This window comes from Xyrauchen texanus, chromosome 8, assembly GCF_025860055.1.
Source record: "Xyrauchen texanus isolate HMW12.3.18 chromosome 8, RBS_HiC_50CHRs, whole genome shotgun sequence".
Lineage (NCBI taxonomy): Eukaryota > Metazoa > Chordata > Actinopteri > Cypriniformes > Catostomidae > Xyrauchen > Xyrauchen texanus.
Genome location: NC_068283.1, coordinates 36,960,500 through 37,104,678, shown reverse-complemented (window position 1 = coordinate 37,104,678; position 144,179 = coordinate 36,960,500). Strand labels below are relative to the sequence as shown.

General features: G+C 38.0%; 4 protein-coding genes across 7 annotated transcripts; 1 reads left to right on the top strand and 3 right to left on the bottom strand.

Annotated features, from left to right (window-relative positions):
* Nucleotides 1-36,004: 36,004 nt before the first annotated feature.
* LOC127648153 (uncharacterized) lies at nucleotides 36,005-40,204 on the bottom strand. The gene is made up of 7 exons (XM_052132744.1): nucleotides 40,103-40,204; nucleotides 39,924-40,013; nucleotides 39,452-39,511; nucleotides 38,925-39,030; nucleotides 38,476-38,729; nucleotides 36,612-36,798; nucleotides 36,005-36,405 (listed from the first exon to the last, which is right to left on the bottom strand). The coding sequence occupies exons 1-7, from the start codon at nucleotides 40,202-40,204 to the stop codon at nucleotides 36,242-36,244; spliced, it is 963 nt and encodes a 320-aa protein (XP_051988704.1). The 3' UTR covers nucleotides 36,005-36,241.
* Nucleotides 40,205-64,852: 24,648 nt separating this feature from the next.
* On the bottom strand, nucleotides 64,853-80,819 carry LOC127647898 (coatomer subunit zeta-1-like). 3 transcript variants are annotated; one of them, XR_007971114.1, is made up of 10 exons: nucleotides 80,732-80,819; nucleotides 77,867-77,935; nucleotides 76,677-76,761; nucleotides 75,510-75,601; nucleotides 74,174-74,229; nucleotides 72,340-72,417; nucleotides 71,819-71,870; nucleotides 69,703-69,878; nucleotides 69,070-69,108; nucleotides 64,853-65,686 (listed from the first exon to the last, which is right to left on the bottom strand). XR_007971114.1 is itself a non-coding variant. In XM_052132418.1 (10 exons), the coding sequence occupies exons 1-10, from the start codon at nucleotides 80,747-80,749 to the stop codon at nucleotides 65,639-65,641; spliced, it is 570 nt and encodes a 189-aa protein (XP_051988378.1). In that variant the 5' UTR covers nucleotides 80,750-80,819; the 3' UTR covers nucleotides 64,853-65,638. The 3 variants fall into 3 exon arrangements, 2 of the variants coding, with proteins under 2 accessions (XP_051988378.1, XP_051988379.1); XM_052132418.1 differs by lacking the exon at nucleotides 69,703-69,878 and adding an exon at nucleotides 68,415-68,447; XM_052132419.1 differs by lacking the exon at nucleotides 69,703-69,878.
* Nucleotides 80,820-82,565: 1,746 nt separating this feature from the next.
* On the top strand, nucleotides 82,566-95,637 carry nfe2l1a (nfe2 like bZIP transcription factor 1a). The gene is made up of 6 exons (XM_052131986.1): nucleotides 82,566-82,647; nucleotides 83,407-84,032; nucleotides 91,828-92,019; nucleotides 92,933-93,019; nucleotides 93,125-93,268; nucleotides 93,367-95,637. The coding sequence occupies exons 2-6, from the start codon at nucleotides 83,511-83,513 to the stop codon at nucleotides 94,663-94,665; spliced, it is 2,244 nt and encodes a 747-aa protein (XP_051987946.1). The 5' UTR covers nucleotides 82,566-82,647; nucleotides 83,407-83,510; the 3' UTR covers nucleotides 94,666-95,637.
* A 624-nt stretch (nucleotides 95,638-96,261) lies between these two features.
* Nucleotides 96,262-109,321, bottom strand: LOC127647626 (chromobox protein homolog 1-like). Of its 2 annotated transcripts, none has more exons than XM_052131987.1 (6): nucleotides 109,133-109,321; nucleotides 104,970-105,071; nucleotides 101,205-101,388; nucleotides 99,609-99,783; nucleotides 99,294-99,388; nucleotides 96,262-97,590 (listed from the first exon to the last, which is right to left on the bottom strand). In XM_052131987.1, exons 2-6 carry the CDS (start codon nucleotides 105,016-105,018, stop codon nucleotides 97,446-97,448), a joined length of 648 nt encoding a protein of 215 aa, XP_051987947.1. In that variant the 5' UTR covers nucleotides 105,019-105,071; nucleotides 109,133-109,321; the 3' UTR covers nucleotides 96,262-97,445. The 2 variants fall into 2 exon arrangements, with proteins under 2 accessions (XP_051987947.1, XP_051987948.1); XM_052131988.1 differs by having other exon boundaries at nucleotides 96,268-97,590; nucleotides 101,205-101,361.
* Between the last annotated feature and the right edge of the window lie 34,858 nt (nucleotides 109,322-144,179).

The following is a 144,179-nucleotide window of genomic DNA, read 5'->3' as shown; positions in this document are numbered from 1 at the left end:
ACTGCTGATTTGAAAAATTGTCTTTGATCGCGATCTTGACCAACCGTTTTGGAGATTTATTGGTCTTTTACCATTCAAGTAGATATAAGCTGTACTTCTATGCCACTTCTATCCATAGAAAATACCCGGGAGTGTTCCAAAGATGGCCACTGACTGAACTGATTTGCCTTGAAAGGGATTTTGATGTTGGGCAGAATGTTAGCCTTAGTTACCACTCATGTTCGTTGTATGGAACGTGACTGAAGCTAGCATTCTGCCTAACAGGAAGATAAAAAGCAACATGAGGGTGAGCAAACAATGACAGAACACTGTCCCTATGCATATTTTGTGGTTGTAGGCCTACCACACTTATTCACACATGGACAGCAATGTAAAAATACCATGAGTTCAATTGTCATATCCTGGAAAATTTTACCACTTTATTGCACATGATCAAATCACCAGCTGAATCAGACTTCTGTGAAATATAAAAACTAAATAAACCACAAATAAACTCCCACACTTGCATTCGGATTCAAAGGAAAGCAGTTGGCCGTTAACTTCCAGTTGCTTGGCAACTGAGTGGTCATTTTCATACGGCATGCTAATTTCTGTTCGATCTCTGAGGGCTTTGACTAGCAAACAGAGATCAGGAGGTGCTGGCCAGGTACCTTTTAACCTAACAGATATGAACAGTATTCAGTTAAACTAAAAAAGAGCTCGGCTTAATCCTAATGATTAATTCATCTTGTTTGATAGGCACAAGTGCGGGGAGCACATATAACATGTAGGAAACCGGTTAATCTAGCGTTGCAGCAAAGTTGCCACAAATTCGCCACTCTTCAAATGGCACATTGTCTCCATAGGTTTACTGCAGGTTCACCACCTCCGGTGAAGAGCTGCAAACTTCTGGCAAACATTTGTGGTGAATAGCAAGCTCATTTGCATGTGAAAATAATGTGAGCGAATCTACTGCAAGTTTGCTGGAACTCTTGATTTTTTTAGCGGTAACACTGCATTTAAATTTTTGATGGCAGACTAAAGAATAAATTAAATACAGGTTGTTTTCTTTGTAATGTTAACTGTGTGGTTGTCAAAGCACAGCTCTAATGTACCACTAATGTCAGATGAGTTTTGCCATAGGCAGTAGGTGTGTCCCAAACCACACACTTCTGCACTATTCCACTTCATTTTGTAGTTTAAGCAGTTTTGAGTAGTATGTTAACACTGAAGATGCAACATAAAGAAGTGTACTAGAAGTACTCGGATGATGCACTAATTCAGCCGTCAAAAACTTTGGAATTTGGTGAAATTTTGGACACTTCGTGCACTCAGCACTCGCAGTTTGCCGTACTTAGTGGAAGGGGCTGAGTTACCTGGCTGCGTGGCTGTTGACAAACGCACTAAAGCTAGTGGCAATACACCACATGCGTTTGAACGTCAAATGAACAGGTGAACTTGAACTAAGTTACGTGCTAGTCAGAATACGTAACTTGCGTTGTAAATATGCCGTTTTCGTAAAAACGTGCTATACATAATGCATAATGCAGTAATCGAAACTGTCTAAATGAGAGGAATTCACAACAGAGTCATTTCTAGCTAATACTCCAAGACACTAGTATATTCAATAAATGCTTTTGTCATGTCGTCATCATGTTGTGTTCACGTCATCATCATGTTCTGTTCTGAAACTTTTATGTTTAAGTTTTTCCCTCAAACTACATTTCCCATCATGCACCTTCCAGATATCCTCATCACACACACCTGTTCCCCATTCCCTCTGATCACTGTTCCCAGCTGTTCTTTGTAATATCCTTTGTCCTCATTTGTATAGATAGCCCTCATGTTTCCCTTCATCTATGTCAGTTTTTGTTCGGTTGTTAGCATAATAGTTTGTTAGTGTTATATACAAAGTTAGCCAGTAAACTGTTGTAGTGTTTTGATTTCCCTTTAGTTCAAGTGTTTTATTTTCATCATTGTTTCATCTTCTTCTGAGTATCTTAATAAATATTTCTGCATCTGGATCCACACTCTCTCATTTTTTGTTTTTGTTTTTTAGTTTTGTTTATTTAACAGGGACAATACACTAGGCATTGTTACACACAGACAACCAATGCCGTGTACATAGGGCATATAGCATAAAGCTAATTTGCATCCCTCGTCCCTGAATCATCTCGTCCTTCCCAATAGTGTGACAGCTATATTTGAGGAGCATAGGTTTTCAGGACTGTTTTTCATGCTGTTTAACCTTCCATACTGTACAGTCCTTAAATAATATATTTTTTAAGTAGTTTATACATTTTTGGAAATATTTGAATATTCAGTTAAAGATTTGTCTGACAGTTGGATACGTGGTATTATTGTCAATCAAAATAATTTTATTTATTACAAATATTTTTGTCATCTAAAATTAAGTACAATTTTAGTCAGAATATAATTGACTACAATTAATGAATGAGAGAGGAAAAATATTGACTAAATGTAAAATACTTTTTTCTTTTTCTTTCAAAAGACAAGTAAATGTACAGTAAAAGATGCAACAAAAGTGAATTGACTGAGGCTAACTTTCTGCCTAACCTCTCCTTTTGTGTTTGACAGAAGAAAGTTATACATGTTTAGAACAAGAGGGCAAGTAAAACGTATGATTATCAGGCTGTATCTATTTTTTATTTATTTATTTATTTATTTTTGTCCTGAGTCATCCATTGAGTTTCAACAGTAGCTCTCTGAAGACATTTCTATTAATTGAATTGTTCCTGAAGGTGGTTGGAAAGAACATCAGGTGTTAATTGGAGATCATTGGAGAGCTTCACTCTGGGGAGAGTCACGTTCTGAGGGTGGTGTGGTAAATGCTGACTAAAAGTAGAGCAGAAGTCAGGGCCTGTGGTTCAAATGCAGGTAGCCTGAGGCCAGAGGACTTACATAAGAGTTAACACGTTTAGCTTTCATTTGAATCATGATGTCGGAGAGCAGAAAGCATCACAGCGTGTAAAAAGCTCCTGTGGTTAAGTTCAAAAGGCCAGAAATGTACATTGTTGGCTAGTTGTGTAGCAGCATCACAAAACTCATGTTTTGTGGTGGTGAGGGTTATACTTATAAATGTATGTTAATCTCCTCCCAATAGCCTCATAACTCTTTTAATAATTTGTTCGAGATGGTGAACTAGTAAGACAGCATACAGTACAACATGGCTTGATTTTTAGGGAGGGGAGAGTCCAAAGTGCTGACAATAGCCGTCCAGCCAATGAGTATACATTTCTTATGACCAAAAACCCACCAAATCCAATCGATGCCCCTGCCTCACACCTTATATAGAGACAGATATAGAGTGTGTAAAACCAAACATCCAAATACAATATGCCAAAAATAAACACTGTAAACTCTACTGTTGTCATTACTGTGAAACTCAAGTTGTTTTCATTAAACATTACTGGATTTCAAGTTTTGGCCTCATAAATCAAGTCCTTTGAACTTCTTAAAAAGCTATAGAAGATTTTAAGTGGTAATAACTCAAACGATTCAGTTAAAAATGGAGGCTATGGGGAATACCCACAATCCCTTGCGTTTTAATCATTTATTTGTGTCCTTGGTCAAAGTGAACATATGAGAGCATTTAAACAGTTGTTTTTAAGAATTCAGAGAGGTTTTAGCTCTTTTGTAGTATTTATGTTGTTTTGGTGCAAATAGTTGTTTTGTGTGATGTCACCATTAGGGTGAACTGTGCCCCCTTTGGTTAAATTGCACCCTGTCATCACTGTCTTCATTCCCTTTGTGCATCTACACATTTTTCAGTGGAAAATTGAAGACTATTTATTGATTCAGTTATAATCTTCTATGTGAGCTGTGTGATCTAAATTCGAGTTAATTCAACTAAAATTATTATGTAGAAATGTTTAAATCGAAAATCTGAGTAAAGTCTACTAAGTTGAATGAACCTAATTGCACAATTTTTGGAGATGTAATTACTACGAGAACATTCAATAAATTGAGTAAAGTCAACTTATTAGGGATTTCAGTTTATTCAACTGAGGCACTCGTGACTAGACTCTGGAGTTTTTATCAAGTGAGAATTATAAGGTTTGGTTCACCCATTATTTGATGGGAATTCATGAACTTCAGATGCACCAAAGCTTTTGGCCTAAGAGGCTCATATCAATAACACTGCAGTTACAAGGTATGGATCACTTTAGTTTCAGTTTATCATGTTTAGGAGGTCATTCGAACCTTAGTTACTGTCATAGCTTTCTTGATTGAATTTCATTATCTTTTGTTACCGTATTTATGAGTATATTCAAAATTCGTACAAAGACTTTCATTTTACCTGTTGAACTTGTATTGTTGACACAACTGAAAGAAATGTTTTGCATTTCAAAGTGTTCACTTGATTGCCATACCCCCGTCCAGATGGCACGATTAGTCAGTGATAAAGGTTCACTGTTTGCTATGAATGTGTCATCAAATGTGCTTCTGTCCAAAGGTCATTCAAATGCACACTTTATTCTCTATAACATCTAGAACTTAAAGATTGTCATTTGATCTGCATTTTACCCTTTGCAATACCCAAACAAGTAGCTTACAGTAATTGTATCCATAACCTAATTAGTATTATTATTAAGCTTACTGCAACATTAATTGGCTCGCTTAAGGCACGTTCTTTTCACCTCAGTGAATTCTGGTAATAAGGCTCACCTGTGCAAGTGAAGGTACTGTATGTCCGTCGAGACGTTGTTATCTGCCTTCCAGAGGTCACTTTCCACCTGTCCAGTATTTAATTTCTTTGCTCAGTCGAGTCCAGCAGTTGAGGTCATCACCCTGTTGGAGCCCTGAAACTGATTTATGTCTTTGTTTCCTGAATTTAATTTGCTTCTCTCTTTTCTCTTCTGCCTCCTCTATGGCTTGCCTATCTATCTCTTTCTGGCAGTCAGGTGGAGATTCACAGGTACGTGACTCCTCCCTTCTGGAGACAAACAAAATTGGGCCCCTCCTCCCTCTGGTGCTTCAATAACAGGGCAATGGTGACATCAGCATGACAGAACAATAGCAAATTTATTCCTGGATTGGGTGTTGAGGATTAATGACTGGGTTAGCTTTTGATATTACATTTCTGTCTAATGTGTAAGTGGGCATGAATGTTCACGGCTGTTTGGAATCTGATATTCTATAATCAGCAGAGTTTGTTGCTTGGGGTGGTGTTGTATCAACTTGTTGATTCAGACTCTGAGGAATTTGTCACAAATGGAATTTGTTTCTTTTTTTAATGACTGAATCTTTAATAATACTTTAAGATGTGTGTTTTGCCCGATGCTTTGTCTTTCACATGTTTTATTAGAAATGCACGGTACTTTAAATAGTAATCATAACTTTCCAGACTGACTCCAGAACAAGTCAAAACAAGTCAATCAAGCAAACATATTTCTAAATTAATTAATGTTTGTAATTGTAAGGGACTGTTCTTAGAAAAAGGCTGCTTTAAAAATATATGTATTGTGAAAAGGATAGAACACAGACAGAAATGTTCACATGGTGCTAACGAAAGACGGGGGCTAGTTGTCACACTTTTTTGTAGTGACTATGTCTCAGGGTGGGTTTACTTTTGAAAGTCAATTTCTACATTGACACATATTTGAAGACTTGCAATAAAAAAGCTATTAAACATTTTCACTATTGGCATTTGGGCCAACTTGCCCCAATAATGGCACGTTTTGTCACACTATATGGGGTAATTTGTCACAATGGAAATTACCACTAAACCAGCAGCATTGATTTTATGTGAACACAAGAGGATGATAAGGGAATGTGTCACAACCATCGCGGCCACAAAAACAAAATCTACGCCTCTTTTTAAAAGTATGCCTGCATCAAACAATCTAGTATATAATTTATTGCAAAATTCCAAAATTATTCTAATTTAACAGGGTTTTGAATATGACACATAATCATATTGTTACTGAGCTACAGCCTTTGTAAATACATGCCTGTGTGGCAACTAGCCCTGTTTTGCAAAGTGTGAAAGAAAGTGTGAAAGGAAGGAAGGAAGGAAATGCGAAAGAACGTGCAAAAGAAAGTGCAAAGAAATAAATGGCTAAAAGATTGTGCAAAAGAAAGAAAGAAAGATCTTTATCTTTCCAGTAGAGGGTGGGCACTCAGTCCTGGCTGTAAACTCCCCGCAGTACTGGCTCTGTAATCTGGCAGTGGTTTGAACACAGACAATGGCCAGAGCAATGCCTGGTGCCAGGATGCCCACTGATGCGATTAGACTAGTTGGGGGATACTAATGGCTGACCGATGCATAGCTGGGTGTGTTAAGGGGGACTTGCACTCTGTCTTGGGGCTGATTGGTTCATATTGTGCATTGGCGACAGGGTAGAGTATGCACAGTTCATTCATGGGGATTAAATAAACACAAGCCACATTTCATGACCCGCTCACTCAAAGGGCGTGTGGGGCTGCCCAACGCCAGCTGGGCTCTGGCTTTGGGAGCACGCTCATGCCAGCCAAGATCTTCTGCCCCACAGTCTGTAGAACACACAGTCCATTAATCATTATCTTATAGCTTCTGGTGGGAAATTTAATTTCGCTTGACTAGAGTCATTTTAATTTCCAATGGGGAAAGTTTGAGGGATTTTAGGCATTTTGTCTATTTCTAAAATCTGATATTTAGTTTGAAGAACCATTGGTGGTTTAACATTAGCCTACACATGAAAGTTTTCATTATTAAAACAACTCAATCAGACATTACTCTCATTAGTTCAAATGATATCTGATTAATAGATATGTTTTTTTTTTTTTTTTTTGTCTACTTGTCAATTTGTTTTTGCTTTATCTATGTGCTTTCTGTAATATGTAAGAGTTATCTTTCTCGTGATACAGTGTTATGTAATGTATATTATTAGTTGATAATAAAGCATTATAAAAAACTAAATAAATAAACAGCACGTTTTTGGAATACAAGATGTTTTGTTGTGCTAGTGCGCCCCCGAGTGGTGAGACTCTTAAACAACACGTTTCCTCTCACAGTGTGGGTCATCAGTGCTATCTTGTATTCATCCACCAGGTGGCAGTAGTATATACTAGTCGTCGTGGCTGCCTCAAGCGCCACAACAAACAGAAATAAAGTTGCATGGGATCAGTCCATTGAGAGAATGAAGTTATGTTGGTCCATAGAAGTAAATAAATTGACAGAGAGGCTGATACCGTTGTTTTAAAGGAAGAGAAGTGAGGATGACGCCGCTAAATATGCTTGGTTTCTTTGTTTCAAATTCAAATGAAGATAATCCTCCCGTTGTCATTTACATTTCCCATTTACTCATTTTCTCTCTCCTCCTCTTCCCCATTATGGAGTAAACAATAGTTCTCTCATCGTCTGGGAAAGAATACAGCCAATAGAGTAATAGTGCCTGTGTGCTGTGATTTTAGTGACAGTGAGTAGACAATGGACAGTATAATGGGGTTGGAAACACAATTGGTGAACTGTGTTCACTGCATAACTTAAATTAAATGAAAATGTAAACGAAAGGGCTGTTCAATATCTGTCTACGGTCCAAAATCTGGCATAGAGCATGCTCTTACCAAAATCTTTGCTACGTGGCTAACAGACCTTGTCTTCAGACAGTCAGTCAGTCGTTCTTGACGGTGTGGTGAGGGGACACTGAAAGATGGCACCCTTGGCAAGACATCCCTTCTTTCATGGCTCTCTGTCGTTCCTTTGCTGTTTTATACATAGTGTCATCTTACTGAAGACACATAATCATACCCTGTTAAAAAAGAGAACAAGACTATATTTCCAACATTAGATGAGCTCAGACTCTATAATAGATACAATTATAACCATTGCATTGATGTGTTGTTGTTTTTGTTATTTCTGAATGTATATTGGATGAATGTATACCTCATAAAATGTGTATATCCCAGATCAACAAATTGGGGAGACGTTATCACACGTTGTACTCCAGTGAATATTTGTCAGGGAAGATTAGATTTATTTGTGAAATTCAATTGCTGTATAGGCACATACCTTTGCTACAAGACAAAAAGATATTGCACATTATCCTGGAAAAAGATGCAGTTGATTGAACACACATTGACCTTTTGTGACAACATGCCCCAATAGCCTGGCATTCTGAAAAGGGCTCTTTTCCTAAGAACACAGTTGAACATTTCAGTTAAAATCTGCCTTCATTACAAAGTTGTTGCTTGCTTGAATCTTTGCTAGTTTGGTTTTAAAGTAGAGATGGACCGATATATTGGATTTTTGCCAAAAACAGATTTTTGCCGAAAGCAAATAGTTCCAAAAAGAGGCAAAAATCTATTTTTTGTTCCTCTATGTTCTCAATTGAAGCGAGGGAACCTATATATTCATCTTCATCTGGTGAAGAAATAACTGTCTTTTGTAATGGAGCCAAGTCTCTGTCATTTCACAATTAGAGTCCCTTTTAAATAGTTAGATGTCCAGCATTATGCACCAAAACTTCATTTTTGTGGTTATTTTTTAACAACTACACAAATAAATGATGATATTTTAATTTTAGGCCACATCCACACTTGGTTTAAGTTTAAAACCTCCGTCTTCGGTTTCCCAACGTCACCGTTTTCCAAAGTATGCCTTTTTGAAGAGTGTTTTCAAAAGTCTCCATTTCTGATGGATGAAAACGCTGTTGCAGTGTGGACAAGAGGCGTAAACGGCCCAAAATCAGTGCGGTATCAAACAAAATTAGAGTGTATTGGAGTGGACTGCATACTTGCCGTAAAAAAACAATGACATTAGGAAACTGAAAATGGTTAGTGTGATGATTAGTGTGGATGTGTCCTCTTGCTCTTGTCACAGCTAGTCTCTCCTATGGAGGCTTGACAGAGGCTGTCTCAATAATACATTACAAGTCTGTCAGGTGCTGGGGAATGTGCCAACACAAAACCTGAGCCCACAAAACCCTGTTTCGTATGGTTATTACATTATCATAATAAGATTGAAGAGCGAAGTTTCACTCTAAACTGTTGATTCCGCTGGGAACCATCGTGACTTGAGGCCTGAGACTCAAACTTAGCGTGTTTATTTATATAAACAGACACACTCCTCCAGCCAAACCGAAGCATCCGCAGCGTGCTGCCTTTCTGGCGGGCAAAAGGGTTAAAAGCGATCGGCAGGCATCAGTTTAATCTTAATCAACCGAGCTAAAGAGGAGTAATGGAACCTGCGAGCTGGGCACGCCTGTGTTCCGCCACAGATTAGCCACTAATTTGCATAGCGCTTTCGTTCATCCACGTCGGCCCGACGACAGGCCGTCCTCCCCGGACACAGCCATGCGTAGCCTCCGGGGCCATTTTGACAAATGGCTGGCCGCGTAGCGCTGTCTTTGCGACCAAGACGGGGCAGCGAGAGCGACGGTGATTGATAGTCTGACGGAATAAATAGTGCAGAACTTATTCTTTGGCTTCTTTTTCTCTAATAGGAGTACAAGAGGTGTTTAAAAACCTGCATAATGGAGAAATATGAAGCCAAGCGCGGCAAGAGAGGGAAGGAATGAGTGGGTTTGCCAGTGTTTGAATGTGTGTGCTTCGGTGTGAATGCTGAATGTGTGGATATTGTTCAGGCAAAGAGTTTGTGTAGAAGTGCTTGTATTTACTTTTCTTCTTTGATCTGTCACTTTTTTCAATAGCTGTGTATGGAATAGCATAATAGCATACTACTGTTAATATTTCTTCAGCATACAGTATAATATGCACATTTTCTATATGCATGGGACAATTGGATGGCATACTACATTTGCCAAAACTCTACATAGCACACAGAGCTGGGAACTGTATCCCACAATGTAATACGCTTGAATGGACCAACCTTTTCAATTGTGATGAATGAACTGGAAATAATTTCATATTAACATTCTTTTCTTGATTCATTATTTGATTGAATTGAAAGGAAACAAAAGTCTTGGACTGCCAAGACTGAAGTCGCTTCCAATCAAAATTAGAGTAAAAATGCAAATTAAAGGTATATTCCAGATTCAATACAAGTTAAGCTCACTCTATGGGATTTTTGGCATACTGTTGATTAACACAAAATATAATTTCAATTTGTGACCTTTTAAAGGATTTATTCACCCAAAATTCAAATTCCTTTATCATTTACTCACCCTCATAATATCCTGTGTGTGTGTGTGTGTGGCTTTCTTTCTTCACCAGAACACATTTGAAGAAAAATATATGAGTTCCATTCATATATTCCATTCATGTCAGGCCCCCTCCCCCATCTGAGGGTTGTTCCCCCCTAAAATATCATTAAAATATGTGTATTGTAAATAATATAATGATATATTCTTAAAATATTTGTTTAAGAAATAAAATAATACAAATGCAAACGGTGCAACAACAAAAAAAAAACCCTTCAAAAATTGCTCTTGAGAATTTTTATGTTTATTGTCCCCCGCAACATTTTGATGACATTTTCGCCCCTGGACCTCATTAACTTTGCTAGTTATTGGAAGTGAAGGTTTATACATAAAGGGATAATTCACCCAAAAATGAAAATTCTCTCATTATTTACTCACCCTCATGATATCCCAAGTGTGCATGGCTTGCTTTCTTCACCAGAACACATTTGAAGAAAAATAGAAAAATATCTCAGTTCAGTTGGTCCTTAAAATGCAAGTGAATGGAGATTTCTCATTTAAAGCTCAAAAATTCACAGACAGTCATTATAAACGCCATTGATATGACTTCAGTGGTTAAATTAATGTCCTCTAAAGTGACACGATAACTTTTGGTGTGACAAAATATCAATATTTAAGTACTTTTTTAAGTACGTGATCACATTGGCATTTGAAACACACAAGAACTGATGCACTCGAGTCACAGCCGGAAGAGCAGCGCTGTTTACAAGTGAGAAGGAAGAAAGTGGTACAATAGCTTTGGTAATTTTGGTTTAGATCTGTATTTATCTGTTACTTTACTCACAATGGTGCGTTTGTGTGCTGATCCTGGATGTCTCAACCGAGTGGAGAACGTTAGATTATATCTGAATCATGACAATGCATCACACGAGCCACCGCTTGGACTAATTTATGCTGACTGTCTGTGTTTTTTGGAGCTTCAAAGGTCTGATCAACATCTACTTGCATTTTAAGGACATACAGAGCTAAGATATTTTTAAATTTTTCTTCAAATGTGTTCTGGTGAAGAAAGAAAGTCATACATATATAGGATAACAGAATTACAATTTTTGGGTGAACTATCCCTTTAACGTACTGTTAATGGGGCCAGTCAATAAAAGTGAACATACACAAAATTTCAAAAGTACAGTAATAAGACATAAACATTATGCATAATAACATGATTTTAGTGTGATAAATAACTTAGGCTACTAATTGCAGGGTTTTGTTGCCATGACAACAATGTTGTAATATTGCATATAACTTTACACAGATGAGGTTAGTAAGCGATTGTTTTTTTACACTAAAATCACAAGTATAACATTGAGTATACAGAACAATGCAGTAAGCAGTCCACTGGTATTTTATTCCAAATATAGCCAGTGACCAATCAGCATTCATCACTGACAAGAGCAAATCATGTTTTATCATCATCATCATTTTGAGTTATAAAATATGCAATAATTAGCAATACCCAACTCCATTTATGTGGGATGTGAATAGTCTGTACAGGAATAAATTGCTGGAATTTAGGTCTGAGACTTGAACTGATCACATCCTCTCGATTTCATGGGCATAAATTGAAATCAACTGTCTATCTAAACGTTCCAGTTTTCAATATTATAACTGTGCCGTCACTCTCATTTTTATGCCAGTACTTAATAACTGAAGGAACAGGGGTGGGCCGAGAAAATCAGTCATGATGCCTCCTACATAATTTATTCTCTTGGAGATTCAGTCAAATTCTAATTCCAATTTATGGGCTGCGCAATGCGCTCATATTCTCCAATTTGTACAAATGACCACACAGTCACCTTTTACTCAGTACAGATATACTGAGCGGAACGACAGAGAACTGCATGAATTGACAGAAAATAATTACATTAGAGTGTGATTAAAATAAACACAATCCGCAGTTAAAGGCTAACAGAAACATAATCATTATTTTATTAGGAATTACAATGCTATATGTTTATGTGCACTTATGTTCTCTCCTGACCTCTCTTTCTCACATACGCACACACACACACACACTATATCCCTGGGTGGTTGTCTTTTTGCAGATGAGGGTGTAATAAGGCAGTATAATGAATTCATTACATGCTATCTGACACCATTACCATAAGAATGCCATACACATACATCAGCAAGGCCTGGGTTACACACTTCACCTCACTCAAATAGTTGCACGCATGCACGCACACGCACACACACTCACTCACATACACACATCACAGTGTGTCTCTATCTGCACAGCTGGACCTCCATATGATATTTTGGACATCCCTCAATCCAAAAACACGAAGATTCTCAGTAGAAAATTAATCTCTAAGACAACTCAAAGTGCTTTTGTATGCCCTGTGAACAGTTATATAGCACAGAGATTTCAGGGTGGTGGTGTGTTGTTGTATAAGTGTTGTTATGTGCTTTTCATGCAAAAACAAACATGCAAATAAAAAAAGAAGTGCACAAGAAAACAGTTTGATCTCATATACAGTACCCTGCCACAATCACAGTCATTTTATAAATACAGCAATGCCCACACACACACACACACACACACACAAATACTGTATACACACTAACACTTGGAAGAATCCTCCACGGGTAAATTAATACACAGAGATAGATCACAGGCATTAGGAAAAATAATGGTGTGGAATTTGTAGTCTCTCGTCTTTGGTCAAAGTGCTTTAATAATGTGTGTAATAATGTGACAGGGTGAGCGTACGTTCTGAATTATCTACGGTAAGTGCTGAAGATCTGTCTTGGTTATGAAAACACAACATCACTCATTCACGATAAAACTCGGCATCATCAACTCTGTACAGTCTTAGGTGTAGATTTAGGTAGGGATGGTAGGGACATGTCCTGACCAACATTTGGGTAATTTTGCCACATAGAAAATACTTCTGCTTTCATTTTCACTGTAATGAATATTAAAGTTTCTCAGTATTCTCATTATTCGTGTGCAAATTACTATCTGACTTCTTCTGAAGTGGCACATAAACAGCGTTGTCACGTGGCACCTGTTACTTTTCTCAGTGCTGTTCAGGATGCATCAATCAAAGTCGTTCATTTTACGAGATTACTGCAGAAATATTTAAGAAAAGGAGATTAGATGGGACGTCCAATCCTTGAATAAATGTTATTTTGGCTGATTTTTCTTGTATTTTCTTAATACCTACCTACATTATGAATATTATCCTTCTCGCAGTATGTCCCTACCAATTTTAAAACCAAACCTACGCCCTTGCATACAGTATATATGAGTTACGAATTAGATTAATTTGTAACACCTGTCAGAATCTATATCGTAACTTTCATTTAAATTATTACCAGGTGCTATATTAAAACACTACAACATAATATTCTGTTCATTTATATTGAAGGTTATTAGTTAATTAGACCATAATTCAGGGCAGATGGTATTTAAAGATGCTTTATTGCATTCGAGCTCTCGGGATCAAAACTCCAGAGAGATGTTTTATATATTAATGGAACTCATCTGGCTACAAACAATAATACAATTTCAGAAAATTCTCCTTAGACTTGGGAACTAATTTGAATAAATTACACCTGGAAAGTAAGATTAAAAAACAAATCGAGAAGTACAACTCAATGTTGCATGAACTCTGGTTTGGGCACGTGAAATGATTTAATGGTGAAGGGAACTGGACCGAGACTCTAACAGCTGTATTAATTAAAATGACTAATTAAAATGTGGCTTCCCTTATGGCTGTCCAATGAGATGTGATTGAAGATGACGGTGATCAAGATGTGGAAAACTACTTCTTTTTTTAAACCAGTTGACAGCTCGATTCAGTGCGTTCGGGAGAGAAACGGCCACTAACTATGTCATATAGAAATTCCAGACACACACACAGACACACATGCTTGGTCTGGTCTGTGCAATATCATGGTGCTTGGCTCTTGCCAGGGCTGTATGTTCACACACTCTTCCTAAAGCTCAATTTAACTTCTTGTGTGTAATAAATAGAGTTGCCAGATCATTTGGGCCATATGTGCTGTATCACACATACACACACTCTTTCCCTCTGTGTTTTAGGCACGCTGACTGGCAGCGTTCTGGGGACTGAATATGGAAATGTGATACGCTGCAGCACCTGGGAGTCTTACAGGAGACAGGATGTATGTTTGGGTTCTACTGGACTCCCGCTTGTTTCTGTTCTGTATATTATCCTGCAGTCTTGCCCTATGGCCTGTTAGGCCCCGGGCTCCTTTTGAGCCTGTCAATGTAATGTTCAGTCACTCAACACCATGAGTTTAATGGCAGATTTAACTGGAATTAAAGTTCAATTCTTTCACATGTTTAAATGTTTTTAATAAATGCTCTGGGTTCAATACAAGCTAAATGCATTTGTGACATAATGTTGATCACCACAAAAAAAAAAAAAGAATTTTGTGGTTACTGTAAGGCACTTACAGTGGAAGTGAATAGAGCCGGTTTATATAAGCTAAATACATTTGATATAAATACACATTGTGTTAATAGTAAAGCCACAAGACATAAACATTATACATTTAAACATTATTTTAAATCGATAAAATCGCATACTAACCTTCTCTGTGTAAACTTATGTCCATTACTGGGTTACAGGGTTTGATTGTCATGACAATGAAGTTATAAATTTTTTAAATGTTGCCCTCTGGCCGCGCTACAGAGCACTGAGCGCCAGGACATCCAGGCTCAAGAACAGTTTTTACCCTCAGGCCATTTTCCTCATGAACAATTAAACTCCCATAGTGCAATAATGTATAAATATGTAATTTACATATGTATGAAATTCAATAACTATACATACCCCTACCTTGCACATATATTACCACTTGCACATGTACATGCACCTTCTGTTATATGTCCTATTATTTGTATGTCTATTTACACTCTTACAATATTTTATATTCTGTGTCTCACTGCAATGTGTGCACTTGCTTGTTTCAAAAATAGTCCTTGTGGGCATGAGCTTACTTGGCATTAAAGCTAATTCTGATTCTGATCACTTATTATTTTCATGTCTATTGTAAGTGCCATACTGTAAAGTTTATTTTTATTTTTATGAACACGTCAAAATGTTGTGGTAGTCAATATTTTGCCCCAAATCCTGTTGATTGAGCTTAACTTGTATTGAACTTTAAAACTCAAAGAAAGTAATGTATGCTCTTCGCTGATGATAAGCAAATCCATATACCTTTGAGTATGTAGTTAGTCGGCAGTGTTGAGAATACATACTATAACATCATAAAATTGCTTCTTGTCACGTATCATTTGCATTTAAGCATAAGCATGCACGGATGCACACTTCTGAAATAGTACACACCATCCAGGCACTTTTGGAATTCTGTATTCAATGCTGTGTGAATTGGAACACACTAATTCTAATCGAGCATACTATTTAAGAGGGGTAGTATGTAAATAACATTGCAGGGAAAGAGAAAGAGAGAGATAACTGGGTGTGGCTAAAGATGTCCAATAGTATGAATGTGGGTGGCAAACACAGATAGAGAGAGAGAGAGAGAGAGAGAGAGAGAGAGAGAGAGAGAGAGTAGTAAAATGAGTGAGTCATGTTAAATGAATATAGAAATACTGTAAAGTAGTGAGGGGGCAAAAAAGAAATAACACTTTTGACTTTCTTCACATGGACTGGTTAGCTGGATTAAATTGAGGTTATGTTTTAATATCCCAACATCTTTAACAAAAAGGTCTGAAAGAAACTCATACCCCCAAATGCCACTCAATCATTGTAAATGTCAAAACTTTTATTTTTAGTGAAGATTAGCCCATTATGCACAGTAATTGGCCAGACACACTCACACAGATCACCAGATGTCTTTCCCTCTGGCTTGTCACCAAGGAGTTTCTCTGTACAAACAGCAGGGGTCACTTAGTGACCCTCTGAGAGGTTAAAGGTCAGGTTCCCAGCCTGGGGTATCCATGGTGATGGCATCTGGAGAGCTACACTAAAGTAGAATCTGCTCTGCTTGTCAAACTGTCCCACCACACACACACACACACACACACACACACACACACACACGCACGCACGCACGCACATGCACACACACACACACACACACGCACACGCACACACACACACACACACACTCTCTTCTGCATAGGATCATTAGGATTATAATCAGTATTTCTGTGTTGTCTTTCATTTTGAAGTTTTTACTATATCATAATATGGAACTGCTCTGTTATTTTTTTGTCACTTTGACATAAAAATGAAGTTGAGTCCTTTTTTTCTTTAGTGCATACAAGTAATTAATAATGATGGCGCAGGTCACATATATTTATAATCATATTGGTATAATCATATGTACTTAATTATATATCATAGGACATGCTGTACATAAACGAACACCAGAACACCAACTCCCACCCACATTACCCCATAAACCCACCCGTCCTGTTACCTGGGCAACAACTGTCCAATCTAGCTGACAGTGGAGTCCAGATCAGGCCCGGGGGGCTCTGTCTCCTCTCTGCCTGTCCTTGAGCCTTTCTCCCGATGGCTCCACAGCCTGGGCAGCTGAAAAACAGAACAGAAAGAGCTGTATGCATCTGTGTCTGTGAAGTCAGCATGCCTGGAGGCTGGCATTACAGCAAGGGCAAAGGTCATGTCTTTCTGGGTGGCTTCTTGTGTTTCATGCTGCTGAAAGGCATGATGTACAAACACAGGTTTTAATAAGAGGTTAGCATTAGGCGTTATTAATGTGTGAGATTTATAAAACATTTGTAAAATAAAATACATCCAAACTCTTTGGACACTTTTCAAATGAATTATTGTTAAGCATAGTTTTAGTACAGTTATTGGTACTATTAGAAACAAAAAGTAAAACGATTCTGAAAGTTTCTTTCACTATTTGAAGGAGATCACATATTAATTTATTATAGTTTGCAGAAAAAATGAATCAGAATGCTGATGAGTTTAAGCTTACTTAAAACTTCATTTACAAATGATAATTTGTGCAAATTGAAATTAACATCACTTTACTATCTCTATTGTTTCTCGTTGTGAGCAATGAGAGTAAATGGAGAGCAAAATGAGACTTTTGTTTACTGATTGTTTTCCATGTAATGTCACATGTTTCTTCTCTACAGTTTTAGAGGATGCCTCAACAAGAGAATCTGATCTCACATTTGCCAAGATACCAAAGATTGTAAACATAAATCTGAGATTTCTACATGAACTCTCATCCAATTTCCTTCAAGACCAAATTACCTAAATGAACTTTTCAATCCACATCCATAATTATATAACTGTATGCTCATACTGCATGTCGATTGTCTCTTTGATGTGTGTGTTTATTTCTCATAGGAGAAACATTTGAGGAAAAAGTTGATACTTATATGAATCATTACAGGAACTCTATTAACGCATGGTTTATGAAAAACTGTTGAAATATTTGGCATAGGCCAATATTAATTATTAGATTCTCGTGTTATAATAATTTGTTTTTTTTTACATTTCATCTGTTGGAAGCATCTGCCTGCATGTGTGTGTGTGTGTGCGTGTGTGCATCCTTTGTGTGTGATATCAGGTGACAAGTAAGGTGAGGGTGGCCGACAACTGTCTGAGGAGTCATTTGATGTCCGTGATGTAAATTCAGGAAGGGGGTTGTCAGAGATGTATATCTGACAGGTCCGTGTGAGCGTGAAGCGACCTGTAATTGCTGTAACCTAAGCATTAGACAAACAGCACTGCTGCCCTGGACCGATCAGATAACACACACACACATATCTACACAAATACACACTCACACTGTCACACTAACCGTCTCCAACCTGTCTGTGAGGGTTTTCAATATCATAAGAGCTTGCTGTCTCTCGCTCTCTCTCTCTCACATACACACACACACACACACACACACACACACACACACACACACACACACACTTTTTAGTATTGTACAAAAGCCAAAAAAAATTATTAAAATGTTATTGAAATTATTTATTTCGACAGTGTATATTTATCTTTTTTAGATAATCTTTTTTACATATTTATTTATATATTTTTTAATTCATTAATTTATTATATTATGTTTTTTTATTAGATAATATTTCTACAAATATTAAAATATTGAAGAAATATTCACCATACTATATTTGTATTTGGGTCACTGACCTATTGACCCATTTCAGAGAAATGTAGTCTTTATATCTGTGGCATTTATAGCTTAACTTAATAGATCCAGGAAAGAAATGAGCGTCACTTCATTGACCCACAGCCTGTTTATGCAGTATTTTACAGATATAGATCTACAACAGATTTACAACAAATATACAAACTATTACTGTATTAAACAACTATATGCAGATTTGCTTTTCATTTCCTAAACTGTTAAATTATATTTTGTGAACTCTTTTTATTTTAGTATTTTTTCAAATCCTCTGCAGACCCCCTAGCACCCCCTTGAGGCACCCCGGTTCAAAAAACCCTGCCCTAACACATAGACTTCTCTGTCCAGATCAGACAATTGTCAGACGCTCTGGCATTCCAACATGCCAGATTATCTGGCATGTCCTGTCTGCCTTTCAGCTCTCCATCGCAACTGTCAATCATGTGGGTGAATTACGGCCTCTCTGGGACACCATAGGCCTGGCAGACGAGGAGGCCTTCTCTCCGTGTCAGAGAGCCAGTGAAATATCTCTCTGTAAATGATCTGTCTTTGTGAATTATGTGTGCTAGTGTGTATATTAGGAGTTCCCTTTCTCCTCACTATTCAGAGAGGTTGACCCTATGGCCATAAACCACTCATAACACACACACATACACACTCACGCTATCACACACACACACACACACACACACACACACATACATGTTGGTGCGGCTATCCTCCATAAATATAATGATTTTATACTGTATGAACTATAGATTATATCCCCTAAACTTACCCCTAAACCTAACCCTCATAAAAACTAGAAATGTCCTCATAAACCACATTTATAGCAACAACAAAAAAAAGTCCTTGTAAACCACCCAAACCCACACACACACACACACACGCACAGTGGGGAAGAAACAGAGTGCATGTCTTCAACATGACAACTTTGAATGTACCAAAACATCCAAAAAAAAACTCCAGACTGTGGTAGGGCCTGTAGTGCAGTGGTTAGTGTATGGGCTTCTGACACATTGAGACCTGGTGCTTATGTGGGTGATGTAAGTTTGAGTCCAGCTTGCAACATGTGCCAGTCCCATCCCACCTTTCTCTACCAGAGTAATATGTGCAATTGTAACTAGATTTTTGTTGCCAGGGCATTGCTATATGGTTGCTAAGATGTTTGAAGTTTTTTAGTATGTTGCTATGTATGCAGTGAATGCTCTTTGTGTATTGTTGCTTGGACACCAGTAACCGATTATCGCCATCTGGTGTCCACTAAAGGTTACGTGTCTGCTTCATTCAGTCCAACCAAATCACAATGGTCTAATAATCTGGAACAAAATTCAAGAAAGCTTTAGCATTAACCAAGTGCTTATTTCATAACTAAAATAAAAATGTCAGAAATTAAGTTGGAAAAAGTGAATAAAAATGTAAACTTGTACAGAAATTGGCTATCAAATGCCCATTCAATCACCTTTTTTTTCTAATGCCGTATTTACACTACACGATTTTATGCCCGATTTTCGCTCGCCGACAGTTTTGTGGAGATTGCAAACAAAATCCCCAAATCTTAGGCAAATCGGAGCTCGCTCAAAACGCAATGTATGAACTATCAAAGACACGATCTGAGAGAAGCACCGACATGTCGCCGATGTCAACGAGATATCTAGCATGTTAAATATCTGGACCAGTCTGCGATTCCAAATCGTGAAATGTGATTTGACTTAATACAACTGCAGCGTTGACCAACAGCCAATGAAAGAGCAAGAAGTGGGAGGAGTCCTGATGTACCTGCAACAAAACATCAAATAACATGGCTGCGGTATCAAGAAAGAATGTGTGGAACATTGGCATGAGCACCAGTGCCTATTTGATGTTTCATCTGAACTGTACCACAACCAGTGGAGAAAGAGAAGAGTTGGAGAGAAATTGCCAATTCTCTTTGACAGTCAAGTAAGCAAATAGGTAGATTTTTCAGTAGGAGTTACTTTTGTAACTTTTTCATATTGTAACCAATAAAATAAATGATGCCTTGAGGCGATTAAAAACATACACATCATATTCTGAAATGCATAACATATGATCATGCATTTGTTTTCGTATCTCGAATCACTTCTCGCATACACTCACACGTGAAACGTAATTTGGAGTCCAGGTAGAGTCATCGGTTATTCGTCAATAGTGAAATATCTTGTAATGTGTTCACCCCTGTCGCCAATTCGTCGTGTAATTTGAAAACTCCACGACTTCCATGTAACATGAGCAGTACCACAATACAACATCTTTGAAAGTCGTGTGGAACCACATGCACAGGATTGAGGGATTTCAGAAGCAGTGAAGTTTGCATCTATGCTATCATCAAAAATCGATCAGATGAAGGTTGTATTCATAACCCATGTGAGCAAGCCGAAGGTGACTGTGGCAAGGAACACAAAACTCCATCAGATGTTGGTTAATGGAGAAAAATAACCTTGGGAGGAACCAGACTCACTGTGGGTTCGCTGTCCTTTTCTGCATATCGCGGTGCCATTTTGTTGTCCATTATGCTTATCGTGGCCCATTCGTCACATTTCGCGGCCGACCCACCAGCCCGCTCGGTTCTCCCTATGGCCAGTCTGCCCCTGATCAGCCCCAAAGTGCGTCGGCCCATTGGGAAAATGCCCGGTATGCCAGATTACCAGTCCAGACCTGGTCGTTGGCTCAAGGTTGCTAAAGCTAGCATCAACACATCACGTACATTTGTAACGTCACTTATAACAGCTGAAAAGCAACTAATGATTCCATGTTGTAAAAAGTGTTTCCATTTCTTCTATTTGTAATCTCAAGAGACTAAACTGGTATAACAAAACTTAGGATGATACTACACTTTAAAAACTCATACACTATACTAGATGGCTGAGTGCATAGTCTGTAGTGTAAGTGCACAGTGTATAGTGTGCCATTAGGGACACAGCTCAAGACTCTACTAACCTGAAAAGCTCCACCAGGTCCACTAACTATTTATTGCAGCTCAACTCATGATGTGTTGTGGTGATTATTGTTCTAATACTGTGGTGGAGCTGCCCAGTTACATCATCTGCACAATGAGCCGGTTACCATAGTTACTATTACCAACCTTGATTGGTGCCCAATCTGCGAGAACTTTGAGATAAAATGGGACGACCAATAAAACGACAGACAGATGACAGATTCTAAATCATCAAGAACATGATCTGAATGTGTTTGTTTATGTATCACGTGGATGTGCCTACACATGGGCACCTATACAGTTGTGTGTGATTTGAATTGAGAAAGCAAAGGTGCTCCCTAAAGTCCAGAATGGCTGGCAAGAAAACAGATATCATTATGGAGCTGTTTGATATGCATACTCACATGCTCACACACACTCGCGTGCACACACAGAAGCACCTGACACTCCATCATGATGTCGTCCCTGTACCTCCCAGGGGGCTGCAGGCACTCGCTGGCGTCAGAAACACATTACAGCCGAGAGATTGAGGAGCCAGAGGCCATTATCTCTCCTCTACAGCACACAGTACTACACTCCTCCTGCAGAGAGAGAGAGAGAGAGAGAGAGAGAGAGAGAGAGAGAGAGGAAAAGAGAAAGTGTGCGCAGGCCCATGAATGTGCACAAATTTTCACGTGAATCATGTGTGTGTGTGTGTGTGTGTGTGTGTGTGTGTGTGTGTGTGTGTGTGTGTGTGTGTGTGTGTGCGTGCGTGCGTGCGTGTGGAAAAGAGAAAGAGAGAGGTATAAAAGGCAACATGCATGCAAAAATGAAATAATTTTTAAAGACATCAATTGCTCACCCTAATCGTGATGTTCCAAACTGGTATGACTTCCTTTCTTCCGTGGAACACAAAAGGAGATGCTAGGCAGAATGTTAGCTTCAGTCACCATTCACTTTCATTGCATCTTTTCTCCATGCAATGAAAGTGAATGGTGACAGAAATGTGACATTTATTATTTTATTTTTCAAATGTAGTACAAATACTCCATGTAGTCTCTCAATTAATATAAGGTAATAAAAGCTGCATGCATAACCATTATAAAAGAAAGTACCAAGATGCTGTTTAAAATGGTTTCAGAAGGTGTACAGCATGTCGTCAGTTACCCAAATAAAACTTTTTATATATAAAAAGTGATATATTATCCTGAAGATATGTATTTGCAGATGTTTTAGTAATCTTCACCATTGTCAACTTGCTCTATTTATCTGAAATGATGGAGGAAAACACTCTCTATCCTGCATTGTTCACCTAATGGTAAAAATATAAAATTGGAGAATTGATGTTTTTAAATAATGGTAAGATTGGTGGCCTGTAATCTATCTCTGTTTTTTAAGGAATTGATCTTTTGCCGAAGGTATTGATGGCCTTATTTTGACGAATTGATGTTTTTGTCATGATGGTTTTTTTAATCACATTACGTTTTCCACCATTGATGTTTCTAGTGATGCTTCATTGACTCTTTGCAATTATAGTTTGTAATTTTGCATGTTATTTCAATCAGATAAATATTTAAAAGCTATTGATGTTCAGTTTCATTAAGCCGTGGTTTAAGGGTTTTAAGTGTTTTGTGACTGTGGTGGGTACAAATGGCTCTTTTTGAGACAGAAGACAACAGATTAATGTTAAAGGATTTTTTTCAGGTTCTGTTATATTTTAATATAATTTAAGTTTTCAAAGAGGAACAGTAGCTTTGCTGGTTAATCATAAAAAAAATATCGATATATTTATCTTCTGAATAATGTGAAACATATCCTGTCAGAAACAATGAAATAATAATAATAATGATAATAATGACGATGATGATGATAATAATAAATAATCTATAATATACTAAATATAATTTGATATTCAGTATAATCAATGTAATATAGAATTTACAGTATATACTAAATATATTATAAATATATAAATACATAATTAATTAAATATATTAAAATATTTTTAAAACTGAAATATCACATGTAATTTAAATTCATCATTTTATTTGAAAAACAGATTAATCTAACAATTTAAACTTAATCATTATTTTTCAGTTATAATTTACTATAATTTAAGTTTTCAAAGAGGAACAGTAGATTTGCAGGTGAATCATACAAATATTGATATAATTATCTTCTGAATAAATTGAATCATGACCTGTCAGAAAATAATGCAATAATAATTATACAAATTATTAATATTATAATAATAATAAATCTATAGTATAATATACTCTATACTTAATTATATATATATATATATATATATATATATATATATATATATATATATATATATATATATATATATATGCATTATAGAATATTAAAACAGAATTATTCAGCAAATGTAAAAAATAATTCTGAATAAATTAAATCATAACCTGTCATAAAAAAATTTAATAATACAATTGATAATAATTATCATAATAATAATAATAATATACTCTATCATATATTAAATAATATACAGTATTTTAATATAAAAAGAAAAAATAATTAGAATTATTCAGCCATTAAAAATGATTAATTTTCAGAAATTACACAGCTATTCACTCTCTTTCACATACATGCTACCAAGTGAGTTTGTTTAGAGTTTTTTTGCTTTTGTTGTTGTGTTTTTTAATGATCTTACTTTTAGTGTGTTAGTCTGTTTCATCAGCCAAACCAGGCAGGGGTGCGAAAACAGATGTGCTTTTGAGCCTGATGGCATCCGCAGCATTAGTTTCATTTGATCTAAATACAAACTGTGCAAAACTATCTGGAAAAGAAAAACAAAAGTCAGAAAGATAGAGAGAGTGAAAGACAGAGAGTTCAATTGTAGTTGTGGACAGATAAAAAGCCTCTTTATGGGTTATTACAAGCCCCTCTTTCGTCTTCTCAATGACACAAAATGAAAAATGGATGAGGCACAACTGCCTTGTCTCCAGCAGTGTGGAATCACCAGGAAAAGCTTGCAACTGTCCGCAGGAGGACACCACATTAATTCAATAGCAATTGACTGTCTGTGATTGGCTAATCAGTATTTGTTTGGAGAAGCAGAATGAGGCGATGTAGTGGACGATCATGTTCGTCAAAAGGGTCAGTTACTTTCAAACAGCCCTGAAAAGTTTATGGCACAGATTTGCTCTGTGTTCCAACGGCTCTTGTTTAAACAGTCGTGAGGTTGATTAAAATCAATAAGATGCCAGACCGACCGTTTTCTTGTCAATCAGAAAAAAGAAACATTAGATTCTTGCAAACATCTGTCGCATACCATTTAAACACAACAACAATGAGGAAAATTAGACCCATTATATGATACAAAATTGAAATGAATCATTCCATCTGAGCTACGACATTTTGTCACGCTTTGAAAGGAGCAAATAAGATGTAATTCTGACACTCAGAGGCCTTTTACTGACATTTTATCTCAACGCTCATACTTTGTTTAAAATCCGGTTTGTCATTACTGACTTTTCGAACCTCTGTGTAATAATATCTCAAACACAACACCACGACTGTCACAACAACTCATAACATTTAACAGATTTCATCATGTCTGACTTCAGCCTGCCCCTCAAACAAGCTCTGAGAGTTTTGATTGGTCACTTGGTAAAAGTCATTAATCAAAACTGGACATTAACCGACGGCCGAGCTTGTGACAACTGACATGTTCTTACTGTAACAGAACCACCGGGGTGACAGAGATTGTTGATGAAAGTGTTAATGACAAACGTTTAATCAACCAAAATGTAACATCAACAGCCACGGGGGTCGTAGTTAATGAGAAGTAATGGGAGAAGCCTTCGGGGGCCTTTTTTTTTTTGTAGCGTAGGAATGCTACACCAGACTTCCTTCACACCATTTAGTGTGAATGGTGCGACGTGGAATGCTTTAAATAATCAAAACCTGAGATTTATGAATTGGCAAAAGATTTCTGAAATGGGCCTTCAGTTACTTTTCAAACATCCCTACTTCATTTCGTTCCCATGATTGTGGTGCATGTAATATCTAATCACTGCTTCAGTGCATATGATTCAGCATTCACAGCATTGCAGTGTTTCTGCAGAACGGAGGGGAAACATTTCATTGCATCTTCCAGCTGGTTAGTTGCATCAGAACTCCCAAAATAAGCCGGGGCCTGAATTTAGACATTTTAGCAATGGTGCAACCTTGCATTTTCTGACTGTATGTGAGTCAGTATACATTCCTTTCAATCTTTTCATCTTTCTCCCTCTCTTGTGAGAAAAACCTTTTTATAGAGCACCTTTCATAAGTAAATAATATACATATATATATATATATATATATATATATATATATATATATATATATAGTGCTTTTCACAAACCCAAATTTACTTCACTATGTAAGAGGTATAATAACAGAAGTATAAAAAGTAAAAAATATAGAGAATCAATGGCAGAACAGAGAGAGAGCGAGAGAGAGAGAGAGCGAGAGAGAGAGAGAGAGCAAGCGAGCAGAGAGAGAGAGAGAGAGAGAGAGAGAGAGAGAGAGAGAGAGAGAGAGACATAATCATTTCAAATACACTGAATAAACAAACTTTTAAAACAGTGTTTCACAAAAGACAGATATGGCTTTTTCAACTTCGACCAATCTTTATGTCCCAGGGGTTGATTTAATAAAAATTCATTTAAAATGTATTTTTGTTATATGAAGGTCTCAGTAACGCTAAATTGGAAACTTTTTCTTTTATCATTTCTATGTGGTACCTTTAAATGGCCTTTTATGTACAAATGTTACTGTTTTAGCCTCGTCCCAGACCCAGAGTTTCAATATTAATGATAAAATGAAAAAATAAAACATGACAAAATTACTCATTATAACATGTTTAAAACTATTATAATCTAAATAAAGAGTGAAATAAACATAAACCATTGCAATATTTGTGTGAAAATGTTTTCTATCAGTTTTTTAAAAAGTACGACTGTCCCACCGTTGTGGCGTCATTTCCACCATACTAAACATTTTATATAACATATATATATATATATATATATATATATATATATATATATATATATATATATATATTTTATTTTATTTATTTTTAGTTAGCATACTAGTTAACCAAGTCTATAAAAGTGTATGTGAAAGGCATGCATAAATCATGCAAGACATTTGAATAAATCAAAGAAAATCAAAGTAAACATAACTTGTGAGCAATATTTGTTTTGAGCATCATTTCCATCCAAATTCCAAGCTGTAATTTCCCCAAAAGAGTGTGAAAATACAATTTAACTGTGTGTGTTTGGATACAAGAAAGGTTAACTTTGGAATTAGTCTAAGCAAGACTAAAGGAGGGGGCATCTTATTTCAAAAACGTTATAAACGTCATTTCCGTAATTTCCATTAAACACAATACAGAATTTGAGATGTGGTGAAAATGATACTATGGAGGGAAATTTTCATGATTTTCAGAAGAAATAAAAATGTAAAAAAATCACATGAAACTCCTGTGATGCATGTACACACAGTTTTGGACATTACTGGAAGACCAATACAAAATAAAATAGAATATGAAAAATGTTTCTTTACTTTCTAGAAGTCCACAGTGATTAAAGTGCCTTAAGTTGAAGAAACATCCATATACATTATATATTCACATAAACACAGTCACATATATACTGTGTAAACATGTACAGCTCAGCAGCAGATGCAAAAACATGCAATTTAGCTCTTTGTTAAGAGAATAAGAGAAGGATTAAGAGCAAACCACCTCATTTTAGGCCTTTGAACTGCCAGGACACTCAATTACAAGAGGAGAAACAAAAGCGAGAGAGAGAGTGAAAGCAAGTAAAAAGATGAAAACAGGTTTGAAAACTGTGCTGAAAGAAGCTGCAACACAAAATCAAAAAGGATGAAAATGGAGAAATAAAGAGAGAAAGAGTGTGAAAAGGAAAGAAAGGCTGGAATGGTCGGGGCGCAGCTGGGTTACCCTGTGCACACGGAGAGTTCTGGCAAGCGAGAGCGTTTCGGGGGTGTACGGGCAGTATCTGCCCTCGGGGGGGACGTGGTGGGGCAGGAGGGGAGGTGGGGGTCTCGACCCTCATCAATCTCACTCAGAACCCGCTTCAAGACACCAGAGGGGCCAAACCCCGCAGGCCAGAAACCCCCATCCTGTTCAGCATACGCACAGGGGCGAGGAAAAGACCCCACTATTGTACACAGCAGGAGGATGGCACACACACACTCATATGCACACACAGAAATTTCAGCTGCCAGTTAAGTTCTCTTTTAAAGGAAATAGTTGATCGAAGTGTTCATGTATAAGTGTGAGAGCAAGAAATGGCTTCAGACAGGTATAAGAGATGCCGTCGAGGAACGTCAAAACAAGATCATGTCCTGTTCGTACAGTTGATAAAACCCACGTTTCGACACACACTGTCAGGGAACATGCATAATCCGTCTTCTGTATGACACGACACATGCCAGAACTGTTTACAGCATTTAAATAAGATGATCAAAACATCATAATGATGGGACATCAAAAAGTGAAGCTGTCAGAGCAACTTTAGGAATGGAGAGTAATAGCTCAATTCTTTCTCCAACGAGATTAAACTGAGAGCAAATGGAACATTTTGGAAAGTCTGATGCTTCGTTTTTTCTCATGAGAAAAAGGTCCCACTAGTATCACTTTTTAGCCCTTGAATATCAAGAAATCTGCCAAGTCAGATATTAAAAATTGAACCTTAAATATTTATCATTGAATTCTTCCAAAACCAAAAATTATACTATCAACATGAACTTTATAGCTAGTTTTACATTTGTGTCTATTTTCAAATCTTACCAAAAAAGTGAGGCACTTACAATGGAAGTGAATGGGGCCAATCTGTAAACGTTAAAATATTAACTGTTTCAAAAGTATAACCACAAGACATAAACAATATGCATGTTAACATGATTTTAGTGAGATAAAACTGCTTAACCTTTTCTGTGTAAAATTAGATCCAATTTTACAACTTCATGTTATGACGAGGTAACTAAGTAAACCCTGTAATCCTGAAAAACTTCTATTTATACACCGTTACAGCTCAAAAAACACATAATTATTAACAGAAGAAATAATTTAAGTGCTTTAAGAAAATTATACGCCTCATCTCTGCCTTTAAACCCTCCAAAAATGGGCATATTGGGTTTTTTAAAGGAAAGGAGGAAGGAGTCAAAATTAATTTTTTGGCAGAAATCAACATTATGCCACAAATGCTGTCGATTAAGCTTAACTTGTATTTAAACCAAGAAAATTTCTTTAAACGAAACACAATTAAGATCTTCATTATGTCTCCTGAGCAATTAAAGAGAAACCTCTGAGCATTGAACAAATGTCATAAAAAATTAGGATATTAAATTATGAACGAATGTGTGTGTGTGTGTGTGTGTGTGTGTGTGTGTGTGTGTGTGTGTGTGTGTGTGTGCGTGGGCAGGTTTAAGTGGTTGACGAGGACTTTTTTTTTTTAGGTTACAAACTGGTAATTACAAGGGTATTATGCTATAAATGAGGTATATGAGGACATTTCTAGTGTCCCCAGAATTCAAATAATTTAAAAGACATATTAAACAAAGTTTTATTGAAAATGTAAAAATACTGAAAGGTTTTGTGAAGGTCAGGTTTAGGGTATATAATTTATAGTTCATACAGTATAAAAATCATTATGTCTATGAAGAGTCCTCATAATGATAGCTGCACCAACATATGTGTGTGTATGTGTGTGTGTGTGTGTGTGTGTGTGTGTGTGTGTGTGTGTGTGTGTGTGTGTGTGTGTGTGTGTGTGTGTTTGTGTGTTAGGGAAAGACGGAGAGTGCTTTGCCTAAATGTGTACTTGGATGATAAGGAGGGTAATTAATTTTGTTTATTGAATTGCTACAATACTGCTATCATTGCAGGGAGTGAAGAGCACAACTTCTACTGTTTTAAAGTGGCAAAACACACACTCTAACGCAAACTCTTACACACACTCTTACATCTCCGTAAAGGTTGAGGACACATTCATTCACAACACAGATTAGAAGACAAGCTTTATAAACACGGATCCTTCCATCTGCTAAATATTTGCGATCAAATTTATGACCAAAACAGCAACAAATGTTTCCAATTTACATAAACTGCACCACCCCAACATACAGTATACTCATGATTCCTGGAAGACTGAGTCTGACGCGCCACACAAGGAGAAAATCACATGCATTGATCAAATGCACACTAGTGCACCACTGATATAAACTAGTGTGTTCATACAAACCATTATCTCAATATTAAACATTCTACAGCTATTGAAGACTATAAACATCACATAGAACGAGAGAAAAAGAATGAGAGGGACGGAGAGATGAAGAGAAGAAACTCGCAGAGGACAAGGCCAAAATGTAAAAATCAATTTGTCAACTAAAACAGATGACCCTAAACTCAGTGTGGGACTGGTAATAGTGGGGGGGCTCCCTCTTTAAATTCAATTTTTGTTGCTCTACCAACTCAATTTGTGCTTTCATTTGGGGGCAGAAAAGAGGATTGGCGCCACAGGATCAAGCGTCCCCCCAGGCCCCTGCGGCTCCTCTACATATGTTCCTCTTCACAAACCTAATAATACCCACTTCAACCAGAGCAAGGTATATCTGTGTCTGTTTTACACACACATACACAAATACACTGTTCCTCTTTCATTCTGTTTCCCCTTTTCAAATCATCTCTTTTTCTTATACACGCAATGTTCTTTCACACACAGGATGCTGAATGTTTTTCAGCAAGTGCATTTACATGCACACAATACGCTGATAACTAACAAAAGTCAGTGTATTCAAAATATTCGACAACGTAATAAAACCATGTTTACATAAGACTTAATTTGAGACATGAAATCATCAAGTTATTCTTTGCATTTTAAATTCAAAACATAAATAGCCATGCATGCAACACATTGGATTAGCCAGTGAGAAAATTGCAATGTGAAATCAGGGTGATGGATGAAAATAGATGGGTCAAAACCTGTGGCTTTTGCTATACCTAACCCTGATAATGGAATACTGTTTAATGTGTTTATGTCTGTCGGCTTATTTAAGCATAATCAGTATAAGATTTTGCATGTAAATACACTCGCTGAAGCTTACCTTAAAAAATATTCTTTTAAATATTATGCATTAAGCATAAATAAACATTTCAAATAATGTGCTATATTGCTGTGCACTTTTAATTCTGCAATAGTGTCCAGTTATCATTTCAGATATAAATATGATTATTTTCCTTTTTCTGTCTAATTTTGTGGGAAAAGAAAATAAATGTCTTAACTTTTGGCAGTCTGATTAAATGAGTCAAGACAAAACAAAAAGAAACAAGCAAACAAAAAACATATATTATATTACACAAAAAACAAACTACAAATTAAACCAAAACAAAAACGTGTATATTGCACGCAAGCAAAAACAAACATTTAAAACAAAACATAAAAACAAGCAAATAAAAACTTGTATTGCACATAAACAAAAGCAAAATATTTAAACAAAACAAACAAAACCACTTATATTGCACACAAACCAAACAAAATAAAAAAAACCTGTATTGCACACAAACAAAACAAAACAAAAAATCTGTATTGCACACAAACAAAAGCAAAACATTTAAACAAAACTAACAAAACAACTTATATTGCACACAAACCAAACAAAACAAAAAACCTGTATTGCACATAAACAAAAGCAAAACATTTAAACAAAACAACTTATATTGCACACAAACCAAACAAAACAAAAAACTTGTATTGCAGATAAAAAAAACAAAAAAATTAAACAAAACAAACAATACAATTTATATTGCACACAAACAAAACAATAAACTTGTAGTGCAGATAAAAAAACAAAAAAATTAAACAAAACAAACAATACAATTTATATTGCACACAAACAAAACAAAAACTTGTATTGCACATAAACAAAAGCAAAACATTTAAACAAAACAACTTATATTGCACACAAACCAAACAAAACAAAAAACTTGTATTGCAGATAAAAAAAGCAAAAAAAAATAAACAAAACAAACAATACAATTTATATTGCACACAAACCAAACAAAACAAAAAACTTGTATTGCAGATAAAAAAAGCAAAAAAAATTAAACAAAACAAACAATACAATTTATATTGCACACAAACCAAACAAAACAAAAAACTTGTATTGCAGATAAAAAAAGCAAAAAAAATTAAACAAAACAAACAATACAATTTATATTGCACACAAACCAAACAAAACAAAAAACTTGTATTGCAGATAAAAAAAGCAAAAAAAATTAAACAAAACAAACAATACAATTTATATTGCACACAAACCAAACCAAAACTGTACCCAGCTCATTATGATATGTTGTATAGGTGTATTGTCCTTTTACCATGCATACTGAACAGTTGTATGCTACTGTGCACAGTATATATATATATATATATATATATATATATATATATATATATATTCTATGCTAAGGAAATAATTAAAAAGCTGCAGAAATAGTTGTATGGTAAATTTTTTTCTCTATATATATGCAATACAGAAGGCTAGACATATTGTGAAGAATTTGTGTATTTTCAAAAATCATCTTGACCAGGCATGAATAACACCTTTCAATATTACTTAAAAAACAATATATGACTCTCATTATGTTAGAATCTCTCAAAGGTAGTATTTGCCGACAGATTCATGCTTCACTAGGTCTTTTAGCCTTGGGAAATCATGATAGACGGCTTCTGGATTTGTAGCTGTCCCGAATGAAAAGCTGCTTCCTATTTCTGTCCACTTCGGTGTGCCTCAAAATGTCACTTCACACAGTGTAAAGTTGCACCAACGAGCAGGTTCGAACTGTGATTTTTAGGTTATTTTACATTGAGTTTATTTTCTTTTTGCTTTCAGATGACAAAAACACAGAAGTGCACGTGTCGTAGGCTGACCCTACACTAATGTGTGTGAACACACCACTAGTCTCTGATTTGCTGACAGTGTGTCTGAACTACATGAGCGGGCTGATTCGATACACAGCTTTAATGCTAAACAGATTCTTACAGCCACAAAGTTGCTTACGAAAATGCGGTTTGAGGTGTCAAAGGAAAGGCAGAGGGGGAGAGAATGAGTGAACGGGTTTGGATGGAGTGGTAACACATACAGACTGTTATATCCACATATATTATCGAGTGAGATCAGACAGGCCTCATCTGAATCTATACCTCTTTTATTCATTCTGTCTGTCTCTATTTTCTCTAGGTTCCATTCTCTCTCTTTCTCTCTCAGCTGCTTGTATGCTTGCTCTACTTTCCTCTTTCCTCTGATTGGCTGGAGGGGTGCTTTTATGCACTCTGATTGGACGAGATATCTCTCTCTCTCTCTCTCTCTCTCTCTCTCTCTCTCTCTTTTTTCCCATAATGCCCATGTTTGGTGAGCAGGAGCTGAGGGTCTGTCCAATCATTGTCTGAGCCATCAATCAAAGCTGACGGGCCCAAGCGACATGAAAAGAAACCTCAGTGGCAGCCATTAACCGAACACCCCCCACCACCCCGTTCTCTCCCTCCCTTACTCTCTCTCAACCCCCCGTGCTTTGTTTTCCTTTCAACAGACAAAAACGGACTGACAAGATGGAGGGCTGGACATTAATCAAACCACCCCGTGGAACCACCTCTTCCTCCTGATAATAAATAAATTCCACTCTTCTCATTGGACAGATGCTCACATTTCACCCGACTTTTCCTCCTCCTCCTCACTCGTTCGCTCTCTATTTCTCAGTTTTAAGGGTCCTCATCTGCTCACAGTCAGAGTAATTCCCCACAGATCAGAGCAGGGCAGGTGTTAGGTTCACCCCTGTCCCTCTCCGGGGCCGTGTTGCCCTGACAACTGACCATACTCAGCCTCTCTTGCTTGCACAGTTGCTGTATGCGTGTTCTGTGGGTTTGGACCAGTACTCACCCCCCCTGTGTTTTAATTGAACATACATTTCACAGTGGGAGAACATACAGGGAGAGGAACAACAGCAAAAACATCTTATTACACGCATGACTATTAATATCAAGCATGGTCTGATTGTTGCTTCTTTATGGAAGGATTTCAGGATTTTCACTGGTGGAGAACTGTGCTTGGCCCAAGAGAGTACACATAAAAATAGTCTTTGTGACAGCTGGTGCTTCCCTATCCTGCCACAACAGAGACAAAAACAGAAGATTCCCAGGACGAGACAGTACTGTGCTTACTTAAGAACCGCTACGAATTAAAAACATTTAATTAATTATAAAAAAAGCACATACTATGCATATAAACAAAAGAAAATGTGGTTGTAACTTAAGACTTGCTCCATATTTACAACACAAAACATAACCTCAAAAAACAGCTGTTTAGTCAATACCCTTCATTTTAGTGCTTGTGTGGAAATGTGGAATGTACTGATGAATTGGTCCAGAATGACAACAAAACACAAAACAACTTTTTCGTTGTTTATAACACACAAACTTTGTAATTAACCCTTAATTGATCCATATCAACAAAACAAAATCCAAACAGCTTCTGTTCTGTCATATATTACATATGTAACCCTTCATTTTAAAGCCTATGTGGAAATGTGAATATTACTGACAAGTTGCTCCATCAAAACAAAACAGCTGTTTTGTCGTATATTACTCACAAACGCTGGATGTAACTATTCATTTGTGATTTTATGTGGAAATGTGGATTTTGCTGAAGAAATGGTCAATTTTAACAAAACAAAACAGCTGTTTTGTTGTATATTACTCACACAAACTGTGGATGTAACTCTTCATTTTAGAGCCTCTGTGGAAATGTGGAAACTGCTGATGAAATTATCTATTTTAACGAAAACAAAACAAAACAACAGCTGTTTTGTCGTATATTTCATACAAACTGTCTGTTATTTAATGTGGATGTTATTCTTAATTTTAGTGTCAAATCCCAAAAGTACAAGATGTGTTTAGATTGGGATTATGAGTACGGCATGATGATAATTTTTCTGATAATTTTTTGATGCTGAATAAACGTGCAAAGTCTCAGCACAGAAGTACATCTGATAGACCACGATTCTGTAGGGGAGGACCATTTACTTCAAAAAAAAAATTCTTCAGCTTGACAGGTAGAAGATGACAAATGAAAAGTTAAGATGGCACGTGCAGGCGTGTTAGTGAGCCGCAACGGGTACCGTGGCACCCTGCTTTGCAGGGCATTGTGGGATATGTCCTCCACCAGAGTGGCTGCCCAGATGACATATTACAGCTCTGTGGGAAACTCATGGGCCTACAAGAGAAGGCGTTTCTCAGGCATTCTGCAAACGTTTAATTTCGGTTGTCTTCCCTGCTGCTTTTACCCAGGTTCAGCTAGAGTCCTGCAGAGGGAAGAGACGTGTTTGTGTTGGCCCTATCAGAGAGGGATGGGAGCCCTGAGGACCGTGTAGTGCTCCAACCTTCATCTTTGAAGTTTTCAAGAGCTATGCTGTGAAAACACTGGCGAGTACAGCTAAAGGACTTCTGAAATTTGTAAATCAACTCGAGCCTTCAGAAATCAAATAACTGTGTTGTGCTGTGCTGTTTTATATATTCCCTTCCTTGCAATGTTTACATCCACACATTAGATAAAAGAAACAGGGAGGCCTCAATACTTGCTGCAATTTCAAAGTGATTCACACACAAAAAGCTGCCGATAATGCGACAACACAATGAGGATGTCTGAACCTGCAGAAACAAAAGAAGCCCATTGATTTGCTGTTAACAGAGTCGATGAGTGGAAATAGAAGCAGGGTCTGGAAGATGGCTGGATTGGTGAAGATATCGTCCCCAGTGCGACACTGCTGTTTTCCTGAACACCAATCTGTTGTATCATTGACACATAAATGGATTAGGGTCATGTATCACTGATAATGGTCTGGTCCTATGCTGGTGTGTCTGCGGTTCAGGTTGTGTGTGCGTGATAAGGCCTGTTGATTATGTACCATATGCAGTTCCCACGCCATCCTTTGTGCCATGTGTTCTGTGATGTTTTTTTCCAGAGAGGGATGGGCGGAGTGATACTGCTGGTGACTGTGGGGCTAATTTACTCGCACAGCCGTCGGCCTTCAAGAACCCTATATGTGCTTTTGTCTGGAAAGGTAAAAACATGTACAATTACATAGTCAATATGTACATTCATGCTGCTGATAAAACATTTTGAGTGATGCTTTCAAAATAAAATCCTGGGACCCAATTAGAAAAAAATCCTAATTTAAATGAATGTTCTGTTATTAATTTAGCAACCATGGTGGTTTCAGTTAGGATCCATTGATCTTGTACGATTTTAAAACTTAAGACAGGAAGTATCGGTAATACAGCCCCTGAAGCATATTAACGCCACATACATAAGCTAATGGAACATATTTTTAGACAGACAAGTTGCTTTTAATGGGTGTAATCACAGTGGTTTTGAAATGAGACCTGTAATGCTGTGTTTCTGAATGAAAAGGCCACGGTAAGGAGTCCCAATAAAGGAGGCACGTTTGTATATCCAAGACATATACACATTACATATGCACAGACATTTTTTTCACATTACGCTTTCAACATGTGATCAATTAAATACAAGTCTGACTACATCAATCACAATGTAACCTCCCACCCCCTGTGTTCACAGCTTTAGTCTACTTCATTTGAAGTTTTGGTTGCACAACAAACAATGTATGATTATTCACAATCGTTGGAAATCAATGGGAGTACACTGAAGCACTCATACACTTGTTCTCAAGTTATCAGTAAGTATGACAAAACTGCTCATTTTGCAGTATCAAAACAATAGAAAGTCACAGTTCTGTGTAATCAACATGATGAAAACTTATTGTTGGTCATATATTCTATAATCTATAGCTTAGACAATAACCTTTCAAATACATTGAGGACAAAATACTACCATCGTCTTCAATAGCTGTTAAGCTTGTTCCTTTGTAACAAACACAATTCATCGGGGACGGCCTGCCATTGGTTGGATAAAGTGTGAACACTCAATGCTCAAACATTGCTCCCGCCTCTTCGAAAGAGCCTACCAATCGATCATCAGCTGGGTGTGGCCTTTTTCGAAGTCTCTTGGCCTCATTCTGAAGCTTCTGTCGAATGTAGCCCTTTATTTCCGAATCTGTCTTTCCGGGGAAGAACCGTTGCACTGTCCCTGTGGGGAAAGATTGACTGGTAACCAAAAATTCTAACTTCTGACCACAATTAATCAAGAACCTTACAATGGCTTGATTGCAGTTAATGAAATGGAACAGAATGCATTTTTTTAATTAAGATTAGACTATCGAGAAAACACCCACGATGGTGTACTTCTTACAAATGGCACACAATTTCCTCACTGTCTGATCCATCATTACGTACTCAGAATGGCCTGGATCTCAAGAGCAGGAAGAGCTGGTTTAGGCATCCCTCGCTTGCCGTTAATTATGCCTGAGATAGAGTGAGAAGCCAGGCAGTCTCTGTCGTACAGACTGCGCAGCAGGTCGTTGGTAAGTTTTTGAGCGGTGGTCCCTGTGTTGCAGCGCTCCAGAAGATCAGCAGTGATAACCTGGAGAAACAAAAACCGTGTACAGCAGGTGGAAGTGATGAATTGCAAAGTTCATTTAAAAAAATGCAGTCAACTTACCAACCTTGTCTCACGAGAAGTCGTGATAATAGTGAGATGACTTAAAGGAATAGTTCACCCAAAAATGAAAATTGGCTGATAATTTACTCCTCAGGTCATCCAAGATTTTTAGGATTTAATTTCAGGCCTCCTCATTTAAACAACGCAAGTGAATGTACTCCATTTTTTGACGGTCCAAAATGTATATTTACGGTGCATCAAAATAATCCACACGACTCCAGTCAACAAATAAAGTTCTTCTGAACCCAAACGATTGATAATTTTTAGAAACAAAACAATACTTATATACAACTACAAATGTTCGCTTCCATACATCTCTGTGATGCACGCTCAAGTGAGGGATGATGTAAGCTCGTTGGTAAGGTCACACGTCACGTGGAGGAGGAGGCAGGATGTTTTTGGGAGGAAGGCACTGTTTACATTGAGCGCTGTACAAAAGTTTAATTGTCTTGTGGCATGTGTATCCTGGATGCTTCAACCTTCAGAAACAACAAAGAAAATGCATCGATTGCATATACATGATCATGAGTGATTGAAGCGAGGCTTATCACGCTGAACCTGGATATCAGTACACCCCTAAATTCTCTCAAATATTGGAGGGTGTGCAGTGAACATTTTACCCCTAATTATTTCAGACCATTGAAAGAAACAAAGGGTCGATATCTGAATTAATCGTCTGTGCCCATGCTGTTTTTCCAGCGAACTCAGGTATGTGAGAAAACTTTGTCATATAGCCTATATAGTAGCTATATTAACAAACAAAACATGATACTTTACTGATAGGGAGCATTGGGTCCTTCTGGCCTTCTACGGCACTTCCAGTTTAATTGTGGCAAACTGAAAAACACCTCTAAAATGCTGGGGCTCAGTAATGTTGGAAAACCATTATGTTCGGTAATGCAGCTAGGACTAGTAGTGTTCTCACTGGCTGTGAGAACTTGTGTGAATTGTTTCCAACGGTGAGATTGCTATGGTGCAATCGTGGCAGCACAGGCTCTCTGCCTGTGTTGGCATTGGTTGGCATTTACTACATGTGCATCACCATGTCTCCTTAGATCTTTTTTTCCATTTTGGACCGTCCAAAAAAATTTGTACATTCACTTTCATTGTTTTAAGGAAGAGGCCTGAAAGGAAATTCTAAAAATCTTAAATTCTGTTTTGATGAAGAAAGAAACTCAGAAACGTCTTGGATGGCCTGAGGGTGAGTAAATTATCAGCAAATTTTCCTTTATGTGTGAACTATTCCTTTAAGAATCTTAAGAAATCGAATGAGTTGGCTTGTACAAACAAAAGTAAGACTTTTACTCCAATAGAGAAAAACAAACATACCAACAAACAATGATATTATGATTTTTCCTAAGTTTAACCCCTAACCTAAACCTAATCATAAATTCTAACCCTTGTGTGAAATTGTATGAGTTATTGTTTTTGTAGTGCCTCTAAAGGTTCATTTCACCAGGAAACGATACACGCAACGAGTTATGTAAAAATTATTCGCCAAAAAATGTACGTATAGTAGAGCGATTCTATAAGTTCTATATCTTTTAACTATATCTTTAAGGACTATGCTTATATGGTCATCTAAAATATAACTCTTACTTTCTGCTCAAGAAGTGTTCCATTCCTTTGTGGCACTGTTTGTGTGACCTCAAACTGACCACATCTCTGCTGATTTGAACTTGCACATTCAGTCGTTCTTCCACTGGGCACCGTTGGATGAGAAATATCACTGGGTGGCCCGCTTCCCTCGAGCACCTTTGGAGAACTTAGAGTTGCGGTTTCGTTGCTACAGCTCAGCCATCTCTCACTCCTCTCAATTAACTCTTCCAGAGTCTGTGCCAACTTCCCACATGCTGTAAAAGAGCATCCCACCTTGAATTGGATTTTCTTTCTTGATTCTCATGTTACAGAGTCAAGATGTAATTTGGGCCATGAAATCAATGTCTCAAAACAAGTTAACCCGTTAACCTCGCAGCAGTATTAAATGTTTCTTTGACACGCATGGCTATGTTTGTTTACTGAATTTTCCTCAGATGTCCAGTCTGTACCTGTAAGGCTCCTGAGTTGCTCCCTGAGGCCGTCCAGCTCCCTCTGCTTACTCAGCACCATGGCAATAAGCTCTGCCCTTGAATGGGATTGGAGACTTCCGAACTCCTGGAAGAACACCATCCGCATCACAAAATAACACAGTTCATGGACACACTGATTCCATTGAGCAAGGGTGTAGATTTGGCTTGAATATGGGGGGTTGGGTCAGTGTGATGCATATACATGTTTCCATTGATCACTGTATAAATATTGGGAGATTGAACTAGCTTATTTTGAGTATTGGGGTTTTGGGAATCCCCCATCCCCTCTGGAATCTACACCCCTGCCTTTGAGTATATCCACATCAGAAAAACACCTGTGATTATTTTAGGTCCACAAAGCACATTTGGGATTAAAAGAATGTAAGTGCATTTGTAACCAAACACACTAAAGGCATTTCACTGTAAGAAGCGAAGTTTGATTCATGCAATGGATTTGATTGCCTTATTATTACGTAACAACTAAAGTAGCAGTAGTACTATGTTACCTCCACAGTAAAATCTGCATCCCTTGTAGCATCTCCTATTGACTTGTCAACCTCAAACGCCTGTGTGCAAATAAAACAAATGTCAATTTAAAAGTCTGCTGCTGGTAGACGTTGCTGTTCTAACTATTGTAAAGTCACTTTTCTAACTTTAGGGAAAAGAAAACAGAGCTTCTGATTTCTGAATTTCTAAAGAAAATTACAATGGCTTATGATCCTACTAACCCTTATAAAAACCCATACAGATACTGCAAGTCTAATATGTAAACATTCTGGAATTATTTTAAAGTTTTTAAATAATTACATTCATTTTTCATATAATTTGGAATGTTATCATGAAAATGTGGTATGCACCGCATGCATTGCCATAGCTGCAGTTGCCAGGTTATTCTAGTGTATTCTGCAATGCTTAACAGCTGGAAAACAACATTGATTTTTTAATATTGCTTCAAAAATAAGAAGTAGCCTAACAAACCCTTGTTTTGAACTTCACAAATTCAACATTACACGCTGAGATCTCTGCTCCATTTATCCCTCTCCGTTTTCTGTTCTTCGTTGCTTCTTGCTGAAAGACAATCGCATTAATTAAATCAAAGGTCTAGAAAAAAACAAAACATGGAACACACACTCGATAAAAGGCTGATGTGCACATACACTGAGGATGTGATTCTCCCTCGCGCCGGTTTCTTCATGATGCTCCTCGAATCCCTCGTATCCATTAAACAGGATGCGCTTTGCTATTGTTTTTCTCCTCATCTTTCGCCCATTAGCCGTTTTCCCCGCCGCAATCCCGTCCGATTCTTTATCATGTCGGTCATGGCCACGCGCAGATCCGTGACAGCCTGATGACTTTCACGCTCGTGGCATTTCGATTGAAGTTAAAGACACTCTGGCGTGTCAACATCACGAGTGCGACTTGAAAGATTTGTAAACGAGTCAAATGTATTCAAAAAGGGACCCCCAAAAATATAAATTTAAGTATACAGTATACACAAATGTATAAGAGGGGTAAACCTATAATTGGTCATTTTGAGTTTATTCATATTGTTATAGCAGCTTATGTAAAGATAAGGTTATTTTATATTGTATTTTTTAAACCTCTTATCTGTTATTTAGTCCTTCTGAACATAAGATTAATAAAATAATAGGATTGATATTTGTTAGTCAGTTCTAATTGTCTTCATAACCTCTCTCTGTTGTTATTTATTGGCTAATATTTAATTAGGCTACTATTTAAGATTTGATTCACATTATACCTTAATTACTCTCAAGCTCTGAAAGTCATTTTAATTGGTCTAAAAGCACTGCTCTCAACTCAACTCGTCTTTATTTATATTGCACATTTTAAACATGATGTTATCCAAAGTGCATCACAAGTTTTGTGGAACAACAATAAAAAGGAAGAAAACAACAGAACAGCAGAGACATACCTTTACAGCGCACTTGAAAATGACTTCAATATGCATTTATTATTCAGACTTCAAAAAGCTAATTATTCAGCTAATTCAAAAAGATAAATCTTCAACTCTCAGTTGAAGGGGAGGACCGGATGTGAATAGGGAGATCATTGATCTTGTAACTGATAGCAACATTGGTAGCACGAGCTCAGTAGCCTAGATTATAGGGCCTAAGAAGGTCATTGATGTTCTGTGGAGACTGGCCATGTAGTGCTTTAAAAACAAACAATACAACTTTATAGTCGCCTCTGTACTTAACTGGCAACCAGCGAAGGGAAGACAAGATGGGAGTAATATGTTCCCTTTTCCTGGTGCCAGTCAGTAAACTGGCTGCCGCATTCTGCACAAGTTGTAGAAAGGATAGCTGCTTATGATCAATTCCCGAGTAGAGGGAATTACAATAGTCTAGGCGGGATGAAATAAAAGCATGAATAATCACCTCCAGGTCTTTAAATCCAAGAAAAGGCTTTATTTTAGAAATATCTCTAAGATGATAGTAGCTGCTTTTAACTATAGAATGTATCTGCTTATTTAAAGTAAGACCTGAATCTAGTGTTACACCAAGATTGCTCACATTATCGCTAATGGTGCAGGTGTATGGGCTAATTTAGATTTAGATGGGCCAAAATTAACAACTTCCTGGATTTATTGTCGTTTAACCAAAGAAAGTTATTAGATAGCCAAGTCATAACACCCTTCAAACAATTCATGAGCGACGATAGTGATTGACTGTCTCTCGTTTTTATTGGGAAGTATAGCTGTGTGTCGTCGGCATGCAAATGATAAGAAATCCCATGTTGAAGGCAGATAGATCCTAGAGGAAGCACTTATAAAGAGAATAATATGGGGCCCAGAAGAGAGTCTTGAGGAGGACCATATTTTAAAGGAGCTGAAGATGATATTGAATTTCCAATTTGAACAGAAAATGTTCTATCTGCCAAATAAGACCCCTGAATGCCAACCTCACACTTCAACCGATCAAAGAGGATAGCATGGTCAATTGTGTCGAAGGCAGCGCTAAGGTCTAACATCATTAAAATAGCAGAGAGACCTGAGTCGACGGCTAATGAAATATCATTAAAAAGAGCAGACCCTGTATTGTGATGAGCCCTAAATCCTGACTGGAATTTGTCCAAAATATAATTTTCTCCTAAAAAAATGAAGAAAGCCGAGACAAAACAACTCTCTCTAAAATCTTCGATAAAAATGGTAATTTAGAAATAGGATGATAATTATTTAAAATAGGGGGATCAAGATTTGGTTTTTAAATAAGAAGCTGAACCACTGCCTGCTTAAGACAGAAAGGAACAATACCATTTGATAAAGAACTGTTAATCATTGCACACTAGTCCTCACGATATCAAACAGATCCTAGAACATACATTTACATGCTCTATTATAGCAGAAATAGCAGAGTTATAGGATCAAATTGGGGAAAAACAGCAGAGGAAGAGCAATACCATACCAGGTTTTGTGTAGATACAATCTGTGATCTAATAAGCTCAATCTTATGTACGAAACAATTTAGGAAGTCTTCACAAACTTCAGAAGTTGTGTCAATAAAGGATGTACTTGATGGTTGTAGCAATTTGCTTACTGTTCTAAATAAAATTCTAGGGTTGTGAGCATTTCTTTGAATTACATCCGAATAGTATCTTTCCCCAGCAGATTTGACTGTGAGCTGATATGAGATTCTCTCATCATCTCTAGGGAGATCTGAAGATTGTCCTTTTTTCCAATTTCGCTCCAGTTTTCTGCATACCGTCTAAGAGCACGCAGCACACATTGATCCAAGGCCGCGGTTGAGACCTGGAGTTTCTAGGCCTGGGTGAAGCAATTTAAACAAAGTAAACAGCTCCTCTGTACTTAAAGAGGGCGTGGGAGTTTGAATGACATTAATGAGACGGGAGGCAGCATAAGCTTCAGCAAAGAGATCGGACTGTGGACTCACTAACAGGTCGAAAATAACACTCTGTCACGGGACGTTTTGGAATGATATGAGGAAAGATAGCATTTAACAGCACAGCTTTGTGATCAGATAAATTAATTTCCTCAGTTCCTCACACATTATTAACAGAAAGGCCTTATGACAACACAAGGTCTAGTGTATGAGCATGTCTATGTTTGGAGTCATTTACTGACTGTATTGGATTTAATTAATCAACAAGTTCACAGAACTCCTTTGCCAAGGTCTTAGACGGGCAGCACACATGAATGTTAAAATCACCACTAATCAAAAATGATCAGTTGTGGGAACAAAGCAGGATAAAAATTCTGAGAACTCCTGTATAAAGTCCTTGTTTCTAGACAAGATCTGAACCCACTTCTGATTGTGCCGCAGGGGAAGGTAAACAGGTTGGAAATAGGAGTTGCTGCTATAGTCAGTGAGTCAGCGTAATGTGGCCGTTACCAGAACGCTCAGAAACAGCATGTCAGCTTCCCTTCTGACTGTTGGCTTGATAGTCTGTTTTAAAAATAAATAACCAGTTGGTAAGGGAACAGCTTTGGTATTAAAGGGATAGTTCCCCCCAAAATAATAATTCTGTCATTTACCCACCCTCAAGTTGTCCCAAACCTAACACAAATGTAGATGTTAGGCAGTAAGTTGGCATCTGTCACCATTCACTTTCAATGAATTGAAAGCAGATGCCATGAAAGTAAACGGTTACTAAGGGTGAACTGTTACTTTAAGATGATAATTTCCAATGCATATAAACAGAACCATGACAGAATTGGTGGCACTGATGCTATTTGATTGGCCTTTTCAGTGCCCTGAGATCACAGGCTACTTTAATAAGTTACAGGATCCAATTTTTTCCAGCTCAGAAACCCTTTCCTCCCCCTTCATCCCTATGGATTCCCTGGCCTAGCTTCTCTTCTATAACCTCAGGTGATTCCGGATACACTTAATACTTTCTGTACATCACCTGAGACAGCATGATGTCAACCCTTACATAACCTCTCACTGGTATCTGTACTCATATAAAGACAGAAAAAGAAAGAACAAGAGAGCGAGAAATGAAAAGGGTGTATCCTTTGCAATGTATGGACAGTATTCCTTAAGTGAAATAATTCATATAATAATCATAATAAGTAGGTCTTTAAACTGGCGTAATTTTAGCCAAAAGTTTTTTTTTTGCTTTTCGTTGTGCTTGAATGATTTTGTATTTTTTGTAAGGCTTTGTCTGAACTGCTGCCTGAGGACTTTGATGTCTTCAATACCCTTAAAATGACCGGTCGAGATAGAGATATAGCTACAATGTTTAAAAAAATTAATACAATCTGCTTACTTTCATGTGAAAAATATAGTAGCTTTGAGCTGCAAATGTTTAAAATGGAACTGTTTAATCCTGTTTTATGTGCTCTTATTTATTGTCCTCCTAATTTGAAACCAGGAAATAAACGTGTATGGAAAATCAGTGATGAGCGCAATTTGGATGTTGCATTTTTCCCTCTATGTGATGAGGAGGAGGACGGGGCCGGGCTGTGAGGTTCTGAATAGGGCTAATCAGCCGAGAGGGTGATAAAGACGAGCCAGAGGTGCCAGTTCGAGGAAGAGAGAGCCACATATGGCTACTGTGTGTGTGAGTGTGTCTATGTGCTTGTGTTAAATTTGATTTGAGTTTATGTTATTTAAAATAATGTTGACTGTTCAGCCGGTTCCCGCCTCCTCCTTGCCTTCCTTACCCCATTACATTAGTGCCGAAATGTGGGAAGGAGGACGGTTGTACTATCACAGAGAACTCGCCACTGCCATCTGCCAGGGGTCGGAGGACTCGCTGCCATCCGCCAGGGGAGGAGTGAGCTGTCATCCGTCAGCGGTCGGAGGAGTGGCTGAGGATCAGGCGACGGCGTGTCCTGGGAACGGCGAGTTAGTTTGCTCTCTCTCTCTTCCCTCTTCCCTTTCCCTCCCCTCATCTCTCCCAGGGCTCCAGAAAGGCGGGGAAGACCTGCCGGCATGCACGGCCAGAGGAGCAACACCCCCCCACCAATACGTTTCCCTGGCCTGAGTCGGGTGATGGACAAGTGTGATGAGGAGGAGGGCTGGGCCAGGCTGTGAGGAAACAAGCCTGGCCGTGAATCGGTCTAATCAGCCAGGAGGGGGAAAAAGGTGAGCCGGTGGCGCCAGTTCTAGAGAGAGCCACATGCGGCCGATGTGTGTGTGTGTGTGTGTGTGTGTGTGTGTGTGTCTATGTGTTGAGTTTAAATTGATTTGAGTTTATGTTATTTAAGCTTACGTTGACAGTTCAGCCGTTTTCTGCCTCCTCCTTGCCCACCTTCCCCCGTTACATTGGTGCCAAAATCCGGGAAAGAGGAGACAGAGTACTCGCCGCTGCCATCCACCAGGGGTACAGCCACGGCCGTCTGCCAGGGGAGGAGCGAACTGAAAGGCAGGGAAGACCTACCGGCAGGCACGCCCGGAAGAGCAACACCCCCCCTGCAGGAAGAGAGGGTAATATGTCATGTGTCAATATGTGGATTTCCTGGCCCTGAATCGGGCTAATCAGCCAGGAGATTGATAGAGACGAGCAGAGAGCCGTGTGTGTGTGTGTGTGTGTGTGTGTGTGTGTGTGTGTGTGTGTGTGTTTAAGTTGATTTGAGTTTGTTTGTTTGTGTTACTGAAACTTATGTTTACTGTTCAGCCAGTTCCCTCCTCCTCCTTGCCCACCTTCCCCCGTTACACTCAACATTTTACTGCACTGATGGTTAGATTTAGGGTTTGAGTTGGGAGGTACAGTTTATAAAATAAGCATTCTTCTTCACTGCATTACAGCCTACAGCTGAAAACAACTTGTTTCACAACATGATTTTGGTGCCCCTCCATGGACATTACACCCAGAAAATGGAACACACACGTGCCCATACACCCAACAACACTTACCATTTTTGGCCACTGGGGGCACTGTTTAGCATTTCGGTCAACACAGACCAATTTTACCTAAAGAAAAATCAACCTACTGTTTCCGATTTCACTGTGAGGTCAGTCTCCACACAAAGGCTCGCCGTTAGGAGACAAAATTGGCATTGCTCCAGAATAACCTTACTAAAAATACAAGAATATTGTACACTTATACACTTACGTATATTGGATAAAAGACAACTGGCACCTTCTCTTATAACGCTGATTAATCAAGCTTGAAATATACTCTACTTTGATCCTGGTGGTCAGAATCATTTCAGTTTAAACAGTTTGAGAAATTGATGCTAACTTACATGAACAAGACAACTGAGCACTAATCCTCTTGGACCCACTGTGACACTCCTGTGCTGCAGAGACTAAACATGCAAAATCGTGACTCAGACAGCACTGGGAGCCTGTTATTGATCCCCATCCTGCATATTTCTCCCTCTTGAGAGGCTCCGACCCAGCACAAAGAGGAGTATTGATGATGTACTGATTCAAATTCTAATATTTACTTCACCCATAAGGCCTTTCACCTCTCATGAATCAATGGCACACACAGCAAGGCTTCTTTTCTGGGTCACTGGCTGCCATTCCCCATTTAGTCTGAGAGCAGCTTTGAGGTTTATATTGTGACTGTCAGACTTGTCAGAATTTATAGTAAAAGAACTGATCTCAGTATAAAAGATGCAACGCGGTGTTGCATGAAGAGATAGAATAGATTTTTGCCTGTATTTATAGAACAGAATTGCAGGGAGAAAATGCTGATTAGGGTGATTCTAGAAAAGGTTCAAGCAGAGAGTAAAGAAATTCTGAGAGTGATCAGTAGGGTTGGGAATTGAGAGCTGTTAATGGAACTGAATGTTATTAAATCATGTCATTTAATGAACCGATAATAATACAAAATAATAATAATAATAATAATACAAGAGCCTAAGGTGGCTCAGAGGTGCACAACACAACAAAATTAGGCCACAACAAAACTATATTAAGCCACACAGCAAACTTAAGCCTTTTCTGATCATTTGACATTTCTGCCTCTTACACTGCTATGCAGTGGCGGCACTGTGCCAGAACTGAATCTACAATGCCACAGCAAAATAAATGTTTTAACTGAGGTTTGCATTTGCAGTCTGATTTAAATTTGATGAGAGATAAGACTGAGAACTAGGAAAAAATACAAAGACAATAAATGTAGACCACTGTCCTTGCTCTGCTGCATACTACAACATACTACACTGTAGCAAACAAATGACTCTTACATGCCGGTTCACATAATCCCATTGTCAGAAAGACTCTTGGGTTATCAGTTTATATGTTCTTAAGGTTTAAATCATTAACATGATTTAAAAAATCATAAATCATCAACTTAAATCATAGTTTTGCTGACTAGATTTATTTCAAGAGACACTGTAAACAGTGTAATACATTTTATTTTATTTTTATTTATAAAAATCACCAAAAGCATCATTAATAGAATCGCTAAGGAACCAAAAGTTTAAGTGGAAGTGCAATCTGAACCTGAATCGTTAAATTCCTACAATTAACATCACTAGTGATCAGACTACCTGTCTTTACTAAATAGGCTGAAAATGTACATCCCTTAACCTGTTAACTCATGCAGGTAGTATAAAAACGAAAAATGTCTCTCTCTTTCTTGCCCTCTCCTTTTCTTTCTTGCTCTGTACATAATGAAAATAGTACAGTAAATAGTGCTTTAAAGAAAGAGACCCTGCCTGGGGACTGAGAGGGATTTAATTGACCAAATGGGACTCACGAGTTGAACTCTGACCCCTCTCCCAGCAACCCTTGGGAGTGCCTTAAAAAGATGCAATGGATATAAGGGTGAGCCAGCCACAAATAGGAAGTGCAAAAAGAAAGATCCATGCCATGATGAAAATAAAAACACACTTACATTCTGTAATATCTGCATTAAAGGCACCTCTGAACACCCCTGTTCATATGTTCACAAAAGATTGTTGTTTTTCATATATACCGTATGGCATATATATTTCTATGCAAGTTTTTAGCAATTATGAATAATTGTATACTGTTGATGTTTTTTACAATGCTATAAATCCTTTTCATTGATCAATTAACTTTATGCAAAGTAAATTAAACAGAACAAAACAAAAAATAACTAAATCAATATTTGGTGTGACCACCCTTTGCATTTAAAACACAGTTTGTCAAGCTTCTTGGAAAACTTGCCACAGTTCTTCTACTTAGTCTGTATCAATGGCAGTGCGTCTCCTTGTTCTTCTTCTGTTTTATTCATTTTGCAAAAGAAATATTTAGAAATCTGAAATTGAATAAAAAAATTAAATAAAATACTAATAACACACTAAGAAGAAAACAAAATGTTTTTGTGACACATCTAATGTGCCTAACACTTTTGCACAGTACTGTATATTTAGCCCACTCAGCAGTCTGTCACTTCATTAGACTCCCCACCATGACACTTCTTTCCTCTGTTGCCAGTTTTCTCAGCCCCTTTGGCTCATGCATATGGAGAAGCTCGTTTTAAAAGAACAACAGCCTTAAGATCTGTTGTAGGGTTAAAATGTAGACTGACACATGAGTGAAAAACAATGCAGGCCACTCGGTGTCCAGGGTAGCACTATTGAATGTGAAGAAGTAAGTGTGTGGACAGTGTGTGGACAGAGAGAGAGTGTGTGTGTGTGTGTGTGTGTGTGTGTGTGTGTGTGTGTGTGTGTGTGTGTGTGTGTGTGTGTGTGTGTGTGTGTGTGTGTGTGTGTGTGTGTGTGTGCACGCATATGATGGGGAAAACCTCATTTTAAAAAGATGGATATCTTTTTAAAGTGGCATGCATCTTTATCTAACTTCAAAACATCTTAGCATTATTCATTTCTAAAGTACATTTCAAAGTAAGACCTTTGCCAGGCAAATAATGAAGTTTTACATAGTCACATATTCATTATTTCAAGGTCATTATTGCAAACCAAATACGGTCAGAATGTTTTTTTGTCACTATTCATTATTTTTTATTTCACATTGCCTTAAGTATATTTTTCTACTGGCTACTAGTTTCCCTTTATTCCCCCATACTGAACGTTTTTTTTACACATTTTAATATGTGTATTGCAGTCTCAAGCCCTCTGTTTTTGCTGTATTCGTTGTTGTTTTTGTTGTTGTCTTGTTGCTAGCTGTACTGTGTCTACATGTGCATCAAGACTTCCTTGTACATTTTGGCAAATAAATGTTTAAAGACTTTAAACATCCTAATAAGCACAATAGCACTCTCCCAAACTTTCACTGTACCTCGGTGTTGTAATGATCTACTGAGCTCCTAAAGACACGCCTAAAGACAGAACTCTTTCATAAGCACTTGACTTAAAACGCCTAAACCATAACCGCACTTACTTAAACCATTAACAAAAGAATCTCTGCTATTTCACTGTTGTTGCACCATGTCACATATACTTCTCTGTTCTAGCTCTTAACTTTAACTGAGCAATTTCAGATCTTTATATTGCAAGAAAATGAATCCCTTATGCTGCAGCATTCCTCATTTGCACGTCCCTTTGGATAAAAGCATCTGCTAAATGAATAATTGTAAATGTAAGCTTTCCCACGTGTCCAATTTTGTGGCTCATTAACTATGAAAAGGATGGTTCACCCAAAAATGAAAATTCTGTCATCACCCGTATTACTTTTTTCTTCTGTGGAACATAAAAGGAGATGTTAGGCAGAATGTTAGACTCAGTCACCATTCGCTTTCAGTGTATGGAAAAAAGATGCTAAGCAAGTGAATAGTGAATGAGGCTAACATTATACCTTACATCTCCTTTTGTGTTCAACAGAATATAGAAAGTCCTACTAGACAAGATTATCATTTTCATGGGGTAACCAAGACCTTTTAACTTTATAATGTGCACTAATCCATGTAGTTGAACAGCAGTTGACACAAATCTGGCCCATGCTCCTCTGTTAACACAAATCAGTAGGACTTTCAAGAAGACATGAAGCTGTGCAACCTGCAAACTCTCACCCAGAACACTGTTCTGCACAATATCAACCATTTCTGCCATTTCTGAGGGATTAGAGTGATGTCATTGGCAAGGTCTCAACCCTACTCGCTGTCAGTGCCGCTTTTGCATGCGCTATAATTCAGACTGTGACTTTGATGATAATAGCACCAATAATGGTTTGACAGTGACGGATGGTTGCAAGCAATTTGGAGGCCTGTGAAGTGACCCCCCGACCCAATCAGAGCACTTCCAGGTTAAATGTGACCCCAGGCAGCCGGCAAAAGGACCCTCTGCAGAAGTGCCGTATGAGAAAAAAGAAAGAGAAACAGCCAGAGAAAGGTGAGGCACTGAAGTGAGGAATACTCCTCAGGATAATAAGTTATTGCTGCTATACAGCATTTCTTTAGCATTTGGGTGCTTCTGGAAGATTCCAAGTGTACGGAGTCTGTCCGCTAACCACAAAGACGACCACATTCGAATCCCCGGAGCTGCACTCAAAATTCTGCCGCGTTGCCAAAACCTTTCTTTTTCAAAAACAAAAGTCTTGGCTGCAAACACAGTTCTCTTAATCAGTCCAAACACCTCCCCAGGCAGCAGTGGGAATGCTTGGCCAGGCCATGTGTTAGACATTAAACGCAATCAGTGACGGCGTTTTTTGAGTGCTGCAGAGATTGAGAGGAAGGGAGATCCAGGTTGATAAATAGCAGAGCCATTCAAATGCCTGTCTGTTCACGGGGAGTCTGGGTAATCAAACCGAGGCCTGTTTGCTTTATTTATGCTGCACGTCAAAACGAGAGATTTATCGTTATTGCGCGGTGGCTCTTGATTAGCAAGGAGAATGTGGGAAGCTAACCTGGAAAACCTCCGCTGGCACTTAACATCTTATTGGGATGAGCACAAACGAACAATGCCTCGCCAGTGAGATGCATGTCGGAGAAGGAGAAGTGACAGGGATTAAGTGTTCTCTGTTGTGAAAGCAATTCTGGCTGCAGAATTTTCTCATGATTACTGTATGAAATGCTCTCCAGCTCTGTTCAAAAACAACTAACATCTGATTACCATCCGTCCATTAGTGGTATCATCTGCAGATGGGAACTGACACCAAAGACAACACAAGCTATGGCAATGATTTAGCGAGACCACCTCAGCAAATAGCTTGGTTATGCAGTGCCATCATTTCAATTTCCTTTGTAAACAACTGTTTCAATATAAGCCTGAATAAACCAAATAAACACTTTTGAGGTACCCTTCTGACATACTTGTGGTTTCTTGAGACATTTGATCTTTTATCTTTCCTAGCCAGAAATCAGCATCATGTTAACAATTAGCATAAGGCTCTCCTCTTTGGGGAGCAACCCATTCCTTGCACAGTTCCTGTCTCCCTTAATCATGCCACTGGTCCAGTGACTTGAAAGGTGCCAAGTAACATGCAATCTGTCAGATCCTGAAAAATCCAGAAAAATGAATTAAGTCCAAAAGGTAAAGTTGGGAGGGAGAGAGAGAGAGAGAGAGAGAGAGAAGAGTGAGCGGTCCAAATACTGAGCCCTGGGACACCCCGAAAGTCATAACTCAGAGCTAAGGTACGGCGGCCCGCCTGAGGAGTTACCATCTGCCAATTGATTTAGAGTCATCTGAGGTCTTGGCTGCCTCTTTCGATTATGTGCCTTATTAAGTGATTCTCTGAGCATGACAGCTTTAGGATATTAGGTGATACTTTCTGTGGCCATTTCTAACCACTTGAATTGCTGGCTTTGACAAGTCTGAAGGACATTGCTTCTCATTCTTGGGACTGATGATGTGACTCCTTTCCTATTAATCAAGCCTTTTGGAATAAAATAAAACCTCATCCTGTTTGAGGCTTTCGTGGAATCTCTTTTCTTTTTTTGTCCATGTTGAGGTTGCAAACCTCCAGACATCAATGTTGAAATTAAACTGGAACACAAATATTTTAGTACCAAAACATGCTGTAACACCAAGTGAGCATTCAGCAGGAGAGTGTTGATTTTCTTTCACCTTTGCTTGATGGAAAAGTTACGCAAACATGTATAAAAGAAAGATTTTTGTTTGATGTGTGTATTTTTGAGAGTGCATGTGGATGTTATGTGAGTGCAAAGAAGCCATATTTTCGAGTTAAATATAGTCATAAACATCCTTTAGCCAAGTGCAACAAGTACAAGGGACTTTTAACCAAACTAGGATTATTTGATCAGAACTCACATATGCAGAGTTCCCAGAACTCACCAGGAGAAATCTCTTCATCCTCCATGTTGGACATTCCTGGAGGTACGAGAGATGCTGTTTACCATGACTCCAGGCTCTTCGTGCTTCAGTGCAAATAGACAAAGAGTTGCCAGAAGAGATTAAATTAATCTTACACACAACATTGTCAGCAATGGTAATTACTCCAAACTTAGTGCTCCACAACAAGTTTAGGGTATATTTGAGAAACTCTACCAAATATCACTCTTGTTTTGTTTTTTTTTTTTTTTTTACAAGCTACTGAATTAATAGATCAAGCTGTAGCACATGGGACACCAAACCCTCATATTTACAAAACATATGACCTAGCAAAAATTATTGTAATCACACACAGGATTCAAAGAGTAGTGTTAAACCTTGTCATGAAGACGTTCCTGTCAGTATTTTCATGTACAACACCAAAAATGAAACTATTACAACCATTGTGTTAAAGCATTATACTGGGTTCAATACAAGATAGATTTGAGCTCAATTCACAGTATTTGTGGCATAATATTGATTACCACAAAATATTATTTTGACTCATCCCTCCATTCCTTTAAAAAAGCTAATATCTGGGTTACAGTGAGACACATACAATGGAAGTGAATGGGGGCCAATCCGTAAACGTTAAAATACTCAGTTTCAAAAGTAAAGCCTCAAGATGTAAACAATAAGCATGTTAACATGATTTTAGTGTGATAAAATAGCTTGCTAATCTTTTCTGTGTAAATTTATTTTACAATTTTACAACTTTGTTGCCATGGTGAAGTAAACCCTGAAATCCTGGTAAACAATCATTTAAACAACTTTACAACTCTTTTAATACTCAGGTTTTAACACAAGAATTAATGTGAGTACTTCCTTAAAAATTCTATGCTTCACAATTAATGCCTTTAAACCCTCAAAAATTAACTTCCAGTTCCTTTGATTTTTGCTTTTTGTTTTTAATAAAAGGAGGGGCAAGTCTAATGGTTTGTATATTTGTTTTTTGTCTTGTTTTTTTTTTTTGAGTAATCAACATTATGCCTCAAATCCTGTAGATTGACCTTAACTTGTATTAAACCCGGAATATTATTTTAAAACTATGATCGTTCCACAATGAAAACATTAACTGCTGAATCTTTGAGCCGAGGAAGTTTGACATCACATTCTTTGCAATGTATGTTTTGCATAAGTTATGCTTGGATTTGTGTGTGTGTGTGTGTGTGTGTGTGTGTGTGTGTGTGTGTGTGTGTGTGTGTGTGTGTGAGCATGTATTTATCACTTTGTGGGGACCAAATGTCCCCATAAGGATAGTAAAACCCGAAATGTTTGACCTTGTGGGGACATTTTGTCGGTCCCCATGAGGAAAACAGCTTATAAATCATACTAAATGATGTTTTTGAAAATGTAAAAATGCAGAATGTTTTCTGTGAGGGTTAGGTTTAGGGGTAGGGTTAGGTTTAGGGATAGAATATAAAGTTTGTACAGTATAAAAACCATTATGTCTATGGAAAGTCCCCATAAAACATGGAAACACAACATGTGTGTGTGTGTGTGTGTGTGTGTGTGTGTGTGTGTGTGTGTGTGTGTGTGTGTGTGTGTGTGTGTGTGTGTGTGTGTGTGTGTGTGTGTCAGACATTGCATTCATATGTATGACCTTCATCTTCAGAGCCACCGTCAAAGATCACAGTCAGTGTTGACAGAGATATTTCTCCCATGCATTGCAGTGGTGAGGGCTGCTGTCTAAATGCTTACTCACCAGGCGCCAACTGTGCAGGCCGCCAACAGAGCCAGAGCCAGCCGGTGGCCCTGAATGCCCTTTTGCTGACTAGACTCTAGCAGCCAATAAAAGGAGCTGTCACTCCTGTCAATCTTGCTTTCTCTGACACAATCACCCTATCACGCCCACACATGCGATTCTGCCCGCCTCAATTACAGCCCTATAAGGACAGCTCTCTGTGACAGCCCTGCCTCTTGTCCAATGGAACGCAGACAGCCAATCACTTCATTTTCAGCCCAGGGTTGAGAAACAGAAATAGAGACCCTGTATAGCTTCACGAATCAATCTCTTGCTCTTTAATTCATGCAACAGATTATGAAATTATGTTTTTGAAGAAACACTATCAATAAATGTTTCCTCATGTGACATGAGCATGTGATGAAGGGGAATATCATCTCTAAAATATAAAACTTTAGTAAAATACTATCACATGACGTTACAGCATAAAAACAAATATTAAGAAAGTGGTAGGCACATGTACATATAAATGTGTCATAAATCCCTGTGGTTCTATAATCTGAAACATGAGTTAAGGCGAGATACAGGAACACTTCTGTCCTGCATACAGTGGAGTACCAAAGTCTGAGATCACATTGAAAATCTCTTTTAAAACTGTAAATAAACAATTTAGTTGTAGGATTTTTTTAACAAATAAACATTATGCTGTAAGATGAATAAGAAGCATTTAAAAAGTATATGTCTGTAGTCAAATAAGGACATTTGTTTGCTTCCGTTAAAGCAAACAACATTTCAAATTGTACTGGGATTACCTGCATCGTAACAATTTGCAACAACTTTTAATGTCCATGTCAGCTCAATTGCTTGATATCTTTAATGTAAAAGGGGGACATACTAATTATTATTTTAAAAATCCTGAAATTCATGTCAATATTTCAATCCAACTTTTCACATATGTTGATAATAAATAAATAAATAGAAAAATAGACAAATGTAGAATTTTCTTTACCTGGCTCACTTTGTGTCCCATTGTCACTATATGAGGTGTTTTATTAAGATATTTTGAGAAAGGCCTCTTTTTGGACCCTACTTGGCCTAACTGCATTTTGATGCTCTATCGCCCTCTGTTGGATGAAAGATAGATACACAGATACACGTACATAAAACAGACATTCATTAAGTACAGTAGATGTTTCTTCAATCTACATCATCGGTCATTCTTGGTCTGTCATTCAACAGCTTCCTGATCAAATGAAACTTTTATTTTATGTTTATTGATTAAACTAGCAGATGGAAGATGTTTATTTTTACTTCATGCACATTTTCATAACTGGCAACAAAAAGAAAAGGCTCAACGCCACTTCTTAATTTAAATTTAAATGCAGCCAGCTGTTTTGTGTGTGTGTGTGTGTGTGCGTGAACACACTGGTGGACAAAAGTTTGGAATAATGTACAGATTTTGGGTGTTTTGGAAGGAAATTGGTACTTTAATTCACCAAAGTGTCTTCAACTGATCAACGTATAGTTAGGACATAACTGATGTAAAAAAAAAAACAGCACCATCACTATTTGAAAAAAAGTAATTTTTAATCAAATATAGACAGCAGCATCACTCCAACACCTTATCCTTGAGTAATCATGCTAAATTGATCATTTGGTAGGCCTACTAGAAAATCCCTTGCCATTATATCAAACACAGCTGAAAGCTATTTGGTTCATTAAATGAAGCTTAACATTGTCTGTGTTTGTTTTTGAGTTGACACAGTATGCAATAGACTGGCATGTCTTAAGGTCAATATTAGGTCAAAAATGCCAATAAAAGAAACTGCTTTCAATAGAAACTCGTCAGTCAATCATTGTTTTGAGGAATGAAGGTTATACAATGCTTGTAATTGCCAAAAAAAACTGAAGACTTCATACAAAGGTGTACACTACAGTCTTCAAAGACAAAGGACAACTGACTCTAACAAGGACAGAAAGAGATGTGGAAGGCCAGATGTACAACTAAACAAGAGGAGAAGTACATCAGAGTCTCTAGTTTGAGAAATAGACGCCTCACATGTCCACCGCTGACAGCTTCATTGAATTCTACCCGCTCAACACCAGTTTCATGTACAACAGTAAAGAGAAGAATCAGGAGGTCTTATGGGAAGAACTGCAAAGAAAAAGTCACTTTTGAAACAGAAAATCTAAAATAAAAGGTTTGAGTGGGCAAAGAAACACAGACATTGCAGATAATTGGAAAAGAGTGTTGTGGATCTTAACCCCATTGAGCTTTTGTGGGATCAGCTTGACTGTAAGGTGTGTGAGAAGTGCCCGACAAGACAGTCACATCTATGACAAGTGCTGCAGGAAGTGTGGGGTGAAATGTCACCTGAGTATCTGGACAAACTGACAGCTAGAATGTCAAGGATCTGCAAAGATTATTAGACGTGAACTCTTTGAAGTAGTTTAAAAAGTTATGGAAAAAAAATCTAATTGTAATAGTCATTTTTCAAGTTATTAATGTCCTGAATAGACATTATTCATTATATATACATTATTCCAAACTTTTGGCCGCGCGTGCGTGTGTGTGTATAGGCTACATGGACTACAGTATATAAAGTGAATAGTGGCCTCATTACAGTGGCCCATATCTGCGTTATGAATTCAATATTCAGAAAGGACTAAATCATTTTTTGTAAACACTTGAAATACTGTTTGTTTGCTTTCTTCGCTATGTGGCTACTTGATCTACTAAGGCGTAGTAAATGGGACTTTAGCGTTTGCTCCCATAAATGGAGCCCGCAGTTTCTGTGGTTTCACATCCTCACGCACCGTCTCGTGTCGGAATCATTTATTTCTCCAAACGACCTCCTTCACTTTCCCTTGATTACTTTCCTGTTGACTACATACTCTAAAACCTCTCCACTCCACCCGTCTCCTCGTATATTCAGAAGCCTGTCGGCGTGTTTACCCTTCGCGAGGATAAATCGTGTTTTTTCCTTCAGGGGTAAGGGTTTATTTGTTTAGGAGAGCGGCATTTATTTCCCGCGTGCTCTGTTTGGGCAGATGGCGGGCCTCGCCGCGCCAAGTGGACCCCGGTGTTTATTTGAAATGGGGCGTGCGGCACGCGAGGGTATTGAAAAGCCCCCGCGGACCATGTGTTCCTCTGTGGGCCCTGATTGGGAGACGCGGAGTTGGCAGGCGACCTGAACTCTCTGACGAGAAACAGGAGAGAAAACTAGCGGGCCGCGCGCCCTCTAGGAGAGCTCAGGCCTTCCATACGGCGTCGGGTCTGGCTGAAAGCGCCTGGCCCCATGGATGGACTCATTTCACGAGATTTTCGAGGTCCAGCCCTACACACATTTAAATATGATTTTTAAGTCCACATATGACAGCGCGGTGTAACTTGGTATTATGTATTATGAAAAAACCCTGATAGTGAAATAAAACAGGGCTCAAAAGCACACCAAGTTACCATTCAACTTCCAAGAAACGCAGGATTTAAAGAGTTAATTTCTTGTTAGCTATATAGGGACCTTCTTTCAGCAGTTTGCGTAATGGTCAATATTCTGTTTCAAAAGAGAAACTAGCCAGGAACGCGAACGTCATGAACACTTGATTTATAAATTATTATTATTACTAGGCTACTGCTCAGAGAATAGGTAGGTTAGCCATCTATGCTAATTTACTTTTAATTATTATTTATTATAATTATTTTTGTACCTTAATGTGCATCTTGCAGTAATAGATGTGGAGTATGCTATACATTATATATATATATATATACAAAATTAAAAATTGTGTAATCTTTAACTAAAGTAAGTTAATCCAACTTAAAACACTGTTTTTATTTTATTAAAGTTTATGCAACGTTCAAGCCAAATATTGACCCTTGTATGAAATTAAACTGTGAAAATCTTAAAAAATAAGCTTAAATATATATATATTTTTTTGCTTTACATTTGTTTTTGAAGTGTCTCTTTACATAGAGTAAAAAGTGAAATTGTTTGTTTATTAGGCAGGGTGAAATACGTGTCCTCTGTACAAATGCTGGTTCTAAAGTCCATGTTCCAATATGCAACGTTATAAATTCATGTATGTGTTTTAAACAAAAATGGTAAAACGCTTTCTTTGTGTGGGAAAGAGGCCCATGATGATTGACAGCACACATTAAGTTAGCCACGCCCCTGAAATTTAGCCCTGCCCTGTTAATGTGAACGTCATTTTTAGAGGAACCAATCAGTAAAGAACCAATCCATCAATGTCTGCTCTTTCACCAATCAGGCAGAATATGTTAAGCAGCTGCTAGCCAATCACACTGGAGTTATTCACTCCATCTCCTATATATTAAGGCACCCCTTGCTGTGCTGAACAATTTGAGATGTGTACAGTTGCTTTTTCTTTAAATACAAGAGATATGGTGCTTTAATGGTTTGTACTGGTGATTATGGATCATGACTTCAGCAACTAAGGAATTATTTCAGATTATTAACTCTGATGTGGCTTTTCGGAACTGATTTGAACCGTTTACCAAAGTACAGTCACCTTTACACGTACACAACATCTCAAAACACAAACACCCTGTGAAGAAAGTCTCTGTAAGCATGTGTAAAGTATGTGAAATATAGCCTACATCTCTCATCCAAACTCCTCACTCCATGTCTAAACAGGATATATTGACCTGACACTCTCTCTCTCTCTCTCTCTCTCTCTCTCTCTCTCTCTCTCTCTCTCTCTCTCTCTCTCTCTCTCTGGCCAGCAGTAGTATGGTTGTACTTCTATGTCAATCTGGAAGCTATGCAATCCAGTGAAATATGAGGAAGAGGTCAGAGGTCTCAGCATATGCCAAATGGCTCTATAATGTAATGAAAACAAAGTGACATCCACAGTGTTGCCTGTACTTCCCAGATGCCATGTATGCCCATTATGGATGAGCAGTTGACCTGCCAGTGTGTTTCAGAGCTGAACATTTGAATAATTCACTGGTTACCGAGTCAGTCAATTATATCAATATTGTGTGCTCACATCTGTCTTGAAGTTTAGGATTCTCTAAAAATGAAACGCTTAACTTCATTTAACTGGTCTTATTACCATTGTTTACTTTATGTGCAGATGCTCCACGTATACTCATCTAATTCATATCCAAAACGAGCTCTGTTCTAAAGTCCCATATCATTGCTAGCATCAAGTCATAATGGCAATCCTCCGTAAAATGTCACCAAACTATCCATTCCTTCATAAGATACTTTCACTTAGTAAAGTCACTTATATTGTCATTCATATAAACATATACAGTGATGAATACTATAAGCACTACATACTGTAAGCAATACTATGGCTCCACTGTAAACAATACACACTGTAAATAATAAATGAATAAATGGGTGTTTCTTCAACTTCAGGCACTTTCAACCCTGAGAATTTCTAGAAAATACGTTCATTTGCATATAAAAGTGTCCAACCGTGTAAGTACATGCATCTCAGGAGATTTATATCAGTTTTGTACTGAAAGTTTGTATTTTTATTTTTTAAGTAAAAATGTTAATTTCTACAATTTATAAATACACCTTATTTTGAATAAATAAATGTGAACTTGAAAATATTAAGCAAATTCTACATTCAAACATGTTTAAATGTATAGCTTAAAAGAGTTGATCCCATTTTTTATTCAAATTTACCTGTTCATGATAAAAGAAAATGTATCTGTTGATTATCACTGTCATCGTGTTCTGTACACCTAGTGTTGGGTTCTGCTTGGGCAGCTATATCTTGATCTATCACCAGTTATGCAAGATGATGTTACCCATGCATTAAGCTTCCTGTAGGAAGCTTACACATGTCGTGTGGTACATGATTAAACGTGTTTAAAAGGAAAGTTCATAACATGACATGTTCTAATAATATATTCATTTAAAAAGTTAATTTATGTATTCCATGCATGTCATTTTTTTAAATGTAAAAGTTACTCTATTTGCTCAAATGTTTGTTAAATTTACTCACTTTAATCAATGTCATGAAAATCAATAGAGATTTTACTTAATTTTATACCATTAACATTTACCTAGAAATACTGTGTGCAACAACTTAATTAAATGTTGTGTTTAACAGAATTCAGTGGTAGAAATGACAGTGATAGTTACAGTACAAGTGTCAATGTATTCACTTTTCACATATTTCAACTCAAGCATGCTCTTATCTAATGCTTTTGTTTCTCCAACTTTATTAACAATTCAATTAATTTTGAAAAAGAGTTGTTTGGCATGGTGGAAATGCAAAACAGGTGTAGTACTACGTAGTACTAAACAGGTACTACCACCACTGGCGTAGCCCACTATGCCAGTGGTGGTGGCGTAGTGGGCTAAAGCACATAACTGGTAATCAGAAGGTCGCTGGTTTGATCCCCACAGATTGTCCCTGTAAAAAGTGCACTGTAAGTCGCTTTGCATAAATGTAAATGTAAATGATGGCACAATGTGGGACAGTCGAATAATTAAAAACAAAAAACATATTTTTTAGGAGAAACTTTTATCCTTTAAATGTTCCAGGTCAGTTTTAAAGTGACCTTTATATAACAAAAAGTAAAAAAGTTTAAATCTGTTGGTTTTAATAAAAAATCAACCGCTGGGATAAGAAATTGCCCAAAGTTCAAGAAACACCAAAATACAAAAAAATAGACAAGAATGCACATAGTGTGCATGATAATATTTAAAGTGCATAATATTTATGATGAGGTGCAAAACAGTAGTGCAAAAGTGATGTCTTAGTATTCTTGATTTGAGTTATTTTCTGCAGGCGGAGTAGTTGTCAGGGCATTGAAGGAAAAACTGTTGCAACTACTTAGTTGAGAAGTAGGAGAATGTCTGCAGGTGTCCTACAGATTAGAATGGATTAATGATGCATATGTAACTGGCCCTATAATTAGGCCAGCCTATCTTCATTTTTACCCACTTATATTTGAATAGAGATGATGTCAGTTTGTTAATTATGTACATTTTCCAATTCTTCTATCTGCCCACTTGTCTGGTCAAGGGTTATTTTTCCATACACATATAATCCTAACTTTTGAACCTTAACTGCTTTTAAGTTTTTAGAGTTTAGGTTTACTCGTGACAACCTGAGAGTAGTAAAGGCAAAGCGCTGACCGTGGTGCTGAAACCACACTTGACCGACAGCTGTCAGTAACACCGCGCGCTGTCCGTGGTGCTGAATCCACCTTTCTGCTATTGCATTTCTGTAATGGACCTGTACGTGCCACCTCCATGCTTGAATGGTGAATTTGATTTAGACTCTGCATGAAAGATTTCCTTAGACCATAAATAGAATTACATTGTATGACTGTCGACGGCTATTCTCAGTACTGGGAAACAAGGTCAGTGTTCTCACGGCAAAAAGCGAGAAATATGTGAACAAATCTCACGATGGTGAAGTCCTTGAGGAAAAGAGCGTGCAGTTGTGTCATCATGACGATGTCACAGTGGTGTGCGTGTCTGTAGCCCATTAAAGCATGTTCTTTCATATGGCGCTTCTTCACTTTGAAGCGCTTCGTGAGAGCAGCTGCGAGCGATCTGAAATCTATTAACACCCGCAACTCACTTAAAAACACATTTCCTCAGGATGTGAAGATGCAGTGACACTTGTGTCGCTCGTTCGCTGTTTGACCCCTCTGTAATTGCATGCAGGAAAAAGACGTCATAACTGATGGATTACTTCTCAGGGTAAAAATAGGCCCTTGAAGTTTATGAAAGAATATATGCTGTAAAATTGCAATTGTCTCTGCTGATATGCAAAACGAGCCCATTCGTGCTTCAAGAGCCGGGCTTCGTCAATTGTACTGTGCAGATTTCCATTTGTCCACCAGATGGCGCTAATGACAAACAGCGCCATCATTCATGTTTTTTATTGAACAAGTTACTGTGTTACCAGGGATGAAAGCAAACATCTTTGAGATACTTAAAAACATTATTTTAAAAAAAATAATCTTGTTGAGAATGTCAATTGCGACCGCAGTATTTTCCTCATTCATCATATGGGACACTGAATGCATCACTGGAATGGTGGTGGCGTAGTGGGCTAAAGCACAGAAATTGTAATCAGGAGGTTGCTGGTTCGATCACCACAGTCATCACCATTGTGTGCTTGAGCAAGGCACTTAACTCCAGGTTGTTCTGGGGGGATTGTCCCTGTAATAAGTGCACTGTAAGTCGCTTTGGATAAAAGCGTCTGCCAAATGCATAAATGTAAATGTAAATCATTGCAGTCCAACTGATTCTATGCACTCTTGTTTTGTTCGCACTGTTACCTAAACAACAGCACCCCAGTATTGTATATGTTGCGCTTATGTAAAGCTATACAGTACGAATGTATACATGTTGGCTACAACAAGGTCTTGTTTCACTATCAATCATACTGTCAAAAAAAAATACACATTTGCTTTGTGTACACTCGGTTAATGCTGTTTTCCTCTAAAGTGATTAATAAAACATCAGTTGACAAGGAATTTCAATGCTTTCAGAGCTGGGTTTCATCAACTATTCTGTGAAAAATTAGTTTGGTTGGTGTAACTTGGTCTATTCAGATTGATTTGTATTGTCATTGCATTGACTTGAATAAAAACAGGTTCACTGTAACCCCTAATGCGCCAAAGTATTAATTTTTTTGAGTAGGGAACAATTAAATCATACACATTAGTTCAAATAAATTATCCTTTAAGAGTATTTAGAACTTTTTCTTTCTTTCATGAAACTTACACCTTCTAAGTAACTTGAATTGTTTAATGTTTTGAGTTTAATGAGCGTGTCTCTTTAAATTTACAGGAACTTAAATTTAACTGAAACTGGGAAGGGGATTTTTATTTCCCAGCATGCTTTACATTGCAATCCACTTGAGAGTAAATGTTAAAATTAAGTGTTAATATAGTGTGTCTGTGCAAGATGAATTTAAAGGGAGATACTTGTTAGTGTTTAATGTTTTGTTGTTTAGAAGAGTTTCTGCCATGTTAAAGTTTTTACCATTATGGTGAATATTGGAGCTTGAGATTACATTGTTCTACAGTATATTGATATACCTGTGGAGCTGTTGCTATGATAATCAAAACATGGTTGATCTAATAAGTATGCATTTAGCATGCTTACGTTCACTGTACTGCTTGTTTTAGCTAGCTCTAGATAGGGTCTCTCTACTTGGCATATTTGAGCCTATATGGTGATTTTAAGGTCAGCCAAAGAGATTAAGTTAAGTACCATTAAAATGCATGAGTTAGCTCACTCAATATTTGAAGTTCAGAAAAAAATCAACACGCATGAGTACAAATTTGACAGTTCTGCTTACATAAACTAGTAATTTATTAACTTTTTATTAAATTATTTTTTTGAGTTCTGCTAATTTATTCGGGTTTACATTGTAATTTAGATGTTTCAAAGCACAATTTTTAGGTTAGTATGTTTTTCAGTGCGCTGCCCTGCAGGGTGTACTTCTGATATGCATCATCTAAAACTATCGTTTTGAAAAGTTGACCGCATGTATGGCCTCCAATTAATTATTCATTTAATGGAATATTTGCATTTTTTCATGGAATACATTTGTTACACTGCAAAATAAATAAATACATTAAATTAAAATAGAAGTTCATAAAAAATGGAAACTTAGTCACAGCATCACAAATGTTGATCTAAAGTTTTTGTTAAAGAAAAATTCCTGATGGTTATTTGTCAACTTCTGATGCATTTCATGCACACACAATATATTTTAGTTTATTTTTATGATTTACGCATTTCAATTTCATTACAAAATTCCAGCAATTTGAACTGCGTAATCTTTAACAAAATAGGCTATTAAAAAATAAAAAAAACGACATATTTTAAGTTTTATTCGTTCAATTTAGTTTAAAAAAAATACATTTGATTTGATGGAATTTTGTTATGAAATTGAAATCGTAAATAAAAATTTAAAAAAATGATTGTCCCTAGTCTATGATAGGCTGCTACACCATTAACTTCTGTTCACCTAAATATCTAAAAAAAATTCTACATTTTTTTCTAGTCGCACCAACAATTAATGTAGTTACACCAAACACATCAATGTATTTATTTCACTTATATATATATATATATATATATATATATATATATATATTGAAATAAATATATAAAGTGAAATAAATACATTGATGTGTTTAATAAATATATATTTATTATTATTATTATTATTATTATTATTATTATTTTATTTTCTCGTTAAATTTTTCTTGTTTCCAGTGCTGGACATACGCGTTAATAAACATACTGACTTGAAAATATACGACATTTCCGCAAACAGTAAGACGATTCCTTTAGAAAATGCTCACGAGCCACCTAAAGTTGTGAGTATTATCACAACTTTAGGTGGACATTTAATGTATTTAATAGGAACTGGCCTATATTTCTGTGATGGCAAACGGTTTTGCTGGTATTATGACAAAAATTATGTTTTAAAATTAATAACTCACGAGTTTCGCCTTTTCTTGTGATATCGACATTCTACGAATGGTTTTATTTATTTAGACCTATTTCTTTATATAAATATGTTGTTGTTACCTCTCTCAGTTTTATGTAAAACAAGCATATTGTGCACGGGAAAACAGTAGGTTAATGTATTTAACACTACATTAACAGCTCATAAACCCGGTTAGAAGTCATAAAGTTGGCTAAGTAAAGAAATATAATTGCAAAAGTAAATTTTTGGGATTTATTTTTTGGCTAACAGCACTACTTCGACAGAACAGAAAGAGTAAAATGTGATTGGCTATTGGATTTTGCGGCTTTCGATGGTCAACGCCCACCTTTATTAACTGCGACCAATCGGATTTGGAGAATTCCACAAACGACACCCCATTGGTTTGAGCATGTAGGTGGAGATTCAGCATAGCGATTTCCATTGGCCTGCGGCATCCAATAGCGGAGCAAGCCACGCCTTCGTTCGTCATTCAAATTGATGACGTGCAGGTTAATACTGAATATTCATGACTGAGCAAATATGATTGGTCCACAAGACCTCCCTTCTCACCAATGGAAAAACAGCATTAATAGCGTGCTTTTGACTGAACCAACAAGAGAGAAACGACCCAATAAATGCTATAAAAACATATTTATTACTTGTCAGTGACATGATGCACGTTTGTGCATAATTATTTCAAAACATGTTTATAATAAATTAAACACGTTCGGCGTAAATGAGTTTACACAGTTTTACATGTAAATAGGCAATACACATTCAAACATATATTACTTTCGGTTATAATGTAGCATCAAAATAAAAATAAAAATCTATTCATATTATTATTTCAGCTACATGTTATTATCTCATAATATTGCCTCTTTCTCATTTAAACAATAAACGAACATTTATAAAATAGCAAAATAGGCCTGATTATAACTGTAGTGTAACAGAGCTCTGCATTTTATTGACAAAAGGTTGTGATTACAATTGTGATTAATAAATATGACAGAAAAGACTATTTGCACGCTTTGATCTGTGACTGTATCTCTCTGACAGTGTAAAATAAAATGTGTATCCATAGACAGCATATGCAGGTTTGCTAAAAAAATGAAAACACACAATTGCTTTAAACTGCTTTGGAAATAGACAAATATTTGTGTATTACAGAGCTGATATTTCATTCAAAATTGTAATGGCAAATATGTTTCTACTGTTCATATCATAAAAAAAGAGAAAAGTGGCCTTCTTTAATATGACAAAAATATATATAATATTCAAACTTAACACTAAACATGAGCTGCAGATGATCTTATTTATTTCTATAATTCATTACATCAACAACATCATTGAAATAAAAATGACATTTCTTCAAAATTCCCTTTTAATAATTTACAGATGCCTGCATGAAAAGTATTTGACCTATTTCAGAATTGACCATTTGATCTGCTCCTTTGCTGAATGTAACACCTGGAAAATAAAATAGTAATTTGTTATAAAAGTGGACTGAGAAATTAGCAGCATCCTTTACTGCTGATAGTCCAAAAACTATAAAACATCTCAAACACAATATTAAATCTGAGCTCTAATTAAAATCCAATGTAACTTATGAGGGGAAATTTGATTGACTGATTGATTATTAACCTGTATATATATATATACAGTGAGGAAAATAAGTATTTGAACACCCTGCTATTTTGCAAGTTCTCCCACTTAGAAATCATGGAGGGGTCTGAAATTGTCATCGTAGGTGCATGTCCACTGTGAGAGACATAATCTAAAAAAAAAAATCCAGAAATCACAATGTATGATTTTTTAACTATTTATTTGTATGATACAGCTGCAAATAAGTATTTGAACACCTGAGAAAATCAATGTTAATATTTGGTACAGTAGCCTTTGTTTGCAATTACAGAGGTCAAACGTTTCCTGTAGTTTTTCACCAGGTTTGCACACACTGCAGGAGGGATTTTGGCCCACTCCTCCACACAGATCTTCTCTAGATCAGTCAGGTTTCTGGGCTGTCGCTGAGAAACACGGAGTTTGAGCTCCCTCCAAAGATTCTCTATTGGGTTTAGGTCTAGAGACTGGCTAGGCCACGCCAGAACCTTGATATGCTTCTTACAGAGCCACTCCTTGGTTATCCTGGCTGTGTGCTTCGGGTCATTGTCATGTTGGAAGACCCAGCCTCGACCCATCTTCAATGCTCTAACTGAGGGAAGGAGGTTGTTCCCCAAAATCTCGCAATACATGGCCCCGGTCATCCTCTCCTTAATACAGTGCAGTCAGCCCTGTCCCATGTGCAGAAAAACACCCCCAAAGCATGATGCTACCACCCCCATGCTTCACAGTAGGGATGGTGTTCTTGGGATGGTACTCATCATTCTTCTTCCTCCAAACACGGTTAGTGGAATTATGACCAAAAAGTTCTATTTTGGTCTCATCTGACCACATGACTTTCTCCCATGACTCCTCTGGATCATCCAAATGGTCATTGGCAAACTTAAGACGGGCCTTGACATGTGCTGGTTTAAGCAGGGGAACCTTCTGTGCCATGCATGATTTCAAACCATGACGTCTTAGTGTATTACCAACAGTAACCTTGGAAACGGTGGTCCCAGCTCTTTTCAGGTCATTGACCAGCTCCTCCCGTGTAGTTCTGGGCTGATTTCTCACCTTTCTTAGGATCATTGAGACCCCACGAGGTGAGATCTTGCATGGAGCCCCAGTCTGAGGGAGATTGACAGTCATGTTTAGCTTCTTCCATTTTCTAATGATTGCTCCAACAGTGGACCTTTTTTCACCAAGCTGCTTGGCAATTTCCCCGTAGCCCTTTCCAGCCTTGTGGAGGTGTACAATTTTGTCTCTAGTGTCTTTGGACAGCTCTTTGGTCTTGGCCATGTTAGTAGTTGGATTCTTACTGATTGTATGGGGTGGACAGGTGTCTTTATGCAGCTAACGACCTCAAACAGGTGCATCTAATTTAGGATAATAAATGGAGTGGAGGTGGACATTTTAAAGGCAGACTAACAGGTCTTTGAGGGTCAGAATTCTAGCTGATAGACAGGTGTTCAAATACTTATTTGCAGCTGTATCATACAAATAAATAGTTACAAAATCATACATTGTGATTTCTGGATTTTATTTTTAGATTATGTCTCTCACAGTGGACATGCACCTACGATGACAATTTCAGACCCCTCCATGATTTCCAAGTGGGAGAACTTGCAAAATAGCAGGGTGTTCAAATACTTATTTTCCTCACTGTATATATATATATTTGTATTTGATATATCTATATTTTCAAGTAAAGAAAAGTCCCACAGTTCAAATCAAATCATCTTTTATTCATACCGCAACAATTAATTTAATTTCTTACGCTATATAGTATTTTTTACAGTAATTAAATTACAATGCAATTACAAAAAGTTTTTTTGTTTTTGTTTGTTTGTATGTATAAATAATGTATGTATGTATGTAACGATTTAGAGCAATAATGAGAGCCCCACTGATAACACTTTTCTAATCTGGCAGTTTTGTATTATGTCCGCGAGGGGGTGCATGGAGACCACATACACGATCCATTATAAGTTCGTTGCTGCGACACAACTATGGGACTAGAGATTTAACTTTCACATTAACATCAAGTTTTATAGATTAACACAACATTTAAATGAAAGCAAAAAAATAAATAATTAAATAAAACAATCAAACAAAGAAAAAAAAAATCTACATACAAATGACAGTCTTCATACACATGCATGCATGGTTAGTTCAGCATAGATGTGCGCGCGCGTTTGCGCACGTGTGTGTATGCGCGTGGGCGAATGTGTGTGTGTTTGCGCGTGTGCGTATGTGTGTGTATAGGTTTAAGTGGATATGGATTGTTTTTTTTGTTTTTTTTACAAACTGGTCATTACAAGGGTATGATGCTATAAATGTGGTATATGAGGACATTTCTAGTGTCCCCATAATTCAAATCACTTAAAAAAAAAAAAAAACATACTACACGATGTTTTATTGAAAATGTAAAAATGCAGAATTTTTTGTGAGGGTTAGGTTTAGGGGATATAATATATAGTTTGTACAGTATAAAAATCATTATGTCTATGTAGAGTCATCATAAGGATAGCTGCACCAATGTGTGTGTGTGTGTGTGTGCGTGTGTGTTGTTCTTAGTGTGCGCTAATGCACTTACATTAGTGGTGAGAGCAAGTTTCTCAGTGATGTGCTGTCAAGGTGAGAGAGTTAGTGGCAAAGGTCATGTGTTAGGACAGTTAGACAGAAGCAGAATTTTCACATATTTCAATTTTCATGAGAGAAGACTGTGAGCTTAAAATAAGATTAAGATGTTAAAACATTTAGTTCACTCAAAAAAAAAATTTTGTCATTTGGTTGTTTCAAACCAGTATAGCTTTCTTTCTCCCATGAAAAACAAATGATGAGATGTTAGCCAGAATTTTAGCCTCAGTCACCATTCACTTTTGCTGCATATTTTTTTCCATACAATAAAAGTGAAAGGTAGCTAGCTGATGCTAACATTCTGTCTAAAAGACATACGGGTTTGGAACAACATGAGGGTGAGTAAATAATAACAGAATAAAAAGAAAATTATATATATTATTTGTGGTGAATTGTCCCTTTAAGAGTTTGAAAGATCACAAATTATTGTTTGGGTATTTGCACTTGCTTGTGCGTTCTGTTGTCATAATCTACTCCAAAACAAGTTAGTACAAAACAACTTTTTTTATTTATCTCCTATCAGATGAATAAATAAAAAAAAATAAAAAAGAGTACTACTACTACTACTGTAAATGTGTACTGCATATTTATATGTATTTTTCTGTCTGTACCTGTGCCACACTCTGTTCTGATAAAGGATTGTCATCTACCTGTAAAAACAAATGTATAGACATAAATTACAAAACAGTTTACTAACACACACTGCAACAAGCAAGACATATATAACCCTCACACTTAAGTATAGATTACTTGCTTTAAGGATCTTGCACGATATGTCTGGATCTTGCAAATATCGTGCAAGATCCTTATAGCAGGTACTCTATGCTTAAGTGTGAGGCTTAAATATCAACAACACACCACAACTTTAAAATGCCATTATTGTTGTCACAAATAACCAATGAGTGAAAACAGTGTCCTAACGCTGCAGACTTAGAGAAACCATGAAGTCTTTAAACACTGGAGTAAAAAAAAAAAAAAGCTTGCAACTGAACAGCATAAACCATAAGTCAGAAGAAGTCTGGACTGAAACATTTTACGCAGAAATCAAGCCCAGTCATCGATTGAGTGAGTTTATGTGAGCATAAGTCAGAGATGTGACTCAGTGTCCTCCACTCCACAGCAAAAGGTTTATGGTCAGTTGTCAGGGAGCATGCCGAGACCTTTTCTTGATATTGATTGGCTGGTTCTATTACAGCTGTTCCTCTTTTGAGGTTTAAACACGCTTGTGCATGCCATGCAGTTACCTGCCCACTCTCTCATCCTCAACCTTCTCTCTCTCTCGCCATCATCACTAAATTGAGGGGAGAGAGGGAGGGGGGCTGAAGGAGAACTACAAGAGCTGTCGCTTCTCTTCTTGGCCCTCCATGTTACCAGTGATGTAATCGAAAAGAACGAAGCCAAAGGCCTGCTCCGTCCCACACTGACAGGGCAAGAGAGGGGACATTTAGTCTGTGTGTGTGTATTAATGTAAAAGGGACAATTTAGTGTTGGATAGTGTCAAATTTAAAGGTGTAGTTCTCACAAAAATAAAAATTGTCATTATTTACTTACTTACCCTCATGTTGTTCCAAACCAGTATGTCTTTCTTTCTTTCTTCCGTTGAACACAAAAGGAGATATAAAGCAGAATGTTAGGGACTGATAACCCTGTTCACCCTTCACTTTCATTGCATATATTTTTCATACAATGAAAATGTGAAGTGAATGGTGACTGAGACTGCACCTTCTGCCTAAAATCTCCTTTAGAGTTCCATGGAAGAAAGAAAGTCATAGAGGTTAGGAATAACATTAAGGGGAGTAAATGATGACAGAATTTTACGTTTTGGGGTGAATTATCTCTTTCAAACAAGTGGAAATGTTTAATTGAACCAAAAAGAACCCAATAGAACAGAAATGTATACACTTTGATGTTGGCTTGAAACAAAGCCGTAAACTATATTTATTTAATTTGAGGTTTGATTACATGAAGACAAACAGCTTTCTAGCTAGTCAAACAGTATAGGTGTGTCCCAAACCACACACTTCTGCACTACTTTATATACTCTAAAATACAACACAAATAATGTACAAGTACCCAGATGATGCACGTATTCAACCATCAAAACAGATTGTGACATTTTGGACGATGGATGGATGGATGGATGGATGGATGGATGGATGGATGGATGGATGGATGGATGGATGGATGGATGGATGGATGGATGGATGGATGGATGGATGGATGGATGGACGGACGAAGAGACGGACGAACAGACGGACAGTTATGGATGGATGGATGGACGGACGGACAGTTATGGATGGATGGATGGATGGATGGATGGATGGATGGATGGATGGATGGATGGATGGATGGACGAACAGACGGACAGTTATGGATGGATGGACGGACGGACAGTTATGGATGGATGGATGGATGGATGGATGGATGGACGGACAGACAGTTATGGATGGATGGACGGACGGACGGACAGTTATGGATGGATGGATGGATGGATGGACAGACAGACAGTTATGGATGGATGGATGGATGGATGGATGGATGGACAGACAGACAGTTATGGATGGATGGATGGACGGACAGACAGACGGATAGTTATGGATGGATGGATGGATGGACGGACAGACGGATAGTTATGGATGGACGGACAGACGGACAGTTATGGATGGATGGATGGACGGACAGACGGATAGTTATGGATGGATGGATGGATGGACAGACGGATAGTTATGGATGGACGGACAGACGGATAGTTATGGATGGATGGATGGACGGACGGACAGACGGATAGTTATGGATGGATGGATGGACGGACAGACGGACAGTTATGGATGGATGGATGGATCGGACAGACAGACAGATATGGATGGATGGATGGATGGACGGATGGACAGACAGTTATGGATGGATGGACGGATGGACAGACAGACAGTTATGGATGGATGGATGGACAGACGGACAGTTATGGATGGATGGATGGATGGATGGACAGACGGACAGTTATGGATGGATGGATGATGGATGGATGGACAGACAGACAGTTATGGATGGATGGATGATGGATTAATGGACAGACAGACAGTTATGGATGGATGGATGGATGGACAGGCAGTTATGGATGGATGGATGGACAGGCAGTTATGGATGGATGCATTGACGGACGGACTGATGGATTTGGGCAATTCATGCATGATAGAGAGACAGAGAGAGAGCAAGAGAGACAGACAGACAGATGGACAGGCTAAAATTGTTTTATCTTTCCCTTTGTATCAAAAGCATGCCATCAGAGCATCCTGAAGCAACTTAACTAGATGTACAAACAGTTCATTACTCGATGGTTTTCTCTTTTATTCAGTCTCTTACCCTGTAGTTGACCTTCTCAATGACCTGTTGGGGGTCACTCTCCAGTATCACCCTGCACACGCATAAAAGCAACATATGGCCATATAAGGTCATGAATTTGGTCAATACTAAATAATCCCACCATTGAATCATAATGATCTCCCAGTCAGATTCAAGCAATAAGGTATGAGAGGCTGTGCTACATTAATAATTGTAATTATAGTTACATAAAAGCACAAACTTGAGAGCCCTATTACTTTTATAAAATAGCCCCAGACATGTAAACTAAGGTTAATAGTTGGCCTCTATGGGTGATGCAGCACAGAAGCTAGGTGAACACACGGTTGGTGTCAGCTGTTACTATATTGTGTATTTAAGCACCTGCATCATGGCTCAGAACTATTTGTTTTATAATATACTATTTCAAAGAACAGAGATTCAGTTATTACATTTCATGTTACTATATGTGCAATAAAGTACAGCATATATGTGTGTCACTGCTATTCATAGTATTGATTCAAGTAGGATAAGTATCCATTTACCCTCCGTCGATGATCTCATCCACCACCAGGAAAACCCCATCCATATTATCCAACAGAGTTCTCTTTTCCACGTTTTTCCTGTTAGATGAGAATCATCAGGTGATTCAGTCTACATATAGAGATAGATAGCTCACCCTAAAATGAAAATTCTCATAATTTACATACCCTCATGTTGTTCCAAACCCATTTGACTTTTTACTTCCATGGAATGCAAAAGGAGATGTTGCATAGAATGACATTTTCATTGACCACCTTTAATTTCTGCACTTCATGTACTTAAGAAAACGGTTTATTTCAGGGTTTTTTTATGACCTTTTGGCTTTTTAATGGGATAGGGAAATTAAAGAGGTGACAGGAAATGACAGGGAGAAGAGTTGAAATGGGATTGGGAAAGGACCTCACGAGCCAGGACTCAAACTCAGGTCACCCACGATGCATCAGCACCACATGTTATGAGTGCAGCCCGCTAGGATACGGCTCTGACTTATTTCAGGCTTTTGGCAGAAAGCAGTGTTTTGGAACGTCATGTAAACAAGAACATCAATTTCCTTACACCATTTAAGGGATTAAGAGGAAGCGGTTTAACACATCTGGGTTTATCCTGGAAAACACAGCTTATGTGGCCATGTAAATGCATAAATTGTTACAGGTGCAGCAGTGGCGTGCAGTCAACCCCTTCAAACCCTTCAGAGAAGGGGTTCCATAAACTGAGACGGAAACGTTATTTAAATTATGAAACATTCATTGCCCCATTTATTTAACAATGTATGTGCATTAAATAAATAAATGCATTAAAATATTTACTGTAAATATACAAACATCTTTGCATTGTTCCTGTTTGATGGTGTGCAAGCGGTCCGTGGCAACCAATCAAAACTGCTCATTATCACGCTGTAGCTTTACGTTACTGAGTCCCCCTTTCAATTAATTTGTGTTCACTTTGGGGGATTTGGGCGTCAGCAATCTGCACCTTCAGAGCTCCGAGGAGAAGGTGTTATGATTTAAACACAAGACAGGATAGTTTCCCTTCCTGTAGTCGTGTTTCCGTCGCTACCTGAGGCAATGATGAACTTTGGGACATGTCCAGCTACAGGCAGAGCAAGCAGTCTTAAATCCGTGGATGATTTACAAAGAATTACATTATTTTTTTTCAAACGAAGAGACTAATTGACAGCTTTCCTGCAATGTGCATAATCGTAATTTATTGACATGTCAAAGAAACTTTGTTCTCACAATCGCCTCCGTTATATTACACTGCATGCACTGGCGCTACTCCTACCAACAATACAAATAAATGGTTTAGAATGTACACTTTGACTCGTCCAGTGTAGACAGTTCTAGTAAACACTAACAAGCATGCACAGGATGATGATTACAGAACAGGATGGTAAGTGGAGTCCAATTGTGCCATGCATGCATAGACACTCCACCAGTTACAGGGATAATTCCCTAAAAAATGAATATTCTGTCATCATTTGCTCACCCTCATGTTGTTCCAACCCCATCTGACTATCTTTCATCTGTGGAACACAAAAAGAGATGTTAGGAAGAATTTTAGTCTTAATCACCATTCACTTTTGTTGTTTGGAAAAAGATGCAATGAAACTGAATGGTGACTGAGGCTAACTTTCTGTAACATCTAGTGTTTTACAGAACAAAGAAAGTCAAACAGGTTTGGAATAAAAAGAGTGTGTGTGAGAAAAAGAGAGGGAAGTACTGCTAATGATGTTAAATATCTTAAATAAATAAAAAAGTGAAAAAAAAAAAACATACATGCCTCACTGATTTCCGTTTAATGGTCTCAAATTCTGCAGATATTGGAGCATGAACTCACCTGAGCATCTGACTGATAGACTCAAACAAGCAATTCAGCACTGCCATGAGCATGAGCTGGGGTCAAACAAATACAGAAAGAGAGAGAAACAATGCCAAAGTCATAAATGGGTTGAAATGTGTGCCAGTCTTCTTTTTGTTATATTAGCATGCTCATTTGCGAATGAAAAATAACCAAATATCTAACGCTGTCAATCATTATTCATAATGGTCATTAAGAATCACTGTCATGTGAAAATTCATGATTCGTGATGTAATCTGTGATTCAGAGTTCCCACGCTTTTTGACTAATTCGTTTCCATGACTTCTCCATAACCTTTCTAGACATTTGTAATTGCTGGATAAGATAAGATTTTAAAAAATACTATGGCTGTCGATTTAACGCGTTAATACGTGCGATTAATTTTACAAAAAATAATGCGTTAAAAAAATTTAAGCATTTAATCACAATGCTTTCCTGAGAGATTCAAGCTTGTAGTACCACCTGTTTACTCCAGAGGGCAGTAAGTGAAATTTCAGCTGTGTGAGCAACACACAGTTTATTACAGTGAACAAAACATTAACAACTCTTCGGCGGACACACAACATAAACGTGCAAACTAAGGGATCTCAAGATGTGTTTAAAGATTGAGTATTAAACTATATTTCACTTGACACAGTGACCTAAACATTTTATTTTTATGACGCAACACACCCGAGACGCGACACAAGCATGTCTGACGCAGGTCGTACGGTCTTCACCTCATACATATTTAATTACCAACAAGGTTAAGGAGGTGTCCTTTAAACTGTTACACCGGTTTTACCCAGTCAATCTTTATTTAAGAAACATGCTCCCTGAAATAGATCCACTTTGCTCCTTCAGTAATGCTGTAGATGAATCTGCCCCTCACCTTTTTTGGGAATGTGTCCACGCTATAGTATTTTTGAGAAAATTTTGTTTGTTTGTACAAACCTCTATTTTAACTAGTTTTTCTTTGCTTTATACAGTTTTGATAACTTAAGTTAATATTTTCATTTCATTAATTTCCATGAATTTTCCAGGGCTGGAAAACAACATTTTTCCATGACCATGGGAATCCTGGTGATTGGAGTAAAATGGTCTGCACTTATATAGCACTTTTTTAACCTTAGAGGTCACCAAAGAGCTTTACACTGTGTCCCAATCACCCATTTACACACGCATCCATACACCAATGCAAGGCACTAGCCTGCCATTGGGAGCAACTTGGGGTTCAGTGTCTTGCCCAAGGACACTTCGGCATGTGGGCCGGGAATCGAACCGCCAACCATGCGATTAGCAGCCGAACCACTCTACCACTTGAGCCACAACTTACCTCATTCTCCTGAGCACTGCCAACTACATAGAAGAACAAGTCTATGCTGCTCTTGTAGACTATCGTCATTCCCTCTATGAAGGCAATCTCATCTGCACACAGAGAAAGATTTCATTTCAAAATTCACAAGATTTACCATTATTTATATTTAATATTTTATTATATAAATGTACTGACTACAATGATAATGGCTGAGACAACCCTTACAAACAATTACTGTGACAGTACTATGGTACAGTGATGGTATAAAATTATAATGTCATTGTACTTTGATATATACCATGGTACTCAATGATTAACATCTGTTTTTTAAATACAAATACCATGATATTACCATTGTACGTGTACAAAATAAAAACATAGTATAACCATGTTACCGCATTGTGCCATCATGGTACTTTTTTGTTAGTGCAATATACAGCTCAATGCAATGTTAGAGTGCTGTTCGCATAAAAATTATAAGTACGGGTGCTAATACAGTTTTTCTTTTATATATGAAGTATGAACTAAGAAAGCTTATCCCATTTCAGTGTTTTATTTTCATGGGCTAAGTTTAAAAGGTTCAGGTGTCCGATTGTAAAAGTTTAAAATCAATCACAACACTACATCTGCAGAAATGAAAACTAGAGTCAAGAACAACAGTTTCACCTTTCACCGGTTCCACCTTCAAGAGACAATGACAGGTGTGTATTTTTACCACATTATAAACAGTTAACACCTAAACAGGTGAACGGATCAGGGTGGCTTTGTTATCCTGGTGCCATACTCCTTCACCCCACAGGGCAAAAGACAGAACAGACAGAAACAGCTGTGAATGGTAGAACAGGTTCTCCACCCTGTTAGTAATCTGACCTACAGGCCCTGAAGGAACCTTGCAAAGGTGCAGTTCTAGTTTTAGAGCTTGATTCAAATCTGGTTCTAGTATGGGATGATTCTTTTGATTTTTTTTATATAATAGATTAGATTAAGGAGCAGCTGGTCTAAATCAGCACAATAAAATCTCTGCATGCTCCCCTGATATGTAGGGAATAGTGATCTGATCTGAACAGAAGAGAAAGGCTTGAGAGATAGAACATTAATCCAATCATGTCTTGTTACAGAAAGCAAAACAATTTGCAGTGTCGGTTAGTAAAATGCCATTTGAAGGCTGCTTAATAACAAACTTACTGTCGGCCTTATGCGTTTTGTTGAAGACGTTCTTTTCAAAATTCATCTGCTCCTTAATGGAGGGGTAGAGCTCTGGATCATAGTACTGAAATTGCAGAGTTATCACTTGTTATTACACATTAATAGTAATTCATAATGCAGAACTCATATTTTCAAAAAACATATTTTGAGTCTGTTTTTCTAGGTAAACTGATTAAAGCTGTGCAGAGCTGGGGCGCTTAATCTTGCTCCTGGAAATCTAGCTTCTTTTGGAGTTAAGCGCAATTCATAACCCAATGCAAGTACGTGTTGCATTCTAAGCGTTGCCACAAGGGGCGCTATAGCAAGATTAGTGTGAACTGTCTGCTTCTACTGTGAGTTTTCTCTTTCTATTGAACTATTTTCATGGCGGACCAACAGTTTGAAGAGAATATTGCTGAGCAAGTCAGTTGAAGTCAATATATTTATAGCAACTCACTAGAATATCACATCCAGTTTAGTGGCACAGACATTTTAATTTAACTATCGCTTCCTTGAGGGTTGTTACTACCAGAGATTTCTGTTCTGACTGGTTTTTACTCTACAATGGTCCAAGTCCTTACTGCATAGCCAGCTGGTAGCTATGCAGTGTATAAACCTCCCTCCCCTGGCCTCAAGAGGCACACTAGCGACAGACGCTATAGGCTGTAGCCTTTAGCCTCATTGTTAGTGCACCCGCCCCCTATGCTGGGGACCCCAGTTCGAATCCTGTTTGAAGCAGGTCAAGCAGGGCCTGTTACAGTGGTGCCATGACCCAGGTGGGAGAGAGGTTTAGGTGGTGAGTGTAATGGTAGCCATCTGTGTAGTGTATAAACCTCACTCCCATGGCCTCAAGAGGTGCACTAGCGACTGATGTTAGAGGCTGTTGCCTTTAGCCTCCTTGTATGCACGCCCACCTCCCACGCCTGTTCGAATCCCTTTCGGCACAGGTGGAGCATTTACATACATTTACATAACATTTACATACGTACATTTTGTAATGACCACTGCAACCATTTTTGTTTTATATGATGCAGCTTACTTTAACGTTTAGAAACTCTCCAAAACATAAAATATTGTATGTATTGGGTAGTTTGATAATGATATTAACTGATTCATAACATGTCCAAATAATGTTAAAAAATAAAATGAAATGACAGAATATTGCAATAGTAAAGGCTGTGGCTGTGCACCTTTGAAAGCAGTCTGTTTCCATCATTGTCTAAGATGAAGATGGTCTTCACTGTGTACAGCGATGGTTCCTGATTGAAAATAAAAGATTAATAGCCATTCAGCATTCATCATTAGCAAAGTTTTCAGATCACAGATGTCATAATAGTCTTCAAATATTCTTCATCATAATCCTAAAAAAAGTCATTCATGTGACAAAAGGTATGCAAACAGACAAGGCAGACAAAAGTGTATAAAAAGAGTCTGTCTGGCTCACAGTCTCCACTGCATTCACTGGGTCCATCCGGGCCAAAGTTCTGTCATGCACTGACTGCCGTTGATTCAAAGTCTGAGTGTATCACAGAACTTGAGCCAGGTGAACAGAAGGAAAAATGTCTTGTTAATTCATCTGGTTGCAGACTATGAAGGAGGATTCTGTTTGCCGTTGCGTCTGGTTTGTCAGTCTCGATATGTACTTTGGGGCCAAACAAGGTAAACTCCGCCTTTGGTAAACTGCAACATGCAAAACCATCTATAAAAAGTGTCCTCAAAGACTCTTTAACTACTACAAGCTCTGTTTAACCCATAAAAGCATATCTTTAATAACCCAGGACCACATTTCACCTCACCCATTATTAATTATGCCCACACCTCTTTAGTTTTCTCAACGTTTCTCTTATGAATAGTGAAACACACCAAAAAATGTTTTATATATATATATATATATATATATATATATATATATATATATATATATATATATATATATATATATATATCATTGTTTATTACAATACAAATGACAACATAATCATGCTGTTTGACCATGGTGAATTATCAATATTCCATATGCATGTACACATATTCATGCTATTTCTCACTTAAGGTGGCGCTGATGTTGACTTTTTGAAACTTCATGGAAGTAAACTATAGCAAGTGTAACACATGAACAGAGTGATTTGGGTATTTCATTTGGGTATATTACTGAAATGATGTTAGATGTGCATCTATTTAGACTCAATAAATGCTTGAGAAAATGTATATGTAATGTGTGGTTTATGTGTAGCTCAATATGTTTCGTGAAATTTTGCATTTGTTGCATCATCTCTTTGATATATAAAAATAAACATATCTCAAGTCAACATTTAGCAGAATATATTCTATTCTATTATTTTCTAATTGTCTTGAAAATGCTTTAAACATGTACACTCCCTGAGCATTTTGTAGATTCATGTCTAAAGACCGAGTATGAAATAATGTTTGGTTAACCCATGCATTTAAGGGGTTTTCAATCGTTTTCCAGTGTAAACATGCACTAGACCAGAAGTGTAGACTTGGGCATATGCAGGCATTGCGTTTGCCCTAAGCGATGATACGTATGGCCGCCAGAACATCGAGTAGGCTTTTGACCCGGAACTTTCAATCTACTATAGTGATACCGCAGCTCCGTTGAGTGACTGTGTTTTTCATTTTATTTTAAAAAGATTACTGAGCTTCTCTCTAAACACGAATGGAGCAGCAGGAGCGCAACTGACGTCACAGGCAAGACAGACAGCCTGACTAATCTGATCCACCAATCAGAACGCTCATTTCAGACGCGATTGGATATTTGCCAACCAATCATATTATCAGTTTTCGTAAGGGGCGGGACATTTACAGCGTCTAATGCTCTTGCACAAGCACCCCTGAAGTAACCATAACTTGCGCTGTGAAATGTATTTCCCTGCTAAACGTTAATATATAAATTTAAATTTAACGTAAGCGATCAAACTTGATGCTAATATACATACATACATATATATATATATACATATATATACATATATATACACATATACACATATACATATACACACATATACATATACATACATATACATATACATACATATACATATATATATATATATATATATATATATATATATATATATATATATATATATATATATATATATAGGCCTATATTGCCTTTTACTGCAGTCAGTGGTGCCTTTTTCTCGTGATGTCAACGCATTTAAATTTATATTTCTATGTAGGAAAACTATTTCACAGAAAAGCACATTATGGTACACAAATAAAACACAACCATTCATTTTTATGTAGGCTATAAATGGTAATAAAAGGGAGGCTTTACGTGTGAACGGCCCATATGCTTTGCTACAAAATAAGTGCTGCTGCTTTGCGACTGCTGCAGATCTTTAGCACTAGGATAGCTGTTGTCTATATAGGTCAACCCGTAATACTATTAAAATGGTCATGGCAAGTAATAACACTGATCTGCTCCAAGTATCCACCTGTGGAATCAATCACGCGCACCATCCAGGCAGCGCGCTCTCAGCTCCGGCGGATTTGTAGACGCATCGAGGACGTGGCATCCACGTCCCTCTCTGAAAACCCACATCTTCCACTTCTAGACGAAAAAACTTTTCCAGCAAACTGACCAAAAGTGGAGGATGGCCATAAACAAACCCGTAAAATCTCAATTATTATGTGAACCTCGCTATATTCGCATACGATCACTACAATGTATCAACAGTTAATTGTTCGCATGCCATATTAAAAATAAAACGTTATGGTTCGCTCGGCGAAGAAACCGGATCGGATACATTTCGCTTTCGCGAGACAAAAATGCATGCACGCGCGTTTGTAATATGACATTATTTTATACATATCCAGGAGTTTTAAACTGGAGTGCGTCTTATAGTGCTGTTTCCAAGTTAGCACGGTAAGCCGTACATTAATAGAAAGAGCAAATAGTTACTTTTAAAAAAACATATTTATCACGTAAACTGCGCATTAGCTGCCACATGTAGTCTATCTACTGTGACTGTGTGACAATAAGTAACATAAATTAAAAATAGCAATAAAGTAAACAAATATCCTACCAAAGCCGCGGAGTCCATTGTGGCAGCTCAGTGTTGACGTGGACAGCTTTGAGCTGTCATTACAGTAGCGCTCCTAAAACCCTCTGACTCACAGGGGGCGGATCTGCAACTACTGCCCTGCAGCCGCCATGTTGGCTCGAACACACCAGGTTTGCTCCTGTATTAGATCCACAATGGCGGCATTGAACGTGCCCTCGCGTGTCTCATCTGCTGTCGCGTTTGTTGAAGTCAGTCTTGGGATGTGAATCGGGGTGAATCGTTTTTGGCGTCGTGCCATTTGCTCCAATGAGTAAACCATTTTTGCGTCGCAGGGGTAAAATGTCATAGTACAGGTGACATCTTCCAACTGTGAAAGACAATTTCTGCCACGTTGAAAAACAATTCGTGCTTTAGGAAATCATAGATTTACGTGCCCAGCACCACCACTGTTGGGCCCTTGAGCAAGGCCCTTAACCCTATCTGCTCCAGGGGCGCCGTATCATGGCTGACTCTGCACTCTGACCCCAGCTTAGCTGAGATATGTGAAAACTAATAAATTTTCACTGTATATATGCAAAAAAACTGTGTGTATAATGTGTGACCAAAATAAAGGATTCTATTCTAGATGAGATACTAAGTCATATTTACGAGATAAAAATAATTATTATAAGATTAAAAGCCATAATTTATATATAAAAGTCATATTTGCAAGATAAAAAGTCATAATTATAAAATTGAAATCCATAATTTTGATATAAAAAATACAAATTGATATACTAAGTAATTTTTATAGTCATAACTATAAAAAGTAATAATTTAGATATAAAAGTCATAAATATAATACTAAGTCATATTTATGAGAACAAAATCATAAAAATCATATTTTGTGATTATGATAATGAGATAAGTCATATTTACAAGATAAAAAGTCACTTTTTATAAAAAGCAAAAATTGAGATACTAAGTCATATTTACAAGATAAAATCATAAATATAAGATTAAAATTCATAATTATAAAAGTCATAATTTAGATATAAAAAGAGATAATTATGAGATAAGTCATATTAACAAGATAACATTTTTTTTATAAAAAGTAAAAATTGAGATACAAAGTCATATTTACAAGATAAAATCTTAATTTTAAGATTAAAAGTCATAATTATCAAATTAAAAGTCATAATTATGAGATACTAAATCATATTTACGAGATAAAAAGTCATTATTATTAGATTAAAAGTCATTTTTATAGAAAAGTAGTCATATTTATTAGATCAAAATTGTTTTAATTATAAGTTAAAAAGTAATAATTTTGATAAAAATATCATAATTATGAAATACTAATTCATAATTTTTAATGATTATAAATAGAATAATTATGACTTTTAATATCCTAATTATGATTTAGTATGTCATAATTTTGACTTTTTATATTATAATTACATATATTCTTGTTTTAATGAATCCTGAGCAGTTATAGATTTAGATGTCTATCAGTTATCCTGTGACACTTGTCCCATGATCCAGAGAGAGAGAGAGACAGACAGACAGACAGGCAGGCAGGCAGACAGAGAGAGAGAGAGAGAGAGAGACAGAGAGATAGACAGATAGATAGATAGATAGATAGATAGATAGATAGATAGACAGACAGACAGACAGACAGACAGACAGACAGACAGACAGACAGACAGACAGATCCTTCCTCACGGTAAATACCATTTGATATGCTATTTTTGGACAGTGAATTAGCATACACGTCCCCCAAACTCTGTCAAATGGTGTGAGTCGTCTTGCTGAAAGTAAACCGAAAGTTTAATCACGTCATAAAGGGAGGAGACCTTCCACCTCTTACTCATGTCACATAAAAACGCCCACAGTACAGTTCTCTGATTCAGAATAACCTGCTCTCACTTCTTGATTGCACCCTCTCCAAGGACAAGGTAATTGAATGTTTTATTAACTAAATTATCTATAAATAATAATAAAAACAAATATTTTGAGTTCATACTGCGCGAGCTGTTTTGAATGTCTTACAGGTAGGCTTTATTATGATACTATCCACATTTAAACAGTTCCTCTAAAACGCTTAAAATCACATCAAATGTTTAAGTTAGTAAAATTATTGACAAGATATTAATAATGTGGCAAGGACGATTGTGCCACTCACTGTAAATGTGTAGCCTATATGTTTGCATCGCTCATAATCCACTGTGAACCCGCCAAACACATTTGGGAACCAACTCGTAACGTTTTAAGAACGTTCTTTTTAGGTTTTCTTTATTTTTATTACCATTAACGGTTTTTAAGGAAACCTTAAACACCCTGGAACACGAATGTTTATTACATGTGAAACATTTTGATTACATCACAACGTGTCTCAAATAAACCATTGCCTTGTTATTTAGAAATACTGAAGTAGGTCAACGGAGTGTCATGCTTTAATGAATGGTGTTTATGGCCCTTGCGCATTATAGAGTGTTGTTGCGTGCTGTCGTAATGTACGCAGTTTCGCGAAGCCCTTTATTGTACCACTTTGTTTACTTTGGTAAATTAAATTAGTTCTTGAAACTACCTGAAAATAGTTCATTCATGTTTGGACCGTTTGCCTGATGTGTATGCATTAACTAATCCAACTGCATCATACAGTCATTTAAAACAGGTACATTATGATAGCCTAACATTACTCTTTTCTGTTTCAGAATTTTATGTGACTATTTTTTTCTAATAAGCTGGACACAAAGACACACTCAGTGAAGTTGAGACCATATAAGCTCATTCTTTGCTCTTGGCATTGGTTTGGGCCATGCTGGACCTGAAGAAGTACCTCACAGAGGGCCTGATCCAAGTGGCTATTGTTCTCAGTCTGGCTGGGATGCATGTGGACGTGGATCCTTACCTGCCCCCACTCAGCGAAATCATTTTGGACACCAGTTCAGCTATACCTCAGACCCAATTCCACAATCTTCAAAACATCCTGGATGGATGTAACCTACATCCAAAGAGCATAGACCTAGATGGGTTCTTCACAACCCGCAGGCTCTTGAGTTGGGTGCGATCCCTCGATCGTCTGCAGGTGCCAGCAGCGGAGCTGGATGCCTGGTTGGTCCACAGGGAGCCTGAGAATGGAGTGTCTATTTCGGCCCAGATGGGCCTGCTTGTGGAGGATGATGGACTTGAGGATGCAGAGGACTCCTCAGAGCTAAGCATGAGGTTGGGAAGTGGAGGAGAATTGGGATATGACATAGCTGAAGATGAAACTCTAGGCACTTTGGGGCATATGTCAAGAGGCCTCAACCATTCAGACCACGATGACCTAATTAAAGAGGTAAAAAAACAATGAAGCCAAAAGTATTTACAGCATTTTTGGATGAAACCTGTTTTGTAGTTTCTTGCATAATAGTTCAAGCAAATACTTGTGCAAGGGAAGTTGGTGCAAGCAACACCATCCATGCAAGGGTGATTCATCATTAGTAATTAATTTAAAGTCTTTAAATAAAGACCCTTTAAAAGCCTTTAAAAGTTAATGACATTTGACTATTACATGTGCAAAATAGCCAGTGAACATTTAATTGACGTATTGTTTTGTATCTAAATTTTGCCTATTTTTTCAGATTAACAATTTTGATTGATTCACATATTGAACATAGTAAAACGAAACATATATACACAGAATCAACAATTAACCCCCATTATATCAATATAAAATCTTAAATTGCATAAGGTGTACCCTTGTGTCTCTAGATGCAGACTTGACATTTTTTAGAATCCTAGCCCACTCTCCCTCCTCCAATACAAGTTCAAATCTTTCTGCCCATAATCCCTTGAGAGAAGTTGAAGCTCCGTCCCCCAGACTCTAAATTAGCAGGGAGTAATAAACTGATGCCTCGTGACCTTTTCCAAAAGCAGTAATCACCACTCCCAGAGTATCTGCCGCTTTAGTGGGGTGTATGCTACTCCCAAAAATAGAACAGAGCAAGTGGCGCAGCCTTATATACCTAAAGAAAACTGAGATCTGGGGATCCCAAAATGTTACCAATGAAGCCAAAAGCTTCCCTGCTTTGTCCCCAGACTCAAAGTATGACTGTTTTTCCCTGAATAGACAAAACTCCTCCTTCCGCAACAAAATAGTATTATATCTGTATTTCAAGCAGGTCAATTCTCTCGCCATCAGATGACATTCAGCTCTGCCTCTGCACTTTTAATATTCCCTTCCGACTCTACGAGTTTTTGTGCTTTGGATTTTTTGATGAATGAGGCATACTGTATGATCCGACCCCTAAGAAACACCTTAAGTGCCTCCCAAGCCACGTCCACAGAGGATACTGAGGACCACTTGGTCTCCATATAAACACTGATTTCAGCATATAACATTTGTTGGAAATCAGGATTTTGCAAAAGAGATACATTAAAGCACCAACTATATGATTTTGTCCGTATGTGGCAACACCTCTAAACACACCAGGGACGATCTGAGAATACAATGTTTCCAATTGAGCAATCGACACCTGATGAAATAAGAGACTTAGATATAAAAAAATCTATTCTAGAATAAATCTTATGGACTGATGAAAAGAATGTATAGTCCCTACCAGATGGGTTCAAAAGTCCCCAAATACATGTAAGACCAAGATTTTTACATTTGAGTCCATCAATAAATTAAAGTCTCCTCCCAATATTATATCATGAGGGGTGCCAGCGGCTTTCAACATCCCTTCAAGATCTATAAAAAAGCCTTGATCTTCCACATTAGGTGCGTAAATATTAGCCAAAATCAACCTTTGGCCATACATTTTTGCTGAAACAACAATGAATCTTCCTAATTTATCTTTACTCTGTTTGAGACATTTGAATTGCAGATGTTTACTTATTAATGTAATGACTCCCCTGCACTTACTTGAGCCAGCACTAAAGAAAACATGCCCACCCTATAACGTTTTCAGCTTCCTGCAGTGAAAGATGCATTTCTTGAAGAAACACTATATCACATTTCTTTCGTTTAAGAAAATTTGACATTTTGACATTGATTGTGTGTCAGCAACAGAATTAGAAAGACCACATTCCAACATTAGTCCAATAATCAAACCCCAAACTTCCCCCAGAACCAAACAAACAGAAAACAAAGTGTGCATTAGCCCCACACACGACAGTGCCAACCTGTGTTTGAGTCCATCCCTCAAAAAGTCCATGTATACCTACGAGAACACCCGCAACAATTTGCCATCAGATTGCTCAATACCGGTGTTGCTATACAGTTCAGTGAGTAAGGTCCACTCGGCTGCAAAGCGAGCGCCATGCAATGACCTACTCATTGCTGTGGGCATGTAACGTTGATTGACGTATTACAGCAAGATCCTCCAAGTCAGCAACAACCTTCTTCAGCACTGCCGTCATGCTTGACAACTGATGCTGAATCTTTTCCACCGAATCGTCCAAATTGAGCCTCCGGAGGGGCTTCAGCTTGAGCTCGCAAGTGTCTTTAAATGTCTCCAGGTTCTGAGGATTTTGTATTCATTGACATATGTCCTTCCTAGAACAGTTAAGAATCAGGGTATATCGAATCTCACCGGTTTATGACATAAAAAGTATTAAAACCAGTAAAGTGCACAGAGCTCGCCGTTCACACGTCCGAACCGCGCATGGCATCACGTGACCTTCCACTTTAGCGTTTTTAAAGATTTAAGCATTTCAATTTCATAACAAAATTACATCAAATTCAATTGCGTGTTTTTAACCAAATAAAAATAAAAATACTTAAAATATTTAGGTTTTAAAAATTCTTTTTTTTTAGGATGAGTCAATTCAATTAGATGGAATTTTGTTATGAAACTGAAATGCTTAAATCTTTCTAAGGTTACATTTCCTCATGGCTTACAATTTCCATTTAAATTCTTCTCTTTCAAAATAAGGGATTGTTTTACCTTTGTATATTCACATTATCAGCTGAAATATTACACTTGGCAGACACTTGCAAAAATACATTGAGGTGGCTGGATTCAAGTTAATGCAGGACAAAATAACACATTGAATAGTGACAATCCATCACAATGCTTTTTTTGTTTGTTTGTTTGTTTGTTTTGTTAATTAAAATATGTAAAAAAAATAAATAAAAAAAAAGCTTGTAGCTTTACCATATTACTCAAACTGTACATGTCCATTTCAATTCTGAAAACACACAACCAAACAGCACTGGCCCAATACCAGGAATGTTTTGTCTGGATATTCTTACTGATTTGTTATTGAGTTGGACAGAAGTGCGTGTCCCTGTCTTAACCCTCTGTCTTCACTGCACTGTTCATATTGCTGCACAGCTGAGTGTTAAGCAACACAACATTTGATATGACTCGTGGATGGAAAACATAAACTTGGCTGGGTTTCCCCTCCATTCGTTATTTAACAGTTGCATGTTGTTGTGTTTACTGTTCGTGAGACGTTCTTGAGACCCAGAGATTTTAGGTTAACGGCTAAAATGTGATTGCTTGTATGTGTACTTGCATGTCACATACAGTATTCATTTCTTTCAGTACTGTGAGCAGCATTTTTGAAATAAGCAGAAACAAACCAAGAAACTTACATAGAAACCATGCCTGTCCCTAAAACCATAGATATTATATGTAGATTAACACTATCTGCTAATCTGATCTGATTTCTCAATTTAGATAAGGACACGTGAATTGAAAAATAATTGACTTTGTAAAAGTATTTGTTCTATAATGGCCATTCAAAACATGATAGACAGAAGGAAGAAGCAGAGTCTCTTTATACTATGCACACACAGGGTCATGATATTAGTTCATTGAAGAAATTAAATATAGAAAGAAATTCACCCACCATTAGTTTTAATCAATCATCAATGCTCTTTGGCTTTATAGTTAACCAGACTGATCTCACAGTGATATATTATTGAAATGCGAAACTGCCTCCAGTGGCCAAAGCGGTCAGTGTTGTTAGGCATATGGGCACGTGTTAGCTCCATTTTCCATGTGTATTGTCCATGGAGGGGTGCCAAAAGAGAGTTTGCATGGAGGGTGTATGCATTAGCTATTCTGGCTGGAATTTTTTTCAGTGTGATCTGAGATAAAGAAGCACAATTTAGGGGGGCCTGGGTGGCTCAGCGAGTAAAGAGTCTGACTACCACACCTGGAGTCGCGAGTCTGAATCCAGGGTGTGCTGAGTGACTCCAGCCAGGTCTCCTAAGCAACCAAATTTGCCAGGTTGCTAGGGATGGTAGAGTCACATGGGGTCACCTCCTCGTGGTCACTATAATGTGATTCTCGCTCTTGGTGGGGCGCGTGGTGAGTTGTGCGTGGATGCCACAGAGAATAACATGAACATCTCCACAGGCGAGTTACTACGCCACCACGAGGATTTAGAAAAGGAGAGAAAAAAAGAAGCACAATTTATGATAACAGTGTGGTCAGATTTTACTGCTGATTTGAAATATGTACTTTGATCTTAATCTTGACTATCCGTTTTGGAGATTTCAGTCTTTCCTGCAGGAGCTGCACTGTCATGCCACTTGTTTACACAGAAATTAGCTGCCCAGGAGTGTTCCGAATATGGCCGCAGAGTGACCTGACTTGCTAAAAATACTTATAATGTTATAATACGTAATGTTATGAGGAAAAATGTAACCTCTGAATCGCTCTCATCACTCATTATGCACAATACATTTTTGATTACTTCCTGGTTTCATCGCTGTGTCCGAATCCTCTTCCGTAAGGTGGTTTATCATATGACCCATGACAGACTGCTATTATATGCATCCAGAAGGAGTGTCTGCCTGGCTGTGCAACCACATTATTTACATTTGTGGGAAGTTCAGGGCACTTTCTTTTGCTTTCTTCACCCATATATAAACTCAGTGGCACAGCTAGAGAAATTTCACCAGGAAACTTTTTTACTTTCAATTCCTCCATCGGTGCTTTTGAATTTCAAATAGAAACCACACACCCTGTCTAGAACCTACTGACTGAATTCCCCTTGAGTAAGGACCCTCTACTTAGAAACAGTTGCCATGTGTTTGTCAAGTCCCCACATGTACAGACCAGATCAGATTTGACAGGTTTTCAAGCACATGATCCGCAGGGCTATTTCTGAACCACGGGCCATCTTGTTTGTTAGTGTGGTACAAAAGGCTGCATATTTGGCCCTATGGCACATTTGACCACACCTCACTGTCTGTCCACAGTGTTACTGGATTAGACGACTGTTTTTACCCCAGGGTTTAACAGATGCATGCAAGTAGGCTGAAAGTCTTTGTGTGACAGATACATAAATGTTACAAATGTAAAATTACTGAAGCACTACAAGTACTGATGCTAATGTGGTACCACAGTCAGTTAACTGATATCAGTCGATCAGTCTAGCCAAGGACTCTAAGCTAATAGCAAAACCACCTCAATTCAATGTATACTGTACATAAATACAAAAATGTTTTAACTTCTCAAACGATCCAGTGATGGAATATTTTTGTTTCCATTCTGAACATACCTCATCTAGTTAATTCATAGGTAAATCATTAACATTAACATTACCTGGACTCAAAATGCACACAGAAAATTATGTATTTGTAGTACAGTATAGTAAAAAAAAGTACAAATACTACATTTTTGTACGTAACCCATGTGTGTCAATTTAAAAAAGGTACTCAGAGGTCCTTAGAGGACAAAAATATCCACATCAAAAACTGCCATAATAATATTATATATTAATATTATTTTCCACTTTCAATTTTTCAATCTTTTTAACCAACATCAGCCCTGACCATAACTACCAAATATTCACTAATTTTCATGATTTTAACCCTTTAAATACAAGTTTGTTTACATAATGCCATTGTTGTTTTTTACACACGCACACACATTTCTCAATACACAAATACAAAACATACTCTGACATCCATACCAACACACCCACACAATTTTAGCTGCATCATTTATTCAATTGGCCTGCAGTGCTCTATAATACAGCAAACTATAGAAAATAGGGGAAAAGCCTGTATTTGCTCCATAGGCTAAATGTGAGAAAAATGGCACCATCTCATGGAACATATGAAAACTTTATATTTTGAAGCCAGGGCTCCGGAATGAAAGCATAATGTCATAGAATTCATGTTTTTATATTTTAATGGCACTGGGATCAAATATTGTCAAAGGGGACATTTTTGCCTTAAGGTCCTGAGTGTAACTATTTTGTGTACAGAGTGTATTCTAGATGTACAGTATTATAGGAACAAAATTCTCCCCAAAAATACACACCTTTGGCAAAATGTATGCCGTTGGCATAAATCCAAATGAAGACAACAATGTCCAGAAAGTCGCTCAAGGGTTAAGTACATTTCTGAGGATTTCTACTTTACTTACTAAATATTTCGGTTTAGTTTCCTTTTAATTTTTACTACATTTTAAAGAGAAAATTAATACCTCTACTCTGATTCATTTGTCCAGATGATTTAATTACCTTTGTGACTGCGCATTGCAAAACAACAATAACAAAAAACACAACTGCAAATGTAAACTGTATGCAGCTTAGGATGTCAAATCATTTGATCAGTTTGATTATTATGAATCAGTGAAATTGGCCATTCATTCCACTAATACAAATCAAAATAACAAGAGAAACACTGCGTATAATGCGTGTTGTTTCTCCGCTGCAGAATCAAAAGGGAACTTCTTAAGCTTCATGTTTGGCTTAAACATAATGAAGAGATCCTATTTTTGTACCTAAACATAATTTTATTTTTGCTGACTGCTGTACAACTAGGAAGATAAGCAAACTTGATGAGAGGGGCAGGAACCAGAGACATATCAAAATCCCCCTCCCTGCATCAATGTAGTTCAAACAATGGCAGCTGTACTTGACCAGGCAGGCTAGTTGTGACCCCAGACTAGACATTTGACTGCACTTAAACATGCCCAAGCATGTGCTCGCTTGGATCTTGGCGTCCACATCACCAGTCCGGCTAGTTTTGTAATCTGAGGAGACATGTACATTTGCTTTCGCAACGCCTGTTTACTGGCTACTGATCAGTTGTCCAGGACCCTTCCTCCAACAGATAGTACAGGAAGATATCTTTCAGTGCTCCACATACCTTAAGTTTAAAATGTAAACAGACACATTGACCTTGTCTAGCCCCCTCTCTGAATGAGCATATGTTTGGAGGTGAAATGTGGTGCTGTTGAAGGTGTTTTGTATCCTATTTCTTTGAATAAGCTGCACACCCTTACTCTGGGGGACTTGGTTTGTTATTCCCCTAATACTAAAATGTTTTAGACTACTTTCCAAATGGACTACAAACATCTCTGGTGGCTAAGGGGACTACCAATAACAACAATAACAGCACAGACACCAATCAGCTTCATTAATCCCTGTCCAGACTAAGGAAAGGTTAGGTCTATTTATAGTCAAAAACTGATTGTTTGAAGTGTCTGCAAATGTGTGTCCCATATTGAAAAGTAATAATAACTTGATAAAAATAGAGTGACAGTAATTAATTCATTGAAACCTGAGGTGGGGGAGTTTAAGGCAAGAGCCTATGATAGCTACAAGATGATAACTTCATAGTACATCATTTTATGACTGGATATAAAGCATCCCGTAAAAGTGTAACGCTCAGTTTGTGCTAATGATTTATGTATAATTATCAAACCAAGCAATAATATTTCTCAGTAAGATGTGTCATGCCACACTTTTACCCTCACCCCTTATATTAGGTAGGCTTATATACAGTATGTACATGTTTGAATATTATATAAATATTAATAATGTTTACTCTCAGGGCCTCAAATACATCATGAGAGCTAGACATTTGAAAGCCACCATTCTCTTGTATCTGCAATATGTATAAGTATTTGTGCATTTTACATTTGATGCTATTTTTTTTTGTTCGACTTACCAATGGAGATAAATAAAAGAAATCCAGTCACCAGCATTGCATCATAAAGATGGACCATCCTGACTCACCTAAGCACTAGTTTATTTGCAAAACCTTCAATTGCATTCCAAAGCTGATATGGCCACGACTCCAAACATTCCTGTCCATTTGGGAACATTTCTGTATTTCCTTCTTGCTGCCTGAAAGTGAGAAAGACTACACTTACTCCTTCATTTTTAATTTGCAGGAAGGAGATGGTATGTCTTTATTGTGGGAACAGGGACCTCCGCAAAACATCCACCAGGACCAGTTGGAAAATGTAGGAATCCAACCTCTCACCTTGTTTGATGATGATGAGGAGGAGGAAGATGAGTTTATGGTGGATGGCTGGACAAATACAAATCCATTTAGCAGCCAAATGTTTGGAGAGGATGTGCAGGTATGATGGCTTTGTTTTAAGTGAATATACCTAAAAGTTTTCTTAAAAATCAATTTACCCTATAATATAAAACAATATTTAATATAACGTAATGTGAAAGAATTGAAGAGTAATTTCCAGCAGAATCACTTTGAATATATTTGCTTAAATATTTGCACCTTTTGGACACATGGTTGGTTGTAGGCAAGCGTGCAGGACACATTCAACACAATGGGTGTGTAACGTGATCAGTGGAAAAGAGGAGGCGAGAACAGGCTTGACAATATAAATAATGGTTTAATTAACAACTTAAATAAAAGACAAACACACACTTGACGGACATGTCCGTAAACGATCTCTCTCTCCCGCACGATCCTCTGCAGTCAACCTTTATCCCTCTCGAAGACTTGATTAGCCTAATACGGGACCGGGTGTGTAAGATCATGACCCGGCCCCACCCTCCGCCTTGCCACAGGGTGAAAAAAGGAGAAAAAGTCACAGACACTGTCGTACCTTACAAATCTTTGACATAGTATCATACCTTTATAATTCTTCAGAAGGTCTTTGACAGAAACGTTGCAGTCTAATAAGATTAGCAAACTATAACCAATTATATTTACATAAAAATGTGTACACTGACCTAGTGTTACAAAGTATTGAGTTTGTGAAGCCATGAATTGGATGAAAAATACCTTTTGAATCCACATAAAAGGTGCATAATGTAGAATTTGGCACTGAATGCCTCACTGCAGATTTGCAAAGGCTGCTTAGTTGTAGTCATAAATATGAAAGCTGTCTGTTTGATGCTAACCTTGATTAAGACTTTCCACATTCCTGTGCAGTGCAACATTGGCGCCTTTGTCTGACCTTGACAGATAACAGTGATTTGAGATTCATTAAAGCTTTTCCTAAAGCTCACATTCTCCTCTTTCAGTTGTCTGGCATAAGGGAGGACACTTCTCTTTCCATTGAAGAGTGCTTGCGTTTCATCGATGTTAACTTCTCAGAAGAGGATCCAGAGGTAAAAACCTACAGGACATATCACCCTTTAGTGCTAGAAAGAGAAAGAAAGACCTGAAGGTAAATTTAAAAGCTCAAAATATTCCTCATGTATTTATTTTCTCAGCTGACAGGTCCTGATGTTCAGAATGTAGAAGAACATACACTTAATTTCCAGAGGCCCCTCATCTCACCCTTTTTGCCTGAACAGGAATCCACATTCAGCCTAGAGCAACAGTGGCAAGATGTTTTGGCCATCATGGAGTCACAGGTAACCATTTTACAGACAATTTATTTATTGTTTTGAAGTCTTAAGTTTCAATTATCTGTGGACTTTTTCTGTGGGTTTCAACTTGTTTTACTTTACAGGGCATGGATACAGTTGAAACAATTAGTGATTCTGTCCTCAGTATGAGTGAGTCAGACAGGAGTGTTGGATCCATGGAAAACTTAATTCATCAGGATGTTAGCCTTCACCAAGCCACCCTGCCACCAATCACAGAAGGTCCCAGCACAAACAGCATCATGACGGATGAAAACTCCATGCAAAATCTTAACTTGGAAACCTCTTCTAATATAAATGTAGCTTTTGAAGACTCTGATATCATAGATCTCCTTCTGACCCCTGGGACTAATAGTTCAGTTAACAGTAACAACCTACCTGCCTTGTTTGAGCAAGAAGGCCTAACAGTCCCTTTAGATTCTCTTTTGGAAGAGGCCATGCTTGATGAAATTGGCCTTATCGATTTTGCTTTGGAAGGATTTAGCCAGACACAGCCTGCCCAATTTGAGGAGCAAAACAAAGCAGATTCTGACTCTGGTTTATCCCTGAACTATAGCCAAAGCCCCACTTCCACTAGTAGATCTATGTCTTCTAGTTCCTTATCATCTTCATGCTCCTCATCACCTTCCAGCCCATCACCTGGTTTCATGCCTGAGGAAGGGGCTGTGGGCTACACCAATGTCAAGGAAGAGGAAGGAGCTGTAGGTGGCTACACGCCAGAAGAAACAAAAATGTGTCATAGAAGTTATTTGGAAGCCAGGCAGTTTCATCGTCTCCCCTGGCTTGAGCACATTGGACATGATCACACCTACAACCAACCTCAATCTTTCAGTCAGAAAAAATATACAAAACACCCCATCGATGATCCATTTGAGGAGAACACGCTGGATCATATGTCGAGTCGGGATGAGAAACATGCTCGTGCCTTGAATATTCCATTCCCCAACGAATGTATCATAAATTTACCTGTTGACGAGTTCAATGAGTTGCTAGCAAAATATCGTCTCAACGAGGCTCAGCTCACGCTTATCAGAGACATACGTCGCAGGGGTAAAAACAAAATGGCCGCACAAAACTGTAGACGAAGGAAACTAGGTATCTTACTGGGATTAGAGCGTAACGTAGATGGCCTGCGACGCCACCGTGCTAGACTGCTCAGGGAAAAGTCTGAGATCTCGTGCTCACTCAGGGAAATTAAGCAAAGCCTAAACAGTCTGTATCAAGAGGTATACGAGAGGCTAAGAGAAGAACAGGGACTGCTCTACTCTGACAACAACTTCACCTTGCAGCAAAACAGCGTCAGCCCTGTTACACTTGTTTCACAACGCAGATCAAATTCTCATTCCAAACGTAAACTTGGCAAGAGACAAAAAGACAAAAAGTGAAAGGGAAGACTAAGATGATAAGCTAATGTTCATTAGTTCTGCAGGCTAGACAATGGAATTACAAGATCCAGTGAAAACAGGCTCAGGAGAAATGCTCTCTGCTTAAGTCTACCTGCAGGTTTTCCATGGTTCAAAGGAAATTTGCACCAGGCAGGGTGTTTTTAACCCAAGGGATCATACATAAAAATTCACTACACAGCCTGTGTTGGCACATAACGCAACATCCACAGTTGTAAGACAAGGCAAATAATGCAAAATACATGGAAAGGAGGGAAATTCAGAGTGGGCTACAAGAAATTAGGCCATTTTCATGGACTCGATGTGAACATGACATTGCATGCTCCACAACAGACATTAACCAGACAATCCATGCAACATTGCCTTGCCAAAGTGTGCACTTGGGAGTCTGTACCAATTGGGATATTAAATATTGGCCTCACATTACATGACAGCAATAAATATCCAATAAAGTAGGTATTCAAAACTATGGCCTCTCATCTTCAACCACAGAGCCCCCTTGAATTTCAATGAGAGAAATGGATTTGTTGGTCTCGTTTAATTGATCAGTGGTTCTCACCCTTTTTGACTCTGTGGCCCAACATTGGCCAAGATTATTTTCAAAGCTCCCAATTTGGAGTGACAATAGATTACAACCATTTATCACAATTTCATGAGTCCCGAGGTTTCAATAACTGTTAGTTTTGCATGTTGAAGGTCTAAATTTTGATGTGAAGTGCCTTTACCATTTTAATTATTTAAACCGGTCATCTTCCCCCCCTTGAAAGTATATTGAGGCCTCAGTTTCCTGGTTCAGAACTACTGTAATAGATCACATTACTGTAATGTAATGGTAAAATGTAAGTGTACAAAATATAGGTTATGCAACTTGATTTACATTGTTAAATGTTTTGTAAAATAATAAAAATAATTTATATTAAATTGTTTATGCACCTTGTTAAATATTTTGCAGTGAATTTTCATTGACAAGCTGGGATTGTTCTTGTTTTAATGAAAAGATGTTCACTATACTGCATTTTCTAATGCATGAATTCTTCAATTCAAAAAAATAAAAACACTGTAGTAAAGAAATGCATTGAAAAAAAATTAATAATAAAAAAAAAAGTGTTTATTTTTTATTTGTTTCAAATGAACAAAATTAACATTTCCCCCCTGGAAAAAAGAAAAGAAAAAAAAATTGTAACATGCTTCAAATGGTAAACTTTAAAAGAAGAAAAAGGGAAAAGGTGAAATGATTATAACAATGCAGTCACATTACAGACAGTGAATACAACAAACAGTACTTTCTTACGATATGCAGCAGAATAAATCACACTACGAATACTATACTTTTGCAACAATCTGCATTCAGCCAGTAATCTAAGCACTATTTTAATCAACTTCAAAACATTTCTAGATATTTCTTACATTTAAAAACATTGACGTTATTTTATATTACAGGGGGTTAAGGAAATGGGTTAAATTGTCCTACTGAGACCTGATCTCGGGTATACAGGGTTCCCACTCCTTTTGGCTTTTGCATTTTATCACGATTGCACAACTACAAAGAACTGAATTCGCTGAATTTCCATGACCCCCCACAACAGTTATGTTAGCAAGACACTGCAGTTTAAACTGAAACCTATTCACTTTTCTTCATTCGACATCAATAAATGATTAGTGGTTAAATATAATGAAAAATGATAGACATTTTAAAAAGATGCCTTAAAGATATGTAGTACATTCTGTTCTGTGCACATGTACACCTGGAGCACCTCTGATTAAATACAGTATGTTGGGAAAGAGATCCTGTCTAAAACTTGACACTTTATCACGGATTCATTTGTGATTAGCCTAAATAAACGGAAACATCTGTATGTGAAGATGGATTTTAAAGAGCACATCTCTTCTTCACAAAGTAATACAACTGGTAAAATACACTGATGGCAAGAAGAAAATAATATGTCTATATGGGATTATGGGAAATGTAGTTTACTCAGCTGACTAAAAATACATGGCAAAAGAATCCTGTCATTTCCATATATACATCAATAAGCAAGTTATATAAATGATAAAAGATATTACCTTAAGAATACTGTGCATTTATATTGAATATATAAATTCTGAAATACTACTAAAACAACAGAATGCAGTACAAAGCAATTTGCTGACTAAACTAAGGTGACAAAAGTTTAGACTTCACTGACAAATGCATTGTCAAAGTACACACTAACAACTTGAAGAGCAAGTCTTCACATCTAAAGAAAAAAGAGAAGGTTTAAGCCTAGGTTTTGCTTCGGTTGTCCTTTTGCTACAGTTCACCAACATGTGCATGACAAAATTTGTATCACTAACCCTAATGCAGTGGAAGGTTTTGAAAGACATCAACTCTTTATCAATATACATAAAATATAAGGGTCTGCACAAATTTTACATTCTCCACCTTATTCTTAAGCACAGACAACCAAACTACTGTGGCAATTACTCCATTTCCCATTATCCATCAACAGAAAGAGAAGAGAGAAAATACAGTTTTCCATGTTGTTTTTTGTTAAGGTGTTCAGTACCTCTGAATAACATTGTTTCTTACCCTCTGAAGAGGACTAGACTTTTGCTTATCATGCTCTAAACAAATAGCTTGAGTCCAAGTGTTATGGCATAAGAGTGAGAGAGCCTTTGGGCTTTTGTTGCCCCATCTCCAAACTGCCCACCATTAATCATTACCCACGTCCCAAATAACCACTCTAGACAGACCTGCCCCTCTCTTCATCTCCCTCAAATGGCTAGTTTTTATCATCTTTCTTCTCTTCTTCCTCAGAGGGGTAAGAGTGCCATGTGAGTCGTTCTTCGTAGAATGAAATGACCACCTGCGGACACTTCACATTGGCCTCTTTGGCTGGAACGAGATCTGCCTCATCAGAGTTTCTCCTGTAGACCCAAAGAGAGATCCATAAAGTAATGTAACAACATAATGTAATTAATTAAACCAAACTAGTCGCATTTCGCAGGTACATTAACATGAATACATTTGGCAAACACCTATGTAGGGATGCATGATATATTGGTGGCCAATAACAGAAAATATTACATCGCACCAATAGCGGAATTACGGTCAATAGTTTCACCGATAATGGTTTATTTACTTACGACAGAGAATCTCTGACTGCTTGTGGGTTCACTACATTGTCACGAAATCTCAAGTATCAGCACACACACACCGCTTGTGATAGAAAGGTCAAGCCAAGCTAGCTTTCATTTACATTTTACATTGTTTATTCACCAGGCAGACGCTTTTATCTTAACTGTCTTAAAATGAGAAGTACAGAAAAAGTGATTCATGGTAAAGGCAATAATATGAGTGCTGCAATACAAAGTTTAAAATTGCTCAGAAGCTCAAGTAGAGAGGATGGTGATAGAATAGATTGTTGTTTTTTTTCAAGACAGACAGTGTATTAGTAGGATTGGGTTAAGTGCTCACCGAAGAGAATAAGGAACAGAAAAATAATTCACAGCCGCTCCAAATAAATGTGAATGTTAACAGCTTTTTATCCATAATCAAGTGTTAGTTAAGTGACAGTTATGGGCACTTCATTTCAAAATCATATGGACAGGCTATATATGGGAGAATCAAATATCCACCACTCCTTTTACCATGATGATTCAGATAGATAGCTAATTATTGCTTAGTTCGGTGACGTTTTTCAAGTGTACTGCAACTACAGCAGTAGCCACTCAAGTATTCAAGTAAACATTCAGAATTAAATTAAATGTAAACTAAAACTACTAGCTATTGGTCTTGATTCTATTCCATTAATACTTTAAGGCTACTAAATGTATCCAGCCAAAAGCAGTGAGTGGTTTGTTTTCTTGTCATTTAATTAATATTAATGACATTCTCAGCAGCAAGTCTAATATGTTAGATTTATACTTCAAGTCCGACATTTTGATGGCGTATCCGCATTATTCCGACTGTTCTCAGAGCACAAGCGCATGTAAAGCACACACAATGGGCCGCACGTTATTTATTTTTGCCTTTTCTCTGTTCTCTTTCCCTTTTGACCTGTCATCAAGATCGACCAGTCAATCGCAAGTGACATAATGAGCACCCCTGCCATAAATACTTCAAAGTACATTCAATTTATGCAAGTGTAATGTAAATTATTTTTCAATCAAATCAGCTGCACACATCTATAATATAGATACACTTTTGATTCACATTACATCGTCCAAACCTTTAATAACAGCAGTTAAGATTTTGCCAGACTGTGAAGTACAGATTCCAAGCGTTTAAATGTTACCTATTTTGTTTCAAGTAGCTTCTAATTATCAACCCTCTACAATGCAAGTAAATCACTCGCATATGCGACCAGATTTCAAGCTAGGCGACTAAAAAATATTTTTAATTAGACAATGTCTAGTAAATTGTCCTATCCGAATCACCTGTGAATTAGAGGCAAAGAATAAGTTTAGTGCAGATATTTCACATATGGGCACTCAAAGTGAGAGAAAGAGAGATTCTAATTCGTTTTTGAAATCCAATCTTTAGGGCTGGCTGTCCAAACATAGCCTTTAAAGATGTTTGGGTAGTTTCAGAGTCTGGACTGAACACACAACTATGTTGTTTTACATACCATTTCATTAGAAACATAAGCTCGCCGCTGGAGTCTGTGGCTCCAATGATGCGTTCTGGTTCTAACCCTCGTGCAAAGCCCCTTGGCTTGTCTTGCTGCAAAATATTAAGAAAGGAGGCAAGTTTTTATTGCTTACACAGCACAATGTATTACTTATTGCACACAAGTACAGTCTTACCAAAAGTATGGTTTCAGAAACTAAAATGCTAATACCCCCCCACCCCCCCAACAGAAATACATTATTTTATGCACATAACGATGGCAACTTCAGCCTAAAATCCTCATTGTGATTCTAATTTATGCACACTATCTAACCTCATCTTTCCTCTTCTTGGACCGAACGTCTTCTGCGCCATCTGTTTCAGACTCCCCTTTCCTCTTTCCACTAGAATCCTTCTTGTCATCAGTTGGTGTCTTATGCGACTGCAGATATTCAGCTATGAGATCAGGGCAGTCCAGGTTGTCCTCTGGTTCCCATGTGTTGTCATTACTGAGGAAAGGCACACACAGAATTCACAATTACATGACTAAACTGATATGCTCAGCATTTTTTCTCTGAAGAGGACTGCACCCAATCCAAGTAGATATTTGTAAGTGGGGCTGGACAGGATGCCTGTATATACCATGCAACAAAAAATAGGTTTTGTATATTTTTAATTATGCATACAGCTCTGGAATTTGTTTTTATTTCTCTGGATTGACTATATTTTTAGGTATGTTTTTGAGTAAAATGAACCTAATTTTCTTTCTTTTTCTTTAATTCCAAATAAAAATAGATGAAGTGTTTTCAGACCTTGAATACTGCAAAGAAAAAAGGTTCATATTCATTTTCAAACAACACAATACTAATGTTTTAACTTGGGAAGTGTTCAGAAATCAATATTTGGTGGAATTACTCTGATTTTCATGCGTCTTGGCTCGCTACCAGTCTTTCACATTGCTGTTGGGTGACTTTATGCCAATTCTGGTGCAAACATTCAAGCAGCTCGGGTTTGTTTGAAGGCTTGTGGCCAGCCATCTTCCTTTTGATCTCATTCCAGAGGTTTTCAGTGGAGATCAGGTCTGGAGATTGGGCTGCCATGACAGGGTCTTGATCCGGTGCTCCTCCATCCACACATTGATTGACCTGGCTGTGTGGCATGGAGCATAGTCCTGCTGGAAAACACTATCCTCAGAATTGGGGAACATTGTCAGAGCAGACGGAAGCAAGTTTTCTTCCAGGATAACCTTGTACGTGGCACAATCCATGCATCCATCACAAAGACGAATCTGCCCGATTCCTGCCTCACTGAAGCACCCCCAGACCATCACCGATCCTCCACCAAATTTCACAGTCTAATGGTTAGATGGAGACCCGGAGAGGCCTTCAAGCCACAGTGTCTCACACCTACAGTGATATCTGGTGGAGGATCTGTGATGATCTGGGGGTGCTTCAGCAAGGAGTTAATTCCACCAAAAATCAGGGTTACTCCACCAAATATTGATTTCTGAACTCATCAAAAGTTAAAACATTAGTATTGTGTTGTTTAAAAATGAATATGAACTTGTTTTCTTTGCATTATTCGAGGTCAGAAAACACTGCATCATTTTTGTTGTTTTGTCCTGTTGTTATTTTCAACAAATAAATGCTCTAAATGACAATATTTTTATTTGAAATTTTGGAGAAATGTTGTCAGTACTTAATAGAATAAAATAAATGTTCATTTTACTCAAACACATACCTATAAATAGTAAATCCAGAGAAACTGACAAATTTGCAGTCTCTTAATTTATTTCAGAGCACTATATAAGCAATAACAACTATTTGACAAACTGTATATACTGCTAGATTGAATATATAAAATTACTCATATCAAGATACAAGATTCTGGTCACACCACCCACCCCTCTTTATTAGTATTAACTACTTACTCAGTGAAGCCCTTCCATCTGAGAAGGTACTCCACTCTGCCTTTCACCACCCGTCTGTCCAGAACCTTCTCCACCACATATTCTTCCTCCTCTTCCTCCACAACCTCCTCCACCTTCTTGTTCTGCTTCTTTACTGTGGTGGGTGCCAGCTTGATGTCTGTGAGGGGAGAGAGAAGGGCAGGAACTAAGAAGTGGGGGGGAAAAAACATCCTTCAATATTCAAACAGGTGAAAAATTTAAGTAAATTAAAATAAAGACTGTGGGGCTGGGGAGACAAACACAAACAGTGATTCCACTCGAGCAGGAGGCCACATTTCCACATGTTTTTTTTTTTTTGCTGTAAAGAGCACAAATTTTGCAACCACAAAATAGCCGTTTTAAATGATGATTCTTATTTTTTAAGCATCTTCAGAACTGCCACAAAGCAAGTTAAATACAAGGGCATCAAGTTCTTTCCAACACATAAAGGGTTAATTCTTCTGAAAATGAACATTTTACCAACATTTACTCACCCTCATGTTGTACCAAACTCATATGATTTAAAGTTTTCTGTGAAGCACACAAGGAGATGATAGACAGAATATTATCCTCAGTCATTTGTTTTTATTGTATGGAAAAATAAGATGCAACGAAAGTAATTGGTGACTATTGCAAACATTCTGTCTAAAATCTCCTTTGACGTTCCACAGAAGAAAGTAAATGAATTTGAAACGTTATGAGGGTAAATAATGGTAAACTTTAAACTTGTTTTATCACATACTAAGCCACGCATATTGATGTAATTCAATCTGCTTCTGTACTCAAAACAAAAATATATCCAGCTATCAAGCCTCAGAATCAAACTGCTTACTAGAAATACCATTATACATCTGCAGGACAGACACAAGCTGTTCAAACAATAATTCCTAGAGTCAGCATGATCGCATTTCAAGCTAGGCAGATACCAGTTTGGACTAGATCCATCACAACCCAGCAACACAAAACTTAAACTCCCTAGATTAGTGATTGACCAGTTAAAAAAAATTGTTCACCCAAAATTACAAATTTTCCAAAAATGTGAAAATAGTAGCCAGAATTGTTATGCTCCAAAAGCATATAAAGGCAGCATAAAAGTAACCCATAAGACCACAGTGGTTAAATCCATATATTCAGAAGCATTCAAATTAATTTTGGATGAGAACGGACCAAAATATAACTCCTTTTTCCACTGTAAAGTATGACATCAACAGTCTCCATGGTGATCATGATATCAACCTCGATTTCACTTCCTAGCGCGTTGTAGCGCTCCACGCATGCGTCAAATACTAAAAACACAATGAAGCTTAAAATCATGATCATGCCTAGAGACTACAATGTCAAGATTTATAGTGACAGTGGCGAGGACTCCACGACAGCACATCCCTCATCAAATGGGAAAGGAGGCAGAACGGTAAAAATAATATTTAATTAAACAAAAAGACACACAACACAAATGCACATGTGGCAGCTGCGTGTGGCGCTCTCTCTCTCTCTCTCTCTCTCTCTCTCGAACTGCCACATCCCATTGCACTTAACCTCTACTCGGCTGATTTGCCCGATTGGGGGCCGGGCCTGCGTAGTCATGGCCCGGCCCAGCCCTCCTCCTCCCCACAACCAACCTCACAAAACTTGAGCAGATCCAGCTGTGGCACGCTCATAAACATTCCTCTGAAGCACATATTCTAACGGTCTCTCCTCAACAGTTCCCTGTAACTTTTAACTATCTTTTCTAACGATAAAAGACAAATATCAATGAAACTTCTATTATATACCATCTGCACATATCTCGTTTAACCTGTTGATACACACCCCCTTTTTGAGCAAACCATGAAAATGACATACCTGAACTTTAATGGTTGTATTTACTGACCCTTTGGAGTATGGACACAGTTGCAGTATCTTTTGAAAGAAGACACTTTGGGCTTTATTTCCCAAGTTTCTGAATTAATATATGTTGTTATTTTTTTAAGTTAGAGAAGCTGAAGTTTATAGTAATGGAAATATTTTGTGCTGAACATGTTTCTATATTCTAAAAAAAACTATAATAAAAGTGCCAAGACAATCCAGAAATACAATGTTCTCAAGCCACAAGTCTAAAGAAGTTACGTTTCAAATTTGAAGATGACTAACAGATAATGAGGTTCCTGCAAGTTTATTTCTCTGAAAAATCGCTGCTTGTGTACAGAGTAAAATTAAGGCTCTGCCTTTCAAGACGACACATAATCTGACTGCACTGCTTGGCTATTATGAATAAAACTATGCCGCATTTTTAAAAATAGACTTTGGAGATAGGCTAATTTTGTTTAAGAGACTCTAATATATAAAATCATATACAGTTTTACAACATGAAACCTGCTAAGATTGCAGTGTGTTGAACGATGACGAAGGTTAAATCTCATGTAAACAATGGAGAATATATCAATATTTCTCAGATTTATCACTTTTATGTACAAAAAGTGCTATTGGATGTTTTTCAATGAATGCTTGTCATAGACATTTGACCCAAGTGTGGTGAACTGGATTCATCTGGCGATCGTGTTTTCATAATAAAGGTATGAAGTCCCGTTTTTATATTGCATGTTTTCATTTGTACTCCTGGCATAAATAACTAAATTGCTGTTTCTGGCTATCATGAAACAGAGATCGGATATCAATGTTGAACTCATAGACCTTTGAAAAGATGTATCATTTGTTAACATTAATTACATTTATAGATGGTATATTATATATTAAATGTAAGCAGAGTGACGCCAATACCGTGTGCGGGCGATTGTGTATCAACAGGTTAAGCAGATGTCATTCACGAACCCCACGAATATCCAGCGTTTTCTTCCCATCAAGCGCTCATCTAATATCTTCCAGAATCAAAAGTTCCTCTGATTCACAAATCATGACAGTCAGTCTGTGACAATCCAAGCAGGTGATCCAGGCCGTTTAAACTGTCAGGAGATTGATGCTCACGCTGGATCCGCACGAGCATGTGAGATCAACATCAAAGTAAAAGTGCTTCACGTGTGCAGCAAGTAAATGTCTTATTCAGTGTGCACTGTTTGTACAATTGGTATGATTCAGTATTTTTTGAGGAAATGCGTTTGCTAACACGGACATGCCATACATGGTTTCTGGACTACTGTGTGTACTGTTATTTCCTTCTTCCTAATATATGAACAATTTCTTCATATGCAAATAAATTACTACAATTTTAGGACTAAACAGAAATCTAAAAAAACAAAAAAAAAAAACAAAATGCTTTCTAGCATTTAAAATACAATTCAATATTATTTTTACAAAGTTAAAGTTTAGTGTGAAATTGAGCAAATATAGTGCTAAATAACAGTATTAATGTTTTACCTATTTTATGTTTGCGTTATTTATTATATGAAATTGTGTGATATATCTGCATTGCATCGGCCATTAAAAAACCCATAACGGTCAATCACTACTACTGAGCAGTTCAACAGATGTCAATTTTTGTATTCACAATTTGGCCTTTCATTCAGTCTTTTCTGCATAAGAGCAGAACCAAATCATATACCTTTTTAAATTAACAGCAGAACCACTTCTATTAAGTCACCAACCAATGCTGATAGACAATTAATCACATGGCAGACGAAACACATAAAACCAAAATTGTTATTCAACAAACTGTACAACAAACATTTGAACAGTTAAAGGAAAACTCTCCACCGCACACATTTCAAAGAGAGACAGTACAGAACAGGAGCGAAGGAGAAAGTTGTGAGACACCTGGGGTGACGCTGGGAGCATCACTAGCTGTTTCTGTTGGTTGGCTCATACTGGTTGGGGGGTTCTGCGGAACCTTCCGGTTCCTTGTCAACGTCAACAGTGCTGAACAGAGAGAGAGAGAGAGGATTAGAGGGTATGAGGGAAGGGGTTCATGAATCAGGTAGTAAGGGAAAAGAAAAACATAAGGAAGGAAATACAATGGCAGAGGTACTATTTTTTTAATCCCCTTTTCTCCCAATTTCGAATGCCAAATTCCCACTACTTAGTAGGTTCTCGTGGTGGCGCGGTTACTCATCACAATCCGGGTGGCAGAGGACAAGTATCAGTTGCCTCTGCTTCCACACATCTTATCACGTGGCTCGCTGTGCATGACACCACGGAGACTCAGCAAGTGGAGGCTCATGCTACTCTCCGCGATCCACAAACAATTTACCACGCACCCCATTGAGAGCGAGAACCACTAATTTTGACCACGAGGAGGTTACACCATGTGACTCTACCGTCCCTAGCAACCGGGCCAATTTGGTTGCTTAGGAGACCTGGCTGGAGTCACTCAAATGGCAGAGGTAGTATAAAACAGCACTGTGGAAAACAGTTTAGTGGCTCAAACAAACACAGCATTTAATGGTGCAAGGCTCCCTTTTATTTGCTCCGGGCATCCATGCAGATTAATGGCAGGTAAGCTTTTTAAAATATAAATAATGCATTAAACTATCAGACGCTCAGTAAAAATTTGGCATTTTTGTATTACAGAATTGGAATCAGCAATATAATGAAAAGGAGAAATTGCTTTGCGAAAACTTAATTTTTTATGACATAAAAGAACAAACTTCACAGTAAAAGAGCGGTCCAAATTAACCAAACCACTTTAAATATTTGACTCGCTGTAATTATTCCCAACAGCAATATTTATAACAAAATGACAAGATTTCAATGACAGGGAAATTATTCAAGGAAAAAATATATCATTTTTTTTTAAGATTTGTTTAAAATTAAATATACCAAAAAACAAAAAACAAACAAAAAAAAAACACCCATAATTGAAAGGGTGTCATGTTTCCAATGTGAACTGAAAATGATGAAAAAGATAAATAAATAATTGACGATGTTCTTGATTAAGTGAGCAAAAAATGTCAGATCTGCGTATAACATACAACTTTTTCCCACCCTAATGTTTTTTTTTTACACATTCCAGGTAATACACATTTTCCACACTTTAACAAAAACTATTTGCATTTGTTTTATGGTCTTACTGGGGCAACAAGCAAACACTCAACAGGTTGGAGCACCGAGTTGTTTCACCTAAAAAGGGCATAAAATGATGACATGCCAAACAAATCAAGCTCCAAACCTGCTGTACCAAGCATCTAAACTTTTTTCAATTTCATGAACATTGAATCATCCAGCTTAACTTCTTAAAAATAAATAAATATATATATATATTTGTATTTTGAATGTGTGTCATACTTGGGTTTATTCATTGCTTTTCAACTTCTATTAATATTCTGGGTCTAATGCAAGTTAAGCTCAAAAGACAGCATTTGTGGCATAATGTTGATTACACAAAAATACATAATTTCTACTCGTCCCTCATTCATTTTACACAAAGGTCCTTACAATGTAACTTAAAGGGGCCAGTTCATAAAACATTTTAGTCTTAAAATGATTTTAGTATGATAAAACCACATGTTTCCTCATCTTTGTACAATAAAAACCAATTGACTTGACTTATACCCAATAATATCATAACAAAAATCATTATGACATAAGCAAACATATATAATTTGGTAATCGCCCTTACACAAGTAATTCCCTAATATTTGACACTAGAATGACATTAAGACGTTTAATGTTTACTTCTTGTAGCTATACATTTGAAACATTGTGTACTTTAAGGTTTAAGGACTGAGCCCATTCTCTTCAATTGTAAGTGCCTCACTGCGATCGGGATTTTTCTAATAAATGAGGGATGGGTCAAACTTTTTTCTCTCGTGGTTATCAATTTTATGCCACAAATGCTGCCGAGTTTTCACTCATCCAAACATGTGAAAGTTACTTGACCCTTGTGTGACATTCGAGACATTTTTGTCTTATTCTTTTAGTTTTTCAATCATTTTGGCTGTGTTAATGCCAACAGCACAGATTTTGCCAAAGGTGTGCATTTTGATATTTCAAACTCAGTTCCTATAATACATCTATAATACACTGTGTACACAAAATAGTAACACTCAGGACCTTAAGGACAAAAATGTCCCAATTGAAACCAATTAAAACTGCAATATTTGATCCCAGTGCCATTAAAGCATAAAATCATGAATTCTACGATATTATGCTTTAATTCCGGAGCCTGTCTTCAAAAATTGTATTGGATATTTTCCACCAGATGGTGCCATTTTTCTCACGTTTAGCCTATGGAGCAAATACAGCCTTTTTTTAAATTTTCTGTTTGCTGTATTATAGAGCACTGCAGGCTAATTTAATAAATGATGCAGCTAAAATTGTGTGGGTGTGGATGTCAGAGTGTGTTTTGAGAAATTTGTGTGAGGCATTACATAAACAAACTGGCATTTAAAGGGTTAAAATCCTGAAAATGAATGAATATTTGTTAGTTATGAGGCAGGACTGATATTGGCTAAAAATCTAAGTCAGTGAAAGTGGAAATAATATTAATATATAATATTTTATGGAAGTTATTTGAAGCTGACATTTTTGTCCTCTAAGGTCCTGAGTGCAAGCTTTTTTAATTTTTTTTATTTAATTTAAAATAGCACTGCACAAAAAGCAATGATGCATCAAAATCAATGTTGTTGCTAATCATTGACATACCCCAGACTGTGATAATGAAAAACAAAACAAAAACAATTCCCCTTAACATTTAGTATATGAAAAAAATAATAGTTTTTACGCTGACATTTTTGTCCTCCAAGGACCTCCGAGTAATTTTTATTGACACAATCCAAACACCTTTTGTTATTTAATTTGAAGCACATAATATTCATTAAACTTTATTGCACTCATTACATAATAATGAAAACAGACGTCATATTCTCACAGCGATTATTCGATTTAACGTCTATGTGCGCATGCTTAGATTCTTCACCAAAAAGTTTTTCCGACGCTCATTTTCTGCAGGGATGGTTAAATGCCGCGAAAATCACAATGACGAAACGTGAAGTTTAGACGTATTTTAATTTAGCAATGCAACTGTAAAGCAAATCAGAAAAAGGGAAAACATTAGTGCCCGTTACTTAACGGCGTGCACGAGGAAGGCGTTTCTGTCTCGTATGGAGTTGATGGGCTGGACTGACCCAAGCTAGCACAATCTTGGGTCCAAATTACAAGGTACAAAAACTTCACGAAAAGTAACAACGGACTAATGCATTGTAATGATTTCGCAGAAGTACAACGCAAAATAAGTGGACAATTGCAAGGCTATATTGACCCTGACACAAAGCACCGACTAGCCTTCGTGGATAATGTTGCAGAAACATGGTCGCCCACTTCTCCATGTTTGTACAGAGCTGAAAACTACCACAAACTGCAAGAATATCCGACAGAGATTTCAAGAGCACAAGGTTGCTTAAAACACTCCAAGTAGGGTTGCCACTATTGAAATGTAAAATAAGGGACACTTAAATTTGTTACATTTTACATGTAAAAAAAAATATTTTATCTTTTCGATTTGGTCTCCTTTATCTTATGTATACAGTTTGGTTGGTTTATACGTATTTTTTTGCGTTTTTTTTCTATTTTTTTTGTCTGCCTGTATTTGTCTATGACAGTGATTGTATCATACATTGCTTGATCTTATCGAACATGTATATAGAAAAAAAAATACAGTTTCAGCACCATTTAGCACATTTCAGACGGTCCTTTACCCACCATGGGCACATTTTCCAACTTAAATTGATGTTAAATTGGCGATCTGGTAAGATTTTACCGTTACGCCATCTGACCAGCTTAAATACGGTACAAATTGCGTCCCGTTTGGATTCGATAGGGGACGCATAATTTTATCTTGAAATACGGGACGGGTGGCAAACCTAACTCAAAGTCTTTTAGCTTCAAACATATTATCATAACAATCACTGCAGTGCATCAAAAGAGCATATTCCTTAATGCAAACACTATCAATACTACAGTTGTTTCTCAGCGCCACTTACCTGTGAAATAGTGAGTCAGAGACGGATTATCACCAGTTTAGGTGATAAAATGCGGCTAGTTCGGCTGTATCGCCTAACGCTTGAAATCTGTTGATTTGAGAAAGAGTTTACTATTATTTTTCCTCCTGGAGTTCCCTCGGCTGGTCAGACAAAAGACAAGCTATGCAACCCGCCAATTCCGACTGTACGTGACCGAGTACGCACGCACGCACGCACGCACATGGGTGATGCATTGTGGGAGTTGTAGTTTTACAGTGCGGTTCAGCTGGGGGGTCGAGGAGAGCTTGCTTTTCTCAGGAGTTAGGACTCAAAACATTTTGGTATAAGATACTTGTAATCCCAGTATTGCATATAATTTATCATATAACAACAAAATCATGTTAACATGTAGGCTATGGTATTTATATCTTGTGGCTGTAATTTTGAAACTATGTGCATTATAATGTTTATTCTCTGCCCTGATTCACTTCCCCATTCACTTTAAGCGCCTTGCTAGTCAAAATATTTTTTTGTGGCAATCAACATGCCATAAATGCTCTTAATAAAGCTTTGCTTTTATTGAGTGTAGTACCGTACTCCCTAGTAACATACATTTACATTTAACATACATTTATTCATTTAGCAGATGCTTTTTTCCAAAGTGACTTACAAATGAGGAGAACAACAGGAGCGAATCATCCTAGGGAGGAAGTTGTAACACAAGTGCTGTAATTCAAGTTTCAATATTGTTTAGATCTAATGTTTTAAATATATATATATATATATATATATATATATATATATATATATATATATATATATATATATATATATATATATTATCGATTTGTTTCTTACACCAACCTATCGATTTACTTCAGAAAGCATTAACTGATCGACTGGAGTCATGTGGATTACTTTTATTCTGCCTAAATATGCCTTTTGAACCATCAAATAACCAGCAGCCTGATGGCACCCGTTTTCGTACAATTTAGGGATCTACAGCGCTTCAACATTTAAAAAAAAAAATCGTAATATGTGTTCTGCCGAAGAGAGTCATAGACATCTGGGATGGGATCAGGGTAAGTGAATAATTAGCGAATTTACATTTTTGGGTGAACAAACTCTTTAACTGAAGCTCCCATTAGACCAGCATGTCTTAAAGGGATAGTTTGCCCAAAAATTACGCATTCTCATTGTTTACTTGCCCTCCTGGCATCCCAGATTAATATAACTTTCTCTCTTTTGCAGAGCAGAAATTACGATTTTTAGAAGAATATTTCAGCTCTGTTGGTCCAAACAATGAAAATGAATGGGTGCCAAAGATTTAAAGCTCCAAAATCCACATATAGGGAGCATAAAAGTAATCCATAAGCCTCCAGTGGTTAAATCTATATCTTCAGAAGTGGTATGATAGGTGTGAGTGAGAAACTCAAGTATTAAGTATTTTTTTATCCTAAATTCTCCTCCCTGCCCAGTAGGGGGCGATATGCATGAAGAATGTGAAACACTAAAAACAGAAGAAGGAGAATGAGAGAGAGAAAGTAAAGTGGAGATTGACTGAACAGGGAGATTTCATAGTAAAAAAAAGAATTAAGTACTGATCTTTATCTTACCCACACTTATCATATTGCTTCTGAAGATGTGGATTTAACCACCTGAGTCGTCCGGTGTACTTTTATGCTGCCCTTATGTGGATTTTGGAGCTTAACAATTTTATCACCTATTCACTTATATTGTACAGACCTACAGACTTGTAAAACTAGTGAGCTAGTGGGGCTAGTCAGTTGAGCTAGTGGGGGGTTCACTTAAGTGCTAAAAGGGGCTTGAGTTTAGACTTTCTAAAGGCTTTTCTTTCTACAATGGCAACAATATTTCTTGTCTATTATTTGAGTAAAAATCACAAACATTGTTCATTAGAATCAATTTTTAAGCATTATATTCATCTAATAAGTTAATATTTTCAGCAAATTATAACTGTGTTGAGTGAACGACTTTAAAAAATGTCCGACAGAAGGCAGTGTCTTATTTTTCCCACAATGCAATGTGAATTAGACTGTCTTACTAAAAACAACTGTGAACTTGTTTTATGCAACATGCTTTCTCTGGCATCTTTAGTTAGTCAGGCTTCTTGTTAGAGGCAGTCTTACAATTATAGCTGTTTATGCAACCAGCACCAGATTATAGAGCCAATCACCTTTCAGATATAGATATCACTTGTCAATAAATTGAACAGAACGCAGTATGCGCATTAGCTAGACAAGCCAGGAAAATTGCTTTTTTTTTTTGCGTAATTGATCTAAAGAAGCACAAATTATGCTACCAGTGTTGTCAGATTTTACAGATTTGATATTTGTTCTTTGATCATAATCTTGACCAACCCTTGGAGATTTCGGTCTTTCTCCATTCAAGTAGATAGGAGCTGTACTTGTTTGCCAATTGTTTAAATAGTAAAATAGCTTCCCAGCCTGACCAAGAGCATTCCAAAGATGGCCACTGAGTGGACAGACTTGCCTCAAAGGTGTGGGAAGATATTTTGGGGTGGGGGTGCTCACACACCTTGTCTTTTGGGGGTGGCAGGGCGGCAATGTCATATCTACCACATTGTAAATACGATAAAAATTAAAAACAAATCGTATATAAAACACTTATCAGCGAGAACACTCATGAAAATATATGGAGTATGCATGTTAGTACATTTGACAAATAGCCTATTACACATAACTATTACAACAGATTTGACAGAAAATAGTGAGACAGCTAGCACTTGTAGTGTGATGGTCCACCTTAACACAGGAAGTCAGGTTAACATAAATTGTGCAATAATAATAATAATAAGGAAACAAAAATAATAATAACTTGGACTTACTGGTGGACTTGCACTCCAGTGTAGGGCAGATTAATAATTTAGCTATGGTCTGACTGTCTATTCTGTTTGGGAAATGTTTATATAAATAAAACAGGAGAAAGACTTCTGTTTCCAAGTCTCTGCCAGTGTTCACCACCACAGAGGTCGTTTCCAAGTCTCTGCCAGTGTTCAAGACCACAGAGGTCATCCATCCATCCATCTTCAACAGCTTATGGCCCTGACTGAGTCAGGTCGCGGGGGCAGCAGCTCCAGCAGGGTGCCCCAAACTTCCCTATCCCGAGCCACATTAACCAGCTCTGACTGGGGGACCCCGAGGCGTTCCCAGGCCAATGTGGAGATGTAATTTCTCCACCTAGTCCTGGGTCTTCCCCGATGCCTCCTCCAAGCTGGACGTGCCTGAAACACACTCCCTAGGGAGGCGCACAAGGGGCATCCTTACCAGATGCCCAAACCACCTCAACTGGCTCCTTTCGACACAAAGGAGCAGCAGCTCTACTTCGAGCTCCTCACGGATAACTGAGCTCCTCACCCTATCTCTAAGGGAGAAGCCCGCCACCCTTCTGAGGAAACCCATTTCGGCCGCTTGTACTCGCGACTTAGTTCTTTTGGTCATGACCCAGCCTTCATGACCATAGGTGAGGGTAGGAACAAAAATTGACTGGTAGATTGAGCGTTTGCCTTCTGGCTCAGCTCTCTTTTCGTGACGGTGCGATAGAGCGAGTGCAATACCGCCCCCGCTGCCCCGATTCTCTGGCCAACCTCCCACTCCATTGTCCCTTCACTCGTGAACAAGACCCAGAGGTACTTGAACTTCTTCACTTGGGGTAATGCCTCCTTCCCTACCCGGAGTATGCACTCCATCGGTTTCCTACTGAGAACCATGGCCTCAGATTTAGAGGTGCTAATCCTCATCTCAGCCGCTTCACACTTGACTGCCAAGTGATCCAGTGAGAGCTGAAGATCACGAACCGATGATGACATGAAGACCACATCATCTGCAAAAAGCAGCGATGAGATCCCCAGCCCACCGAACCGCACCCCTTCCCCACCCCGACTACGCCTCAATATCCTGTCCATGAATATCACAAACAGGATTGGTGACAAAGCGCAGCCCTGGCGGAGACCAACCCCCCACATAGAATGAACTCGACTTCGTGCCGAGGACCCGGACACAGCTCTGGCTTTGGACGTACAAGGATTGGAGTGCCCTAAGAAGGGACCCCCCACCCCATACTCCCGCAGCACCTCCCACAGTATCTCCTGGGGAACCCGGTCATACGCCTTCTCAAGTTCCAGAAAACACATGTAGACCAGATGGATATACTCCCAGGCCCAGGATCCTTGCGAGAGTAAAGATCTGGTCCGTCATTCCACGGCCAGGACGAAACCCGCATTGTTCCTCTTAAATCCGAGGTTCAACAATCGGCCGAACCCTCCTCTCCAGCACCTTGGAGTAAACTTTACCAGGGAGGCTGAGAAGTGTGATATCCCTGTAGTTGGCACACACGCTCTGGTCCACCTTTTTGAAGAGGGGAACCACCACCCCGTTCTGCCACCCCTTGGGCACTGTCCCAGACTTCCACACAATGTTGAAGAGGCATGTCATCCATGACACCCCCTCCACATCCAAAGCTTTCAGCATTTCTGGTCGGATCTCATAAATTGCTGGGGCTTTGCCACTGCAGAGTTGTTTGACTACCTTAGTGACCTACCCAGGGAAATTGAATCTGATCACCCATCAGCCTCCGGCTCTGCCTCTAGCATAGAGGGAGTGTTGGGATTTAGGACTTCTTCAAAGTTTTCCATCCACCGCCCAAGAACCTCCTCGGTTAAGGTCAACCACGTTCTATCTTTGCTATATACAGCTTGGATGGTTCCGCGTTTTCCCCTCCTAAGGTGGCGGACGGTTTTCCAGAAGCACTTTGGTGTGGACCGAAAGTCCTTCTCCATGGCTTCTCTTCTGTTTTATATGAACACAGAGGTCATATAAAACAGAAATGCAATCTTATTAATTTAAACATTGATCAATAAATAAGCTTTTTTTCATTTTGAGTTGTGTAGTTATTTTTTTCCTTTACTGAAAGTGTCAAATGTAATTTTAAAATGACAATTAGTTTCTTTATTCCTGCCTTCGGACCGATACAGCTGAGATAGGCTTCAGCACTACCCACAACCCTGCATAGGACGAGTGGCTATAGAAGATGGATAGATTAATTTCTTTAGGAGTAAAACTTTAATGAGAAAAAAATTACCAAGTGCACCTTTAAGCAAAAGGGCTAAAGTATCTACATGGAGCTAAGATAGAATGTAGGATGTGGGGTGAAATCGAACTTTCGGACAAGCATTCAAAATAAGTATGAAAATAGTCAACAGCCTTGACATTAGAGTGTAAGTAGCTTATTGTTGAGGTAAATACTGTCTGAGATGTAGAATTGAGTCACTGTTTTTGCCCCAATGAACAAGAGCATGTTGACCTTGTAAGCACAGAGAATTGGAAACAGCCTCTGTTTTGTTTTGTCTTGTCTTGCCCTGTTGCAGTTTTCCTATAGTGAAGGGGCTCATCTCTCTGGAGGCGTATTGGTCGATTTGCATCCGTGCAACCTAGTAATCCAAAAATAGTGACAGAAGATGCAGTGTGTGTGTGTGCACATGTCGGGTTAATGTAGAGGAAAAAGACCTGCTCAGAAATGAGTGGAAAACAAAGGAGAAGCATTAACAAAATTCATCATCTGTCTGAGTGTCATTATTGAGTTAATTACCCCATTATTCAAACAAACCAGCCACACCATCCACAAACAGAGGGTGATATTTATATTGTCATATGCAGAGGCTGCAAGGACGGGGATATAAAATTCAATCTCTGCTTGTGTCTCTTTTCTCCAAAAACTTATGCAAACAGATGATGATCGCAAACAAAATCTGGCAGCCAGAAATCGGCATCCAGTGTAGGGAGACGAGGTGTGGCGTAACATGCACTGTCTTGGGTTCATTGAAGAATAGCCATGATGCTGCATTCTAGATCATATGCAGAGGTTTGATTGCGCATGCAGGAAGGCTGTCTAAAAGAGCATTAAGGCTAATTTATACTTACTATGCGAACAGGCTTCGCTTAGTTTGCCTACAAATGATGACGAAATGCAGTGACGTTTTTGTTCTGCCAAGTAAATTTTTTGGTGAGATTTCTCCTGTTCGTGTACATCTCTGAAATTCTTGACCCAAGCGAACTCGTCTGGTCAAAAAGCACTGATGATTGGTCAGTTCAACCTCGTGGACCTTTTGCATCTGAAATGATTTCTCGACCCACATCAGTTCAACGTGGACAAGCATCTGGAATGATTCTTCGGCCACGAATGGAAAGTCAGTATGGTGACATTGGCACTATAATGCAAAGGCAAAATGAAATAACATCAGCTCTTGTCCAACTGCAACGTTGTTCATCTTTGCCTGCCAGAGATATACCTTTATTTGATGGAGATCCTTTTCAGTATGTTTCGTTTATCAGAGCATTTGAAAAGGGAGTGGAGGAGAAGGCAAGCAGTAGTGATTGTTTATATTACTTGGAACAGTTCACCAGGGGGCAGCCAAAAGAGTTAATACGTAGTTGCCGACACATGACCCCTGACCTTGGCTATGCTAATGCAAAACATCTATTGCCAGAACATTTTGGCAATAAGTACAAGATTGCCATTGCTTATCTGGAAAGAGCCTTGTCTTGGCCCTCAATAAAAGGGGAAAATGTCAATGCTTTGCAATCGTATGCCCTTTTTCTGCGTGGTTGTTGCAACATCACTGAGGAATTGCAATACCTTCAAGAGTTGGATATGCCAAGCAATATGAGAGCTATTATGTGTAAATTGCCTTTCAAGCTCAGAGAGCGTTGGAGGACTGTTGCACATAACATTCTGGAAAAAACTCAGTGTAGAGATTTGTTCAAAGATCTTGTGGAATTTATTGAAAAACAGGTTTGCATCCTAGTGGATCCCTTGTTCGGTGATATTAGGGATTCGCCAACTATCACGAGACCTGTTAATCGACCAAGGCTATGTCTAGAATGCAGAGTTAAAGGGAACATCTTTGCCACTAACGTTGCACCAGTGGAATCTGGGGAAACCGCTAAGAATATGAGGACAGAATTGCCACCAAACAATGCTAAAGTGATTCCATTATGTGTGTGGTGTGCTAAGCATCATGTATTGGAGTACTGTCAACAATTCAAAAGGAAGAAGCAAAGGGAAAAGGTGTTCTTTCTAAAGGAGAAAGAGCTTTGTTTTGGTTGCTTAAATGCTGGGCACATGAATCGTAACTGTGGCAAGCGGTTGACTTGTAGGATATGTAGTCAGCACCATCCCACTGTGCTTCATGTTGACAGATATCCAGCCAATTTAGAGGAGGCAAAGGCATGCAAGTTCTTAGGATCTGCCGAAACATGTGGTCATACAGGGGCCAGAAAAGATCACTGTATGCTTTCTATCTTACCTGTTCAAGTCAAGGCCAGTAAAGGAGATCAGATAATCCAGACGTATGCATTCCAAGATCCTGGCAGTTCTGCAACTTTTTGTACTGAAAGTCTTATGCAGCGGCTTAATCTTTCTGGTAGAGGAACTCAGTTTCTGTTACAAACTATGGGACAGGAAAGAGTTGTATCAGCATATACACTCTCAGGTTTGGAAGTGTCTGCTATTGATGGTAACATCTTCTATCAGTTTCCACAAACGCTCACACAGAAACAAATGCCTGTAAGTTCTGACAACACTGTGTCTAAAGGAGATTTGTCTAAGTGGCCTTACCTGGCAAAGGTTAAAATTTCCCACATAATGGCTAATGTTGATTTGTTGATTGGAAACAATGCTCCTAAGATGTTGGAACCTTGGGAAGTCATAAACAGCCATGTGGATGGCCCTTATGCTATGAGAACGGCATTAGGTTGGGTCATCAATGGTCCTTTGCATGCAGGCAGCTTTGCGGCTGAAGACTGTTCTGCTGTGGTTAACAGGATTTCTGTGTGTAGATTGGAGGAGATGTTGTTTAAACAATACAACCATGACTTCAATGAAAGAGCTGCAGAAGAGCAAGGATTGTCAAGAGAGGATATTAATGTTTTTGGAGATTGCGGAGAGTTCTGCTAAGCTTCAGGACAAGCATTATACCTTGAAGTTGACATTTAAAAAAGAAAATGTGTATCTTCCTAACAATTTCTCTGTGGCAAAACAGCGGATACTTGGATTGAAGAGGAGATTCCAGAGAGTTTTATCAGGAGTATGTATCATTTGTAACTAAAATGATCAAAAAAGGATATGCAGAGCAAGTGCCCACTCATCAGCTTAAAAGGTGAGAGCGGCAAGGTGTGGTACATTCCTCACCATGGTGTACGTCATCCCAAGAAGAGGAACTTGCGGGTGGTTTTTGATTGTGGTGCGGCATTCAATGGAACATCTTTGAATCAAGACCTTTTACAAGGTCCCAATTTCACAAACACATTGATTGGAGTCCTCTTGAGGTTTAGGCAAAAGTCTGTAGCGGTCATGGGTGATATACAATCCATGTTTCATCAGGTTCGGGTGGCAGAAGAGGACTGGGACTTCATCCATATTTTGTGGTGGCAGAACGGAGATTTTACAAAAGAAGTGGCAGTGTTTCGCATGAATGTCCATCTCTTTGGAGCTGTCTCCTCTCCGAGTCGTGCTGCCTTTGCTTTGAGAAAAACAGCAGATGATCATCAATCTGAGTTCCGAGAAGAGGTTGTTCAAACTCTCAAAGAAAACTTCTATGTAGATGATTGCCTTAAGAGTGTGGCATCTGAAGATGAAGCAGTTTGTTTAGTTAAAGATCTTTCCATTCTTTGTCAGCGAGGAGGTTTCACTCTGACAAAATGGATTAGCAACAAGCGCACTGTCCTGCAAACCATCCCTGAGGAGCATCGAGCCAAAGAGTGGAAGGAGCTGGATCTGGACAGGGACAACCTGCCAGTTGAGAGAACACTTGGATTGCTGTGGTGTGCGGAAACTGACTCATTTAAGTTCAAAATGGAGGTCCAGGAGAAGTCCTGCACAAGACGTGAATGTTGTCGGTTTCGAGCTCAGTATACGATCCACTTGGGTTTTTGGCACCAGTTGTGCTACCTGCTAAGATCATGTTACGCGAGTTATGTCGGAGGAATTAGGGATGGGATGAGATTGTGCCCCACGACATTTTGCATGACTGGACAAGGTGGTTGACGGAGCTGAATGCACTGTCTGAATTCAAAGTTGAGAGATGTGTTAAGCCCATAAGCTGTGGGTCTTACATACATGCTCAGCTTCATCATTTTTCAGATGCAAGCGAACAAGGGTATGGCACAGTCACTTACCTTAGGATCCAGAGTAGCAATGATGACATTCATATTGCCTTCCTCATGGGCAAGGCCAGAGTAACACCTTTAAAGGTCATCACTGTTTCCCGTTTGGAGTTAACTGCTGCTGTGCTTGCTGTTCGTGTTGACCTGATGTTAAAGAAAGAGCTGAGGCTCCAGTTGCAAGAATCTGTCTTTTGGACAGACAGCACATCTGTGCTCAAGTATATCATGAATGAGGACAAGCGTTTTCATACTTTTGTTGCGAACAGAGTCTCCATTATCAGGGAAGGCACAAATACATCACAGTGGCGATATGTTGGCTCAAAGGAGAATCCAGCTGATGATGCATCCAGAGGAAGGAGGGCTGGAGATTTTATTAAGAAAAATAGATGGATAGAAGGCCCCAAGTTTCTGTGCAAACCAGAAGAGGATTGGCCCAAAAATCTTGTACAGACTGCAGTAGGGGTTGACGAACTGGAGGTCAAGAAAGAAGCCTTTGTAAATGTGGTAAATATTCAAGGTTCACTGAAGGGTACAGATTGGCTGATGGCTTACTTTTCAGATTGGAGGAAACTTCGAGTAGCAATTGCCTGGTTGCTTAGGTTGAAGATGATATTATTGTTGAGAAGAACTCACAAGAGGATGGAGTCAGATATTGCTGATGCCAATAAACAGAGTGCCTTGGTGCAAGAGAGTCGGATGTTTAAAGGTGCAACAGGAGGACAAACATTGTCAGCAGAAGATCTTATGGAAGCTGAGTTGGCTATAATCTGCTACTGCCAACAGCAAAGATTCCCTGAGGAGATTGCTGCTTTGTCTTCTGGAAAGGATATAATAAGCAAACAGAGTACCATCTATAAGCTGGACCCGTGGTTGGATGATGGGCTTTTGAGAGTTGGAGGGCGGCTGACTCGAGGCTCTTTGCCAGAAGACACAAAGTATCCACTACTCCTCACTAAAGATCAGCATGTGGCTACCCTCATACTGAAGCATTTACATCAACAGCTTGGCCATAGTGGGCATAACCAAATGTTGTCTACATTAAGAAGGAGGTATTTTTATCACAGGTGCCACCTCAGCTGTGAGAAAGATCATAGCAGAATGTTGTTTCTGTAAAAGATATAATGGCCGGATGATGGGGCAGAAGATGGCTGACATGCCCAAGGAGAGAATTCTGCCAGACCATCCACCATTTACCAATACAGGTGTTGATTATTTTGGACCAATATTGTTGAAGAAGGGAAGAGGCACAGTGAAGCGTTATGGTGTCATCTTCACCTGCTTGGCCAGCAGAGCAGTTCACCTTGAATTGGCCACTTCTCTTGACACGGATGCCTGTATTAATGCTCTGCGCCGATTTATCAGTAGAAGAGGGCAAGTGGAACATCTTCTCATCAGATAATGGTACAAATTTCATAGAGGCAAAGAGAGAACTTAGGGAGGCACTTTCATAATTGAATCTGGCTAACATTCAAGGAGTTTTATGCCAGAAGGGCATTAAGTGGAGTTTAAATCCTCCTGCTGGGTCCCATTATGGTGGGGTTTGGGAGCGGGTCATCCACATGTTGAGGAAAATCCTCACTGCAGTTCTCCAACAGCAGATGCTTGATGACGATGGTTTCCATACAGTCTTGTGTGAAGCTGAGGCCATCTTGAACGATCGACCAATCACTAAATTGTCTGATGATTCAATGGATCTTGAAGCTCTGACTCCTAATCATATCCTGTTGCTGAATGGAAAACCAACATTATCTCCTGGATTGTTTGATGTACATGATTTGTACATAAAAAGAAGGTGGAGACAGGTCCAATACATTTCAGATCTCTTTTGGAAGAGATGGATGAGAGAATACCTACCTTTGCTGCAGGAGAGGCAGAAATGGAATAAAACTAAGAATAGCCTCAAGCCTGGAGACATTGTGGCCATTATGGATCCAACGGCACCTCGAGGCTCCTGGCCACTCGGAAGAGTTTTGGAAACATTCCCTGACAAAAAGGGGCTGGTTCGCTCTGTGCGTTTACAAACTAAGACCAGTGTTATAGACAGGCCTGTAGCAAAGCTTTGTTTTTTACACTAGTCTATGGGCTAAGGGATTTTGTTATAAGCACCATTTGTATTTATGTGTGGCTCTTTGTTATGTGTTGGGAATTGGTATGTTTGATTCATTTGATTCATCAATTAGGGGCTGGTATGTAAGAGCCATTTTGTCTTTATTTAAACCTTGTTATGTAAGTGTGTGTCCAGTAGGGGTCTCTCCGAGTAATTGGTTACTGAGTATAGGGAGGAACCTTCCTTCCAGGTGACAGGTGTTGTTGGAGGGAAGGTGCACACAGTTTTTTGACCGCATGCTATGCTATGCTATGCCATGCTATGCCATGCTAAAGTTATGCTATACCATGCTGTGCAGTAGGAAATCTGTACTAGTGAAGAACTTGGAACTGTGGATTTATTGACTGTTTGTTGGATTCTTGCTTACTATAAATGAAGACCAGTCACGGTAAAATAAATCTACAATGTAAGCATATTAACTTAAGTGTGGACATTGCAGTGAATAAAAGCCCGAGCGTGCGGGTCCATTAACAAGCACCGTCCAGCAGCCCTCAGTTGCTTTAAGTAAAAGACTTGGCTGCTTACACTACTCATGGGAGTGATTTGGACATGACATTTTTTATTTACAATTAAAATCGATAACTTTTTAGCCCGTCTCTCAGAGATTGTACAGAAGTACACTTTTTTTTTTTTACATGATTTGCATCACAAACTCTATAATGACAGTGCGGCCACGACAAATGAGTGGAGAGAGATTGGGGTTTTTAAAAGTTGGAGGGGCTCTGTTACAAGTTTAATTAAACAAAGAAGCCACACAACTCTAAAGAGGCAGTCCACAGTGAGAAAATCTGCATTATTGGCTTTACTTGTGCCTGCAACAGTATGTAAAACACTGTGACATCACCCTAAACAAACACATTTTAAAATTATGTTGCACGTAGATGATGTCGCTAAAGTTTGGTTTCTTCCAAAGTATAAACCAGGTTTACAGTAGTCCAGTCTAGATATGACAAGAGACTGAACAAGAAGTTAGAAGGGTCTTATCATCCTGATGTTGTAGATTGTAAATCCACTTGATCGGGCTGTTTTTGAGACATGATCGGTGAAGATAAGTTGGTTGTTGATGGTTACCCATACATTTCTGACTATTTTGAATGGTGTTATTGTTGTTGAACCTAGCTGAACAGTGATAGTGTGCTCATCAGCAGGGTTGGCTGGAAAGATGAGGAGCTTGGTCTTTGCAACGGGAAAAAGATGCTTTTAACTACTAATAGAAAACGAAAAGATTTATATAAAATATTATCTTTAAAGTTCCTTTAACAACTTTTTTAATTTAAGTATTAATTTGTGACATATTTCAATGATATCGTCTGATGTCCTAAAGATACATCTAATACAGTTTTCACACAGTGGCCCCAAAATATATCTTTACACTTAGACCACACATAAAAATGCACGTATATAAATGCATTAGATAATAAATTAGCAAACCATTGGGGAACTGCAAATTAAAGCTATAGTTTTTCCTCAAACCTAACTTTGCTTTTCTTAGCTATTTTTGTAGTGACTTTTAACCAACTGTTTGGTTTTTCTTTTTAGTGGATGTGTGATATCAGTTCCCCACAAATAAAAAAACAAGTGTCTATGTAGTGTCTAAATTCGACAACCAGAAAGTTTCCAACGTATGTATAAATATACTGTATATCATTTAAAATCTAAAAAACTTTTTTATGAAAAGCGTGCTTGTACTTTCCTTTTAATAAATGTCACTTGTAAATTTGAAATTTTCATCTCTCTGACATGAGAAAAGCTGTGAGGCCGAAACGCTTTTGTCCCTTGACTGGTGGGGAAAAAAATAAAATTACAAAACGCTGAAAACAAGGAGTTCGGATAATTTTTCTTTTGTGATTAACAAAGGCTCATGGATCTTCACATGCTAAATTGATAGAGTGCAGTTATTCTCTCTTTTTTCATTTGAAATGCTCTGACATTATTTATTTATTTAAGTGTGTAGCTTTAGTGACCAGGTACATTTTGGGGCCAATGTATATGTTAATATAATGTAGATGTTAATGTTGAAGTTAAAAAGAAGTTGAGTATCTCAAGTAGTATTCACCTATAATGAAAACTCTTGGAAAGTGTGTTACATTTGTATGTATACTGTATTAGACAGATGTGCTCAGAGTAAATAGAACAGTTTTAATTATTTTTACTATCAGAGTTAACAATTTAAATGTACACTTGCCCAGATACTGAATCTGGGCCTTGACATATAGTTCACAGTAAAATGTATCACACATATTAAACTGTGGTATGTCATGATATGTACCATAAGAGTTTGATTTTCGTTACGTTTTTATTTATTAGAAATGTATTCATAATTTATTAGAAAAATTATTCAAATAATGTGAAGTTGAACTTCCAGTATTTGCTCTGTGGTCTCTACAGTAATCAGGGTTCCCACCTTTTTTTGAATAATGAAATTCTATGACATCTCCAGACACTAGCGATTACTGGATACAGATTAAAATAAATAAATTCCATTCAGTCCAATTTGCTTATTGTAGGTATGAATGAAACCGATTTGCCTATGAGTCTGTAAAGGGAACAATGGAAAGGAGGAGGCGAGAACCGGCTTGACAATATAAATTATATTTGAATGTAAAACTGAAACACAAAGACACAAACACACACACATATATGTCGGACAGCTGCCCGTAAATGTTCTCTCTCTGTTGCACCGCCGTCTCCAGTCAGCCTTTATCCCTCTGGAGGCTTGATTAGCCTGATAAGGGGCAGGGTGTGTAAAATCACATCCCAGCCCTGCCCTCTCACAGAGTCATTTAAAATAATTCACTGATATGAACTGACTTAAAATGTCAGTCGGACATCGCGATGTCTTGCGAGCAGGTTTATCTCTACACAAGTGCAATATCTGATTACATTTTTAAGAGAACACTGAAAACCCTAACAAGTTGACTTTACTCAAGTGAATGAGTAAACCCATTCACTCAGTTGAACTGAGTAATACTGTCCCCAAAACTTGTGTAATTGAGTTCACTTAAACCTGTGATCATACAGAATGAATGTAAATATTTAAGTTAACTAGATGCAAGTTGTTACAAGGAGGCAGGTCACAGGAGCAGGATCTAAACACAGCTAAAAAGTGTTTAAAAAAATAAACAAAGCACAGATTAACAGGGTTAACACAGGAACAAAAGAAACATCCACAATGGTAAAACACAGGAACAGAGAAACATGAACAATGGGAACGGGTCAAAAACAGGAGGTGAAAACATTTACATTTACATTTATTCATTTGGCAGACGCTTTTATCCAAAGCGACTTACAAAAGAGGAAGAACATCAGCGAATCATCTTAGGGAGACAGTGGTACAAAAAGTGCCATATTACAAAGTTTCACTATCATCATAATAGTATACAAAACAGATTTAAGTGCAACAAGAAATGTAATATATATATATATATATATATATATATATATATATATATATATATATATATATATATATATATCTATTTCTTTTTTTCTTTTTTTTTTTTTTTTTAGTGCTTTTGGAAAAGATGTGTTTTTAGCCGTTTTTTGAAGATAGAGAGTGAGTTAGCTTCCCAGATTGAGTTGGGAAGGTCATTCCACCACCGTGGTATGATGAAACTGAAAGTCCGGGAAAGTGTTTTGGTGCCTTTTTGTTTTGGTACGACAAGGCGACGTTCCTTAGCCGACCGCAGGCTTCTGGTGGGAACGTAGCTCTGCATAAATGTTTTTAGGTATGCTGGAGCAGACCCAGTGACTGTTTTATATGCCAGCATCAGGGCCTTGAATTTAAAACGTGCATGAACCAGCAGCCAGTGGAGAGAGACAAAGAGTGGTGTAACATGTGCTCTCTTAGGTTCATAACACATAACAACTGACCAGGAGTAAGCAAACAACAGGGCTTTAAATACACAAAGACTAATGAGGTGAATGAGACACAGGTTAGAAATAATCAAGGACAGCTGGCAGGGATTTATGGGAAATGTAGTCCAGGGGGAACAGATGACAGAGGCAAAACACAGGGTAGACAACAGTGAATCGTAACATAACCCCACCTCTTAACGGGCAGCTCATGATGCCCAAGGAGGGCAGGAAGGGCCAAGATGGAGCTGGAGAACAAAGAGTCCAGAGCAGAACAAGCTGGTGGTCAAAGGACCCATGCGATTAGATCAGGCGGTAGACCATGGGGCCAAGGAAACCAGGGCAGATCAGGTGGGTGACCAGGGGAACAAGGAAACCTGGGCAGATCAAGTAGATGACTGGGGGACCAAGGGAGCCAGGGTAGACAGCCATGGGACCAGGGATACCAGAGCAGACCAGGCAGACAATCTGGAGACCCAGAAGACCAGAGCAGATCAGGCGGATGGTCAGGAGACCAGAGCGGATCAGGCAGATGGCCAGGAGACCCAGAAGACCAGAGCAGATCAGGCAGATGGTCAGTAGACCCAGAAGACCAGAGCTGATCAGGTGAACAGTCAGGAGACCCAGAAGACCAGAGCAGATCAGACAGACGGCCAGGAGACCCAGAAGACCAGAGCAGATCAGGCAGATGGTCAGTAGACCCAGAAGACCAGAGCTGATCAGGTGAACAGTCAGGAGACCCAGAAGACCAGAGCAGATCAGACAGACGGCCAGGAGACCCAGAAGACCAGAGCAGATCAGGTGAACGGTCAGGAGACCCAGAAGACCAGAGCAGATCAGGCAGACGGCCAGGAGACCCAGAAGACCAGAGCAGATCAGGCAGATGGTCAGGACACCCAGATGACCACCTCAGGGTAGGGACTGGATAAGGAGGCCTGGTTGGCGGCCACAGACTAGAGACTGGAGACGTGGAAGGTGGAGCCATGGCCGGCTCGAGGGGCTAAGAGTCCAGGATGACTAAGAAATGACCTAAGTGTTCGTGAACATGAGCAGAGTCTCGGGAGTGAACTCTGTGGTCGTGGGCATGGACATTGTCTCGGGAACGACCTCTGTGGTCATGGGTGTAGACAGAGACTCAGGGACAACCTCTGTGGTAGTGAGCATAGGCGAAGACTCGGAGACGACCTCTGTGGTAGTGAACATGGGCATAGTCTCGGGAATGACCTCTGTGGTCGTGAACACTGGCAGAGACTTGGAAATGACCTCTGTGTTCGTGAACACATGCAGAGACTTGGAAATGACCTCTGTGCTCGTGAACACTGGCAGAGACTTGGAAATCACCTCTGTGTTCGTGAACACATGCAGAGACTTGGAAATGACCTCTGTGCTTGTGAACACTGGCAGAGACTTGGAAACGGAAGCCTTTCTCCTCCTCCTCCTCCTCCTCCAGGAGGCCAAAGTTGGCAGCGCAGGATCTGGGACAGATGAGGTTGGCAGAGCAGGATCTAAAATAAATTTATGCATTTGGCAGATGCTTTTATCCAAAGCGACTTACAGTGCCCTTATTACAGGGACAATCCCCCCGGAGCAACCTGGAGTTAATTGCCTTGCTCAAGGACACAATGGTGGTGGCTGTAGGGACTGCACCACCACACCAATAGCCAAAATATCTCACACACTGCTTCGGCACATTTGGACTAAACATCGTCTTATGCAGGCTGAATGATTTTATTTTAAACATTTAATAAATATTTAATAATTTTATTTTAATTATTTGTTTTTATTTCAGATCTGCTTCTCGGTCCAGAGTTCTGCTGCAGTTTCCTTCAGAATTCAAAGCACATTCTTACGAGAGATGCCTATTTTTGGGGGGCAACATGAAGTGATGTAATTCCAAATAATTTACTGTGATAATCCATTTAGACTTTGGTATAAAAAAAAAAAAAAGCAACTTTGATAAATAAAGTTTTCACTCTGGAATAATTGAAAGGGACTTCATTACCATTTCAGTATTTTCAGTTCCTGCTAAGAGACCTGAGATAGTGTTAACAGGGTCCAACTTGACCAAAGGGGACACAGATTAACCTAATGGTGAAATCACATGAAACAGCTATTTACAACAAAACAACATAAATAACACAACCAAAAAGCTAAAACCGCTATGAATTCTTAATAACAATTATTTAAATGTCCCCATATGTTCCCTCTGACGAAAGAAACATAATTAAATAATTAAACACAAAGGATTATGGGTATTTCCCATATATTGTTTTTGTCTTAATTCAATACATTTTTAAGAACAATTAGTCCAAGGGACTTATGTTCCCAATTACTGTTTTTCCAGTAATGACAACAGTAGGTTTACAGTGCAGAAAAAAAACATGTCCGTGGCTTTTGAGATTTTTTTTTCCAGACCCTTAAAACACACGCACACACACGAAGGTGATTTGTACAGTTTTGCACCATTCTCTGCAGTGATTTTGTTTACTTGATCACTCTTTGTTTACTTGTAGAAATTACAGACATAATTCTACAAGTCTTATTTATTTCTGAGAAACATCTTATGTGCAGTCAAACGATTGTTTCAACGTTGAATCCAGCAATAAATGTAAAACCCACCGTTTTGTCTCTGAATCGAAGTCTGATTTTGAGGTTGTGCTGCCTCCTTGTGTCAGGTGTAATGTAACGCGCGCGCATTTGCCAAACTGGTGAAAACGTGTGTGATTGTGCCCCCTAGCGGTTGCACACGTAATAGCAGTCCGTTCCCTGCCCTCATGAGCTTGAACGCACAAGCAAATTGTTCACTCCAAAGAATCAAAAGAGGTAATGAGCACCAACACAAAATGTCATTTATAACTCACATTGCGTTTAAATAATGCTTGATGAAAAAGATGAAAACGACTATTCTGATATAATCACTCACCGTTAGGCTAATTTCACAGGAAATGCGTGGCGTAAAACGCCTAGACATTCATATATTGATATTATTTCAAATAATTAACGGGGAGAGGTAATGAAATACTTTGATGATTGGCTACATGCTACACATTCCGAGCAACTCAGCTGAAAGTCTCTTTGAAAGAATTATTTTCTGATGCAGATGAAGTTTCAGTAGGTCGGCTAACCCTGAGTTACACACGGACTGTTGGGGGAATACAAATCGATACGCCATCATCGCGGCAGAGGAATGTAATCCCGCCTCGAGCATCTGCTTGTCAGATGTGCCGACAGAGCCGTTCATACCGTGAAATAGAAAATTCCTCCTGTCCATTCGGGCCTGTTTTATTTACCGCCGAGGCGGACAGTGATAGAGCGGGGCGCTAGCCTGCAGTACCGCTGTTCACTGCCAGATGGCGCTTGGGAGTAAAATGACATCAGGTCAATGAAGCGTTGATGATATGCATCATTTTCTTCTATTAACAAATGTATGCGTTTGATGAAAGGTGCTTTTTTAATGTATTTTTTACTACAATGATCAGTGCATAAACCGAGATTAAATATGAGTCAGTAGTCAAACGTGATAGGTTATAAATATGTACAAATATCCATTTGTATTTAAAACGTAATATTTTGTTCACTTGTGCGTGTCTGTGTTAGTGGAAACATGAATTGCAATTATCTGTAACTTATATATTTAAACGATACTATACCAAACCCAATAGCACTTGCACACTCATGTAAATATATATATATATTTAATTCTTATAGCACAATCATTGTGTAGTTTGACATGTTTGTGCTGCTGTGCACCATTGTTTCTGCCATGATGTTACAGTTACTAGATTTATTGTTACTACATTAAAACAGTGGTCATTTTGGTGGCCACCAAAATGGAAAATACATAAAAAGTTTCAGTTTGAAGTTTGAGACCATGTTAAAGGACTACTCTGGGTTTAGCTCAATCGACAGCATTTGTGGCGTAATGTGGATTACACAAAAAGGAAGTTTGACTCGTCCCTCCTTTTCTTTAATAATATGAAAAATCGAGGTTACAGTGAGGCCAATTTTGGAGGGTTTAAAGGCAGAAATGTGAAGCTTATTTTATAAAAGCACATACATTAATTCTTATTAGTTATTTGAGCTGTGAAGTGGTTTAAATTGTTGTTTTTGCTGCACTGCATGGTTTACAGTGTTATACTGTCATGGCAGTGAAGTTGTAAAATGGGATGTAAGTTCACACAGAAAAGTATTTCATCACACTAAAATCATGTTAACACGAATATTGTTATGTTTTGAGTGCGTGCTTCAGAAACTGGGTATTTTATCGTTTGCAGATTGACCCCATTCATGTCAATTGAAAGTGCTTGAAAGTGCTTCCCTGTAACCCATATTTTTGCTTCAAAATATCAAAAAAAGTCCAAATATTTTTTGTGGTAGTCAACATTATTCTACAAATGCTGTCGATTAAACTCAACTTGTAATGAACCCGAAATATGTTTCTTTAACCAATGATGGTTTTGCAGTAGTAAAATTAACTGTAGTACTTTGGTATTTGGTGAGAAGTAAAGTTACCATGGTACATGGGTCATTGGTCATGTGCACAGAAGAGGGCACCCTAATTAGCATTTCATACATGAAGATAGCAGCAGTCTAACAGGCTCAGTCTGGAGGTTGCCTGACACTGTAACAAATACATGACCTGAGAGAGCTGTGTGTGGAATAGCCGAGTGAAGGGCGATGATAAGTGCGGCACAGAGGGAAGCAGCGCTCTTCTGTTCCGTGAAGCCTTTCATCTCAATTTAAACCATCCTCCTCATAATGTTCCACTCTTTTCCCTTTTCCTCTCTCATCCTCTTGACAATATCTTTAGTTCTTTTGCTTTATTTCTGCCCCCTCACCTCTCTCTCTGTCCATCTCTCTCTTTCCCTCACTCCCGCTGTGAGTTGAGGTGTGGTGTGTCTGTAGCCCATGTGTGCAGAACTCTTTAACATTCTTTCTACTGCCGAGAGGCAAAGCTGGCACTGCACTGCACATATATATATCAAACACGACTTCTCTCTATCGGTTTCTCTCTCTTTCGTGCTGTGATTCAGAGGTTAGAGGTCATTGCGTTCTTGTTCAGCATTGTACGTCCTGGCCTTATCCTCCACCTTGAATGCTGCACACTGTATTAGCGTCCAGGTCTTTCCTCTCTCTCTCTCTCTCTCTCTCTCTCTCTTTTATTTTTTAACTTCAATTATTTTATTGTATATAACATAGAATGTTGCCAAAGCTTCAGCTCCAAAACTCTGACAGGAAAGAAAAGATTTAAAATACAAAATGTGCCAATTTTATTTTTAGGTTTAGTTCCATTTTATATATATATATTTTTTTTCTGTTTTATACATATTTATATAATATATATATATATATATATATATACATACATTAACACTAATTAATAAAAATGTGTCAAATTATTCAATTCATGAAAATGCAATTCACACAAAACAAGTACTGGAATGCACCTCATTATATGATGAATATATATATATAATATATAAATCAAAATCTAATTAAAAGCTGAAATTCTTATAAAAAATGTAAGGAATGTTGGCATGAGTAGCACAAAATTATAATTTTTTATTATTATTATTTATAAAAAAATTTAAAATTCTGTTTTTATATATAATTAATATTTGAAATGCATGTATCCACCAAATCAAAGTCATGTGTTGTAGCAACCATTGAGGTAGTAATTATGTTGTCATGTGACCAAAAAAAAAAAATAACCCTCTAAGACCCTAGGACTGTGTAAGATTAAAAAAAGTCTATATTGTTTGACATATCATTGAATATCAATATTTTGACACCCTGAAAAAAAGTTATTGATATTCTTAACTCAGAAATTCATGATATTTGTAATATATATATATTTTTTTACCTTGACATTTTTTTTTCTTTTAATTGATTAGGCTAATTTGTGTACACTGTCATTTATTCAAGTTGCAAGGAAACTATTTTAATACCTTTTACTTGATGTTTACACCTTATGCCATTTTAAAGTCATTACATTTATTTATTTTTTGGTAAGAAATGCCATAAATATTTTTCAGAACATTTTGAAACATGCAGACGAAGAATAAATTCTATGAATTAGTCTAGTTTTAAACTAGACTGATTAAAAGATTTGTATAGCCTTGAACAATCTTATTTGTCAGCGACCCAAAAATTCTATATAAAAAATTTTATAATATAGAACAAATCTCTCTCTCACTACTTTCTTCTATGGCTTCATATTTGAGCATGTAAAATAATCAAGATTACAATTACAGCTGCCAAAATTAACTAATTATATTGTTGAGTCAATTATAATTTGAAGGGAAATAATCAACAAGTATGATTTTTGTCATTAGTGTGCAGCCCTGCTTTCTTCCGTCCAATCGGCTGATTATTCCGGTAGGTTTGGATTTTATTTAAGATGCAATGGCAGAGTTGATCAGCTCTGTCACCATGTGGTTTTGAATTGACATGCTATACAGTGCTTTTTTAACACAGAAGCAGTGAAGTACTGTACAGTATCAGATATCTTATAGTATGTTAGTAAAGAAACAAAGAGGGAGTGAAAGAGACTTGCAACATTTGGAGGCTTCCGTCTAATATAGAGATCAAAATAGATTAAATAAATCTGCAGTTCTGTCTCTCTGTCTTATCTGATATGGCATATTTTGTTGTTTAGTCCAGTGTTTTGATCCATATAATATTTTTAAGTGTTTGTAATCTGTTCAGGTTTGATAATGATGGTAATTGAGAAAGTACACAAAGAGAAAATACAATTATGTAGATTGTTTTCGAACATTGTGTATTTAGGATGCGTTCACGGTCAGGTCACTCCAAGCGTTGCGTCATACACACGTTGAAGTCAGAGGTCATTCAGAATGAGGCCACAGAACAGAGAAAGAGGGACAGAAGATGATAAAATGGAGAAAGGAAGAACTTAGAGGGTGACATCTGACCCCACGTCTTCCTTTTCTCTTTCACTCTCTTATTCCCTCCCTATGTTTCTTTTCTCATTCTCAGTGTGTCTTTGTGTCCAGCGATGATCTGGCCACAGGCTGTGATCCCTGTGACCTTTCCAAGGGTCAGCTGGCGGCCATGGCGACAGAGAGGTCAGTCTGCGGCCTCAGTTCATCTCTCGGTCAACATCAGGTCACATTTTGGTCAACATCAGTGGTGTTTTTAAGAGCCTGAAGCATCAAACATAGTTCATTTGGTCAGTGTGTGTTTCTTCAAAGGGCAGGTCTTAAGTTTCAGATCATATACTAGTCCTCTCGTATTTTTGTATGAGGTTTTTGGATTTAAGTCTTCAAAATAAGATTTATACATTTAGATTTAATTCCCTGGGTACACTTGAAAAGCCTGTTTTCTTGGGCTGCATATGACAAAATCATAATGATTGATTATTTTCTTTTTCACATTGCAAATGAGATTCATTATGATTTATCGAATTTACATTAAAATACTTATTATGTATGCAATATACTTTATGTAGGCTACACAAACATTTCATTGCTGTTTTATACATCATTACATAAAGACAAGATTGTTTGCCTGAAGAATGACTTTCACATTGGCCGTCTTTAACAGAATGAAAAAAAAAAAAAAAAATACACAAATCTGGGATTAATTATAATACTCAACCATTGTAAAACAAGTTATAAGTAGAACATTAGACCAACATTAAATGTTATAACACAGTTTCACTTTTCACTTTTAGTTATTTGTGGCAGCTGTAAATGTAATCTCAGTTATTTATTCGATTAATTGTGCTACCCAGTTTTTTTCTTCTGAATTTTCAAATGACAGAACATTTTCAGAAATTTCTGTGGTCTTTTTTCATGAATCATTAATTGTGGCAGCTGTAGGCTAATTGTCATTTTGATTATTTTTGGATTAATTGGGCATCCCCAGTGTTTCCTGTAATTTCAAATTACAGAAGATTTTCTGAAATGTTTTTTTTTTTATAATAATAATTACGGGCAATGAGTAAAATTATTTCTCATATGTATAGTTTGCCAGTCAATAGCTAACCTAAAATTAACCCCTAGTTTCAGGTCAACGCGGAGGTCGCCTAATGGTCAATTCCACAGAATTTACCAAAAGAAGTGGCAATCTACAATGTTGCCTAGTTTTCCACTATTCTAATACATATCTGCCCCCGCCATGACCTGGAACCTGGGGTCATTCAGCAGTCATCAGAGTATATTCAAAAAAGCCCCTGATGATTCAGGGAGGTTTCAAACATTTGGTATTTAGTCTGTACCCAAGCATCTACCATCACAGGTCAATGGGTAGTTAGCATCATGGGGTAAAACCAAAATGTTTAGTTACATTAATAAAGGTAATGGCGTGACGCAAATTATTACTCTTGACCTCTATGTAAAGCACAGCAGCACTTGTTTGGATGTTTGACCCCAGACTCTGACACAACAATGTGCTTAAATATAAGATTCCTACAGTATAGGCATATTGAACTTGCATGCAGTTCCCGTTAAAATTAAAAGGACAAAGATGCACAAAGCAACCAAAATCAATTTGAAATAGAGCCGGTTTGTCTGCAGAAAGCAATATGTTGGTAACTTGCCCTTTGTTTGTATGCTAACCTTAACTTTGGTTTCACTAAATTAGTGAGTTGACTTTTGAGACCTTTTTGTTTAGTAGATGTTGTACTTTAAGACTTGAACTTTGTAGTGCTTTGCATGTTCTTAAAATGGTGATTAGATCTGGGTAGCAAATAGTGGTTTTACCCCATAGCTCCCACCACATACATAAGTGGAAACATAAACATTTTCACACACTGCAATTAATATTCATGTGACCTCGAATTCACTCTTAACAGGATGCAGGTCATCTGGCGGTCAGCAGTATAGGGGTACTCTTTTCTCTAAATGATCTGCAAAAACTGCAAGCGCCAATCAGTTAGTCTGATCATTCAAATTAATAGGTTGCATATATTTGGCCTGTGTCTGACCCGCATGTAACCCAGGTCACCCGGTGGTCATGTACAAAGGTCAACTCACGGTCGACATTCTCATGTCCCTTCTGAGCCACCATAGGGTGGTGGTGCATTCGCGTGGTCTGATTGGCTCATCCATCTCGCCTCTAATCATTACAGATGGAGGAGAGTGGCGTAAACAAGAATCATTAGGGCCACTTGCCACAGCCACTCACGTCCACTTTAAACTGCCATTACGGCTCCACAGATCCATCCTAAACAAACTCCCCTGGGGAGAGGAGAGGGAGAGAGTTAGAAGGATGTAGTAGTTTGGAGTTGGTCTTCTATCTTTTAAGTGTGTGGGGTTGACAGACTTTAGCTCATTGCTTCATCAACGTGCCACTGTGATGGTTTGTGATGTGTTGCCAGATCTGCTAACTTTACAATGAGTGTGTCTTTGTGCTGGTACTGTAGTTGATGAATAACATGTCCATGGACCTTTATCAGCATCAAGATTTTAGGTTCACATTTTTCTGAATGTATAGGGGAAAGTTTGTATCTTATGTCCTGTAGCTTGTCACAGTTTCATTTGGGTTTTTTCCATTTCACCACTTGTAATCACTTCTTTGCCTTCACTAGTTCATTATAAATGGTCCTGCAGTGTGAATAGTGAATCTTACAAGTTCAAATATTCAACAGTCCCACAACTAATTTGAACTTGTAAAAACTTCACTTAGAGCAATTATACAAAAATGATCACATTGAAAACCCTAATTTGTTGACTTTACGCAAAATCGTATGAGTAGGCTCATACAAAACATATAACTTTGGTTCCCATAGAGAAAAATAAGCAAAAATGTAACTCCTAAGCCAAACCCTCAACCTATGATTTTAATGGGAAAATCATATCACATCACATTGGTGTTTGGAATGAAACGTGGGTAGTATATCACAGGTTATTGTCATACGTCAGTCATTCTGAATAAATAAAAATGGAATGAGTTACCAAGTTTGTTCACAAACGTTTCCTTCCTTAAAATAAAGTGTTAGATAGTGATAGGAGGCTAGTTAAAATTTGATACCTGTGTTGTATTTATCTGAAATTATGTTTGTTGATTGGCTGGTCTCTATGGAATTAAAAGTCATACATTTTTGTAATAGCAAAGTTGTACAATATCTTACTATTGTACTATAGTTATTATGAGACTATTACATAAATGGTGCCGTGTGCCTCTGTCTGTATCGTTTCCATATGCACCAAGAAAAATGTATATCTATACAAAAATCTAAACTCGCCGAGTAAAGTTCTGAAGTCTTGGACATTTCAACGTAACCGCAAAGTATTTTATGTCACCTACCCAGGCACAGGTTCCCCACTGAAATACTGAAAGGCAAAGCAGCACAAAGCAAAAATAATAAAGAAGCAGAGTGATCTCTCAGTGTCTCATTTGTCCTTATGCATGGGATACAGCATAAGAGGTCAAAATCTATGGATGTGTGAGACCTAGCTTTTGCAACAATGTGATGCCATAGCTGATGATGTTGCATTGAATGTATGTGTGTGTTTTTGGGACGTGGAACGAAACGGGTTCAACGGCAGGGCAATGGCAGACCCCCCATTCTCAATCACACTTGGTCCCTCAGGGCATGCGATGCAGCATGCTGCTTCTAAGCATGTCTGCGCGAGTGCACCAGCCCTACTAAAAGTATGAAGAATGAATAAATGTGAACAAAAAAGGATGAAAGAGAGAAAAAACAGTACAGGGAAATAAAAAGAGGACAGAATATATAATTAGGCAGAAAACAATAGGATGCTGAATTGTATCAAACTTTCCACGCTTTCTTTTCCTGTCTCATTATCCTTTTTAGAATTTGCCATATTAATGAGTGTGTGTGTGTGTGTGTGTCCTGGCGAGACCAGTGGTAAACATTTGACATCATAGACGCACCATGTGGCATTGCCATAGAGATATTTTTAACCAGCAGGCAGCCAGCCTTTCCTGAAAGCCCTATTGCTCATGCCTCTCTCTCCTTTTCTCTTCCTCTCTCTCTCTTTCCACCTGCTCTTCACCCCATCAGCGGTGGGGTCGTTGCGAGGTCGGGAGGAAAAATGAAGCGCCTCCGCTACGCTGTGTAATGCCCCTCCATGCTGGAATGCTTTACCTTTTTCTGTTACTCTAATGCCTTCCTTTAATCTCTCTCTTTCAAACATATTACCCCCCACCCTTTCTGGCTTATCTCATCTTAACATGCACCTGAACATCTATCTCCCATCATCTCTTTGTTTCTAAACAAAGGCCTGGAGGCGTTTAAGGGAAAGTGTAGCACATGATGCTGATTTTGAATGAATCTTGATGGTTTGAGCATTAGTGTCATATTTGAAGATTCTGAACAGTGATGTTCGAGGGTCAGGTTTTACTGTATAGGTTTACTGCACATTTTTATGGTCTTTTTACAGTTTTATGGTTAAATGCGTGTGTGAACAGGTCTATTTCTGAAAAACCTACATCTGTGTTTGTGCAGTTTCAACAAATCAGGTATTAAATTTTTTTTTAATTTACGGTAAAAAAATGGCACTTGTGGTTGTCAGAAATTCACTGTAAAAATACATATATTTTACAGCATATATTCAGTATATATATATATATATATATATATATATATATATATATATATATATATATATATATATATCAGTATACAGTTGAAGTCAGAAGTTTACATACATCTTAGCCAAATACATTTAAACTCAGTTTTTTACAATTCCTGACATTTGTATAAAATATTCCCTGTCTTAGGTCAGTTAGGATCACTACTTTACTATAAGAACGTGAAATGTCAGAATAATAGTAGAGAGAATTATTTATTTCAGCTTTTATTTCTTTCATCACATTCCCAGTGGGTCAGAAGTTTACATACACTTTGTTAGTATTTGGTATCATTGCCTTTAAATTGTTTAACTTGGGTCTAACATTTTGGGAAGCCTTCCACAAGCATCTCACAATAACTTGCTGAAATTTTGGCCCATTCCTCCAGAGAACTGGTGTAACTGAGTCAGGTTTGTGTCTCCTTGCTTGCACACACTTATTCAGTTCTGCCCACAACATTTCTGTCAGATTGAGGGCCGTGCTTTGTGACGGCCACTCCAATACGTTGACTCTGTTGTCCTTATGCTATTTTGCATAAAACATAACGATGGTCATTATGGCCAAATATTTCAATTTTTGTTTCACCAGACCAGAGGACATTTCTCCAAAATGTAAGATCTTTGTCCTCATGTGCACTTGCAAATTGTCTGGCTTTTTTATGGCAGTTTTGGAGCAGTGGCTTCTTCCTTACTGAGCAGCCTTTCAGGTTATGTTGATATAGGACTCTGTTTCTCCAGCATCTTCACAAGGTCCTTTGCTGTTGTTGTGGGATTGATTTGCACTTTTCACACCATACTACGCTCATCTTTAGGAGACAGAATGTATTTCCTTCCTGAGCAGTATGATGGCTGTGTGGTCCCATGGTGTTTATACTTGCATACTATTGTTTGTACAGATGATTGTGGTACCTTCAGGCATTTGGAAATTGCTCCCAATGATGATCCAGACTTTTGGATGTCCACACTTTTTTTTTCTGAGGTCTTGGCTGATTTCTTTTGATTTTCCCATGATCAAGCAAAGAGGCACTGAGTTTAAAGGTAGGCCTTAAAATACATCCACAGGTACACCTCCAATTGACTCCAATGATCCAATTAGCCAATTATCAGAAGCTTGACATCATTTGCTTAATTGCTTAAATGCACAGTTAACTTGGTGTATGTAAAGTTATAACCCACTACATACATTACATATATATATATATATATATATATATATATATATACACTCACCTAAAGGATTATTAGGGACACCATACTAATACTGTGTTTGACCCCCTTTCGCCTTCAGAACTGCCTTAATTCTACGTGGCATTGATTCAACAAGATGCTGAAAGCATTCTTTAGAAATGTTGGCCAATATTGATAGGATAGCATCTTGCAGTTGATGGAGATTTGTGGGATGCACATCCAGGGCACGAAGCTCCCGTTCCACCACATTCCAAAGATGCTCTATTGGGTTGAGATCTGGTGACTGTGGGGGCCATTTTAGTACAGTGAACTCATTGTCATGTTCAATAAACCAATTTGAAATGATTCGAGCTTTGTGACATGGTGCATTATCCTGCTGGAAATAACCATCAGAGGATGGGTACATGGTGGCCATAAAGGGATGGACATGGTCAGAAACAATGCTCAGGTAGGCCGTGGCATTTAAACGATGCCCAATTGGCACTAAGGGGCCTAAAGTGTGCCAAGGAAACATCCCCCACACCATTACACCACCACCACCAGCCTGCACAGTGGTAACAAGGCATGATGGATCCATGTTCTCATTCTGTTTACACCAAATTCTGACTCTACCATCTGAATGTCTCAACAGAAATCGAGACTCATCAGACCAGGCAACATTTTTCCAGTCTTCAACTGTCCAATTTTGGTGAGCTCTTGCAAATTGTAGCCTCTTTTTCCTATTTGTAGTGGAGATGAGTGGTACCCGGTGGGGTCTTCTGCTGTTGTAGCCCATCCGCCTCAAGGTTGTGCGTGTTGTGGCTTCACAAATGCTTTGCTGCATACCTCGGTTGTAACGAGTGGTTATTTCAGGCAAAGTTGCTCTTCTATCAGCTTGAATCAGTCGGCCCATTCTCCTCTGACCTCTAGCATCAACAAGGCATTTTCACCCACAGGACTGCCGCATACTGGATGTTTTTCCTTTTCACACCATTCTTTGTAAACCCTAGAAATGGTTGTGCGTGAAAATCCCAGTAACTGAGCAGATTGTGAAATACTCAGAACGGCCTGTCTGGCACCAACAACCATGCCACGCTCAAAATTGCTTAAATCACCTTTCTTTCCCATTCTGACATTCAGTTTGGAGTTCAGGAGATTGGCTTGACCAGGACCACACCCCTAAATGCATTGAAGCAACTGCCATGTGATTGGTTGATTAGATAATTGCATTAATGAGAAATTGAACAGGTGTTCCTATTAATCCTTTAGGTGAGTGTATGTGTATATATGTATATATACACACACACACACACACACACACACACACACACACACACACACACACACACACACACAGTATATATATTTTTACAGTGAATTTTTGGCAACCACAAGTGCCACTTTTTTTTACAGAAAATTTTAACTATGTAACTTTTGGCCCTCTAGTGGTTAAAAAATAAAACTGCATGTGTCTTTCGGAAGGACATTGTTTTGGTTGTTGTTTGGCTCTGCTCCTCTGTGCGGATGAATGTGGTTCAAGGCACTTTTGTACACATGAATACAGGATCTTATAAGAGCGAATGGACAAATAAACAAAGAAAAGAACAGACAGATATCCGAAAACATGTAATCTGAGCAGGTAAGTGTCATATCTTACCTCATGTCAAAGTTTTGGCTCATTGGAAACGTTGATATTTTGAGATAAATGACATTACAAAAGTTAGGCAACATTTGTTAGCATTATTCATAACGATTGCTAGTCTGATAAGGTCAAACGTTTTAAAGTTTTTATAACTGCAGGATATTCTTGCCAAATAGACCATGGTAGTAACTCATTCATAGATTGTCATTGTTACGAACCAGTGGTCACATAATTTCAAGACTTGATTGTCCTTGGCAAACCAAAGACTAAAGGATTTTATTTACTTAAATTATTGACATTATAAAATACACGTGTGCTAGCAAGTGAGAAGTTCTTCGTGGATTACAGACGTGTGTGTGTGTGTGTGTGTGTGTGTGTGTGTGTGTGTGTGTGATTACACAACTATACATAATCTTGGGTAAAGTAAATAAATGATTTAGAAGATGGATATTTGTTGCACTCTCTCATTAATAACATTTTGTTATTTTTTATTTTAGATAGTGTATCTTAAAATTTTTTTTATATGTATGTACACTGTTAAACAACATAGCAACCACACTGGTGCTAAAGCAAACAATAGTTTACCCTAAAAGTACATGTATTGTCTTGTTAAACATGATATAAATGTTCATTGTTAACTATAAGGTAAATCATAGTTTTTTGTGTGTGTATATATATCTATACACAGAATCAGAATGAACTTATTTGCCAAGTTTGCTTACACATGCATGGAATTCTGGTGACAGAAGCTTCCAGTGCACAAACAATTCAACAACAAGACAGAGATAATAAAAAAATAGAATAAAAATAAAAAGTGTATAGAAAATATAAGAATATATAGAAATACACAATAATATCAAAAAACTATATATATATATATATATATATATATATATATATATATATATATATATATACGTACAAATACAAATCTGTTATATATAGATAGTGCAAGGGAATGTAATGGCAGAAGAGGTAGGATAAATATAAATAGATTAAGCTGTGTATTGCACATAATTGTGTATTGTATTCCTCAATGGGGCAGTTGCATGAGTTTCATGTTTATGAGATGGACAGTCTGAGAGGAAAAACTGTTCTTGTGCCTGACGGTTCTGGTGCTCAGTGCTCCATAGCTCCAGCCAGAAGTCAACAGTTCAAAAAGCTAGTAAGCTTGGTTAGTGGGGTCCAGAGTGATATTTCTAGCCCTTTTCCTCTGTACAGTTCTTGAAGGGATGGCAGGGGGTAACCAATAATCCACTCAGCAGTCCGAACTGTCCTCTGTATTCTTCTGATGTCCGATTTAGTTATTGAAGTGCAGAGGACAGACTCAATGACTGATGAGTAGAACTGTATCTGCAGCGCCTGTGCTAGGTTGAACTTCCTTTTTCATATCATGAGTCAATGTGGAACTCCCACTTGTGGTCCTGTGAGATGGTTGTGCCCAGGAACCTGAATGACTCCACTGCTGCCACAGAGCTGTTCAGAATGGTGAATGGGGTCAATGTTGGGGTGTTCTTCCTAAATTCCACTATCATCTCCACTGTTTTGGGCATGTTTATCTCCAGTTTGTTTTGATTGCACCAGACAGCCAGCTGTTCAACCTCCCTTTTCTATGCAGACTCATCATCATCCTGGATGAGGCCAATGACAGTAGCGTCGTCTGCAAACTTCAGGAGCTTGACAGAGGGGTCCTTGGTGGTGCAGTCCTTTTTGTACAAGGAGAAGAGTATTGGGGAGAGCACACATCCCTGAGGGACACCTGTGGTGATCGTACTGGTGCTGGAAGTAAATTTTCCCATTCTCACTATCTGCTGCCTGTCCGTCAGAAAGCTGATGATCCAGTGACAGATAGAGGTGGGAGCAGAGAGTTGGTTAAATTTAGTCTGGATAATGGTGTTGAAAGCTGAACTGAAGTCCACAAAAAGGATCCTTGCATATGTCCCTGGTCTGTCCAGATGTTGCAGGATATGATGCAATCCCATGTTGACTGCATCATCCACAGACCTGTTTGCTCTATAAGTAGATTGAAGGGAATCCAGAAAGGGTCCAGTGATGTCCTTCAGGTGAGCCAACACCAGTCTCTCAAATGACTTCATGACCTCTTTTGTTTCCATAAGACCTGGCACACATCCTCTTCACAGGTTGCAGGTTGAGTAACAGGTGGGGGGGTTGGTTGCAGGATGTGTTAAAGTTTAAGTGGGTGCGGGGTGTGAGACTGGGCTTTTCAAATCTACAGTAAAACACATTCAGGTCATCAGCCAGTTGTTAATTCCCTACAGTGTTATGGTTTAGTGTCTTGTAGTTAGTAATGTCTTTCAGGCCTCTCCACACTGATGCAGGGTCATTAGCTGAAAACTTGGTTTTCAGCTTCACTGAGAAGCTTCTTTTAGCCACTCTAATCTTTTTTGTCAGTGTGTTTCTGGACTGATTATACAAGATTTTATCCCTATTTCTGTAAACATCCTCTTTGGCCTGATGAAGCTGCTTGAGTTTTGCTGTAAACCATGGTTTTTCATTGTTGAACGTTAAATAAGTCCTAGTAGGAATGCACATGTTCTCACAGAAACTGATATATGATGTCACAGTATCTGTGATCTCATCCAGATTGGTGTCTGCAGCCTCAAATACACTCCAATCAGTGAAGTCAAAGCAGGCTTGTTTATTACAGGCTTAGCGGATTGAAGTTTCTGCCTGTAGGTCAGAAGAGGATGAACCAGACAGTGATCAGTAAATCCCAAAGCTGCTCTATGGACAAAGCGATATGCATCCTTTAATGTTGTGTAGCAGTGAACCAGTATATTTCTGTCTCTGGTGGGGCATGTATTGTGCTGTCTGTATTTTGGCAGTTCACGGGTGAGGTTGGCTCTGTTAAAATCACAGAGAATAATATGTGAGTTTGGGTATTGTTGTTCTGTGTCTGTGATCTGATCAGCCAGCTTTTGCAGCACTGTGCTCCCACATGCTTGTGGAGAAATATAAACACTCACCAGAATAAATTAGGAAAACTCCCACGGCGAGTAGAAAGGCTTGCAGATGATAAAGAGCGTTTCCAAATTTGGACAGGACGTCTTCTTTAATGTTGTTTCATCTGCACACCAATTTTACATAACTTTTCAAAAGCATGTTCCACCACCTTTCGTTTTCCCTGTTAACTACGCAATGCGATCCACCCTGAACAGCCTGGCAGATGTAACGTGCTGTCCGAAATGGCTTCACTCATCCAGGTTTCTGTCAAGCACAAGGCAAGAAGAGTTTGAAAAGTTCTTGTTTGTATGGGTGAGGAGATGTAGTTTGTCCATTTTGTTAGAAAGAGTGCTGAGATTCGCTTAATGAATACTCTGCAGTGCTGTTCGAAAACCACACTGTTGGAGCTTGCCCGGCGCACCGGCTCGCTTCCCTCGTGCCTCATCGTGCTTGAACAACACAGCTGCACCTCCAACTAAAATCTCCAGCATAACGTCTGAATAGTCAAAAACCAGGAATAGATTGTCTGGTTTGTGCTGCCGAATGTTCAGCAGTTTGTAAGTGGTAAAACTGATTGGAAAATAAATGACTAAACACAGGACAAACAAAACAATATAAGAATTGGAGAGCTCCACAGTGAGGCTGCCATCCTCGGCGCCATCTTGAAAATCTTGAGAGACTCAGCCATTTATTTCAGGTAACACCAGTACATGTATTACAATATTTTACCATAAAATTATATTACCCATTTATTTTTCACTGTAGCATTTTGACATTCTTTTACTGTTTAAAAATTACGAAAAAAAAAAAACGTACAATATATGATTACTTGCTCTGCATGATGTATCAAAGGTTTTGAGAAGTGCAGGACGGAATCTTGTAATCTAGGCTCATTTGCCACTTATAAACACATCCTTGCACCTTTTTTCCATGTGGCCCAAACAAAAAGATGAATGATGCATACCAACCTATTGCTGTGATCTCCAGGGGGATCAACCCTTAGGTCCGTTTTCAAAGCCTCACGGCACACGGGTTAAATATTTTCATCCACAAACCCGGTGAACTCATATTCCTTCTATTCATTAACTGGAACACTGTGAATTGACTTCTATTCACCCCCAAGACGTGTTTGTGAAGGGGTCTGTGCCCTGACTTAAAACATGGAGAGGTTGAAATAGAGAGGAAGGTGTCCCGAGGCCATAATGCTGGTCCATAATTTCTATACAACTGGACTGCCACGAGGCTAGATTTAGGGAAGTGTTGCTCCCTCAAATGGAAAAGATTAGCCCAAATGCAAATCTGTTCTGACGCACACTGCATTTATTTGGGTGTGAGCACAAGTGAGTTAAAAAACAATCCAATTAAATTGCTTAAAAGAATCTCATTCCAAATTAATCTCAGTCAAATTTCCCCAGATTCACCCAGAATTAAAATCTGATCAGTGCTTTATCTAAACAGCTCACTGGCTATAAAGCTCAGGAGAATTTTGGCCCCAAGTGACTCTCTATCAGAATTTGAAGGCACAAATGTTAATACCCGCAGTTGGACTCTAGATGTCAGCAGTGTCTGGAAGACCCTTGATTAAATGAGAACCAGTGCCTGTCTGCTTTTAGATCAGTTTCAGAATAACATAATAATTACTATATGTAAAAAATGGAAGAAAGCCCAAAAGTACAATAATGTACAGTATATAAAAAAGCATATATAAAAAATGTGAGCAGTTAGAATTCTGATTGAAAATAATGTTATCATTCCAATTCAATTCACTTCAGTCTAATGCATTTATATTCTTGTATGGAGCTACTCACAATACATATTGTACCAATGCAGCTTTTCTAAAAATACTGCCTTACAAACCCTCCACTGAACAAGCTATAGGCGACAGTGGCAAGGAAAAACTCCCGAAGATGTTTACAACATTGCAACCTAAAAATACCACCCCGTAACTTTTCATTCATGACACAACATTCATGAATATACGAGTGTATTGACTTGTATTGACTGAGCATATTTTATTTATCTCTGCCACTGTAAATTTCCTCTTGCTTGCCTTTAAATAATGAAGCATATGTATATGTGCAGTTGTGTACTATTTTTATTATGTAATTTATGCATCAGATATTGTGTCCACATATCTTATAGCAGTCTATAAACATCATTAAATGGCTGTTTGTCAGGTAAAATCTGACTTTTCACAACTGGACAGTCATAACACTTAAACTGAACGTTTACAAGAACTTAATCTTACTGTTCAATCATTTTTCTCACCTCCATTCTCTATCAGAGATCGGTTGTGGGCCGTGGGCCAGGGTTGCCAGGGCAACTGCTGGCATGGTGAATGGGCAAGGCTGGTTTAAATTGTGGCTGGCATAGTGACTACATTATGCAGGACAGCTGGGTGCTAGGCAGACCCCCCTCAGACATGAAATTCATTTTGTCGCTAGAACACTGAATGCTGCTTTGAGACCGTGGCACCTTTTCAATGTGGCAAGAAATGGTTTTGATAAAGAAATACCCAGATTAATTAATTTCTATTTTTCAGTGGTAGTTCTCTCATTTCTGTTTGTCA

Bases quoted from the DNA above. Each gene is read 5' to 3' on its own strand.
- LOC127648153 (XM_052132744.1), bottom strand. From the start codon at position 40,204: ATGAGGAGAAAAACAATAGCAAAGCGCATCCTGTTTAATGGATACGAG. The intron at 40,014-40,102 runs GTATGTGCACAT...ATTGTCTTTCAG, and splicing joins GGGAGAATCACATCCTCAGT to CAAGAAGCAACGAAGAACAG. The intron at 36,799-38,475 runs GTAAGAGTTATA...TTGTTTCTCCAG, and splicing joins GAACACTTCTTGAGCAGAAA to GTTATCACTGCTGATCTTCT.
- LOC127647898 (XM_052132418.1), bottom strand. The intron at 76,762-77,866 runs GTGCACAGCCAC...CTGCAATTTCAG, and splicing joins GAAACAGACTGCTTTCAAAG to TACTATGATCCAGAGCTCTA. The intron at 65,687-68,414 runs GTAAGTGCATTA...TTTATTTTCCAG, and splicing joins AACTTGCTCTCACCACTAAT to GTGTTACATTCAGCAAAGGA.
- nfe2l1a (XM_052131986.1), top strand. From the start codon at position 83,511: ATGCTGGACCTGAAGAAGTACCTCACAGAGGGCCTGATCCAAGTGGCT. The intron at 92,020-92,932 runs GTATGATGGCTT...CTCCTCTTTCAG, and splicing joins TGTTTGGAGAGGATGTGCAG to TTGTCTGGCATAAGGGAGGA. The intron at 93,269-93,366 runs GTAACCATTTTA...TTTACTTTACAG, and splicing joins TGGCCATCATGGAGTCACAG to GGCATGGATACAGTTGAAAC.
- LOC127647626 (XM_052131987.1), bottom strand. From the start codon at position 105,018: ATGAGCCAACCAACAGAAACAGCTAGTGATGCTCCCAGCGTCACCCCA. The intron at 101,389-104,969 runs GTGTCTCACAAC...CCCACTTCTTAG, and splicing joins TGCTCCCAGCGTCACCCCAG to TTCCTGCCCTTCTCTCTCCC. The intron at 99,784-101,204 runs GTAAGTAGTTAA...GCCTTTCCTCAG, and splicing joins AGATGGAAGGGCTTCACTGA to TAATGACAACACATGGGAAC.